Source organism: Oncorhynchus masou, chromosome 23 (assembly GCF_036934945.1).
Source record: "Oncorhynchus masou masou isolate Uvic2021 chromosome 23, UVic_Omas_1.1, whole genome shotgun sequence".
NCBI classification, from domain to species: Eukaryota; Metazoa; Chordata; class Actinopteri; order Salmoniformes; family Salmonidae; genus Oncorhynchus; species Oncorhynchus masou.
The window spans coordinates 53789810-53933988 of NC_088234.1; the positions used below are offsets into that span (position 1 = coordinate 53789810).

The window sequence follows — 144179 nt, forward strand, 5'->3', positions numbered from 1 at the left end:
TCCAGATCTGCCAGTCAGCCAGACTCTTCCAGTCAGCCAGACTCTTCCAGATCTGCCAGTCAACCAGACTGTTCCAGATCTGCTAGTCAACCAGACTCTTCCAGATCCGCCAGTCAGCCAGGATCTGCCAGTCAGCCAGGATCTGCCGGAACCACCAGCAAGCCAGGATCTGGTAGATCCATCAACCTGCCCGAGCTCCCTCTCACTCCCGAGCTCCCTCTCACTCCTGAGCTCCCTCTCACTCCCGAGCTCCCTCTCACTCCCGAGCTCCCTCTCACTCCCGAGCTTTCTCTCAGTCCCGAGCTGCCTCAGTCCCGAGCTGTCCTTCAGTCCCGATCTGCTCCTCAGTCCAGTGGGGTTCTGGGTGAGGACTACTAGGCCATGGTCGGCGGCGAGGGTGGTCTATCCAGGGACGCGAGGAGAGGGGACTAAGACATTGACTGAGTGGGTTCCACGTCCCGCGCCGGAGCCGCCACCATGGACAGACGCCCACCCGGACCCTCCCAATTGTTTTGAGGTGCGTTCGGGAGTCCGCACCTTAGGGGGGGGGGGAGTTCTGTCACGCCCTGGTCTAAGTATTTTGTGTTTTTCTTCATGTATTGTGTCAGGCCAGGGTGTGGCATGGAGTTTTTGTATTGTGGTGTGTTTTGTCTTGGGGTTTTGGTGTGTATGTATTTGGGATTGTAGCTAGTGGGTTATCTAGCAAGGTCTATGGCTCTCTGGAGTGGTTCTCAATCAGAGGCAGGTGCTTATCGTTGTCTCTGATTGGGAACCATATTTAGGCAGCCATATTCTTTGAGTTTGTGGTGGGTGATTGTCCTGAGTGTCTTGATGTCCTTAGTCTGTGTTAGTTTGCACCAGTTAAGGCTGTTTCGGTTTTCACTACGTTTATTGTTTTGTAGAGTTTGTGTTTTGGATTAGTGTTACGTTGTGTAAATAAACATGGATCACAATATACGCTCTGCAGTTTGGTCCGACTCTCCTTTACCGTTAGAAAACCGTGACAGGTCCCTGCAAAATCCCAACCGGCGCCTGATGGGTTGGGCTTTGTTCTTGCAAACATTCAACCTTGATATTACACACATTAGTTGTAAGGATTATATCATTGCAGATGCTCTGTCCCGTACTCCTTTAACCTAGTTTGTATCTTCTCTCTGCTGACCCGTACGGGCTGTCTGCACCTATTTCCTCTTAAATTGCTCCCCAAGTACCAGGGCTGCCGAGTTTGAGGGTTGGACAGTCAGTTGGGAGACACGGGGCTTCTACTAGGAGCTGGGACTGGTATCCTTTTTTTGGGGGGGGGGTTTGAATAGTTTTGAATATGTTGGAGGAAGTTGGGTTGAGGGTGGGACCCTCATTTTAAGGAGGGGGTGTCACGGCTCCTCTGCAGTGCAGGGGCGGTTCCTCCTGCAGGCAGAGGAGGGTCGTTAGTGATTGGAGTCACCTGGGCTCTAAGTATTTAAACTGTCACTAATCACTTCTCTCTCTCTCTGCTCCTCCAGGTATGAACCTGTTTTTTTTGTTCTTTTGTAGTTTTGCATAGTTTTCACTCAGTCATTCACACACACAGATTCCCGCATCCATGCACTTTACATACACCTTACATTATGATACTTCCACACCTCATTCCTTTTTCTTAGTTTAAAGTTAATCGTTTTGTTTACAATAAAGATCATTTTTTAATTGGCCTAAACCTGTTCACGTCCCCTAATTTTTGCCACAGGCTATGAGCCGGCCAGTGACACTACAGAGGGTAGTGCGTCTGGCCTGGGGCCAAGCTTCCATCCATCCAGGACCTCTATACCAGGCGGTGTTAGAGGAAGCCCCTAAAATTGTCAAAGACTCCAGCCAGCCTAGTCATAGACTGTTCTCTCTGCTACTGCACGGCAAGCGGTACCGATGTGCCAAGTCTATGTACAAGAGGCTTCGAAACAGCTTCCACCCCCAAACTATATGACTCCTGAACAGCCAATCAAATAGCTACCCAGACTTTTGCATTGATCCCCCCCCCCCATGCTGCTGCTTATCTCTGCTTATTATTTATGCATAGTAACTTTAATTCTACCTACGTGTACATATTACCTAAACTAACCGGTGCCCCCACACATTGACTCTGTACCGGTACCCCCTGTATACAGCCTCGCCATTTTTTACTTTAATTGTTGCTTTTATTTACATTTTTTTTACTTAACTATTTTTTACTCAACACTTATTTTTCTTAACTGCATTGTTGGTTAAGGGCTTGCAAGTAATTTCACTGTTGTATTTGGCACATGTGACAAATAAAATTTGATTTGAGAACCCATTGCCCTTTATGGTTGTGAGGTCGGGTCCACTCACCAAACAATAATTCACAAAATGGGACAAACACCAAATTGAGACTGCATTCATTTTTTAAATTTCACCTTTATTTAACTAGGCAAGTCAGTTAAGAACAAATTCTTATTTACAATAACGGCCCTGGCTCAACCCGGACGACGCTGGGCCAATTGTGCACCTACAGAATTTTACAAAAATGTTCTCTGTGTACAACGTAAAACACCAAATAATGTACGCAGAGCAGAATTAGGCCGACACCAGCTACTTATCAAAATCTAGAAAAGAGACGTTAAATTCTACAATAACCTTCCATAACAAAAGCCACCACCTTCAGAGAGATGAATCTGTAGAATAGTTTGCTAGGCAAGCTGGTCCTGGGGCTCTGTTCACAAACACACCCTACAGAGCTCCAGGACAGCAACACAGTTAGATCCAACCAAATCATGAGAAAACCAGAAGAGAATTACTTGACACATTAGAAAGAATTAACAAAAAAAAACTCAAACTAGAAGGCTATTTGGCCCTGAACAGAGAGTACACACTGGCAGAATACCTGACTGCTGTGCCTGATCCAAACTTAAGAAAATCTTTGACTATGTACAGATGCAGTGAGCATAGCCTCACTATTGAGAAAGGCCGCCGTAGGCAGACCTGGCTCTCGAGAAGACAGGCTATGTGCACACTGCCCACAAAATAAGGTGGAAATTGAGCTGCACTTCCTAACCTCCTGCCAAATGTATGACCATATTAGAGACACAGATTTCCCTCAAATTACATAGATCCACACAGAATTCGAAAACAAATCCAATGTTGATAAACTCTCATATGTATTGGGTGACATACCACAGTGTGCCATCACTGCAGAAAGATTTGTGACTTGTTACCACAAGAAAAGGGCAACCAGTGAAAAACAAACACTATTGTAAATACAACCCATATTTATGTTTATTTATTTTCCCTTTTGTACTCTAACTATTTGCACATATGACAATTGTAATGTCTTTATTCTTTTAGAACTTTTGTGAGTGTAATGTTTAATGATTTATATTGTTTATTTCACTTTTTTAAATTATCTAGTTCACTTACTTTGACAATGTTAACATATGTTTGCCATGCAAATGAAGCCCTTAAATTGAAATTGAGAGAGTCAGAGTGTGTGTGTGTGTGAGAGGGGGGAGAGAGAGAGAGAGAAGAGCCTGGATCTGCTAGAGCAGAGAGCAGTACTGCCAAACCTGGGCCCTGGCAGTAAACCCCAAAATGACTAAAATAATGATTTTCCAGAGAACATCCAGATCTCAGGGAATTAGACCAAAGTTCTCAATTGGTACAAAATATAGAGAGTACTGCACACACTACAATTACTTAGGTTTAAAAATAAGCTCAACTGGACATCTTAATGAGGCAGTCAATGAACTGAGAGAGAAAGCATGCAGGGCATTCTATGCCATTAAAAAACTAATTCAAATTGAAATACCTATTAAAATGTGGCTAAAATGAATTAAATGTGTCATTGAACCAATTGCACTTCATGGCAGCGAGGTGTGGGGTACACTTGCAAAACAAGATTTCACCAAATGGGACAAACACCCCATTGAAACCCTGCATGCAGAGTTCTGTAAGATTCTCCTACATTTCCAGAGAAAAACTACAAACAATGCAGGACAGAATTAGGCCAATATCCACTAATAATAAAAACGCAAAGAAGAGCAATTAAGTTTTAGAAACACCTAAAATACAGTAACCCCCTCTCATATCATTACCAAGTCCTGCAATGTCAAGAGCAAAGAAAATAAAATAGTCCCCTCATCCAGCTGGTCCTGGGGCTGAGTTCACCTCAGGACCAGAACATCCAATCAATCAGAATAAACCAAATTACAACACAGTCAAAACAATACTACATTGCTTATTGGGAAACACAAACACAAAGCAAAATGCAGTGCTATCCGGCCCTAAATCGACAGTACACCGTGGCTAACTATTTGACCATGGTTACTGATCAAAACCTTAGAAAAACCTTGACAAAGCACAGGCTCAGTGAGCACAGCCCTGCCATTGAGAAGGGTAGACACAGGAAAACCTGGCTCCTTGTAGAGGAAAGCCTATCCAACCACTGCACAACAGCAGCACCCGAGAGAGAGAGATGCATTCCCTGACAAAATGTAAAAAATATAAAACAATTAGAGAGTGTCATGTCCCCGAATTTGAAACCCTTATTCACGGTTTCAAAGACCTCTCTGTTGAGAGTAGGCTATCCGTCCTGTTGGGGGAGGACGCAGAGAGCTGTGGGATGGCAGCACACTGCATTGCTGCCTGCCATAAGATGTGGGACAGTGTCTGACAGACCAACCAACCTGCACATGTCCTCTATGCTCATTGTTCAATGTATAGTTATTTTGACCCTTGGTTATTGTTATTACTGTGGTCCCGTTGACAATTTTGATTCTTATTATTTTAATATTGTAAACATCCAAAGTAAGCTTTGGCAATACTATGTACATTGTTACGTCATGCCAATAAAGCAAACTAGAGAGAGAGAGAGAGAGAGAGAGAGAGAGAGAGAGAGAGAGAGAGAGAGAGAGAGAGAGAGAGAGAGAGAGGGGGAGAAATTATAAAGAGTGAGCAAGAGAGTTGTTGGAGAAACAGAGGGGGCAACCAGATTACCCAGCACACCTTGCACACGCTCACATCAAAGCGGTACCCCCATCTGCCCGAGGCACAGTCCATCCCCCATGTCACTCCACACATCCTCCTGTTCATGTTGAATAATTGACAGATCTGTTTTACATGCTCAGCATTTGCTAGGACATGGCAGTGTGACTCCGAATGGGGCATGACTGGCTCCATCAGGGCATGGGGTAGGCTGACTTCATTACAATGGAGGCATACTAATACTCTATGGGGATGAATTCAATCAAACTTGCACTGGTGGAAAGGTTGTTGTTCCCGTGGAGTAGAGTACACTTCATAGGAAGAGTAATGCAAAAAAATAAAGGTTACTTTGATTATGATAACAATTATTTGACAGGGCCCAGAAACATAAAAGCTTATTTTACTTATAAAGTGCAGGTTTGATTGAAAAAACACAGAATATATTTTATTCTTGGCATTTTAACATCATAGATCTAGCCGGTGGTAACTTGTGGAATCGACACAGGCTGAAATGTGGTTTTAACCAATCAGCACTCAGGATTAGACCCACCCGTTGTGTAATGTGTACTTATTACTGATTGTACTGAACTTTTTGGCTGTCTCACAACAAAGACAGAATGTCCATGTATGGAAAAGCACAAAGACTCCCCTGCTATCTGAAGGGGATGACTGTGTTTGTGCCAGGACCATCTCTGAAGTCATATAAGCCATTAGCAGTCTGTCAAGACTGGTCTCTTTCAGGGTCTCTTAATACCAGTTAGAAAGTTTAGTGGAATCCCGTTCACTTTGGTGCAGTACTAGTTTCAAAGACTGGAATGCAACAGTGGATAAGTCGTTTTTTGGCGTGCACGAAACAATACCACAATGCTATGAAAATGATGGTTTAATAAAAGATTAGACTTGTTTAGAGGGAGAAAATGTGACCATCATAATTGTGTGATAGAGGGAATTAATCTCAAATCCAAGCTTTGTTGTTATTACTGTGAAACCAAATTGCGTAGTTATATCCTGGGAATATGGACTTTAGGATTGAGATAGACAACTGCGTACACAGTACTAGATATTTTTTCCCTCTCAAGACAGCAAGGGAAGCCCTGACTGTTCATTTCGATCCTTTACCTTGACCCATGAAGTGTGTCGCCACCACCCTGAGGGTTTGGCTCAGCCCAACCTTTCCCACAGCCCCCTGGGAATGATCATCTCAGTGTGGGCGTTTACTACGGGTGCCAGACACAACACCATTAGCCACAACCCTACTGCTGCTCATTAGGACCCCGATCGATAGAGGCGACCAAAGAGATCGCCACCGCTGCGAAACCACCAGCCAGCTATATCACTGTTCAGAGTTATTATTGTAAACAGGAGTGTCCAAGACTTAGGGCTGTAAATGAGGAAGGTTGACTTGAGTAAGTGAATGACTGGAGCTACCTTAATGAGAATATATACACTACTCTTTTGTGTTATGGTCTGCAAAAGTGTATTGGCACCCTGCAATAAAAAATGGAAGTAATAAGTAGGTGTTCTGGTCTCCTGTCTTGTTTATGGGGTTTGGTATGTCACATCGTTAGGAAAAGAGAAAACTAGGCTGAGATTTAATGTGTTTGCACATTGTGGACAATGCGCCAATTAAAGGTCATATCCGATTGAGCCGAAATATGCAGTGTTTACCATGCATGTCAACAGGGTTATATGGATTGAATCCTGGCCCTCGTGAGAGTGCCCAGGACAGTAGAGTCTAATAATCCCTGGGAATATATTTGAGTGTTGATGGATTTCATATGACATGAACAAAGTGTTGGTAAAATTATCATTGGAGATTATTATTTTTTCATGATGATTTGAATTAGTATTGTTACAATGGCAGTCATTTGTGTATTTCCAATGGTAACATCAAATGTTCCGAGAGACCGGTCCACAAGGTGCCAGTAAGGAGAAAATGAACTACCTAGTAGCTTTATAAAATAATGATTATAGGATCTGTTTTGTATTCATTTCTCTATTTATTTTTCTTTAACTGAGAGCTGTGGACCTATTACTCACAGGAAGTAGTAGATAAAATAAGCTGATCCTGTATTCAGCTGAGAGGTGAATCATATTGAGGCAAAATTGTGAAACTAAGAAAAAGGGGAGATGTATTGATTTTTGGTGGAGCCAGGCAAAGAAAAGAGAGGGAATAAAGAAGTGCTCTTTGGCCGATGTGTCCAAATGATGTCCAGTGGGAGCTGCTTAATGGTGGTGGAGGGGTGAGGGGTGGATAAGGGGGTGCGGTGGGGGTGACGAGGCAGGTGCCTACCCTGACTAAGGCATGGAACTGCCCTCAGGCTAGGGCTAATGGTATTGGCTGAGCTTACTATAAGCAGCTCTCTCCTAATGGCCAACTATGAGTGTGCCACAGGACAGACAGGTATTGATTGGTTCAAATGCTGTTGAGTTGACAACAGCGAAAGTGAAAACCTTTCAGGCATATATAAACTCCCAGCATATTATGTCATGGCAAGGTAATTAAAAACAAGAGCTTAGAGTACATACACTCATTAAAAGTGCATATAATCTTTCATCTCTCACATACACACACATACAAACACGTACGTACGCACACACCATACACATTCTCTCTGTCCTGAATCTTGTTTAAAATGAACGTCCTCTACTTTTTCACACTGACATCTTAGGTTACCAAGCTATCCTTGAAGAAGTTACATTTGCCATCTGTGAGAACCTTGAGAAAACAAGCACTGTAATACAAATAATTAAAAAGCAAATTGTGTTTTTTTATTTGATGAATGTGTATTCCTTTTATACTCAAACAGTTATGGACTGTTCCACATAATGTAGAGAGTTGGCATACCGTATCTCTTTGAAAAACAAGCAGTATACAGGTAGGCTTATATTGTACATGGAACAATAACATATATGTTTGCTTTGTTGCCCCCCCCCCCCCCACACACACACACACACTCACAATTTTTTTTTGCTGTGTACAAGCTTTTCTCTTATTCACAAGGGGCACTTTCCAGACTGCTTGAAGCGTCTGCTTTGATTGCATAATTCCCCAGAGAAGAACAACACAAAACAAAAATACTGACTGAATTCAGACCTATAATATACCGAACAAATAACAAACCAGCTCTACTCTTCGAATCCATGGTTCCTTAAAGAGAAGGAATTGGAAACTAAATTCTAACTTGAAAGCTTTGCTCATTCTGAAAGCACTGGAGAATAATCACGAGATCCAAACTTTTTCTCCCCTCTGAAAAGCATATAGGCCATAATCCAGACTGTCTGTTGCCTAATAGGATCAACACTGTGATACAAGCCAATAGGACAGAAAGCTCCACTACTACTGTAAGTCACCTTCCTAATGTCACATCAAGACAATTTAGCAGATCAAAATATTGGGAGTAGTTTGGTTTCTGGGAAACAAAATCACACCAATTTGTCTTGTGTGATGTGCTCATGTAGGATAAAGTGTAAAATATACATATATACAAAATATACATTTCCATGTATGGTTTCCTCTGAACTTTCTCTACATTGTTCTGGGAGTTGACATTTGTTTAAAAATGGGTGTGACGGGGACACAATCAGACTGTGTTGTGTGAATGTAGCTCACTGAAATGATTAGATAGAATGCGGAAGTTCTTTCCAAAATGTTCTAAGGATAAAGCTTTTCTAAAAGCAGCAGTTTGCTCGTTTTCCATTAAATGCTCTTTCTCTGGCTGTTTGTGGCATACAGTGGAGTGCACTAGCTACATCGCTACTTTTTTCTTTACAGGGGCCCCTGGGCTCCCCAAGCAATAGGAGTAAATTAGAGTGCACCTGTTCCAGCTCCAAGATAAGCCATCTCCAGGGGCTTTGCTCTGAGTAAAATGAAGTGAGTGAAGAATACACAGAATATCACAGCATTAACCCACCAAGGTGAAGTTGCAGCCACTCCGGGGAATGGGCTCGTTTTGCACAACACCCAGTGAAATAATATCATCCATAGAGTCCAATGCTAGACTGGAAGAACGTTCTGTTCTCAGAGCACAGCAAATACAGCTGTGTTTAGTGTTCTGAGCAAAGCAGTCTGTTTTTCTTTCTATTGGCAAGCTGAAGTTGAAACCTCTGATATAGTGGTAACAGTTTGGGTAATTTGAAACATGTTGGGACATAGAATCGACATACAACATCTCTAATGGTCAAATATTCATGCAAAAGGGTTCACATCGCTCATATTTCTGCACTAATACAAAATATATTCAAATGAGTTCCATTAGCTGTGCAAGGTCATCTGAGAGACGTGTCAGTGGATCTCCCCTTTTCTTCTCAGCGGCCTAGCGGCATGAGTTACCTCTAGAACTACTTTCTTACAAGAAATAAAAGCCAGAACCCCAGTGTGCTATCTGAAGACCAATGGCCACAGATGGCTAGTATACAAAAAACACACTGTTGGTCCACACATAAAAGGAATGGATAATTAGAGGCCAGAATGTAATTCATCACTGCATACTGTATGTTTGATAATCCCATTCATTTTGTCTCCATATCCCACTCCCCTATTAGCATCCCCCTCGCCCTCACCCCAGCACGGTTTCCCCCCCATCTTTGTTCCACTATAACACATTATCATTATGTGGCTAATTGCATGGCTTGCCTTGAAGTTGGGTTGGAGACTCGTGATCTGGAGTTGAAACGTGGACAGGGATTCTGTCTTCCCTCACAGCTTGCAATATACTGCTAATTGCTGTGTAGCGACGGGCTAAAACATACTTAGGGGACATGCCATAGAGGCCAGCGTAGGTGGAAGAGTCTTGGGAGGAAGATTTATGGCATGGGCCCAGTGTTAGATGTAGTGGGTCATGGGAATTGGTGTACCCAAATTATCACGTAAGTACTGTTACTGTTATGACCTATCTCTGAAAGGATCTAAGCGTGGTTTGGCCCTGGCATGGGGGCAGCCACACAGTCAGTAAGGGTAATCAAGCCAGGCACAGAGCTTCCCTCTAACAGTACAGGGACATTATCTAATCTCTGGTCCAAAGGCTGGCATTTCAAGTTGGAAAGATGAAAGAGTGGGCAACAAGAGAAGGATATGTCTCAAAAGTACGAGGTCACCAGCATATACTAATGTTTCATTCCAAAAAGTTAATGTGATGATGATATCCCCCTTAATTCAGATTACATCATCAGTTCTACAGTACATTATTAACTTATACCCTCCAATGAGTCACAGCTTCTAATGGGCAGTAGGAAATGAAAAGTTACACACGGTGGTGACAACGCCTCAAACACCTCATCCGCTGTTAAGTGATCTCATACCATATATAGGATCTCTGGCACTACAGCTTGTTCTTAAAACTCATATTCCATTTGTCTAAAAGAGATTTCAAAATCAAACAAAAATGAATTGTACTATTCACAGTCATTTTGGGTCAATTCCTTCCACACTCTGGATGTTTCATGTCTGATCTACAGTGTATTTGGAAAGTATTCAGACCCCTTGACTATTTCCACATTTGGTTGTTACAGCCTTATTCTAAAATGTATTAAAAAAATCAAACATCTCATAAATCTACGCACGATACCCCATAATAACAAATCAAAAACAGGCTTTTAAATGTATGCAAATGTATCACATATAAGTATTCAGACCCTTTACTCAGTAATTTTTTGAAGCACCTTCGGCATCGATTACAGCCTCGAGTCTTCTTGTGTATGACGCTAGGTATTTGGGGAGTTTCTCCCATTCTTCTATGCAGATCCTCTCAAGCTCTGTCAGGTTGGATGGGGAGCGTCGCTGCACAGCTATTTTCAGGTCTCTACAGAGATGTTCGATCGGGTTCAAGTCTGGGCTCTGGCTGAAGCAACTCAAGGACATTCAGAGACTTGTCCCGAAGCCACTCCTGCATTGTCTTGGCTGTGTGTTTAGGATTGTTATCCTTTTGTAAGATGAAACTTTGCCACAGTCTGAGGTCCTGAGCCCTCTGGAGCAGGCTTACATCAAGGATCCCCCTGTACTTTGCTCCGTTCATCTTTCCCTCGATCCTGACTTGTCTCCCAGTCCCTGCAACTGAAAAACAAACCCACATCATGATGCTGCCACCAACATGCTTCACTGTAGGGACGGTGCGAGGTTTCCTCCAAACCTGACTTGGCATTCAGGCCAAAGAGTTCAATCTTGGTTTCATCAGACCAGAGAATCTTGTTTCTCATGGTCTGAAAGTCCTTTTCGTGCCTTTTGGCAAACTCCAAGCGGGCTGGCGTGCCTTTTACTGAGGAGTGGCTTCCGTCTGGTTGGTGGAGTGCTTCAGGGGCGGCAGGTAGCCTAGTGGTTAGAGCGTTGGGCCAGTAACCGAAAGGTTGCTTGATTGAATCCCTGAGCTGACAAGGTAAAAAAATCAGATTTTCTGAACAAGGCAGTTAACCCACTAGGCTGTCATTGTAAATAAGAATTTGTTCTCAGCTGACTTGCCTAGTTAAATAAAGGTAAAAGATGGTAGACCTTCTGGAAGGTTCTCCTGCTCTATCAGTATGACCTTTGGGTTTCATGGTCAGCTCCCTGACCAAGAACCTTCTCCACTGATTGCTCAGTTTGGCTGGGTGTCCAGATCTAGGGAGAGTCTTGGTGGTTCCAGACTTCTTCCATTTAGAATGATGGAATCTTCAGTGCTGCAGACATTTTTTGATACCCTCCCCCAGATTGTTTATTTTTTTAACCTTTATTTAACTAGGCAAGTCAGTTAAGAACAAATTCTTATTTTCAATGACGGCCTAGGAACAGTGGGTTAACTGCCTGTTCAGGGGCAGAACGACAGATTTGTACCTTATCAGCTTGGGGGTTTGAACTTGCAATCTTCCAGTTACTAGTCCAACGCTCTAACCACTAGGTTACCATGTGCCTCGTGGCTTGTTTTTTTCTCTCTGGCATGCACTGTCAGCTGTGGGACCTTATATATCAAGTCAAAGAGCTCAATTTCAAGTCTCATAGCAAAGGGTCTGAGAAAGGTACTTCTGTTTTTTATTTGTAATACATTTGCAAACATTTCTAAAAACTGTTTTCACTTTGTCATTATGGGATATTGTGTGTAGATTGATGAGGGCAAAAAAATATTTGATCAATTTTAGAATAAGGCTGTAATGTAACAAAATGTGAAAAAGTCAAGGGGTCTTAATACTTTTTGAATGCACTGTATGTGCAAACAAAACAATGCTAACATACGTTAAAAAACTACCACACATTAGGATGGTTGTAAGAAACGCACTGGTGAGATAATATTTCCAAAACACAGATTTCCTTGCCTTTAGCAGTGCCTTACTGGGGTACTTTGAGACATATCCATCAGAACACAGCTGTATTCATTCATATTTCATACCTACTCCTTCTCCCAGTGCTTTAACACTGTTCTGTGATCAAAGGATAGAACTCGGTTCTCAACAGGAAGGTTCCCTGGCAGCATAGAAGTATAAAGGAGTCTAGTCTAGTGTAGTAACTGCCGTATGCCGTAGAACATTCCTCTTGTAGCAAATGCCTGTCGTTACAGTAACTAAGAAATGAACATGTGTATTTATAGTACGTATTTTGATTTGATTTGATTTATTTTATGTACTTTTGTTCAGCTTTGCAAATCCTTCTGTGAAAACAGCATCCTTTGCCGCTCAAACGGATTGCAAGCGGAGTGCAACCCTACCTCAACAATTGAAAATACACTACACGACCAGAGGTATGTGGACAGCTACTCGTCGAACATCTCATTCCAAAATCATGGGCATTAATATGGAGTTGCTCCCCCCTTTGCTGCCTTAAGAGCCTCCACTCTTCCAGGGAGGCTTTCAACTGGATGTTGAAACATTACTACAGGGACTTGTTTCCATTCAGCCACAAGAGCATTAGTGAGGTCGGGAACTGATGTTGGGTAATAAGGCCTGGCTCGCAGACAGCGTTCCAATTCATCCCAAAGGTGTTCGATGGGGTTCAGGTCAGGGCTCTGTGCAGGCCAGTCAAGTTCTTCTATACCGATCTCGACAAACCATTGCTGTATGGACCTCGCTTTGTTCACTGGGGGCATTGTCATGCTGAAACAGGAAAGGTCCTTCCCCAAACTGCTGCCACAAAGTTGGAAGCACAGAATTGTCTAGAATAGCGTTAAGATTTCACTTTACTAGAACTAAGGGGCCTAGCCCGAACCATGAAAAACATCCCCCAGACCATTATTCCTCTTCCACCAAACTTTACAGTTGGCATTATGCATTGGGGCAGGTAGCGTTCTCCTGGCATCTGTCAAACCCAGAATCGTCTATCGGACTGACAGATGGTGAAGTGTGATTCATCACTCCAGAGAACGCATTTCCACTGCTCCAGAGTCTAATGGGGCAGAGCTTTACACCACTCCAACTGATGCTTGGCATTGCGCAGGATCTTAGGCTTGTGTGCAGCTGCTCGACCATGGAAACCCATTTCATGAAGCTCCCGACGAATAGTTTGTGCTGACGTTGCTTTCAGAGGCAGTTTGGAACTCAGTAGTGAGTGTTGCTACCGAGGACAGACAATTTTTATGCGCTTCAGCACTCGGCGGTCCAGTTCTGTGAGCTTGTGTGGCCTACCACTTCACAGTGGCGCAGTTGTTGCTCCCAGACATTTTCACTTCACAATAACAGCACTTACAGTTGACCGGGGCAGCTCTAGCAGGGCAGGGATTTGCCGAAATGGCTTATTGGAAAGGTGGTATCCTATGACGTTGCAACGTTTAAAGTCACTAAGCTCTTCTGTAAGGCCATTCTACTGCCAATGTTTGGCTTTGTGCTCGATTTTATAAACTTGTCAGCCATGGGAGTGGCTGAAATAGCTGAATCCACTAATTTTATGTGGTGTCCACATACTTTTGTATATATAGTGTGTATTCTTCAGGTTTTCAACAACATATACAACATGCATGTTGCAATCGGTTGAAGTGACAGTCGTTTGATTGAATTCTTTGTTTGATTTTGAGGAATGTTCAACTTGTATGATTGAAGTGCTGGATGAGGTATAAACCAGATTCATAATCAGACAGCTCAAGAGTGTCACCATGTGGGGAAATGTGGAAATGACAAAACGTTAACATAAATATTTGGCACAATATGAAACCATTTTCATTCATTGAGCATTTTTTTTTTTTTGGGGGGGGGTGCATAGTAACTACATTATTGCAATGGTGCTTCGTTGTTCACAGTCCAAAGTATAACAATAACATAATCATTATTCTAATTTTTTCAGCACCGCTGTCATAGTTGAAATGCCAAATAATATAGACTGTCTCATCAAATAGCCTAATGATTTCACAGTCCTAATACCACCACATAACCTTGTCATCCCAAGTTCCTTGATGGACATCCTGACTATGAGTTGCTAAAATCTCTTTAAATACCCTCTGAAGTATCAAGACCTTTCTGGCATTTCAACTCTTTCTGAAGACTGACTTTGCTTCTCTCTATAGACTGCGGGAACATAGTAGCCTACTACCCACATGAAACTTCAGTTCATATTCCGTCTCACAGTTACCTCATGGGATATTCACCAAGCTGTTAATAATAAGAGACATTATAATAAGTCACCTACTATGGAATACAACTTTATCATACACTCAATCTTAACTGGTCTAAATGATGAATGTATGACAATAGTATATTGAGACAATATGTTATACTGTAGATAATCGTCGAAACTGATTATGAAATTATGGATGTTTGTTGGATGTACTTGATTGACGGATACACTTCTATGAAATGCTTTAGCCATGGATGGACGGGTTTTCAGACTCTCCCCCCTGAAGCTATTATAAAAAAAAGTATTGTTTTGAAGATTAATAAATGGCACAAAGAATCAAAATGTATTGCCCTTCATAATATTATTCCCTCCAAGCGAGGACAAGTAACAATGCACCATTCTACCTCCCTGTCCTTTCCCTCTCAATGCGCCAATGGATGTGACCTCCAAAGCTTGAACAATGGCCAACCAACAAGCACTTGGCTTTCCGCCACCATCACTAAAGCCCAATAAGGTTGCTTTCATCTCTGTTGTTATATTTAAAGATGACATCCTAGCCTGCCGGCCTCTACCATTGTCTCCACTATGATTATTTGCCACTGTTGTTTAACTCCGGTTGCAGGTCTTTGATGAAAAGGTCACCACTCAATTGGAAAGCAGCCATTAGAATGCGGTGGGCACCATTCACCAGTGTGCATAGGGGAGCAAACTGCCGAGCTGGTTAATCAAAAGTTAATTATATAATTTTCATGCAGATGAGGGCAACATTGAAATGAATCCCAACACTCCAATCATTACCACAAATAAATAAATAAATAAATCCAAAATGCTATAAAATGTTCAGGGACTAAGAGGTTGTAAACAATATGAAGTTTAATTTGAGGTAAACAAAGTGAATATCCACCCGGGGGTCTGGGAAGGAGAAAGTGAGGTTAAATCAAATTTAGAAACATAGATACCAGCTAAAAAATTTTTTTTTAAATGCATTAAAAGATGTGCAATTAAACTGGAAAAGAAAGTTATACTTTCAAACAAAAGATTGCAAGGGGGATTTAAGAAGGTGGTGGTTACAACTGGAACAATATACAATGAATGTGTGGGTAGACCGAAACATATATTAACCAAATATATATACCACTAACCTGCCTCATGAAACAATTCTGTGTTACTTGAGTGAAAAAGTATGAAAAAATAAAACCCAAACATAACCCAAGAATCACACAAGCAAAAGAGGCATAACTTCACCATAACCGGCAAAATCATAGATGTGTTTAGTTGTAATAGTTGGAGCATGTTCTCCATCAACAAAAATGAGTAAAGTATGCTTTTAAAGTAAAATACATAAGTCTTTCCCCATCAAAGAAAAGTATTGCATTATGCAAATTGAACCATGAATATTACACTAACAATGTGAGTTATCACAAATGAATAACCATTGTTCTGAAAGTGCAATGGAAATTGGTTTTATTTCTTTCCAAATCTACATGCTTTTACGGTTCACCTTTCCCAAAAGTACCAGTGGTCTGGGTTCATTGGTGTGCATCACAACCACACGCTAACAGTGTAGGGTGTCCCTCGTGTCAGTACAGTTCATGAATCATGGGCCCCTAATACACTACGCGATTAGTACGGTATCCTGTCTGTGGGGCTTTGCCAGAAATGAGTTCTCTTTAAAACATATGCCCCTGCTAATTCCTTTCCTTGCCTGATATGCAATTCCAATTTTTATAATTAACAGCAATTTATTGAACGACATGAAAGTTTTAACACATTTTCTTTTTGTGATGCCTATGGTCCTGGCAAAACTATGAGAAACATGTCAACCCTCATGACATTTCAGAATTATTTTTAAATATGCAAATTCAATTATTCAACAAGTGACATACTCTCACAGAAATTTGAGGTGAAACAAATGTCCTGGTAGTGTGGATTTTCCCTTTGAAATGATGCATGACCGACAAGCAATAATCTATAATCTAATTACAAAAGGGACATAAACCCCTGTTTCAATCTAATGACACCATAGATGTTTTATAAATTGACTTAATTACCAGCTGTTGTCATGCTACGATCGTTGTATCACAAGTTGATCATGCTTGTCGGTCATAGAAAGCAAATGTATGTTAATAATCAATTCATGGCCTGTCAACTCCACCTAAAAATTTGGATGGATCACAAATTGATCAATTGTAATTTGGGATAGGACACTTAAGCTCCTGTATTGTAAGGACGTTCAATAGACATACAAAGATACTTCTCCCTTTTTAATCACTTCTTTATTACAATTTTACAGAAGGTTAAAGTGTTGTACTTTAAGTAAATAACATCAATCTAAATGTGATGTTTGTTGGAAATGGACAGAACTGTAGTTGAATGCTCCATCATTGATGTTGATAGAGATGCTGTATGTCTGCTTGATGTTGTCTTCTCGCTTCTTTTGTGAATAATGGTCTCAGTTGTTTATTTATGGGGCATCCATTTCTTCAATATCTAGGGAAATCAAAGCGTTAACTTCAGAAGTCTACTTTATGTTGTATATCTATATTATACTGATGTGTCAGACATGAGCAACATTGTCTCCCTACATTTATAGGTATCACTTCACTAAATTCAGGGAAGATTTCCATTTGTCAGCCAATACTCTTATCTAAACATTTATTTCAGATACTTTGGTATATTGTTTACAACATATTTTACCAGGAGAAAATGTAGCATCTTCAGATGAAACATAAATAATTGGCCATTAGGAATACAATGAATACAATATCTAACTTAATAAATGAATATGACTACTTACTACATCATATGGTCTCAGTCTCTCTGAGACATGTGCACTTGTCTCCTCAGGAAGAGCCACTACACCTCCTGTGTCCATCATCTGGATAGCAATATGTAGGAGGAATTGGTAATGCTAATACCCATATACCCTTTATGCGACACCCTTACAGAGTTGAATTAATATACATTGCCAATATACTCTTGAAAAGGCCTCTTGAACTAATATTCCACACAAACTATCCCTATAAATGCCACATTTAAATGTTCACAGGTTTTCAAGACACAGTAGATTTCCTTAAAGGACAATTACATGTACAGTATGCACATGTAGACACAGCTGTAACAGTAGTAGATTTCCTTAAAGGACAATTACATGTACAGTATGCACATGTAGACACAGCTGTAACAGTAGTAGATTTCCTTAAAGGACAATTACATGTACAGTATGCACATGTAGACACAGCTGTAACAGTAGTAGATTTCCTTAAAGGACAATTACATGTACAGTGTGCACATGTAGACATAGCTGTAACAGTAGAATATTTCCTTAAAGGACAATTACATGTACAGTATGCACATGTAGACACAGCTGTAACAGTAGTAGATTTCCTTAAAGGACAATTACATGTACAGTATGCACATGTAGACACAGCTGTAACAGTAGTAGATTTCCTTAAAGGACAATTACATGTACAGTATGCACATGTAGACACAGCTGTAACAGTAGTTACAGGTAGAGGTAAATAGTACTTGCCTTGATGGTGGCCTCCAGCTCCCCAACACTTCTCTTCCCTCCAGGTAGCCAGCCATACGACCAGTGCTGAGAGAGCGTGACCTGCGCTACCAATGCCAACACCACCACTTGCACGACCGTTCTGTTGCTAAGATCCATGGGAGCTGGAAAGAAAGCTAGTCAAATACTAGCTCAATGTGATCGTCAAAAATAATGTATTTTTACATCAAGCAGAAGTTTGCGATCATCTTGCAATGATTACCTATTGAATATGCACATTGTACAGTATATATGAACAACCCACAAATGCACATTAGTTAACAATGTTAAATATACTTATATGAATCACATACTTTCTCCGTTCTGTGTATTCCTTCCTACACTGTGGTGGGAACATCATGAGTCCCTTTTATAGGGGTCGTTAGACATGGAACAGTCTGTATCATCAGGATTAGAATCCCTTCTCCACAGGTGTGACACACTAAGTGCCTAATGGACACTAAATGTCACTAATGGCACCTGCTTAGTGCATAAGCTTCAAACTGCATTTGATGGAAACAAACATATTTATAATGTGTTAAGAGGTGAAGTCAGTGAACACTACCGTTCAACAGTTTGAGGTCACTTAGAAATGTCCTTGTTTTTGAAAGAAAAGCAATATTTTTGTCCATTAAAATAACATCAAATTGATCAGAAATACAGTGTAGATATTGTTAATGATGTTGTACATGACTATTGTAGCTGGAAACGGCAATTTTTTTAAATGAAATATCTACATATGCATTAAAAGGCCCATTATCAGCAACTGTCACACCTGTGTTCCAATGGCACATTGTGTTTGCTAATCCACGTTTATAATTTTAAAAGGCTAATTGATCATTAGAAAACCCTTTTGCAGTTAAGTTAGCACAGCTGAAAACTGTTGTGCTAGTGAAAGAAGCAATAAAACTTGCCTTCTTTAGACTAGTTGAATATCTGGAGCATCAGCATTTGTGGGATCGATTACAGGCTCAAAATGGCCAGAAACACCAGTCTCAACGTCAGCAGTGAAGATGTGACTCTGGGATGCTGGCCATCAAGGCAGAGTTGCAAAGAAAAAGCCATATCTCAGAATTGACCAATAAAAATAAAAGATTAAGATGGGCAAAAGAACACAGACACTGGACAGAGGAACTCTGCCTTGAAGGCCAGCATCCCGGAGTCGCCTCTTCACTGTTGACGTTGAGATAGGTGTTTTGCGGGTACTATTTAATGAAGCTGCCAGTTGAGGACTTGTGAGACACTAGACACTAATGTACTTGTCCTCTTGCTCAGTTGTGCTCCGGGGCCTCCCACTCTATTCTGGTTAGAGCCAGTTTGCGCTGTTCTGTGAAGAGAGTAGAACACAGCGTTGTACTGGATCTTCAGTTTCTTGGCAATTTCTTGCATGGAATAGCCTTAATCTCTCAGAACAATAATAGACTGATGAGTTTCAGATGAAAAGTCTTTATTTCTGGTCATTTTGAGCCTGTAATCGAACCCACAAATTCTGATGATCCAGATACTCAACTAGTCTAATGAAGGCCAGTTTTAATGCTTCTTTAATCAGAACAACAGTTTTCAGCTGTGCTAACATATTTGCAAAAGGGTTTTCTAATGATCAACTAGCCTTTTAAAATTATAAACTTGGATTATCTAACACAACATACCATTGGAACACAGGAGTGATGGTTGCTGATAATGGGCCTCTTTACGCCTATGTAGATATTCTATTAAAAATCTGCCGTTTCCAGCTACAATAGTCATTTACAACATTAACAATTTCTACACTGTATTTCTGATCAAAATTTGATGTTATTTTAATGGACAAAAATGTTGCTTTTCTTTCAAAAACAAGGACATTTCTAAGTGACCTCAAACTTGAACGGTAGTGTACATATTCTAAAATATGTCATGTTTGTAAATGAAACAATATCTGCTGGTCAACAAAAAAGTGACTTTGATACCCATGTTTTGTATCTTTTACAAATATTCAGAAATTAATGGCAAATTTGTTTATTTTCAATGCATTTATTGCGGACAGATTTTACAAATGAAATTTTAACTTCATACAGACTTATGACAAGAGATATACAGGAACAAGATGCTTGAGCGCTACATTATGGCTCAATTTCATACTCTGTACACAAGACTGATTCTAAATGTTCTGTAAGAAGACATAATCCTTACACTTGTATCTTTACCTAATAGGCTATGAATCCATAAATGTACCTTTGGCATGAAAAGGATAGCCCTGTGGAGTGCCTTAACACGTAATAACTGGGTAACCAGGTCATTTGAATTTAAATTCTATTTATTTATGATCATTGCTAAAATATAGATTTCACAGTAAACTACAGCACATAGAAATTCAATAAAATATCTTCCTGAAACTTCCATGAATCAATTACTATTATCAATAACCCAGTTATTTAGTGGCTATAAATACTTACCAAGCGGAAAATTGCTGCCTGGCTCTACATTACACTTTTCTAATTGAGAACTCTATACATTCAATACACATTTTGGGGGGTATATGAGCATTATAATCATTTGCTTTAATTCCAATCATGTTCTATACACTATAAGGATATCATGAAAATCAACTCATTTTATTGAAATCTTCTTCCTTTTTAGGTTAGTCTTGAGAAACATTAAACAATCTGCTGCCTTAGCTATGTATATTGAAGTTGAAGTCACTTGGGGACAATCTGAACTTGATCAGAACATTTTTCTAATCTTTGTATGACACTGTTTCATTCGAACATGCAAATGCTGAAATGGAAGGTCCAACATAGTTAAAAAAAAAAGTTGTACAAAAGTTATTACAACAGTGTACATATGAACAGCCATTTGTTAGTGAGGTCAGATCAAAATTGCTATTTGAAACAGATGGCAATTCAAAGTTGTCCAAATTGATTGTTTTCCATTGGATACTCAATAGACTGTTATGATGAAACAGACAACATACACACCAAAAACTGAATGTTAATTTGTTAAGTCACGTGTCCCAAACTCTCATGACAGGTTGTGTATTTTTACAACAGCAGTAGTTCTACAGTATGTGCCATGTCTACAGTACAGACCACAGGCAACGAAAGGCAATCTCACGGTAATTTTTTCAACATAGACTTATCAGTAAAACTCAAAATGTACATACAATTCTACATTATATAAATAGAAAAAGATTATATGCATAACTTAATTAATACACACAGTATGTACATAATAACATACTTTTCAGTATTGTCTTGAGTCCGAGAACCTATTCAATTAAACCCTTCACACCGGTTTTGGTCTTACGTTTCAATTCAAAACATTTGACATACAAATGCTGAGGAGACAAAGCTAGTTGAAACGTACGTGACTAAATAGATATAATAATCCATTTTCATTCGGGCTCTTTTTAACAAACAGACAGATAAGCAAACATATACAGGTAACTGCCAAAATAAAGGAAACACCAACATAAAGTGTCTTAATAGGGTGTTGGGCCTCCATGAGCCGGAACAGCTTCAATGCACCTTGGCATAAATTCTACAAGTGTCTGGAACGACACCATTCTTCCAAAAGAAATTCCATCATTTGGTGTTTTGTTGATGGTGGTGGAAAACGCTGTCTCAGGTGCCGCTCTAGAATCTCACATAAGTTCAATTGGGTTGAGATCTGGTGACTGAGACGGCCATAGCATATGGCTTACATTGTTTTTATGCTCATCAAACCATTCAGTGACCACTCATGCCCTGTGGATGGGGGCATTGTCATCCTATCGTGGGCATAGCCATGGTAGCCAAAATAATGGATGAATATACATGACCCTAAACATGATGGGATGTGAATTGCTTAATTCACTCTGTAACCACACCTGTGTGGATGCACCTGCTTTCAATATACTTTGTATCCCTCATTTCCTTATTTTGGCAGTTACCTGTATAATAAAATATGGTACAATATGTTTAAGTATTGTGGGTAAGTGCAAAGTGTAAAAAGAGCTTGAAAGAGCTTAGAAAAGAAGGTTCTGACAAAATTGCATATGTTACATGGAAATATACATATATAGCAGATATTGTCATTTAAAATTGGCATAGTCTGAGAAAATGTCAACAAAATCTTGAACCACTCTGTAGCAGAAGTCATATTGTTCCTGAAACAGACAAAAAAAAACAACAACATGACCATAAATCACTTACAATACAGTTGGAAAACCAATATTTGAATAAAGCATCATTGTCAATCTTTTGAAGATAATTTTAATGTATTTCACCTCTCTCTCATGCATTGAATCTCTATGACTAAATGTTATCCTACCATGAAAAACAATGCGTTTATACTACAATATATAATACCTACCACAGTCTGAACCATGTGTGGTCTCTTCATGCGTAAGCTCTTGACAGTCTGAAACACGTCCAGTAGGCCCTCTGCTTTCACCCGCTCCAGAATGTTACTCAGGGCGATGAATGTACCGGTCCGACCCGCACCAGCACTGAGAAATAAACCCAGGACAGAACCATCAGCATCAGCATCTACAGCTATGCTTGCTCTAAAACCCAGTAACTACCATTAGAGGACCTTTAATATGTGCTTAGAACTGAACATGAGTCAAGGGAGTATACTACATTCCGTACACTGTCAGGGGTCTACCAGTTCGCCATCATGCCGATTGCACTTCATTGAGTGCCAAAGAAATGCACCGATTTTACAACATATGTCTTTACAGTGCTGGATTTCCTTAGTGCTCAACAACACAGGTAAGTTGTCTAGTTGGTGGTTGATAGGAGAGATATCTAACAGTAGAGTTGATGGATCTATAGATTCCTAGTCTCCCATTCCCCTAGTCATAGGGCTATACTGTGAACCCTACATTTTACCCCAGTCTTTACCATTTATATTGAAAAGAATTTGCTGGAGAAAAGGTGACCTTTGACTAATAGTACTAATAATGCTAACACTAACGCGTCTGGTAGCTCTCTCAGCCTCTTTGGATTGAGTCAGTTCTTACAATGCCGGCGAGAGAGGTAGAGGAGAGAGGGGGGTTGTAATGGGCAAGCCCCCATTCCCAGTGGAGGAGAAAAAGCTTTAAAAAGCCCCTCTTTAGACAGGCCCTGATGAATGAATATGAGAGAGTGAAGACACCATTTCCTGTCGTTAGCTCATTCTATCAGATTAATCAAAGCAGGAGTCGTAGGAGATTTCACTTTGAGAGGTTTTAATTGACTGTGAATCAGTGGATTGGATCAATCCCAGTGGGCCGTGCTGCATTAGAAGTACTTCACCTGGAGCTATGTATGTTCTGATCATAGCTTTCACAGCAAAGTCTTTATAAAGAGTTGGGCTATAAAACAGAGTCTACAAAGGCTAAATGTACTGTATAATGTATTGAAACCGATATTACAGAGTCCCAAAAATGTAATAAGTAATCTATATTCTTTGAAATATAATTTTGTGTTTGGTATGATCCTAATATTTTATGTCAGAAAAAAAGGTCAGTTAAAAGAGTAATGGAATGTTTTGCGGCTCCCAGATTTGGTTTGTGTTAACAGTACCCGTTCCTTACCTGCAGTGTACTATAATAGGGTGGTTTCCAGACTGTTGTTGCTGTCTCTGCACTGAAGCAATGATGTCGATCATTCCCTTTCCCTCTGCCGGTATTCCGATCTCAGGCCAGCCGTGGAAATGAAAGTGCCTGACGTGCCGTGACTGCTTTTCCTGGTGATTGGAAACATGTGTTTCATCATTACATACATTAGTATACCTGATAATGAAAAATAAACATAACATGAACTTGACATGCTCAAGATAAGACACAAATTGAGATAGCAGAAAGTCATTGATTAGAGGACCAAACCCAGTCATCCACAAGGACAAAAATGACTTACATCACAAATAATATATTTAAAATGCACATCAGGTAGCTTGTTTATGTGAAGGAAACTCACTGGTCCATATGTGAGCACCATGTCCTTCAGAGTGAAAGTGTCACATAGTGCATCCCCCTTCAGCTCCAAAGTGTAGTCTCCAAATGTCACAGTGCCCTCTGCTGGCCAGTACTGGAAACACTTGTCCTGGGGAAAGTGACAGATTGATGAAAGGCAGGTGTGTCAAACATATGGCCCACGGGTGGGAAAAACGACTTCAATCTACATTTAAATGACAAATAACACATCAAAACTGTGTAGAAATGATAATGGTTTAAAAGAAAAGGTAATGATAATGGACCTACATTTATACAGTCTCTGTGTTCCTCTATACCAGGGCTGGTGTTAATTCGAACTGAAGGCAACACAGACATTTTTTATCCCAATATCAAATAATTTCTGGTTAAGAATTAAGTACCTTAGTGTGATTGTTTTCAATTAAAATGGTCAAAAGAACCAAAAATAGCATCTTAACAAAGAGCAATTTCTCAAGCAAGAATTTTGACTGTCTGGGAGTGGTCTGAGTGGGGAGGGGAAAACTGGAAACTAGCTGTTTTTTGATTTGATTTTGATTTGGATCTATTTTAGTCCCCATTTGGACTAATCTTCCAACAGTCCTTAAACATTAAAATACAATTTATAATACACATTTTCACATATAACACACTATTACAAACATACATAATATACTAACATAATGACACAATAAATACTCAATCTAAAAAATATTGATTCTTCATCTACTATAGTCCCACAACTGTTATTGGCATAGAGGTTTGGAACTCTCTTTCTTATTGGTCTATTAACTAATTTACCGCCTGGTGATGTCACCAGGAATGTCATCATAACAGCAAGGCCAACTGTATATGTTTGAGTGCATGTCTGGCACTATTTACATATGTGTGTGTCCGTGTATGTGTGTATTTGAATGAGAGTGTATATGCATGTGTGCAAACACCTGCACAGCATCAGCCTCAGGCAAACCGGCATTAGCTGTAAAAACACTGCCCGACAGTGTCATTCAAACAGACTTTTTATTATGTTTTATTTTGACTTTATTTTCTATACTTTATTTTGACCATCATTCTTTATCTTTGACCACCATGTCTCCAATTCCACATGCCAACCCTCAGCTTCCCTTGCCTCTTAGATATTAATTAAGAGTCCTCCAATCCTCTAAATGTAATTATTGGCGGAGAGTCACATCATTGAAAAAAATATTTGTAGATATACTGTTGTCCTACAATAGGCGAAATGAGTCTCACTAGTGTTGAGTAATGTGCTGTTAAAAGTGGTGTAGGTCTTATTTATTTAAAGAACATATTGAAGTTAGAAGCAGTAGGATTTGAAGCAAAAGCCTACAACTATTTTAGCACCATTCCGCGCTGCTCTGAGACAAGCATGGGGACTGGTCTTGATAAATCAATGAGATTTTAATTTTCACTTAATCTCTGTTTGGGTATTGGTTAAACTAGAATTAGACAATTTGGGTGCAGAAATTATATGCACTTAGTGTAATCTTTATTTAACTAGGCAAGTCAGATAAGAACAAATTCTTATTTACAAGGACAGACTACTCCTTCCTCCAAGTCGGGGCATTGAACCCTGGTTTCCAGCGTGCCCTGCCTGCACGACACAGGGATTCTTTAGCTAAATATCTCAGTACTGCCGATCGGCATGTTGTACAGCTCCATATTTTCCTTTCCATCCTAACAGAAACCCAGAGAGTTTTTCGTTTATCTTGGAATATAAACACCATAATAATAATTAAATTAATTAAGCAAGTACAAGTAAAAAGTTTGGACACACCTACTCATTCCACTATTTTTCTTTATTTGTACTATTTTCAACATTGTAGAATAATAGTGAAGACATTCCAACTATGAAATAATACATATGGAATCAGTTAAGAACAAATTCTTATTTACAAGGACAGCCTACTCCTTCCTCCCCGTCAGGGAATTGAACCCCAGTCTCCCGCGTGCCCGTATTCTCTAGTACAGACATGGCATGCTCTCCCTTATTTAAGGAATTAGGCATGTTTACTACAGTATGTATCCCATGTTTACTACAGTATGTATTGTAGGCTACAGTTAATTGTCAGACTGCACAGTAGCCTAATAAACAAATGCAGGTGGCTTATATCTTCAAAATGCTTTAAATGCTTTATTATCCAAATGTAAAAGCATATACTGCACAGTACTGTATTTCTTCATCAGCATCTTTATGCTTTCGTTAAATAATAAATAATGATAAAAATATTATTTCAAAATGCAGATGTGGATTTAGTTATGAATCCATAATGAATTACTATTGGAATAAATATAACTGATTTACAGAAATATTGGAACAAAGTTGTCTAATGAAGGCAAACAATTTAGAATCCTTCAATCCTCTTATGCTGCAGCTTACTCCTGACCGTCACGTTGTACAGCGCCATATTTTCGTTTTAAATTTTTTTCTCGGAAAGAAACACCATAATATTAATCAAATTAATTAAGACAAATTTCTTAAAATCAATCCCATATACTATGTTATTATAAAAAGGTTTAAAAATCTCCGGTAATGCCAATATAGAAGACTATAAAATGCTCCTCAAAGATGCCCTCTAGTGGTCAAACTAGCACTAACTTGCATTTTCCCGAAAAAATGGCTGACAATTAAATAATGTGTCTCAGAATGCTGCAGCAGCCTGCAAGGTGTGCTGCAGTATGACTCAACTTTTAAAGGAGGAACCACTGTAAGACCGAATCAAGGTGGTCGGTCACATATGAGTGCATTACATTCATCAAAATAGCTGAACTCAATTAATTATTTGTCTGTGCTCGTACAATGTTTTATGTGCTATATTTCTGTCAATATCTGATGGATTTAAAAACATTCAAAAGTTTGGAGTATCTTCATCCATTGTCCAACTGTTGCATTTATTAGAATTGTATTTTCAACCTATGAACAATTCTGATGACTGCTACTAAAGTAAAACACAGATTTGAATGATTATGTTGCAGTTAACTCTTGCCACAGTGGGGTCTGTACCTGTTCCCTCTCCTTGAGTTCAGTGAGCATGACGATAGAGTGACACCTGTACTCCCACACCATCCTCCAAAAATCCTCCACCGTGTGAGACTGGGGACCCTGGGTAGCGATGAAGTAGTCCTTCTGTCTGTATCCCTGGACAATAACATACTGTTTAGCGCATCATATACTTACATAAAGGGCTCTGGAGAAAGTTAGGACTTAGGTGTTAAAATGTGCTCAGTAAATACTTACATCAATAAATGATGCATTGATGTAGTCCGTGAACTCTTGGCCCCTTTTCATTGATAATATAACCCGGTTGAAGTCATCTGTGTTCAAGCAAATAACTTAACAACTTACTTTATTTCCAACAATAGTTTAATTACTTGTGTCATTTAACTACAGTAAATTCTTTCCAAAAGTAAAATTACTTCAGAGAGGTAATTTGGTCTAAAATGTATAATATTTGATACAACACTAAGAGTTTGATGGTGGTAGGGTTGTGACGTAATACTGAATATTTAAGAGTGTTAGAGTATTCCTTACATGGAATAATCTGAAGCACACGGTTCTTCTTCATGTTTGCAGGAAGGTTTCCAGTCCTCATGTTCTCCTTCATTATGCGTACATTGGTCAGTTTCTGAGGAGAGGATATGGGGTGAAATTAGGACGACTTGAGAGAGATGGCTTCCGTCATTTAAATGTGACTAGAACTGGGAGACAACTTAAAAAAGGTGAGAAAATTGTGTGACTGGGACTTACCCTGAACTCTTCCTCTAGGCCCAGCTTGTCAAGGGGTATTCTGGTGTTGTGGAGTTTCTGCAGGTGGCCTTCCAGAGAGGACACATCCAGCTCTGTGTCCCCATACATATAATACTCCAGCAGAGCGTGGTAGATGAACGAGTACTGCATCTGAACGGGAGACAGAGAGAGAGATAGGGTAAATGAGGCATCTTTGCTGGTTTGTGCTGCATTAACACGTTGAACTGTCAGGGAACACTTACATCGGTCTGGACGAGCTGAGAGCGCTGCTCCCGTATTCTGGTCACAAACCCAAAGACATCCAGCCTCTTCTCTACATGCATCATGTCAATCATGCCGTCTATGACGATGAACGTCCCAGTCCTACCTACCCCAGCACTAGGGAAAGACAAGGGACAGGAGAGAAGAGTGACCCTTACATTGTCATCGACCTCCGAGGAAAGTTTGATGCTTCAATTCAAAGCAAATGCACTGTACTTCTGTGGTTGAGTTTTCCACAGGAATGTTGAATGTGGTATGGCATAAAAATGCTACATTGAAACATGTCCACAAGCGATATTCTAAATTACTACGTCTACAAGCCAACAAGATCCATAGTGTTTTAAGGACCAGTGACACAGACAGCAGTCAGGGATGCCAGCTTAGGGTGTTGGAGACCAATCAATGAGGCCCATTCAGAAAGCAAAGCTCCAATACCAACACCTGTTTCAACAGTTGTTCCTGCACGTCTCTGACTTCAGTGGTGTGGTGGTTTCATATTACATGACATTTGCTTTGAAATTCCAGCCATACCAATACAAAATAAAGGGAAGCGGGTTGGCATACTTTTTGAGACACCACGATAGGTCAATTTGATACTATGATTGTGTTAAGTTATACATGTCATAAGGAACTAAATGAACTACTATAGCCTTCATTGAGTACAGCATGTAGATGAGATTTCCCAGTTAGAATCCCTAGTCTCCTCCCCTGGTTCAGTACCTGCAGTGCACTACGATGGGTCCTGCATAGGGCGGGTTGACCGTCTTCACCTTCTTGAGGAACTTGAGCATGCCGATAGGGGAGAAGGGCACCCCAAAGTCTGGCCAGCTGGTGAAGTGGAGCTGGGTGACTAAGCGGGGGGCCCTTGGGCCATCATTCCCCTGCTGTTTACAACAACAGGAAAACACATCAATCGTTTAGAAAAATATACTGTAAATGTCACAGGGTTTCTCACATCGTGTATTCCAGAGTGAGGGATCCTGTGCAGGGTTGTCATGTAGGCACGTACAATAATACTTACATATTGTACACAGAACTTGCGGATGGTGTAATCCACCAGTACAGTAAAGTCCTCCACTGACACCCTCACACTCCCATACATCCAACAGCCCTGGTCTGGCCAGTACTGGTAACACTTGTCCTGAAGAGAGGAAAAATGGACATTCAGCAAAGCAAAAAAAAATACAAACTATAGTTCACCAATATGAATGGCAGAGACTTTTATGGGAATTCATATTACTGACTAGAAACTCTATTTATAGGTGATTGTCTGTCAGTCAATAAGTTCATCACTCTGATCTTCTAGACTGTTAATGAGAGTCTCAGACTAATTATAATCAAGACTTGGACAACTTTATCAACAATTATTTAGTTATCGATCCCCCATCTCTGTTTGGTGGAGCTAAACCCCCTGTTTTGTTCTTTATTGATCAGCCCCTTGAGGTTCAATAAAATGTGATGCCAAGTAATTTGGGGTGACACATTGTATGGATTGGGAAAGTTAGGAAAGGGTCAAATCAATTATACTCATGACCTTGAGGTGTGAGAAGACAAGAAAGAGCAAAGGACCCCTTAAGAACATCTAACATGAGAGCCCATGAGCAAATCTGAAGATTCTTTACTGGTTGTATTAGCAGATAATGGAGCAGCCAAAGTGAGAGAAGAGAAACTCACCTCTTTTCTCTCTTTCAGGTTAGTGAGCATCACTATAGTAGCAGTCTTCTGTTCCCAAATCATCCGCCAGAAGTCAGCCACTGTGTCGTGCATTGGGCCTATGGAAAAGAGAGTGACACTTACTACGTAGATGTAAGTGGACATACTAGTTATACAATAGGCCTATGGTGCTAGAAAAACACATTTTATGTAAGCATATAATTGATTTCCATTCCGTAATCCTCTAGTAGTACAGTATTTTGCACAAAATGATTGTACAAAGTTATATTCACCTTGAGCTGCAATTAATTTGTTCTTCTCTTTATAACCCTGGTTAAAAAGAAAACGTGTTTTGCTGAGTTTATTAGACCATAGTGAGAAAGGAAGTTATACTGGACGCATTTAAGTTATCCGTAATGGGACAGAACGAAATACATAGTAAATATCAACAACTCACATCTATGTATGAGGCATTTATGTAGTCCGTACAAGAATGCCCATCTATTTGCGTTAACAATACTCTGGAATGGTCATCTGTTGAAAATGTAAGAAAGAGACAAAATTGTACTAGGAAAATAAGTATGCCTATTTAAAATGTTCATTATGTTATCAAACTGCTTTATCTCAAAAACGTTCAAACTACTCTTAAAGGTCAATTCCACAATTTTCAATGTGATTTTCATTATCTCAAGCACACTAACAGTGTCTACATATTTGAAAATGGCGCATTTCGAAGTTTGTAGAAAAAAGTATGAAGTTAAAAAGTTCTACTCGATGACATCAGCAAGAAAATACCCTCCTGCTGGCTAGAAATGCATTGCAGGTTTTGAAAAATCCTTACCTCTATTTATTTTTTCTTACTTTTAATCCTACCACGTGATGTCACAGACAAGCATTTTTTAGGAGCTTTCTTATCATCTTTTTAAACCAGAAATACCTTAGAAACGCGCCGTGTTCATGTATGTTTTTGAGACAATGAATAGGAAGTTGAAAAGTAGCGCAATTGCCATTTAAGTGGGTTTAATGGTTACAAAACGTATTCCCATAACAATTCCATCGCTCACATGGTAGGATGTTTGGATATCTGTTCTTGTCCCTGTTGATCTCCCTGCTAGCCTCCTCAAAGGAGCCATGGTGGTAGCCACAGGTCAGTGACTATACAGACACAAACACAGGGGTTCAATCTAAGCCAGTCATGAAGCCTTCAGACATGCAGCATTATATGTAACAGCATAATGAAGTATGAACTCCTCCTGACATTATTAGGTATCACATTACTACTGTAAGCACTATGTGTTGTTTGAAAAGCAACCCACATTGAACTCCTCTCTAAAAAGCTTGCAGTCGTCTGCCGAGCGTATTCGGAACTCGTCCTCCAGCAAGTCCAGGGGGATGGGGAAGTACCTCTTGGATGGAGAGGGGGATCGTGGGAGGAGGACCACTGTCTGCTCTCCTGTGTGAAACAAACACATTGGAACGTCAATGTTTTTACATTCAGTACAAGAATTGTGAAATAAATAAATAAAGTTCTGCCTCTCTTTTTAGAGACAGAACCAGGTCACCTCAATACACACAGGTGACTACTGCAAGTCGCCCTGAATAAGAGCATCTGCTAAATGACTAAAAGGTAAAAAATTACGAGGCGACCATAAGGAGGGTGACCTCATACAAGTGATGTATATAAACAACTGTCTGGGCCTTCAATTCTTCACTCACACTTCACTTACTCAACATTGTACATTACATGTGAAAGTTACATTAATTACAAGGTATTTTGCTTCAACTGTGGCAATGTAGACTGTGAATCTTATTATTATTTAGACTTGTCTGGTTCATGTCTTGACAGCTCTCAATACCAGCATACGCCAACAGTAGGATATCTCTACAGAATAGACTTGACTTTCTGTTTTGATTTCGATGACTTATCTCGAGCACAGATTCAATCCGTATGGAATTTAAAAAATGACTACTGTACACACACAACCTAAGACTTGCATCACATTCCACAACACATACTCAATGGTTCAAATGCAATATTGTATATGTAAGATGTACGTGGCAATGTGCAACATAATGAAGTCGAGACATACCTTGATCTTCCAAGAAGCCATTTGGAGTCTTCTGAGAGATAAGAGCCTTCCTGTGGTTTCTAAACCTAACCAGAGGGTGAGAGAGAGAACAGAAAAAGGAAACGTTATCTGACCATAACCCCAGAAAAATTATATTTCAGCTCAACAAGTCAGTAGAAATAGAAACCCACCATCTGAACTGAAAGCTGTTCTTTCTCATGAGAAGCAGATTGTTAACTCCTCTCTCAGTGGTGAGGATACTGAGTGAGTGAATGGGTGAGAGCATGGTCTGATATGACCCAGCCATTTGTTGTCTTTTAACTGGTATAGCGGCTGTTGGAGCACACACACACACACACACACACACACACACACACACACACACACACACACACACACACACACACACACACACACACACACACACACACACACACACACACACACACACACACACACACACACACACACACACACACAGAGTGGGGGTAGGCTGGGCTGATAAGAGCAAGGTGGGGGTGGGGTGAAGCCATCCAGTGTTGTTTGTTACCTTAGGAAGTATACAATCAGGAGAATGATGATGATGAGAAGAAGAGAGATCAGCGTAGGGGGAAGGACATGGGCACCCTGGGAGGTAGGGTTTTCTGGGAAACAAAGATACACATATTATTTTGTATACTACATATACAACAATTGTAGTCAATATTTACATGTAACCATTTTAATAGATAATTGAGCAATTGGTCTACCTGTTGTTTAAAGTTATGATCAAGTTAATTAATGCTGATTGTTCTGTTTAATTCACTATTCGTGCGGGAGTTAGTTACCTAAAGTCTGGTTCTCATGAGAGGAGTTATTCAAGGTTATTGTAGTTGCAATCAGAAACAACACCATTCTGACTGTGGAGATAAACAGAACATGAGTGAATACATAACACTGTAGAAAATGCAGAAGCAGTGATGCTTCATTAAGTCCACTAGAGGGCGTCCACGATACAAGCAAATCCTGGCCTGGTGATGACAGTGCTGTCTGTGAAAATAAGGGGATGATGTCAGGCCCTCTGACCGTATGATTGTGTAACTCCTTGTATCCTATCCATTTCTTGCCCTGTCCTGTCCATATGCACTTAGCAGTATGGTGCATCACCTCAGATCTCACAACCCTAAAATACACATATCATGGTAACAGGAAGCACTATCTCATAGACGGCAGAAATCAGATCCCTTGTAGTCCTAGACAGACTGGAGAAGAGCTAAACAAGCTCAAGGGATGTGAATCTCACACTGCAGTCTCACACACAGAGAAATAGCAATGAGAAGTGCTTGGATAGGGGGAGTGAGAAACAGTGGAAAACAGAGAGAAAAATATCATTTTTCCAGAACGATCCATCTGAAGGGGGAGGAATAAGCAATCTCCTGGTCCCATTGAGTAGCACTAGGTAGTGTGAAGCAATTCTCTATTTAATCACTATTACCTGCATTGCATCTCTATCACAAACTATGCATTTCTACCTCTCTGTAGCCTTTTTCTTGCTGGCAGTCTGTCTATAATTCCCTCACTCCTGGGCAAATCTATTTAAATGCAATGTATTATATACGAGAACAGTTATTGCCCAGTGTTTTATCCATGCGCAGACTTGAGAGCATCACTTTATATTACATGTCTCCTTAGCCTTAGAAAAAGCTGTTTTGCATAGACATCATCATTCATACTTCAAATCTAGTAGCTTCACTAGAAGTGGATCATCCTGAAGGGCCTTATTCATGACTTTTTGGAAACACATATGCCTCTCTCAATCTCACCCCCCCCCCCCCCACACACACACATATGTTCAAAGCCAAGGGGCATGTACTGCATATGTGCCACACTGTGCTGAAGGTGCCCAATCTCTCCCCAGTGTTAACAAGCTGACAGTGTCAACACCTGCTCCCTGCAGAACTCCACTGGGCAAAAACACATTCACTCACAGTGTTGGCATTCCACCATACTGGGCTACACACAACATTAACCATGAAGGCATCAATGATTCTGCCATTCCTATACAGCCTAACACTGTATATCACACGGTTTAGGCACATTTAGGCTTCCTTTCCGCACTGCAGTCTTTGTTTGCCAGAGTGCATGTTTGATTGAATTCTTCCCTGTAATGAAACAGGTTTGGCAGGATAACCTGGAAAGAAGGAGGGCAAAGCTACATCATTTAAATCCTTCAACTCAGCAGTCCTTCTCAGTGCCATCAAAAGTATGTTAAGAGTTGGACCCAGAACTACAATGTAATTATTATTGCTGATTATAAAAGCTCCCAAACTCAACGAGACAGCCTCAATGGTAGTTAGCATGCTGCAGTAGCAATTCTCAAGCATTGCATGATATGTTATTACCATAATCAAAAATGCATTTACCTAAACAAGGATTTCTCCATGCAGGTAATGTTATTAATACATAATGTAATTCATTAAATATTATTAGATGTATATATCTACAACAATGCATCAAAAACAAAAGGGGAAAGTTGCAAAACTCAATGTCATAAAGTAACTCAATAAATGAGTGGTATTTATAAGAAAGACGGAGGATGTGAAAAATGGATGAAAGGCGCATCCAAAAAAGGACCAACTCGGTCTCACCTCAACTCTTACACGCAAACCTAAGTGAGCATGACGGACCCTGAGAAAAATAGCATGCTCATACAAATGTATTCTTCCCTACAGAAGACTTGTAACCTTTTAATTGATTTGTATTATTAATTAAAGCAGAGATGTGCAGTTAAAAGTATGCATTCCATTCCAACTGGATACGTATTGTACAGGAGCTTTCAGATTTGAGAGGTTTTTCCTTCATGTCCATTAGAGCCCATGAACAAGAAGGGTGATTCCACGCCAGGAAGACCCACATTGTCTTGGGTTATCTCAGATTGTGGTAGCAGAATCAGAATTAGATGTTTTATTTACATTATAATGCTTACATGAGATATTTGTCATTAGGATGTCTTATTTTGGATAATACTGTTGGCAGTTTGCAGTTATCCCTTCTCTGCTAGGGCTTAGTCACTTGGGGCCCAGAGAGGGGAGAGGTCAGGATTGTCTTCATATGTCAATGTATCTGTTAAACCATGTGATGCTATGAAGAATATCAGAAGGGGAGGAGGACAGAATGGAGCCTTGTCTTCTTATGGGAATGTGTCTGTAACCATTGTATGTCCCCTCTGAGGTTGCCCTTATCTTGATCTAGTATATGACCTAAGAGGCTCACTGTCTTTTCTGATCTTGTCCAGGAGGAGGTGTATTTGAGATGGGAGTATCTAGAATTGACAATTGATATATGCCATTGGATGAGGTAATGGTTTGGTACTATGTTGTACCAAGAACTTATTTTAGGAGACCAAACTGAACGATAATTTATAGCTAATGCTATCTGGCTATGGGATACTCCTCTTTCAAGTAAGAGGTTATTTGTGAACTGTTCCTGAGATCTGTGTTTCGTCATGTGAGTTGAGATGGGTGTGTCTTGGCTATAAAATATACTAAGGACTGTTTTGTAAGCACTCTCAGAGAATTAATTTATAGACACTGAATTGATCTGAGAGTCACAGGGCTATGGTGAAGCTCATATATAATTAAAGATGGACTTTATAATATACTCTACTTTGTGTAATATAATAATATCATAATATATCCCATTTAGCAGACGCTTTTGTCCAAAGCGACTTACAAGTCGGCTGGGGCCACTACTTTTACATATGGGTGGTCCCAGCTGGAGTCGAACCCACGATGCTTGGCGTTGCAAGCGCCATGCTCTACCGACTGAGCCACTGTGTGGTTTGCTCTCTCAATGTTTAGTAATACAGGAATTTACCATGACACAATTCCCATATAGAAACTGCATTGAGAGGAATGATGCTTGACGTGCTTTTTACATTTGTATCACAAACCAATTCAGAGAAAATCATTATGAAAGTGGCCATTTTAGGCCCTTTTTAAACCTATACACATCCCTCTTGATCTGTTAACCATACATGATACAGACAACATCATTGTGTCATTATACTCTGTATACTGTGCTCTAAAATATGGAGTATGTCTGGATTCTGAAATACAATTTTATTACATTAATTTATTCAAAATAAAACATTTTATAGACATAGTTTTAAACAATATACTCTACAAGGACATTACATTTCCAGAGTGGCTACACTGCTAATATGGAAGTTATGATAAGAGTTATGAGCACCACCAAGACAGTGAATGGGAAAATAGATTCAAAGGGTACTTACTCCCTCTGCTTGTGATTGGTTAATGACCTATAATGTCAATTTCTATGTAGAAAAGGTATAAAACACATATACATATATATATATATATATATATATATATATATATATATATATATATATATATATATATATACATATACATATACATATATATACATATATATATATGTATATATATATATGTGTATATATATATATATATATATATATATATGTATATGTATATATACATATACATATATATATATATATATATATATATATATATATATATATATATATATATATATATATATATATATATAGTTGCCCACGAGATCCTCCCAGTCAGGGCCGTTATACACTCCAGGGGCATGGCGAGGATATCCGCGTGCCCCCGACCAGGCTGAGGCCAAGAGGAGTCAGTGAGGCACTTGCTCTGGGAGTGCAGAGCCGCCAGGGAGCTGTGGAAGAAAGCAGGCCCCCTGATCTCCCCGTGTCTGCCAGCAGGGGAGGACCTAACGTCCCAGCTCATGCTGTATGGGGTGGGCCGAAGGCCTATTCCATAAAAGGCCTTCACCAAGCTCTGGCCCACCCTCACGTGTCTGAAGGAAGCACTGTGGTCCTCCCGCAACCTGCTCGTAGCGAAATGAGTAGAGACCACCCCCCAGGCAGTGTCCATGGTAGCCACGGAAGCCCTGGGGTGCTACAGAAGAAAGGGGGCCTTGACCCCAAGCAAAGGGTCCTCCACAACACCCACAGCGCTGCTGACAGCGCTGCGGCACCTAGGGCGTTACGCCTAGGGGAGAGATCTCCTCTGGGCCCTGAAGGACAGGATGGTAATTGATTCGGAAGAGCAGGAGGAGGCGAGTTTGATAACCACCACCCCACCCCGCTCCTGTAGAGGACAGCTTTTTAACAATGTGACTTTTTTAAAACATGTTTTCATGTCTTAAAAATGTTTTACTTTTGTTAAATCATTTGTACACATTTCAAATGGCTTTTATAGATTTGAGGTTTTTACAAAGAAAAGTACTTTTATTCATGGTTGTTTCTATTGTCTTTAACATGTACTTTTTAAGAAACTTAAATGTAATATTCAAATGCTGTGTTTTATGCTTTTATTCAGTTTTTAGGTGTATAAAATGATGTACAAAAATATATATGAGCCGTTTTTAAAGGAAATGTAATAATACAACTTTTCCAAAATAAATTTATTTGACATATTATTCAAAAAATGGGTTGTTTGGATCCTGGATTCTGATTGGACGAGCAGCATTCCAAGCCAAGCTGTATTTGCAACACAGGCACACATATGCCTGCTAACAGTTCCATCTGAATTATCACTGCACCTCCATAACAATATAATCTAGTTCACGTTGCTGTTGGAATAACCTCTCAACTTGCACATTAAAACTGCAATATGTCACTTTTTGGATGATGACCAAATTCACATAAATGTGCGCTATTTCTATACTTCCCGTTCTTAAGTTTTGTTTTTGCGTCTTTTACTTTCGGTTTTGTACATCAGCTTCAAACAACTGAAAATACAATATTTTTGGTTATGGCAAATATGTATTCACATCATGTTAGATGGTACAATGATTATCTACACTATACTTGCTTGTTTTGTCACAAACTGAAACTTTTGCAATTTTAGCAACCAGGAAATGGTGGAGCGATTTCTGCATAGTGCATCTTTAATTCCCTTTTCTTCTAGGCTACCATTTGGATGGTATAAACGGGGGTTAAAATAAGCCATGCTGTCTGCCTGTTCGACCTCAGAAACAATGTTTCACTTTTGAAATGCAATCTCCCCTGTTCTTAACTTTTTCTGAGCCAAGCGAAATCACGCATCAATGTCATTATTATGGATATGTCCAACTGAACTGGACTATCTGCAAACTTGAAACCACATATTCCGAGGATGCATTTATTGTAGCTGGGGACTTTAATAAAGGACATCTGAGAAAAACACTTATTCTGAGGAAATATAAGGAACATAACTTATTCTGATATTTCTACTACAGTACATTGTATTGTATTTACACTGTTTATGCACCGCATAATTATTTATATAAGGGATTCTTGACATAGCTCACTCTAATATATCTACTGCTGTACATAGTTTATCTTGTGTACATTTCCCCAGTATATATATGAATAGATTGCATTTTTCGATACTGCTACAGTGTTATTTGGGTTGTTCTTTGGATTTGTCCTGCCTTTCTTGCATTATTGCCTTCCTTTTTGGTACTTCTGTTTACATTTGAGCTGTTTGCCATTTGACTGCATCGTTAGGAGCTAGTAACATAAGCAGTTCGCTGCACTGCTATAACAACTGCTAAACTGTGTACGTGACCAATACACTTATTTGATTTGATTCTATTTGCATTGCAACATAACCAGATTTTTGTCCCGACTACTTCGGGTAGAAGAATGAAATTGTATGAATTAACTTATCCAAATAACGGTTCTACTGAAAATATGCAAATCATTGTTCTTTTAATATGTTGGCAAACAGTTTTATAAAAGCAACAAGGCATGCAAGTCAGTGCTATATAATTAATACAGTAAGGTAAATGGATTGACTGGCCTGATGCAAACAACCTCTTGTGCCTTATTCTTTAATATATATATTTTTTAGATTTTGCTTATTTTCTACATTTTCTACATAGAAATTTACATTAGGTCATGAACCAATCACATTCAGCAAATCACCAGCAGAGGGTGTAAAGACCCTTTGAATACATTTTTCCCATTCACTGTGTTGGTGGTGCTCATAAAATGTATCATAACTGCAAAATTAGCAGTGCATCCACTCTGGAAATGTGATGTACTTGTAGAGTATATTGTTTTGATGTTGAATGCATTAACGTGAAAAATTGTATTTCAGAATCCAGACATACTCCATATTTTAGCGCACACTATATGGAGTATAATGACACAATGATGTTGTCTGTATCATGTACGGTTCAAAGATCATAGGGTCTTACAGGAGGCGTGTGTATAGGTTTAAAATGGCCACTTTCATCATGATTTTCTCAAAAATGGTTTGCGATACAAATATAAAAGCATATCAAACATGCTTCCTCTCATGTTTCTAAGTGATCATTTCCAGAACAATCTGAGATACCCAAAAATATTTTCGGGCCTTCCTGGCATGGAATCGCCCAGAACATTTGTTCATATTTTAGTCACATTTCATCTCATTTGTTCTGGACGGCCAATGACTGGTTCATTTCACTTGATTCACCACTAAGCTGTGCAAAAATTGTTTATGTAAATTTGTACTGTGGCCAAATGTACAGTATGTGCTTCAAATGATGTGAAAGTAACTGTTTAAATGTGATGAATCCACTCTAATCTATTTTGACCTTCAGAAATACTGACGGTTACAGGTGGGTAAATATTAATCCCAGCCATAACCCTGAGTGGAAAATCCTATTTTTCATCATGACTTTATTCCAGGAAGCCCTGAAAAGCTATTGCACATCTGCACATCTGCACACACACACACACACACACACACACACACACACACACACACACACACACACACACACACACACACACACACACACACACACACACACACACACACACACACACACACACACACACACACACACACACACACACACACACAGGATTGCATGGATAACTGAACGGCACATTCATCTGACAAACAGGATGCATTGAATTCTGAATTGCACATTACTGTGACCACAATATCCACCCTGACATGAAGTGGCTATAGGTATAATATGGTTTACGGCCTGACATGAATCCAAATGAACCCAGCTGAAGAGCACATAGTGATGAGTGAACCTTAGATTAAAAACATCATGATTTATAAATTATTAAAACATATTTTTACAGGTTCCAATGTCAGAGGACAATGGATACTGTACTCACAGGCATATAAATATGTTTTGTGTATGTTCTTTACCAATGGACATGGTGATACAAGCAATCGGGGATTGCAACATTTGATCCAAGCATACAAAAGGCACCCAAAATATAGCAATCCATTTACTGCCCTTGAAATCTTTCCTTATCTCCAATTTCAAAGAGATTCCACCAGACAGGCTAGACTAGTGTACCCTTTGTCTTAGGAAACAAAGAGAAAACATTCATCTTTATGTGACATCCCAACCCACATCCATTGAAGTTCAGGTTTCTTCATGAATCAATAAAACCTAAAAGCAGCATCTTTGCTTCAGGGATTAAAGATGGATGACACACAAAATGCTGTTTTTTTTTACAGGGAGAGAGAGAACAAAGACAGTGGAGAGCAACCACAGAAGCATGGCTGTCTGCTAGAGCAGACACTGGACCTGGAGAACAAATACATGTCAGTGGAGCGAGTAAAAAGAGGAGGGGAGGATGAGAGGAGAGATGAGGTGCTTCAGAAGCTATGTATTAGCAGCTATAACGAGAAATGTCCCTATTAGACAAACAGCAACAGTACTAAAGCGAAGGTTGGCTTCACTGGCAAGTAGCAGGTCATGCTACTGATATAAATCTAGATCACCAGACCATAACTCGATGAAATCCATTGTCATAAGAACAGTTATATTTCTGTTGTTGTGGTATGAAGGAAGGTTGAATATTTGTCTGTTCAGAAGCATGATACTGTATTGAGCCTCTCGGTTATGGGCTTTGTTTTCAGCCAACATGTGCTAAGCATCCATACATACAAGTCATCACAGCATAATATGCATTAATAGTGAAGCTGTGACAATCTTATTTTCGTAATCTCCTATACATCACTAATCATCATGTCGGGAGCATGGTCAGGGTCAACAAAGTCAATTCAGGAATTGAATTGAAATCCTAATGGAAAACAAGGGTCCCTTTACATTAAAATAATGAATTTAGATTGATGTCCTAAATGGCCTGAGTTGAAATGAAATCGACTCAGGGTTTACTCACAGTTTAAAAGCAGAGCTGACCGGATTCAGTAGGAGTTAATCCAATAGTCCATAGCAGCCAGAAGGTCTGGTTCTCTTCCTGACTGGCCCCTTGGGATTCAGTACCCACAACCCAGTCCACATTCACATTGTCTCGGGAGGTACAGGGTCTGGTGGGAGAGTAGTCGATGTGATCAGGACACACTATTCCTGTAGCTAAGGTCCAGTAGCTGGGTTTCAGGGGACTTCAGGGTTTTAGGTCATGCCACAGAGTAAAGTAGGCTCGAGTTCAGTGACCTACATAAATGCATATCACCTGAAGAAAGACAAGACAAGAAAAAGCGGTTAGATTCCAGTTAATACCATGGTTGCTGCTATAGAAAACTCTATAAGAAAGCTCTATAACTTCCTCACCAAGGTGACACCCCCAGAAATAGTACATTCAAAGTAGCTTTCAAAAGACCAGGGAATTAAATTAATAAAGTCATGACCTGGACTCCACTCTGTTTACTTGTTAGTCATAGGGATTTTTCTCCTCTTCATTGTTTGGGCCTGACAGAGGAAAAGTCTAAGGGATTAACAAACTAATGAAGCTACTTCCTGTGTACAGAAGGAGTGGGAGTCTGTCTACTTGAGTGAACTGTACCGTAGAGAGAGAGAGATTGTACTATTCTAGACTTTGTGGGTAAGAGAGAAGGGAGGGTGCTAAAGCGAGAGAAAGAGAGAAGTGGTGTAGTGTTCACACGTGTGTGTGTTTCTGTGTGTGTTTCTGTGTGTGTGTTATTTTGTTTCTTTGTCTGGACTGTGACAAACCACTTTAATCTAGCCCCCACAGCATGGCAAAGCAATACATGTCAATTTCAAGAGCTATTAATTGTTAAGCATACCAATCTAATCCCACCCACGGACAGAAATTCAGAGGAAAAGTGTGAGGAATATACAAACCGTTATGTTAACTCTCAAAAATAGAGACAATAAATACTCACAAAAAATATACACAATAGCCAAGACTAACACCCTTTCAATACTGTGATTGGCATGGCATAGACAAAACATATCTAATTCTATACATATTTGGAATTGGCAGTGTTTCATTCCAATGTGGTCTAAAGAGCTAAGTATTGCTACACATTGTAGCATTTTGGAATCTGAGTGCCCAAAACAAAGCCTTGACTGTGACGTTACTCTATGGCTCTAGCCATGTATGAAGGAGAGAACATGGCTCTGAGTGTCCACATACTCCCTCTCTCCCAACACAGGGTTCCTCTACCCACAGGTGGAGACACAAAACCAGATTGTTTAGTGACCGGCCACTGAGTCAGAGCAGAGATGAACCAGTGATCCCAGTAGGAGAAGCCCACTCATACAGAGCCATGATGGGTGAATGGGGCCTCTAGGAACAAGGGTGGGACTGGGGTTGCAAAGCTACCGGTTGTTTACCAAAGTTACCGGAATATTCAGTAACTTTGATAATTCACATGGACTTGATGGCAATCTTTTGTAATTTATAATTTAATCCTTTAAAAAATATATTTATTCATATTTTGGTCACATTATTTACATCTGTGTCCATCTTGTCCATGAATAGGTAGATCATATAGAATATCATGAATTATAACTACTGCCACCAGTGCAGCCACAAAACATTTGCAACAAAGATATATTAACATAGTAAAATAAAAATAGCTTTTAGAAACACAGTGTACAGGTATTTCTGATATATGGAAATGTGGCTTTTCTTGTTGAAAATAATCTTAAATTGAATCAAATATATTCAGGGCTTTTCTTTTTTATTGCATTCTCCTTTCCAGACATTAGTACTCGGGGGATTGGCCTCCGTCATCCTTATTTCCTTCCGAGTCACTTTCAAGTGTATCTTTTGTCCCTTTCAAGTGTATATTCTTTTGAGTCACATTCATCTTGTGTTGTGACATCTGTTATTGGCTCAAACAGTTTCAGATTGGAACGAAATGCCACCATTTGCTGGACCCTTTTGTTGGTCAGCCTATTGGACACCAAGAAAAGATGCGTACAATACATAGAACACCAATAAATACACAAATACAGTGACAATAAAACCAGCACATCATCAATTCATTATAAAAACTAAAATTCCCTTGGTGTGCGCAATCCCAAAGAGTGACCAATTGCGCTCTGATGCAGCAGATACTACATCTGGTTTGTACTACATCTGCAGTATAATTGAGGCAATGGAGGACAAGGCTTCAAAGCTGCAGAGTACATTCCACCAGCTTGACGCAGAGATGTGTTCAGCGGAATTCCAAAACCCATCATCTTTCCACAAGCCATCCTACGTCCTGAATATGGCCAAACTCCCCAAAACCTTTCCCTCATCCAGCTGAAGGTGGTGTGCCATGGCTGAAGTCATGTCATATGCTGACATCTGCTCCGCAGATAGGGTTGGAGGCTTTCTGGCACATTTTGGATTTAGCAAAAAAGCAGCTGCATGGATGAGCTTGGTGCAGAAGTCTTGCCTTTTGTCAACCATTTCCAAAACTGCCTCTTCTTCTGCTTCATCCAGCAAAGACATTGTCAGTGCAGCACCAATCTGCTCACGCAGATCTGTGAAGAGCCATTAAACATCTGATAAGACTGCCCCATCTCCCTCCACCTAGTTAATGGCAGACGCAATTGGGGTGAGTAAGGTCAGGTTGTTGTCAATGTGCTCCCAAAACACATCTTCAAGGAATATCTTCTTGATGGTAGAATGAATTTCTATGGACTCTGAGATGGCCATATCTTGCAGGGACACTTTCCCTACTGGAAGGTTTGTGCACATTATTACAGAGGAGCCCCATCTGGTTTTGCAGGGCAGTTTGAGAGAGGTGTTTTTCTGGTTTTCACACTGTTTTTCTCTAAACATTGCTGAGGCCATCCATTTCCCTTTGACATATTTCACTACCTTGTAGGCTTTTATTGTACAGGGTCTGCATGGTTTCCAGGCCCATGATGTCTCCCAGGAGAAGATTGAGAACATGTGCTGCACAGCAAATTAGAGTGATGTGAGGGAAGGCTTCTTCGACTTTCTTCGACTGCTTTCATATTTACCACATTGTCTGTAACTACGGCAAAACATACTTATCAGCTCATCTGCAATGAATTTGCTTATGTGTCTGTTGATTTTTGTGCCAATGCTTTTGTAAAACACTGGCTGGGGCGTGCAAAAAAATGTCATCGATAATACCTTCCCCACATACATTGGAGCATCTATCACAGCAACACATTCTTCCTTGTCAATAGTGACCTTTTCTTGCACTGACATGTTCTGACTGCAACAAGTTGGTTGACAAAGCATGCCTGGTTGGAGGGTGTATGCAGGACTTAGAATGTTCAAGAATCTTTTCCAGTGAACATTGATTGAAGCATGACGGGAGCATGTGGCATAGACGGCCCAAGCCAGGCATTCATCTGCTTTCTGCTTGTTTTTTAAATTTGTATATTTAACCTTTATTTAACTAGGCAAGTCAGTTAAGAACAAATTCTTATTTACAATGTCGGCCTAGATCGGCCAAACACGGACAGCGCTGCAGCAATTGTTCGCCAACCCATGGGACTCCAAATCACGCCCGGTTGTGATACAGCCTGGATTCGAACAACGTTGTCTATAGTGACATCTCAAGCACTGAGATACAGTGCCTAAGACCGCTGCGCCACTCGGGAGCCCTATCCATACCATGGGTAGTTGCTGCTGACTCAGAAGTTGATGCTGTGCTGAGAGTTGAAGGTTAAGTAGAGGGTTGTAGTGACTTCTCTTTAAAGCTTCCTGGGCCCTTTTTACAGTTGTTCAAATGAAACTGCAACTTTGTATAATTTTTGCTAAACTTATTTTGAGCAGTAATTGCACATTAACTGATACCCTCCATCTTCATTAACTTATTTTAAATGCCTCCACATGAAAGGGCTTCCGTGTCCTTAACCACTGGTGTTCAGAATGGTGTTCATTGACGACAGATCATCATTCAACACCATATTGCCCACAAAGCTTATCACTAAGCTAAGGACCCTGGGACCCTCTGCAACTGGATCCTGGACTTCCTGACGGGCCACCTCCAGATAGTGAGGGTAGACAACAACTCATCTGCCACGCAGATCCTCAACACGGGGGCACCTCAGGGGTGCGTGCTTAGTCCCCTCCTGTACTCCCAGTTGAACCCATGACTGCATGGCCAAGCACGACTCCAACACCATCACTAAGTTTGCCGACGACACAACAGTGGTAGGCCTGATCACCGACAATGATGAGACAGCTTATAGTGAGGTCAGAGACCAGGCAGTGTGGTACCAGGACAACAACCTCTCCCTCAAAGTGATCAAGACAAAGGACATCATCGCGGACTACAGTAAACGGAGGGCCGAGCATGCCCCCATTCTCATCGACGGGGCTGTAGTGGAGCAGGTTGAGAGCTTCAAGTTCCTTGATGTCCACATCACCAACAAATTTTCATGGTCCAAACACACCAAGACACTCATGAAGAGGGCATGACAACGCCTATTCCCCCTCAGGAGACTGAAAAGATTTGGCATGGGTCCTCATATCCTCAAAACGTTCTACAGTTGCACCATCGAGAGCATCCTGACTGGTTTGGCAACTGCTCTTGGCATCTGACCGCAAGGCGCTAAAGAGGGTAGTGCATACAGCCCAGTACATCATTGCGGCCAAGCTTCCTGCCATCCAGGACCTCTATACTAGGCGGTGTCAGAGGAAGGCCTTAAAAATTGACAAAGACTCCACCCACCCTAGTCATCTGCTACTGCACAGCAAGTGGTACCGGAGCGCCAAGTATAGGTACAAAAGGCTTCGTAACAGATTCTACCCCCAAGCTATAAGACTGCTGAACAGCTAATCAATTGTATAAGGATCTCTGTACTTTTCTCCATTCATCTTTGCCTTGATCCTGACTAGTGTCCCAGTCCCTGCCACTGAAAACCACCCCCACAGCATGCCACCACCAGGTTTACTCCAGATGTGACGCTTGGTTTCATCAGACCAGAGAATCTTGTTTCTCATGGTCTGAGAGTCTTTAGGTGCATGTTGGCAAACTCCAAGTGGGCTTTCATGTGCCTTTTACTGAGGGGTGGCTTCCGTCTGGCCACTCTACCATAAAGGACTGATTGATGGAGTGCTGCAGAGATGGTAACCTTCTGGAAGGTTATCCTGTCTCCACAGAAGAACTCTAGAGCTCTGTCAGACTGACCATCAGGTTCTTGGTCATCTCCCAAGCTCTAGGAAGAGTCTTGGTGGTTCCAAACTTATATTTAAGAATGATGGAGGCCACAATGTTCTTCGGGACCTTCAATGTTGCAGACATTTTTTTAGTACCCTTCCCCAGATCTGTGCCTCGGCAGAATCCTGTCTAACAGCTCTACGGACAATTCCTTCGACCTCATGGCTTGGTTTTTGTTCTGACATGCACTGTCAAATGTGGAACCTTATATAGACTGGTGTGTGCCTTTCCAACTCATGTCCAATCAATTGAATTTACCACAGGTAGACTCCAAAAATCTCAAGGATGATCAATGGAAACAGGATGCACCTGAGCTCAATTTCGAGTCTCATAGCAAAGGGTCTGAATACTTATGTAAATAAGGTATTTCAGTTTTTATTTTGAAAAATGTGCAAACATTTTTGAAAACGTGTTTTTGCTTTGTTATTATGGGGTATTGTGTGTAGATTGCTGAAGATTTGAATGTATTTAATCCATTTTAGAATAATGCTGTAACGTAACAAAATGTGGAAAAAGTCAAGGGGTCTGAATACTTTCCGATTTCACTATATTTAGCTACACAACATAAGACAGCTGTTTACATTCTTCAGTGTATGAAAACATAAAACTTACTTTATATTCTTAAAATGGTTTTAAGTGGATTGACCCTGGCTGAATGTTTCTGAATGAATCTATGTGCACTGACTAAGCGCAGAACAAAAATATATAAACTAATGAATCTACTAATCATTTTTTTGGGCTGAAGTTTACATTTTCTAATTGAAGCAGTGTGGATTAAGTCCATATCTTAATCTGACCAGTTTACTGCTGAGACTACAACATACATGCCTGAAATAAAGCAACATTACTAAAAATCACAATGAGGTCCTAGTATATGTCCTAAGGATTTAAATATACACATTAGAACATTGTGTCTATTGTGCATGTCTGTTTCAATACCATGACAAAGGATGTTTCCAACAATTAATGAAATACTCTGGATAGCCAAAGCATACATAATCTCCCTGGACCCCCACAGAAAAAGATGGGTGTGATTTTACTTTCTGTGAGTTGAGGTTTTGTAATGGCAACATAATTACATAAAAAGGATTGCCCCATGACAAATAAGTGAGTTTTCCAAACAAGTACAACAGCAATGAAAGTCACAAATATAGGAATTACTGACACACTCCATACAAGACTGTGAAAAACTCAATTGTAGATGAACAATAACAAGCAAGGAAAAACACGATAAAAGCTGAGCAGACAGAGGTGATTTTACTTAATCAAAGGAGTTCCAGTCTGCTGGGGAAGATTTCATCCAAGTATACAGCTAACATTAGCTTCGTGTACAGATATTATTTGTATCTAATTTTGTTACAATGTTATTTGCATTGCTAGTTAAAGCCTAATGTTAGCAAGCTAGCTAATGTTAGTTGCTTGGTATCCAACACCAGCTAATGTTAAAAATCGTATCTCATTTTGTCAGAAATTCATTTGCATTGCTATTTAAAGCCTACTGTTAGCTAGCTGGTTGGTTAACTTTACATGCAGATTAATACTGTGTGATTTATAACAATCCGAATGACACCCTCATTAAAATCACAATTGAACAGGAAAACAGGTATGCTTAGATAACCTATGCAGAAAAAAATATATATATATCTTTTTACATAGAATTAGGCATAATGATTGTGGCTCTAGATTGCAGGAAAATGCTGTTTCAGGTGTTTGAAAATTAAAAAATCTCTACAGATATATGTGTAACGTTATACATGTCTCCCATAGCTAAGAGGCTAGCTGCTGGCAAGCTTTCTTGACTTGAACATACATTTTTGCCAACACATGGCTGATTATGATTAACCAGCTAAACAGCTGCTATAAGTAAAAATGTGTTTGGGGTTAACAGTCTAGCTAATAGGCTATGTTAGAGTTACACTTCCTCTTCCAGTTATAATGTGGTGAGTTCAAAATAATGAAAAACTATCTACCAAATCAATTCATTTTAAAATGTTCATTACTCCTTGAAATTATCAATCACCTGATGACAAGACATGTGAACAAAAATGTTTTGCTAACATATGATGGGGGTCCCTAGGTCGCCGGTTTGCAAGGGAGGGAGTCCCTGGGCAGGAAAAGGTTGAAGACCCATGAGGTAGCGAATTTGAGCTATATTAGCATAGACATGACATCAGTCAAAACACCTGAAAACAAGACATGTTATCATGAACAAGATAAAACTAGCCGAAACAAACCACCTGCGATTCCTCACATGGCAGCTTCTTGTCATTGTTGCTAGCCATCTGGCCCAATCTTGCCATTCAGAAATCACAACACACGGCCTTCTGCCCCATTGAAGCGTGCACATCATTTTGCCATGTCCTTGGTCTGTTTTGCCCAGTCGTCACGGCGACTTTTGAAGCGTTTGTTAAGGCCTCTAGAAGTGCAAGTGATATTAAAGACCAAATATTCATGTGTATACACAGTGCCTTCAGAAAGTATTCACACCTCTTGACATTTTCAACATTTTGTTGTTACAGCCTGAATTTAAAATGGATTAAATTTAGATTTTTCTTTGTCACTGGCCTACACACAATAACACATAATGTCAAAGTGGAATTCTGTTCTTCGAAATGTTTACAAATTGATTAAAAATGAAAACCTGAAATGTCTTGAGTCAATGAGTTTTCAACTCCTTTGTTATTAGTTTTTTGTCCAAATGAACAGTTACTGCAGTTTTGCTTGGTAGGGCAGTATTGTCCTGCTGAAAGGTGAATTCATCTCCCAAGTGTCTGGTGGGAAGCAGACTGAACCAGGTCTTCCTCTAGGATTGTGCCTGTCCTTCTGTTTGTTTGTTTTTTTATCCTGAAAAGGACATGGGGAGTTTAACATTTACAAGCATATGCATACCATGATGTAGCCACCACTATGCTTGATATGGAGAGTGGTACTCAGTAATGTGTTGTATTGGACACTTAGCATATAGGACAAAAAGTGAATTGCTTTGCCACATTTTTTGCAGTATTACTTTAGGGCCTTGCTTCTAACAGGATGCATGTTTTGCAATATTTGTATACTGTACAGGCTTCCTTCTTTTCACTCTGTCAATTAGGTTAATATTACACTGCTCAAAAAAATAAAGGGAACACTAAAATAACACATCCTAGATCTGAATGAAAGAAATATTCTTATTAATTACTTTTTTCTTTACCTAGTTGAATGTTCTGACAAGAAAATCACGCAAAAAATATCAATGGAAATTAAATTTATCAACCCATGGAGGTCTGGATTTGGAGTCACTCAAAATTAAAGTGGAAAACCACATTACAGGCTGATCCAACTTTGATGTAATGTCCTTAAAACAAGTCAAAATGAGGCTCAGTAGTGTGTGTGGCCTCCACGTGCCTGTATGACCCCCCTACAACGCCTGGGCATGTTCCTGATGAGGTGGCGGACGGTCTCCTGAGGGATCTCCTCCCAGACCTGGACTAAAGCATCTGCCAACTCCCGGACAGTGTGGTGCAACATGCGTTGGTGGATGGAGCGAGACATGATGTCCCAGATGTGCTCAATTGGATTCAGGTCTGGGGAACGGGCGGGCCAGTCCATAGCATCAATGCCTTCCTCTTGCAGGAACTGCTGACACACTCCAGCCACATGAGGTCTAGCATTGTCTTGCATTAGGAGGAACCCAGGGCCAACCGCACCAGCATATGGTCTCACAAGGGGTCTGAGGATCTCAACTCGGTACCTAATGGCAGTCAGGCTACCTCTGGCGAGCAAATTGAGGGCTGTGTGGAGAAAATAAATGCCACCCCACACCAAGACTGACCCACCGCCAAACCGGTCATGCTGGAGGATGTTGCAGGCAGCAGAACGTTCTCCACGGCATCTCCAGACTCTGTCACGTCTGTCACATGTGCTCAGTGTGAACCTGCTTTCATCAGTGAAGAGCACAGGGCGCCAGTGGCGAATTTGCCAATCTTGGTGTTCTCTGGCAAATGCCAAACATCCTGCACGGTGTTGGGCTGTAAAGCACAACCCCCACCTGTGGACGTCGGGCCCTCATACCACCCTCATGGAGTCTGTTTTGACCGTTTGAGCAGACACATGCACATTTGTGGCCTGCTGGAGGCCATTTTGCAGGGCTCTGACACTGCTCCTCCTGCTCCTCCTTGCACAAAGGCGGAGGTAGCGGTCCTGCTACTGGGTTGTTGCCCTCCTACGGCCTCCTCCACGTCTCCTGATGTACTGGCCTGTCTCCTGGTAGTGCCTCCATGCTCTGGACACTACGCTGACAGACACAGCAAACCTTCTTGCCACAGCTCGCATTGATATGCCATCCTGGATGAGCTGCACTACCTGAGCCACTTGTGTGGGTTGTAGACTCCGTCTCATGCTACCACTAGAGTGAAAGCACCGCCAGCATTCAAAAGTGACCAAAACATCAGTCAGGAAGCATAGGAACTGAGAAGTGGTCTGTGGTCACCACCTGCAGAACCACTCCTTTATTGGGGGTGTCTTGCTTGGAGTTACATTGTGTTGTTTAAGTGTTCCCTTTATTTTTTTGAGTAGTGAATATTATAATTACAATGTTGTGCAATGTAACAGCGATATTTAGACTTAGGGTTGCCACCCATTCGTTAAGATACGGGACGGTTCTGTATTTCACTGAAAGAATAAACATTTAGTTTTCGAAATGATAGTTTCCGGATTTGACCATATTAATGACCAAAGGCTCGTATTTCTGTGTGTTTATTATATTATAATTAAGTCAATGATTTGATATTTGATAGAGCAGACTGACTGAGCGGTGGTAGGCAGCAGCAGGCTCGTAAGCATTCATTGAAACAGCACTTTACTGTCTTTGCCAGCAGCTCTTAGCAATGCTTGAAGCACAGCTCTGTTTATGACTTCAAGCCTATCAACTCCCGAGATTAGGCTGCCAATACTAAAGTGCCTATAAGAACATCCAATAGTCAAAGGTTTATGAAATACAAATGGTATTGAGAGAAATAGTCGATGCGTCATAATTCCTATATAAATTCCTATATTAATGACAACCTAAAACTGGTAATATTGAAGACTCATGTTAAAAGAAACCACCAGCTTTCATATGTTCTCATGTTCTGAGCAAGGAACTTAAAAGTGAGCTTTTTTCCTTGGCACATATTGAACTTTTACTTTCTTCTCCAACACTGTGTTTTTGCATTATTTAAACCAAATTGAACATGTTTCATTATTTAGTTGAGACTACATTTATTTTATTTATGTATTATATATGTATTATATTAAGTATATATTAAATAAAAGTGTTCATTCAGTATTGTTGTAATTGTCATTATTACAAATATATATTAAAAAAATTGTCCAATTAATCGGTATCGGCTTTTATTGGCCGTCCAATAATCAATATCAGTATCGGTGTTGAAAAATCATAATCGGTCAATCTCTACCCTGTATATTTCCTCGCCATTGTTATTTTACTGCTGCTCTTTAATTAGTTGTAACTTTTATTTCAATTTTTTTTTGTAGCCATTTTTCTTAAAACTGCAGTGTTGATTAAAACCTCTTGATACTACCCATCCCGGATCCGGGATCGTGAATACAGCCTCAGGCGCATTAGCATAACGCAACGTTAACGATTTCTCAAAATCGCAAATGAAATGAAAATAATATGCCTGCTCTCAAGCTTAGCCTTTTCTTAACAACACTGTCATCTCAGATTTTCAAAATATGCTTTTGAACCATAGCAAATCAAGCATTTGTGTAAGAGTATTGCAAGCTAGCTTAGCATTTTGCGTAGCATTTAGCACGCAACATTTTCACAAAAACCAGATAACCAAATAAATAAAATCATTTACCTTTGAAGAGCTTCGGATGTTTTCAATGAGGAGACTCTCAGTTACATAGCAAATGTTCAGTTTTTCCTGAAAGAATCTTTGTGTAGGAGAAATCGCTCCGTTTTGTACATCACATTTGGCTACCGAAACGAACCGAAAATTCAGTCACCAAAACGTCAAACTTTTTCCGAATTAACTCCATAATATCGACTGAAACATGGCAAACGTTGTTTAGAATCAATCCTCAAGGTGTTTTTTCACACATCTCTTCATTGATATGCCGTTCGTGGAAGCCTGCTTTCCCCTCAGAATCCCATGGAAAAATACCAGCAGCTGAAAATGACGCACCAATTTCGACGGAGGACACCGGGCGGACACCTGGAAAATGTAGTCTCTTATGGTCAATCTTCCAATGATATGCCTACAAATACGTCACAATGCTGCAGACACCTTGGGGAAACGATAGATAGGGCAGGCTCATTCCTCTCGCATTCACAGCCATATAAGGAGACAATGGAAAACAGAGCCTCAAAAATCCTGCTCATTTCCTGGTTGCCGTTTCATCTTGGTTTTGCCTGTAGCTCCTGTTCTAGGGCACCCACAGACAATATCTTTGCAGTTCTGGAGAATTCAGAGTGTTTTCTTTCCAAAGCTATCAATTATATGCATAGTCGAACATCTTTTTGTGACAAAATATCTTGTTTAAAACAGGAACGTTTTTCATCCAAAAATGAAATTGCGCCCCCAGAGTTTCAAGAGGTTAAGGGCTTGTAAGTAAGCATTTCACTGTAAGATCTACTACACCTGTTGTATTCGGCGCATGTGACAAATACAATTTGATTTGATTTGCTATTTTACTCATGGTCCAAACCTCAATGACAAGATAAGAACTGCGATATTGATTGATGCGTGTATATAATTGCATCCTATTAAATGATAGTGAAGATTGACAGCAAAAATGGCATAGCAGTTACCAAGTAGAATTTGTGACATGCAAATAAACAAGTTACACAGTAATTTACTATAAAATACAGGTTCAGATTCTCCTCATCCCAGTACACGTATGAGGAGGATCTGAACCTGTATTTTACAGTAAATGACTGGTGTCTAACATTCCTTGTCATAACATAAGCTACTAACATCTGTAGTTGTGGTCTGCCGTTTCCAGAAAGATACTGAACACGGATGTGTGTAGAAGTTTGTGGAGTTTTTGCAAAGTGGATGTGTGCATTTGAAATGCTAAAGGGATACATATTTATCATCACAGATATTGCATATCATGTCATGAATGACTGTGATTGAGTTAGAGTGTGGATGGAAGAGCAAACCTCAACCACTGACTCCAGAGATCCCACCCTCGAGTTTCAGCGGACGAAAAATGACACTTCTAGGCCACAGACAAGGCGGGACCAGGAACCGGAAAACATGATCATTAGCATAACAACTGAACAAATCATCCTACAATGTGGGTTCCAACTTTAACAGAAATGCATGGTAACTAGTGTCATAATCATAAAACACACTTTACAGTTTCAGTCTATAATATTCCATGTTAGCTTCTCACAGTTGGGTTTCATGACTGCTAAACAGCTCTTCGTGTTATGATGCAGACGGGCTCATTAAAGTGAATAGACATTTCCTTCTCTCCCCTGTCATTTACTCACTGAAACCACTGGCATCCCCTATTAATGAACATCCTCTCCACTGAGTCAGATCAGCACACATCAAGTTGTTGAACAATATCTGATGTAAAACACACATGAAATCACGACTTGATGGTGGTCATCCTGTTGATGACCTTGCCCCTCACTGTGATGCTGCTACTAACTGTTTATTACAGTAATGCTATGGCAAGGTCCATTTATTATACCAGAGGATATAGGGTTGGTATCACCAACACATCCCAGTCCCACAAGCCATATTAGGAACATAGGCAAATCCATTCCCACACAATGCATCATTATGACAACAAGGAAACTTTGTTGTGTGATCCTTTGGCAAGCCTACCTCCTCCCACAGCTTATACTACAGGGACAGTGCAAGGTCAGGCGTACCTCATCATCTTGGTTTGCTCCAGGGTGACTAATGCATTGTAAAATGCACATTGAGGTTGATACTTCAACGTATCATGTTTTCACTCCCCCATAAACAGATGTAGCCTATGCACATGCATACAAGTGCATACAAGGTTTCTCTCCCTCTTCTTTTCTCTCACGCCAACAGGCCTCCTATTGACAGGAGCATCTTATTTCAATGACGCAAGGCAGACTAAATCAAATGCATAACATTCTAGAGCCTCTTAAGTTTATCCTCCCAATTGTAATTATCAGCCGCTCAAAGACAGATTTAAAGTAGCAATAAGCTCAGATGCACCCCCTATGTCAGCTTTAGTAGAACACATACCAGGGTGGTTTGCAAGCGTCACTCAATATGTATGGTCTGCGATATTTGCCAAATCGCTTACTACCAGGGGTTGAAAAATAAACTGTGTGGATCGTATCAGCACCTTTGGGTATACAGGGCAGTTAAAAATAAAAAGGTCAATTTGCTTTGAGAATTAATCAATTTTGATATAAGCGAGTGTCATGACGTTGGCCTGGGGTTAGGTTTATGACAGTCATAAATACCTCTTCCCCCCCTTTTTCCTCTCTCTACCCTACTGATGTGACATTTGAAAACCCCTTGGTAAACATAGAGATTATGGGAACATCAGAAGGTGGGGGGAAATGAACTACAGTGCCTTGCGAAAGTATTCGGCCCCTTCGAACTTTGCGACCTTTTGCCACATTTCAGGCTTCAAACATAAAAATATAAAACTGTATTTTTTGGTGAAGAATCAACAACAAGTGGGACACAATCATGAAGTGGAACGACATTTATTGGATATTTCAAACTTTTTTAACAAATCAAAAACTGAAAAATTGGGCGTGCAAAATTATTCAGCCCCCTTAAGTTAATACTTTGTAGCGCCACCTTTTGCTGCGATTACAGCTGTAAGTTGCTTGGGGTATGTCTCTATCAGTTTTGCACATCGAGAGACTGAATTTTTTCCCATTCCTACTTGCAAAACAGCTCGAGCTCAGTGAGGTTGGATGGAGAGCATTTGTGAACAGCAGTTTTCAGTTCTTTCCACAGATTCTCGATTGGATTCAGGTCTGGACTTTGACTTGGCCATTCTAACACCTGGATATGTTTATTTGCCACAGGTGGCTTGTGGCAAACGTTAACCTGTTGATGCTCTGGGGGCGCTATTTCATTTTTGGATGAAAAACGTTCCCGTTTTAAACAAGATATTTTGTCACAAAAAGATGCTCGACTATGCATATAATTGATAGCTTTCGAAAGAAAACACTCTGACGTGTCCAGAACTACCAAGATATTTTCTGTGCGTGCCCTAGAACGTGAGCTTCAGGCAAAACCAAGATGAGACGGCATCCAGGAAATGAGCAGGATTTTTGAGGCTCTGTTTTCCATTGTCTCCTTATATGGCTGTGAATGCGAGAGGAATGAGCCTGCCCTTTCTGTCGTTTCCCCAAGGTGTCTGCAGCATTGTGACGTATTTGTAGGCAGATCATTGGAAGATTGACCATAAGAGACCACATTTACCAGGTGTCCGCCCGGTGTCCTGCGCCGAAATTGGTGCGCAAAACTCAGCTGCCAGTATTTTTCCATGGGATACAAGGAAAGCAAGCTTCCACGAACTGCATATCAATGAAGATATATGTGAAAAAACACCTTGAGGATTGATTCCAAACAACGTTTGCCATGTTTCGGTCGATATTATATAGTTAATCCGGAAAAAGTTTTACGTTGTAGGTGACTGAATTTTCGGGTCGTTTCGGTAGCCAGACGCAATGTAGAAAACGGAACGATTTCTCCTACACACAGACGCTTTCAGGAAAAACTGCGCATTTGGTATGTAACTGAGAGTCTCCTCATTGAAAACATCAGAAGCTCTTCCAAGGTAAATGATTTTATTTATTTGGTTATCTGGTTTTTGTGAAAATGTTGCGTGCTAAATGCTACTCAAAATGCTATGCTAGCTTTGCATACTCTTACACAAATTAGTCAATTTCTATGGTTCAAAAGTATATTTTGAAAATCTGAGATGACAGTGTTGTTAAGAAAAGGCTAAGCTTGAGAGCAGACGCATTATTTTCATTTTATTTGCGATTTTCAGAAATCGTTAACGTTGCGTTATGCTAATGAGCCTGAGGCTTTAGTCACGATCCCGGATCCGGGATGGGGAGTTCCAAGAGGTTTTAAACAACACTTTTTATGGATATCTTTAAGAAATGGCTTTCTTCTTGCCACTCTTCCATAAAGGCCAGATTTGTGCAATATACGACTGATTGTTGTCCTATGGACAGAGTCTCCCACCTCAGCTGTAGATCTCTGCAGTTCATCCAGAGTGATCATGGGCCTCTTGGCTGCATCTCTGATCAGTCTTCTCCTTGTATGAGCTGAAAGTTTAGAGGGACGGCCAGGTCTTGGTAGATTTGCAGTGGTCTGATACTCCTTCCATTTCAATATTATCGCTTGCACAGTGCTCCTTGGGATGTTTAAAGCTTGGGAAATCTTTTTGTATCCAAATCCGGCTTTAAACTTCTTCACAACAGTATCTCGAACCTCCTGTTCCAAGTAAGTGAGGTCTGCAGCCTCTGCGTTAAAAGGACTAACATGTCAACTACAGAACTAAGCCAACCTCAGTGTGAGCTTTGGTTGTGAATGGTATGAACTTTGAACTCTTATTCACTACAAAAGTGATACCTCCTAGCCGTTGAGTTAGCCACACCAACTGGAAACGCGGCCTAGGAAAGAACAGACAGAGTATCCTGTCTACCACACAATGATGTTACTACAACGTATCCAATTGACCACCAGAGAGATTCTTCAAAGAACAAAGGACTCGGTTTGGCAACACGGCCTTCCATCTACCACCAACCTTCCCGAAGCGCAGCTCAGAGTAAATATTTATTGCATTTTCCTTTTCCAAATGGGTGGTAATTTAGAATGAATAAGATACTGTATTTACAATAGCACAGCTTCTCCCTTTTTCCCTTATTCTTTCCGCTCTTTCACTCAAACCCAGACCCTTTTCTTTTGTGTAACCAGCTGTCATATCTGTTCCATCCGCTAGGGACGTTTTCCTTTATGACTTGTAATCAAGGTATGATTCATTCTTTGTATATGTAATTCTGTGTGATTAGTTAGCTATTTAGTAAATAAATAATTAAACCCAATTTTGTATTGCTAATTCATCTTGTTAGCCAGGGTTCGTGGAGATAACCAAGAATTTACAACTTTCAGATGAGACTGAATTAAGGTGACGATTAATATTGACTGCTATATATTACTAGGTCTTTAAGAGTTTATTCGGAAGACAACAGCTCTATAAATATTATTTCGTGGTGCCCCGACTCTCTAGTTAATTACATTTAACATGATTAGCTCAATCAGGTAATGTTAATTACAGAGAAAGGATTTTATAGAATAGCATGTCATATCACTTAATCCGGCATAGCCAAAGACATGACACGAGCCATCTTAACACTTCCTGCCAATACTATGCAACTCAATTTTTGCAAAGATTTGAATGACTGAAACACAAAACCCTTCTGCATACTCTAAAATATGAATAATGACAGATGGATGAGGTAGCCTCTGTTTATTTTCTGCCATTTGCAAACACAGTGATGTCAACATGGTTCTCAGTGTCCTCCCTAGTGTTATTGTCTGTAAATCTGACAACATATCATGGAATGTTAAACAGTATACCACTTTGTGACATCGGCTGATGTAAAAAGGGCTTTATAAATACATTAGATTGATTGATTGAGTTTACAGCCAATTCCCATTTCAGATTAGCATGGAAAATGGCTTGTTTGACCTCTCTCTGGACTCATTCTACTTAGAGATGGCCAATTGATCGATATCCACTTCCTCTCATTTAATCTCTCCCTGTCATACCTTTTTCATCCATCCAACCCTAATGCTCTATTGTCCAGCCTCATGCCTGATGGGACTGTAAAGGCAGCAGGAAGAGATTTTATAGCTGTAATATAATTGCACATCTATGGCAACCATTGAATTATTTCTCAGACAGACTGCAATCTGAATTTTTTTCAGCAAACAATGTCAGAGCATGGAAGTGGATCTTGAAATTCATATAACAACTCTGTGCAACCATGGGCGTGTTCTGTATGTGTTTCAGTGTATGAACAAACTGTAGTAAACAACGAGTATCTCACGATCAGAGCAACAAGGGATTCATTCAACTACACATGTATTTAACATTTTATGTATTGTCAAATTGGTGCCGATAAAGAAAAGGAGATGAAGACAGGAAGCCCCTTTTTAAAACATTTGACATACTCATGCATGGGTGTAGCTGATGGTTCAGCCTGAATGTGGTCACTGGTTAGTTGAGTCAAAAAGAGGAAGTGTATACAGTGTCTTCAGAAAGTATTAATATTGATTTACGCCACATTTTGTTGTGTTACAAAAAAATAAATAATGTTCACCGGGTAAAAAATGGAATAATCCCCCCTCAATCACACACACGTTACTGTCAAGTTAAACACAAAAATATATATATATATTTGGGCTACACTGCACATTATTACATTCTACACTTTCTGCCTGTGGACATCTGTTCTACAATGTGCCAGCAGAGAATGATAACCTTTGTTGGCATAATTGAGCTCTTTCAGGCAGAGAGTATACACCTTTTCATCCACTGTATTGAAATGGTGAGAAAGACGGAAAGTGTGTGGTGTTTCAACTCTATAGTGACATCCAGCTTAAGCCAAAGCCCAAAGTAAACAGCTCCAGCTCCGCTTGATCTCTGAATCTACTTGTTTAACAAGCAACGCCCCATTTTCACCTAATTCTCTCATTCTGAAAATTAACCACATACAGTAGAGGGAAAACATTAGTTCACAGATAGTTCATTAGCTAGTTAACTTTTCACACAGATTGCCAGGGTCCAGTAAGCAACTAACACGTTATAACTTGAGGAACAGCAAGCAGTCCTATACCAGTTAAAACTATAGCGAATTAAAGTATTAGGTTACTAGCATTAGCTCATCTGATGTTGTAACGTTGGTTAACTTCTTCGATATAGGGGGCGCTCTTTTAATTTTTGGATAAAAAAACATTCCTGTTTTAAACAAGATATTTTGTCACGAAAAGATGCTCGACTATGCATATAATTGACAGCTTTGGAAAGAAAACACTCTTGACGTTTCCAAAACTGCAAAGATATTGTCTGTGAGTGCCACAGAACTAATGCTACAGGCGAAACCAAGATTAAATTTTATACAGGAAATGCCCCAGATTTTGAATGCTCTGTGTTCCAATGTCTCCTTATATGGCTGTGAATGCACCAGGAATGAGCCTACACTTTCTGTCGTTTCTCCAAGGTGTCTGCAGCATTGTGACGTATTTGTAGGCATATCATTGGAAGATTGACCATAAGAGACTACATTTACCAGGTGTCCGCTTGGTGTCCTCCGTCGAAATTATTGTGCAATCTCCAGCTGCGTCCACTTTTCCATTTGGTTCAGAGGAGAAAGGCAACTGCCACGAATGATTTATCATCGAATAGATATGTGAAAAACACCTTGAGGATTGATTCTAAACAATGTTTGCCATGTTTCTGTCGATATTATGGAGTTAATTTGGAAAAAAGTTTGGCGTTGTAATGACTGAATTTTCAGGGTTTTTTCTTAGCCAAACGTGATGAACAAAACGGAGCGATTTCTCTTACACAAATAATCATTTTGGAAAAACTGATCATTTGCTATCTAACTGAGAGTCTCCTCATTGAAAACATCCGAAGTTCTTCAAAGGTAAATGATTTTATTTGAATGCTTTTCTTGTTTTTGTGAAAATGTTGCCTGCTGAATGCTAGGCTAATGCTATGCTAGCTATCAATACTCTTACACAAATGCTTGTGTAGCTATGGTTGAAAAGCATATTTTGAAAATCTGAAATGACAGTGTTGTTAACAAAAGGCTAAGCTTGTGAGCCAATATATTTCTTTCATTTCATTTGTGATTTTCATGAATAGTTAACGTTGCGTTATGCTAATGAGCTTGAGGCTATGATTATGCTCCCGGATACGGGATTGCTCGACGCTAGAGGTTAATGTTGCTCAACATTTCTCTGGCTAGCTAACGTAGAATTCGATTAGAGTAAACTGCCTGTTACTCAGGCCTAGAAGCTAGGATATGCATATATTTGGTAGCATTGGACAGAAAACACTCTGTTTCTAAAACTGTTAAAATAATGTCTGTGAGTATAACAGAACTGATATGGCAGGCGAAATCCATGTGGAATATATATATTCTTGAGGTCACAGGCCATTTCAGTGATAGCCTATGGGAAATACAAATAGATAGGACCCAGATTGCAGTTCCTATGGCTTCCACTAGATGTCAACAGTCTTTAGAAAGGGTTTCAGGCTTGTTTTTTGAAAAATGAGCATGTAGTTGGAAAAACTACAAGGTGTCTCTCATTAGAAAAGTAGTCTTGTTGGCGCGTGAATGAGTTGCGTGCCCATCGTTATTTATCTTCCCTATTGAACATACTATTCTCCGTCTTAAATATTATTGTTTATTTAGATATTAGAGTACCTGGGGATTAATTAGAAACATCGTTTGACTTGTTTGGACAAACTTTACCGTAACTTGTTGGATTCGTTTGTATGCATGTTGAACAAGTGGATTACTGAGATCTTTGGCTCCAACTAAACAGACCTTTTTGGATATGAAGGACTTTATCGAACAAAACAACCATTCATTGTGTAGCTGGGACCCTTGGGATTGCAAACAGAGGAAGATATTCAAAGGTAAAGTGATTTATTTTATCGCTATTCGTGATTTTGTGACGCCTGTGCTGGTTGAAAAAGTATTTTGATGTGGGGCCCTGTCCTCGCTTTCGCCGTAAAGTATTTGTTAAATCTGAAAACGTGGTTGGATTAACAAGAAGTTAAGCTTTTAAATGATTTATGACACTTGTATTTTCATGAATGTTTAATATTACGATTTTTGTATTTTGAATTTCACGCTCTGCAATTTCACCGGATGTTGTCGTAGGTGTCCCGCTAGCGGTTCAATGCACCCAAACAGGTTTATACTGGCAAACTGCCTTTCCACTCTCCACTTTCCAGAACGGGCGCTGATGCTGTAACTAGTAAATTGATTGTTTGTTCTCTCTTCAGTCGCATGCTGCATTCTATTTACAGTATATGTGAATGATTGGCTGAGCCTCGGATACAGCCAGTATTGGTCCAAAAGCGCATCACACATTCGCATACAGCCAGTAGTTATCCAAAGCACCCCACCCCCAGAAATATACAACTTACATAGAGTTGAAGTCGGAAGTTCATATACACCTTAGCCAAATACATTTAAACTCAGTTTTTCACAATTCATGTCTTAGGTCAGTTAGGATCATCACTTTATTTTAAGAATGTGAAATGTCAGAATAATAGCAGAGTGAGTTATTTCAGCTTTTATTTCTTTCATCACATTTCCAGTGGGTCAGAAGTTTACATACACTCAATTAGTATTTGGAAGCATTGCCTTTAAATTGTTTACCTTGGGTCAAATGTTTCGGGTAGCCTTCCACAAGCTTCCCACAATAAATTGGGTGAATTTTGACCCATTTCTCCTGACAGAGCTGGTGTAACTGAGTCAGGTTTGTAGGCCTCCTTGCTCCTACACACTTTATCAGTTCTGCCCACACATTTTCTATAGGATTGAGGTCAGGGCTTTGTGATGGCCACTCCAATACCTTGACTTTGTTGTCCTTAAGCCATTTTGCCACAACTTTGGAAGTATGCTTGGGGTCATTGTCCATTTGGAAGACCCATTTGCAACCAAGCTTTAACTTCCTGACTGATGTCTTGAGATGTTGCTTCAATATATCCACATCATTTTCTGTCCTCATGACGCCATCTATATTGTGAAGTGCACCAGTCTCTCCTACAGCCCAAAAAACCCACAACATGATGCTGCCATCCCCGTGCTTCACTGTTGGGATGGTGTTCTTCGGCTTGCAAGCCTCCCCCTTTTTCCTCCAAACATAACGATCGTCATTATGACCAAACAGTTCTATTTTTATTTCATCAGACCAGAGGACATTTCTCCAAAAAGTATGATCATTTGTCCCGATGTGCAAACCGTAGGCTGGCTTTTTTATGACAGTTTTGGAGCAGTGGCTTCTTCCTTGCTGAGTGGCCTTTCAGGTTATGTCGATATAGGACTCGTTATACTGTGAATATAGATACTTTTGTACCTATTTCCTCCAGCATCTTCACAAGGTCCTTTGCTGTTGATCTGGGATTAATTTGCACTTTTCACCCCAAAGTACGTTAATCTCTAGGAAACAGAATGTGCCTCCTTCGTGAGCGGTATGATGGTTTCGTGGTCCCATGGTGTTTATACTTGCGTACTATTGTTTGTATGATGAACGTGGTACCTTCAGGCATTTGGAAATTGCTTCCAAGGATGAACCAGACGTGTGCAGGTCTACAATGTTTTTTCTGAGGTTTTGGCTGATTTCTTTGGATTTTACCCTGATGTCAAGTAAAGAGGCACCGAGTTTGAAGGTCGGCCTTGAAATACATCCACAGGTACACCTCCAATTGACTCAAATTATGTCAATTAGCCTATCAGAAGCTTCTAAAGCCATGACATAATTTTCTGGAATTTTCCAAGCTGTTTAAAGGCACAGTCAACTTAGTGTATGTAAACTTCAGACCCACTGGAATTGTGATACAGTGAATTATAAGTGAAATAATCTGTCTGTAAACAATTACTTGTGTCATGCACAAAGTAGATGTCCTAACTGACTTGCCAAAACTATAGTTTGTTAACAAGGAATTTGTGGAGTTCTTGAAAAATAATGCTTAATGCTTCCAACCTGAGTGTATGTAAACTTCCCGACTTCAACTGTAAGTATTCACAGCCGTGAGTAAATACATGTTAGAATCACCTTTGGCAGCTATTACAGCTGTGGGAGTTTCGGGGTAAGTCTAAGAAATTTGAACACCTGGATTGTACAATATTTTCACATTATTATTTGTTTTTTCTTCAAACTGTCACGTTTGTTGTTGATCTTTACTATGCAGACATTTTCAAGTCTTGCAATTAATTTTCAAGATGATTGAAGTCTAAACTGTAACTCGGCCACTCAGGAACATTCAATGTTGTCTTGGTAAGCAACCCCAGGATATTTTTGGCCTTGTGTTTTAGGTTATTGTCCTGCTGAAAGATGAATTTGTCTCCCAGTGGCTGTTGGAAAGCAGACTGAACCAAGTTTTCCTCTTGGATTTTGTCTGTTCTTAGCTCTATTACATTTTTTTATCCTAAAACACTCCCTAGTCCTTGCCGATGACAAGCATACACATAACATGATGCAGCCACCACTATGCTTGAAAATATGAAGTAGTACTCAGTGATGTGTTGTGTTGGATTTGCCCCAAACATAACACTTTGTATTCAGGACATAAAGTTAATTTCTTTGCCATTTTTGTTTTGTTTTACTTTAGCGCCTTATTGCAAATAGGATGCATGTTTTGGGATATTTTCCTTCTTTTCACTCTGTCATTTAGGTTATATTGTAGAGTAATTACAATATTGTTGATCCATCCTCAGTTTTCTCCTATCCCAGCCATTATACTCTAAGTTTTAAAGTCACCATTGGCCTCGTGGTGAAATCCCTGAGCAGTTTACTTCCTCTCCGGCAACTGAGTTAGGATCTTTGTAGTGATTGGGTGTATTGATACACCATCTAAAGTTTCATGAATAACTTCAGAATGCTCAAAGGGATATTCAATGTCTGCTTTTTTATTTTTACACGTCTACCAATAGGTGCCCTTCTTTACAAGGCACTGGAAAACCTCCCTGGTCTTACTGGTTGAAATGCACTGCTCGACTGCACTGTGTGGGTGGTATAGAGATGAGGTAGTCATTCAAAAATCATGTTAAACAATATTATTGCACACAGAGTGAGTCAATGCAACTTATTATGTGACTTCTTAAGCACATTTTTAGGCTTGCCATAACAAAGGGGTTGAATACGTATTCACTCAAGACATTTCAGCTTTTAATTTTAAATTAATTTGTAAAAATGGCTAAAAACATATTTGCACTTTGACATGATTGGGTATTGTGTGTCGGCCGGTGACACCAAATCTCAATTTAATACAGGCTGTAACATAACAAAATATGGAAAAAGTCAAAGGGTGTGAATACTTTCTGAAGAAACTGTAAGCTCACTCAATGCTAAACCATTTTGAGGAAACTCAAACCAATAGACACGTCTGCTAAGCTGTTTCAATCAGCCTTTCCTTCTGCTTTTGTTTGAAATGTCTCAGATAAATTTAAGGTATTAAGTATTAAGTATTTAATGCTCCAAACACATTTTCAAAGCTGATCTGATTGGTCAAAAGATCAATTAGCAAAAACAAACTATCCGATTTGGGCTGCCTGTCTAAACGCAGCCTAACTGGATTGCAATTGAGCAAAAGACAAACCTGCAAGACACTGCTATTGAAGTGATTACCAACCCCCGGACTGTGAATTCTTGACATGGGGAAAAAAAGTAATCATGAAATGAATAATCTCCATTTGAGCAACACACTGTATCTAATTCCATCCCACATATCTCCAGGTTGAAAAAGAATGTCACAGCCAATAAATTAGTCATAGACTTCTGGATAAAGCGCCTGTATATCAGTCTAAAATTATCTAGCTTTATTGGGTCATTTGATCAGGGATAGTGCTGAAGGACATTACACTGATATTGTGAATGAACAACATCTATAATTCATGCATGAGAACTTTGATTAATTTGAATGCTAGGCCTACGTCAAATAATGGACCAATTACTGCCAAATGGGGCCGCATAGTCTATTTACTGTTATACAGGCTAATAGAGTTTTCCTTACATTACACAGAGCAATTACTCATTGCATATGGTATATCCTTTCAATTACGTGCCTTTGTTAAGAGGATCGGATTTTTAGAAAGGTATGCAAACAAATCCACTCACTCACTCATTCAATCAACCAATCCCCCCGAAAGCTGTCTGATAGGCTTAATGCAGGCTCCTGTTATGCACAAGATGGAAAGTCAACATTACCTCACTGATGAGCACATAAACATATGCAGAGTTGAGCACAGGTTATTGCTGAAGTATTTACACAATTCCATGTCCTTATGTACTTGGGGCTCCCGAGTGGTGCAGTGGTCAAAGGCACTGCATCTCAGTGCTTGAGGTGTTACTACAGACACCCTGGTTCGAATCCTGGCTATATTACATTCGGCCATGATTGGGAGTGCCATAGGGCGGCGAACAATTGTCCAGGTTTGGCCAGTGTAGGCCATCATTCGAAATAAGAATTTGTTTTTAACTGACAATAAAAATGAAGAGAAAATTTTTTGTATAATACTTATTTGATAAATAACATATCTACTGCACCCCTAACAATTACAGTATCAAGCACATTTTTAGACGCACAGCTAGACATTAGGCAACCTGTGGTATTGGGTAGCCTACTTATAAATATGCATTAATGTGTTCTCTGCTCCTCATTCCTTCACAACTGTCTAGACCAGGTGGATGAACCTCCTTCACTGAAGGTGTGAGCAGGGCTGGCTCTAGCCTTTTGGGGGCCCTAAGCAATATTTGTTTGAGAGGCCCTCCCATCAAGCGGGCAATTATTTTTGTGGTCCCCCTCTTGACGGCGGAGAGAAAAATTTACATTTTTAAAGTTCATTTCCTGCCATTGTAAAAAAAATTGCCATAGGGTGAAGAGACATTTTTTGCAGTTTTAAAGCAAATTTCCTGCAATTCTACACATTTTGCCACAACTTATGCCATATTAATGATATCTGAGTGAGATAACTCACCAAATCAAAATGGGGACCCCCTGGATATCAGGGCTCCTGGGCATGTGCCCTGTGTGCCCGGTCCGTATTAGGGCATGTTTACTAGATGTGTAGATAATTGGCTTGACTAACTAACCAATCTAATAATGAGTAGCTGACATGGCTTATTAAGGACTGTCAGTAGCTGACAAAACAAGAGTACAACTTCTCATGCACAACCAAATTCTGAACTTGAACTTTGTGTACTCTCCTATTCTAACTCTCAACTGTAAATTGAGACCCCAACTGAGTTGCGGGGGCCCAAAGAGACTGCTTCTGCCTGGAGCCGGCCCTGTTTGTGAAAGTCTACTGCTGGTGAATATGAGCTACTGAAGGCTCAGGAATGTGCCATTTAAAAATGTTTAGATTCACAGTTATCAAACGTTATCAATGAATGCATTTGTAAATATTATTGATGGGAGCAAGAGGCGCGGGCTTGCTCCACTAACCCACATTTACTGTAGCGTAGGCTGCTACTGTATGGCTGTGTGTAGGCGTTGCCTACATGGGGTAACCTCTGTCTCATGCCAATGTAAGGAACACCGGTATGCAAAATATCGATTGATTCATGTTGCATTCGAAGACAGCACACAATATACCTAGGCTACATGGACAATCTGATAATAAATGTTTTGACATCTGCCATATAACGTTAGCCTTAATGCGGTAGGCCTATTTACAGAGCTCGTTGACGCGGATTTAATTGTCAAACACATTAGCCTACATTAGAGTGATATCTCAATAATACAATTTCAATTGGTTTTATGCTAACGAGGCTCAGGCTGGCATATGAATAACAGAGGCATCATCAAAGAAGAGGCATTCTTACCGTAGATGTCGGAAATGTGATCTCGCGGCGTCTTGAGGAATGATATGGTTTCGTGTCTGAGGAAAAAAAAGCTCCGTTAATGTTTTAATTCACTGGTGTTTATGAGAAGTGCACATGGAAATGTAGCTTATCTTCCATGACGTAAACCTCTTAGGAGAGGATTTCTCTTGCTATTCGGCGGATAGAGAAGCCTTATGACAGTCCCTACATTAGAAATACGAGCGAACTAGTCCCTCCCCGGGGTGCATACATTAATCTGTAAGTGAGCACCGCAGCAGAGCATTCGCATCATCCACATTCCTGATCTTGATAGGATCTTGGACGTTCTATGATAATAATTTCTCTATGATTAAGTTTTTTTGATGTAACCACCTTGCCTTACGCTTTGAAGTGATATAGCACGAGTACCGGCATAAGTGTAATAAAGATATTATAAGCAGGCACAAGGCACACTAGCCCGAAAGTGAAGAAAATTAAAATTAGATTATTATTTTGGTAGCCTAAATGTGTCGTTTTTGTTTTATTTTTAAGGCCTATCTAAAATGTTGTATATTAATAAGTAATTAAGGCTACACACTTAATTATTAGCCTAAAGTTTATTCAAGGGTAATTAATGTTGTCATCCAGTTCTCATACAAAACCTATACCACAGTATCAACAGAGCCATCTGCTGGTAGGATTAGGCCTACTTAAATCGAGAGCAACTATAAAACACACATACACACACACTTTCTATTCATATGCTGTCCATATTGTGTATACACACACACCATCATCCAAAAGCCTCCTTCTCAAAACCGATTGGATGAGGAAGCCAGTCCCTCCCTTCTGATCTTCTCCTACAATGGATTTTGAGCGGTGAGGAGAGAGGATGTGAGGAGAATGCAATTGAAATTCTCCCACAGTAGGCCTATAGTGTGCGTGGGTCAAATCACATTTTATTGGTCACATAGGCTTACACATACACTATATATGGGGCTCCCGAGTGGCGCATCGGTCTAAGGCACATCGGTCTAAGGCACTGCATCTCAGAACCAGACCCTGGTTCGATTCCAGACTGTATCCCAACCGGCTGTGATTTGGAGTCCCAATTGGCCCAGGGTTGTCCAGGTTAAGGATTGGCGCGGTAGACTGTCATTGTAAATAAGAATTTGTCCTTAACTGACTTGCCTAGTTAAATAAAGGTTAAATAAAATTAAAATATATATAGAAGATTATGTCGTCACCCCTTCAAATGAGTGGATTTAGCTATTTCAGCCACACCCATTGCTGACAGGTGTATAAAATCAAGCAAATAACCATAGCAGTAGAATGGCCTTACAGAAGTGACTTTCAAAATGGCACTGTCATAGAATGCCACCATTCCAACAAGTCAGTTCATCTAATTTCTGCCCTGCTAGAGCTGCCCCAGGCAACTGTAAGTGCTGTTATTGTGAAGTGGAAATGTCTTGGAGCAACAACAGCTCAGCCGCAAAGTAGTAGGCCACACAAGCTCACAGAAGGGGAACGTCGAGTGCTGAAGCATGTAGCGAGTAAAATTGTCTGTGCTCAGTTGCAACACTCCCAAGTTCCAAACAGCAAAGTCAGCACAAGAGCCGTTAGTCAGGAGCTTCATGAAATGGGTTTCCGCAGCCGCACACAAGCCTAAGATCATCATGCGCAATGCCAAGCGTCGGCTGGAGTGGTGTAAAGCTTGCATCGGACTCTGGAGCAGTGGAAACACGTTCTCTGGACTGATGAATCACGCTCCCCATCTGGCAGTCCAACAGACAAATCTGGGTTTGGCGGATGACAGGAGAACGCTACCTGCCCGTATACATAGTGCCAACTGTAAAGTTTGGTGGAGGAGTAATACTGGTCTGGGACTGTTTTTCATGGTTTGGGCTACTGTGGGCCCTTAAGTTCCAGTGAAGGGAAATCTTAACGCTTCAGCATACAATGACATTCTAGATTCTGTGCTTCCAACTTTGTGGAAACATTTTGGGTAAGGCCTTTTCCTGTTTCAGCATGACAATGCCCCCCGTACACAAATCGAGGTCCATATAGAAATGGTTTGTCAAGATTGGTGTGGAAGAACTTGAATGGCCTTCACAAAGCCCTGACCTCAACCCCATCGAACCCCTTTGGGGTGAATTGGAATGCCTACTGCGAGCCAAGCCTAATGGCCCAACATCAGTGCTCGACCTCACTGATGCTTGAGGCTGAATGGAAGCAAGCAGCAGTTGGTCCCCCGCAGCAATGTTCCAACATCTAGTGGAAATCCTTCCCAGTAAAGTAAAGGCTGTTATAGCAGCAAAAGTGGAACCAACTAAATATTTATTCCCATGATTTTGGAATGAGATGTATGTGTAAGCCTAAATGACCAATACAATTATATTTGATTTGACTCACACACACACAATAGGTTCTACTGTGGGAGAATCTCAATTGCATACGTCCCCTCTCCTCTTCTCCTTCTCAATACCCATTGGAGGAGAAGGTCAGAGGGGAGGGACTAGCTTTCTCATTAAATCAGTTTTGAGAAGGTGGTGAGGAGAGAGGATGTGAGGAGTATACAATTGAGATTCTCCCAATCTCCCGGTGTCTCAGGACCAAAGGAGGTGATAGGTTGGTAGAACAGGATGCAAGAGTATTTCCAATAGTTGCCAAATTTATTGAACTAAGGTTTAGGGAGCTATCATTGGCAACTGCATTAATGTGCTCAAGACCAAGGAGAAAGCAAGGAAAAAAGGAGCAAAATAAATTGGCCTAACTTGACATAGGCCCTACATTGGAGGTGTCATATTACCCATAAAACCTTGTGGTCAAACAGGGAAATGGTTCCAATCATTTTTCCACCATTCCTTTATCCCATAGGATATTTTAGAAACACTTAAAATAAGGGCTGTGTTTTGTGTAGACTTACCCTGGCGTGACGTTGTGATAACCATGTAAATCCCTCTCGGATAAGGTTACTTTTATCAATATATTCAGCTCTATTTACTCTCAGAATCGAAAATGCTAATTGATATCAAGGATATCCAAGAGAGATTTACAAGGTTATCAAAACATCACACCAGGGTAAGCCTACATGAAACACAACCTTTATTTTAATTGTTTATAAAAAATCCCTTATTGGAGAAATGTTTTTGGAACCATTACCCTGTTTGACCTTTCAGTTTTATGGATATTATGACTTATACTGTGGTACTCTGCATTTGACCCTCTTCTCATGAATTTAAAAAATGATTCCCTTGTTATGTCGAGATCAAATTATTTCTCATGATCACAACATAACAAACATTATTTTGTCGAGATCACGAGATAAACTATAAATAGGAGTGGGCGTATTGATGATAGATTGACAGTATGGTTGAGGCAGCAGAGGCCACGATCGATCAGTGCATACATCTTTATTGCTTGCCACATTTAGCGATGGTACATTTCATGCTCACATCATGCTTTCATTTGTGTTTGGAGCTCATTATCCGTTTATATTGTACATTAGAATGTTAGCAAGTTAATGGGGGAACTGAACATGCCTGACATGCAGCACTGTCTCCCAGGCACCCCCAAGACCACAGTCAATCACATGCAAGCAAACATAGCTAACTTGGCTAGTCTTATAAGCGAACTAGCTAGCTAGGTAATCTTGTTAAACAACTAGACAAAATAACTTTGTTTTGATGTGATCATGAGATAATTCAATTGTGAACTCGACATAACAAGGGAATAATTTTTTATTCATATGACCTCTCTGGACTTCCGTAGTTTTATGTACAACGTTGTCAACAAAATTAGGTTGCTGTTACTCCCGTCCCTATTGCAGAATGCAGCCTTTTGACAGCATGTACTAAAGTCGATTTAATCCACACATGCATTTAGGGTCTCCCGAGTGGCGCAGTGGTCTAAGACACTAGTGCAAGAAGTGTCGTACCTGGTTTGAATCCAGGCTGCATCACATCCGGCTGTGATTGGGAGTCCCATAGGGCGGCGCACAGTTGTCCGGGTTTGGCCAAGGTAGGCCATCATTGTAAATAAAAATTGGCTCTTAACTGACTTGTCTAGTTCAATGAAGGTTAAATAAATTTAAAAAATGTGCAAATTTGTCCCCTCGTTTGGTGATTGGTATTTAGGCTGAGACAACAAAAAAGGCAGCAGACAGAGACCTACTGTATGTATTAGCAGGGAAGTTTGGTAGAGTGACCTGATTTGTAACAATGAACATAATTTTTTCTAACCCAAAGGTATACGTTTCTAGAGGGGTGACAATAAATAGAACAATTATTTGGTTAGGGTGAGATGCAGATTGTCATCAGGAGATTTTAATATTTATTTACTTTATTTAGTCTGATCAGTGGAACAATTTCATTCTTAACAATGGGCTAAAATATATGGTAATTAGTGTGCTTGTCAGCAAGAACATCCCTGTTATTCCCCACACTTGTTTTATTATTCCACTTCTTCACAATTTGTGCCATCAGAAATGTATTTTTGCAGCCTTTCATGGACAGTTTTGAATAAGTCATACAAATAAGCATTGGATATTAAATGCTCATAGAATGAAATATAATTTGACATTTTAGTATTGTACACATGCTAGGCAGAGATGGTAAGGGGACTCACAAATCATAAACACATATTGTCTATGTAGAGTAAGATCATGGCATGGATCTTCAACAGGTAGGCATGAACCACCTGAATATTGATATTCATTATATTTTTCTTGAGGTTAGGTGATTTAGAGAAATTCATTGTTATAACAAGAACATTTTCAAACACCTAGTACTTGGGAAACATAGACCAGGTGTGGCCAACCCTCCTGGGGAGCAAGCAGGATTTTCTTACAAAATGCTTGTGTCTTTACTTTGCAAGCAGTCTATGGCCAAGGAGACGGCAATCTATGATTTGGTTACCCATTGCCAACAACCACTAATACTAGCAGGGCTATTTCCTGTTGCAGATCCTTGAGGTAGTGGTAACACTCCCCGGCACGTATCGTATGGCATCATTTCCACCTTAGAACCGGGATCAGTCCCTGCTTCCAACCTCCACACTGTTACTCCCTTTTGCCTGTCTTATGTCATTACTGTTTGAGTAAAGTGTCAAACCACCTAAAACATATTAGCATATTTTACATTTCATTCCCCAAAAATCTAAAAGTAGTCACATTTTGTGTGTTCATTTAATGTTCCAAGAATCCTGAATACACCTAACCTGTGTTTTTTTTTTACAAAAATGTCCCACCCTGGTCATAGGCCTAAGCCATGTCAAAATAAGTCGAATTGCAGGACTCGGATCTACGGACTTAAACGGGATCGGTGTCCCTAAAAGAAAAAACGGGACATTTGTTGCTAAAGTGTGCTAATGTGACTAGAATGACGTTGTAAGTAACAGACAACTTTCCAGGACATAGACATGTCTTATATGGGCAGAAAGCTGAAATTCTTGTTAATCTAACTGCAGTGTCGAATTTACAGTAGCTATTACAGTGACAAAATACCATGCTATTGCTTGAGGAGAGTGCACAACAACAAAACACTTTTATCACTGAAAGGTAAATAAGGTACTTACATTGAGGCCTGATTTGTCATCCTGAATGGACCCAGAGATAAAATGTAGCATAGTTTTGTTTGATAAAATCAATTGTTATATTTAAATGTAGGAACTGGGATCTACAGTTCGGATCCCTGCTGTCTGCCATGCAATGCTGACTCTCTCACCCTGAAAATAACATGTTTTGAAATCAGTGGAACACAACAGGCCAAACAAGCTGTGCAAACTAAATGGAAACACAGGATGTCTTATAAAAGGGGTTGCAGCCTGCCGTGAAGCTTTCTTTCATATATACAGGTAAGAATCTAGCTACAGATAATATGCATTTCTAATTTTGTCAAAGTTTTCATTGCAGGCTAAAGCTTGCTTTTAGCTAGCGAGCTGGAGTTTGATGGATGGCTGGCTTGCTAACTAACATTGAACCTAATGTTATTTGAACCTAACTTTAACTTGCTATGACAATCGGTTTGTATTGCTAGTAACGTTACTCTATGGATTGGGATTATAGTTCATGTTTTAGCTAGCTAATGTCAACGTGACATGTCTAAACAAAAGTACCCAGCTTGCTGTTAGCTAGCTAGCGAGGTAGCTGGCCTGCTAGCTAACATTAACTTATGTGTATGAGGTGTGACATTAGTGATATTTTCTCAGAATGCCATTTTGCATTGCTAACTAGCTACCATTGAACCTATTGGTTAACTTTAGCCTGCTATGACAATCCGTTTGTATTGCTCGTTAATGCTTGCTGTTAGCTAGCCAGCTGACGTTAGATGGCTGGCTGGCTACAGTAGCTAACATTACTTGTATGAACTGTGTGTTGTGTGCCGTCCCTAGGAGGGGTGCGTCACTTGAGTGCGTTGAGTCGCTGACGTGGTCTTTCTTGTCTGGAGTATTTCTCCTGTTTTATCCGGTGTCCTGTGTGAACTTAAGTATGCTCTCTCTAATTCTCTCTTTCTCTCTCTCGGAGGACCTGAGCCCTGGGACCATGCCTCAGGACTACCTGGCATGATGACTCCTTGCTGTCCCCAGTCCACCTGGCCGTGCTGCTGCTCCAGTTTCAACTGTTCTGCCTGAGGCTATGGAAACATGACCTGTTCACCGGACGTGCTACCTGTCCCAGACCTGCTGTTTTCAACTCTCTAGAGACAGCAGGAGCGGTAGAGATACTCTCAATGATCAGCTATGAAAAGCCAACTGACATTTACTCCTGAGGTGCTGACTAGTTGCACCCTCGACAACTACTGTGATTATTATTATTTTACCATGCTGGTCATTTATGAACATTTGAACATTTTGGCCATGTTCTGTTATAATTATACCCTGATGAAGACAGCTTAGCTGTCGAAATGTTGGGAATTACATTTTTGCATCTGAGCTCCTAGAGTGTGCGGCTCTCTTTTATTTTCAAGTTTTCTACTCCGCTTGCCAGCACCTCACCTAAATAGATGTGCGTTTCTTTTTCTTCTAGATCGTTCTGTTATAATCTCCACCCGGCACAACCAGAAGAGGACTGGCCACTCCCCATAGCCTGGTTCCTCTCTAGGTTGGCCTTTCTAGAGAGTTTTTCCTAACCACCGTGCTTCTACACCTGCATTGCTTGCTGTTTGGGGTTTTAGGCTGGGTTTCTGTACAGCACTTTGATATATCAGCTGATGTAAGAAGGGCTATATGACTACAAATCAAATCAAGTGTATTTATATCTCAGAATGCCATTTCACATCTATTTGTATAATAATGCTAACATATTTGTATCTGGAATTTGTCTTTCAGCTTCAATTAGTAGAACATGCCTGACTAATCCACCAGCCATCAAAAAGAGAGCTGGCACAAGCAAGCAAAGGCAGCAGCGCAGTCATCAACTATGCATGCAAGTATGGAGTTGGGGAAAACACATGTGGACCTGAAATGTGGTAACTGCAGTGGCAAAACAAGAACAAGTTTGTGCTCTGGTATTGTGCCTGGTGGACCATGCACAAGCTCCACCACAATCTGGACCTTCACTTCCTGATCATAGGCCACACCAAGTTTGTCCCTGACTGGTGCTTCGGCCTCATCAAGCAGCTCTTTAGAAAGACCAGAGTGAACACTTTGTATGAGATTGCTAGTGTTGTGAAGGACAGCACTGTGACGGGGTCAATATCCCACAGCTAGTTGGACTGGAGGATGGCGCGGTGCTGGTGGAAAGCTATGGCTGTCAACAACACCGCACCTCAGGCCGCTGCCACAGATCAAGTAGTACCAGCACTTCAGGTAAAAAAATAATTTTCATTGTATGAGGTTATTCTTATCTAAACTTGGGAGGTGAATTGATGTTTGCAGGATTGTAATGTCTCCTGATTATTTTTTTTGTTATTCCCTGTTTTACAGCTTTTATGCTTTGGTGCCTGGTGTTATCGCCAAGGAGCTTTCGGACTGTCGGCACCAGGTTTCAGCTGCTGCGCAACGCTGACATCCTTCCTCTCATAGATGGTCTGCCTTTAAAAGCATCATCTGGACTGGACACAGCTAGACAAACTATATTTTTGACAAGATCATGTCAGGACCCGGTTTCGAACCTGGGTCTCCGGAGTGAGAAACAGTCACTTAACCAACTGAGCCACGAATAGACAGCAGAACCCAGAAGATGAGGCAGACACAGCAGTACTTAAGACGGTGTATTTAATAAAGAAAAAATCCTAAAAAAACAAAAAATGGCAAATCCAAAAGGTGGTAGGAAAAAACACAAAAAGACCTCAAAAGAAACTCACCAAAAATAAACAAAAACAAAAAAAACAGAATACCACAAGAACTTCACCCGGAATCGACAAGAGCACACAGAACACTAGGGCAGGGTGCTAACATACAAACACAGAGCACAGAACTGAGGGAAACAAAGGGTTTAAATACAATCAGGGGAAACGAGACACAGGTGCAAATAATAATGGGGATCAAGGGAAAAACATAGGGACAAAAAGCACAATGGGGACATCTACTGACAAAAACCCGGAACAACCCTGGCCAAATCCTGACAGAATCCCCCCCCTAGGAACGGCTCCTGACTTTCCTACCAGCTCTCTCAGGGTGGAGGGCCCTGAACTGACGAATGAGGTCAGGGTCCAGGATGTCTTTGGCAGGAACCCAGGAGCGCTCCTCAGGACCGTAGCCTTCCCAGTCCACCAGATACTGCCAGGACCGCTGCACCCGGCGGAATCCAGTATCCGGTGGACGGTATAAGCCGGCTGGCCTCCAATGACACGAGGCGGAGGGGAGGTCTGTCTGCCGGGACAAGGGGAGAAAAAACAACAGGTTTTTACAATGACACATGAAATGTGGGATTAATCTTAAGGGATCTGGGTAAGTGTAGGCGATAAGAAACTGGGTTAACTCTCCTGGCAACCTTGAAGGGACCGATGTATTTTTGGGACAGCTTGCGAGACTCCACCCGTAGAGGTAAGTCTCTTGTGGAAAGCCAGACTCTCTGGCCGGGGCGCAGGGTAGGCCCGGGACGGCGACGTCTGTTGGCTTGTTGTTGATACCTCTGTGAGGAACGCATCAGATTAAGACGGGTCTTCCTCCACATAAGCCGACAGCGTCTGACGAACCTCAAGGCTGAAGGCACTCTGACTTCTGCCTCCTGGTCCGGGAACAATGGAGGAGCATAGCCAAACTGACACTCGTGCGGGGACATACCAGTGGAGGAGGAGCGCAAGGTGTTGTGCGCGTATTCGGCCCAAACAATAAAGGATGACCATGTGGACGGGTTGTCACGAGTCATACATCGGAGGGTGGTTTCCAGCTCTTGATTCATCCTCTCTGTTTGGCCGTTGGACTCCGGATGGTACCCTGAAGATAGACTGGCAGAAGCCCCCATGAGTTGGCAGAAGGCCTTCCAAAACCTTGAGGCGAACTGGGGACCTCTGTCAGAAACCACATCTTGAGGAATGCCGAAGACTCGGAACACATGATTAATTACCAACTCAGCCGTTTCCTTGGCAGAAGGTAACTTAGTCAGAGGGACGAACCTGGCCGCCTTTGAAAACCTGTCGATTATGACTAGGATAGTAGTATTGCCATGGGATGGAGGAAGTCCAGTAATAAAGTCCAATGAGATATGGGACCAGGGTCTGTGGGGAACAGGTAAAGGGTGAAGGAGTCCTTGAGGGCGGAGGTGAGAAGATTTGCCCTGGCAGCACACGGGGCAGGCATTGACGAAAGTGGCAACGTCTTCTCTTATGGTAGGCCACCAGAACTTACGCTGGATGAACTCCAAGGTGCGACCTACGCCCGGATGACAGGTGAGGCGAGAGGAGTGCCCCACAGAAGGACCTGAGTCCTCACTGCCTTGGGGACAAACAACCGATTGGCAGGGCCTCCTTTAGGGTCCGGTTCGCTAGCTTGAGCACGTCTCACGGTATCCTCAACTTGCCACGAGATCGGAGCCACAATCTTAGCAGCAGGAAGGACAGGCATGTCCGTGTCATCTCGAATGGCAGGAGCGTAGACTCGGGACAGGGCATCCGGTTTGAGATTCTTCGACCCGGGCCGATAGGTGAGGATAAACTGGAATCGATTGAAGAAAAGAGACCATCTAGCTTGTCTAGAGTTCAATCGCTTCGCCTGCTGGATATACTCCAGATTTTTGTGGTCCGTAAGCACTTGAAACGGGTGAGAAGCCCCTCGAGCCAGTGTCTCCATTCCTTCAATGCCATCTTAACCGCTAGGAGTTCACGATCCCCCACATCGTAGTTCCTCTCAGTCGGGGTAAGCCGGTGTGAGAAGAAAGCGCACGGATGAAGCTTCTTGTCTTCACCCCTCTGAGACAGGACAGCTCCAACACCAACCTCTGATGCGTCTACCTCCACCACAAATGGTTCATCCGTAGTCGGTAGTATCAGGATGGGAGCAGAGAGGACGCGCTGCTTGAGTCCTTGGAAGGCCGTCTCAGCTTCTCTTCCCCACAAAAACCTTGCATTGCCACCTTTGGTTAAAGCTGAGAGAGGAGCTGCCACCAAACTGAAGTTCTTGATGAACTTGCGGTAAAAGTTTGTGAAGCCCAGGAAACGCTGAACATCCTTAACGGATTTGGGGGTGGGCCAATCCGCTACCGCCCCTACCTTCCTAGGGTCCATTTGGACTCGACCGGGTTCCACTACAAATCCCAGGAATTGTACTCGGGATGAATGGAATTCACATTTTTCCGGCTTAACGTACAGATGGCTGTCCAGGAAGCGTTTGAGTACTTGTCTGACATGCTTAGTGTGTTCTTGAAGGGAGCTCGAAAAGATGAGGATGTCATCCAAGTAAACGAACACAAATATGTTAAGCATATCCCTAAGCACATCGTTTATGAGCGCTTGGAACACCGCTGGGGCGTTGGTCAGGCCGAAGGGCATCACCAAGTATTCATAGTGACCAGTAGGCGTGTTGAAAGCGGTCTTCCACTCGTCACCAGGTCTGATCCGCACAAGATGGTATGCGTTCCGCAGGTCAAGCTTAGTGAAAACAACTGCTTCCTGGAGCAGCTCGAAGGCTGTGGCCATAAGGGGTAGCGGGTAACGGTTACGGACGGTTATGTCATTGAGTCCCCGGTAGTCGATGCAAGGACGTAATCCACCGTCTTTCTTGGCCACAAAGAAAAACCCTGCTCCCGCCGGGAGGTGGATGGACGCATGAGGCCTGCTTCCAGAGCGTCCTTGATGTAGGTATCCATAGCAGCTCGTTCGGGTGGAGATAGGGAAAAGATCCGACCCCTGGGGGGCAAGTGCCCGGAAACAGGTCGATGGGACAATCGTAAGGTCTATGGGGTGGTAGCATGGTGGCCCTCTGTTTGCTAAACACCAGTTTGAGGTCATGGTAACACTCGGGAACTCGGGTCAGGTCGATGGATTCTAAAGACTCGGGAGTAGAACTCGGGGAATTCTGGAAAATACAAGTAGCTTGGCACGTAGGACCCCACTGCTTGATAGTGCCCACAGACCAGTCGATGTGAGGGTTATGGCTGTGAAGCCAGGGGTATCCAAGGACGAGAGGGAACTCGGAACAGGAGATCAAATGAAAGTTCATCAATTCCTGGTGTTGTGAAACTGAAAGTCTCAAGGAGGTAGTGACATGAGTGACAAGTCCAGATCCCAAAGGGCTTCCATCCAATGTAGTAACCCTCATGGGTTCACTTAGAGGTTCAGAGGGAACGCCATTCTCCTTCGCCCAGACACCATCCATGAAGTTACCTGCGGCTCCAGAGTCTACCAAGGCTTGAAGGTGAAGCTTGTGGTTGTCCCAGGAGAGGGTGACTGGAATGAGCAGACGGGAGTTGGACGGATGGGAGGAGGTTATGTTTCCCGTTACAGTTCCCCCGGTCTGTACGGGACAGAGCGTTTCCCTGGAGCCCGGGACACGTGGAACGGAAATGGCCCGGTTTGCCGCAATATAGACAGCGTCGCTCCCTCATCCGGCGGTCTCTCTCAGCCTGGGAGATGCGTCCAATCTGCATGGGTTCCGGTGGAGCCAGCGATGATAAAGGTGGGGACTCGGAGCTGGGACTGATAGGAGCTAGAGGTCTACGGTTGAGTTCTCTCTCTCTCAGACGCTGGTCAATGCGTGAGGCCAACTTGATCAGGGACTCGAGATTGTCCGGTGGTTCCCGAGTGGCCAGTTCATCTTGGATAGTGTCGGAAAGGCCTTTCAGAAAGCACACCGTGAGCGCCTCGTTGTTCCAGCCACTCGCTGCTGCCACCGTGCGGAACTGGATGGCATAGTCCGTCACGCTGCGCCAACCTTGATGGAGAGTCAGGAGCTGTTTGGCTGAGTCAGAACCACTGCTTGGGCCTTGAAACACTCGTTTGAATTCCTCAGCAAAGGCAGAGTAGCTGGCACAGCAGGAACTATGGGCATCCCACACAGCAGTAGCCCAGGCCAGGGCTTTTTCCGACAGCAGGGTGATGATATATGCGATCTTAGACCGGTCGGTGGGAAACGACGAGGGTTGCAGCTCAAAGGAGAGAGAACATTGAGTGAGAAAGCCTTTACAAGCACTTGGATCACCTGAGAACCGTTGGGGAGGTGGAAGACGAGGTTCAGCCAGGGGTTAACTGCCATGGGTACGTGAACCTGAGGTACTGGGACGGAAACTGTTGCCGGGGTAAGTCGATCAGATATTTGCTTAATGGAAGTCAGCATCTCCGACAGAAGATGAGAATGTCTAGCCATTAAGGCCTCTTGCTGAACCAGGGCGGCTTCGTGGCGTTGGACAGTCTCCTGGTGGTGGGACAGCGTGGCAAAAAGGTCCTGGGAACTGGCTGCCTCTGGGTTCATTTTTGGCTCTGTGTTTCTGTCAGGACCCGGTTTCGAACCTGGGTCTCCGGAGTGAGAAACAGTCACTTAACCAACTGAGCCACGAATAGACAGCAGAACCCAGAAGATGAGGCAGACACAGCAGTACTTAAGACGGTGTATTTAATAAAGAAAAAATCCTAAAAAACAAAAAATGGCAAATCCAAAAGGTGGTAGGAAAAAACACAAAAAGACCTCAAAAGAAACTCACCAAAAATAAACAAAAACAAAAAAAACAGAATACCACAAGAACTTCACCCGGAATCGACAAGAGCACACAGAACACTAGGGCAGGGTGCTAACATACAAACACAGAGCACAGAACTGAGGGAAACAAAGGGTTTAAATACAATCAGGGGAAACGAGACACAGGTGCAAATAATAATGGGGATCAAGGGAAAAACATAGGGACAAAAAGCACAATGGGGACATCTACTGACAAAAACCCGGAACAACCCTGGCCAAATCCTGACAGATCAGGGACAAGATCACATGCCCTGCAGCAAAAACAAGGGCAGGACAGAAACAGGCTCTCCGAATATAGATTTCCTTGTTCATGCGTGGTTTGGACGGACCAGTCATCAGCACTATCTGCAGTGCCTCTATTCACATGACTCTCTCCTAACACACAAGCCAGACATGCTGCTACTATTTGTGTTTATCCTGCTGCCCAACCACTTTTCCCCCTGATTGTATGCATATAACTACCTCGTCTATCACTGATAACGTTATTGAATATTGTTCTTGTACATACTGTATATTTGATTTATATTGACACTATTTCAGATATTGCTACTATGCAAGTAACCATTTGGCTGTACCGTTTACACCTTCTGTAGAGACCCTCCACTTAGCAAGACTTAGCAAAATATTGATATATAAAATGAATATTGATATGTTTGGTCGTAACATGATTTTGTGTTATGTATAAGTATCAAGTGTCCACCACATAAATGTATGGTGCATGCATCTGTTTATATACTGTACATGTGCAAAAAAATAACTCACTCAGGTTTCAACAGGTTGCATGGCCTTAACTTATGTTTGGAATACTATGTGATAAGTGCATGTGTAACAGTATATAAAGTATGCTAATGTACTGGTGTGAAGGTATTTGGGCAGTGGTGTAAAAATACTTTAAAGTGCTACTTAAGTAGTTTTTTGTGGTATCTGGTATACATTACTATTTATATTTTTTTGAATCTTTTCACTACATTTGTAAAGAAAATAATGTACTTTTTACTACATACATTTTCCTTGACACCCAAAAGTACTCGTTACATTTTGACAGGAAAATTGTCCAATTCTCTCACTTATCAACAGAACATCCCTACTGCCTCTGATCTGGCAGACTCACTAAACACAAATGATTCATTTGTAAATTATGTCTGAGTGTTGGAGCATGCCCCTGGCTATCCATCAATAAAAATGACAAAATAATTCAATTGTGCCGTCTGGGTTTCTTAATATAAGGAATTTGAAATGGGTTATATTTGTAATTTAACTTTTGATACTTAAGTACATTGTGCCCCTGGCTATCTGTCAATAATAAAAACAATTGTGCCGTCTGGTTTAATATAAGGAATTTGAAATGATTTATACTTTTACTCAAGTATGACAATTTAGTACCTTTTCCACCACTGGATGTGGCTGTGGCTTGTAGCATTTATTTCACATGACCCATCAATTTTGACAAGTGTATCTGGGTAATTTTTATCTGGATACTTCCCATTTACCTGGAATTGTTCCTTATTGTAGGCTACTACCACTTTTAGTCTTAATCTTTACTACACTACTCACTGTTTATGTGAATCCTTAAAGAAATGAGTGGGGCTGTCTTAAGAGGATCTGAACAATGCTGAATGGGTGTAGACAAAGGAGAGCTCTCCAGTAGGTACCAAAACATTCAAATGCCCTTTTCTCAAAGGTGAGTTTCAAGTGTATCAACTTTCAAAGTATCATTACTTTCCCATGGTTCCTGCTGTGTAGGATATATCATTTTGTCACTCTGAGTCTACTTTTATCCAATGTAAAACAAAAAACATTTCAAATTTTGCTACTTAAGACCGAATCCAGGTGGTGAGTCATATATATCAATTGACCAATTCAGCACATTTGGGCAAGCTCCTGGCAGACTTGATACAAAATATAGTATAGTAATGTAATGCTTCACAGGATCAGTCAGACTCTAAATTATACGTAAACTCGTATCTGTCACGCCCTGGTCGAAATATATTATGTTTATTCTTCATTTATTCGGCCAGGCCAGGGTGTGACATGGGATATTGTGGTGTGTTTTTGTCTTGGGGTTTTGTGGGATGTCTAGCGTTAGTCTATGGCTGCCTGAGGCGGTTCTTAATCAGAGTCAGGTGATTATCGTTGTCTCTGATTGGGAACCATATTTAGGCAGCCATATTCTTTGTGTGTTTCGTGGGTGATTGTCCTTAGTGTCCTTGTTCCTGTCGCTGTGTTAGTTTACATAAGTATAGGCTGTTTCGGTTTTCGTTACGTTCTTGTTTTTTGTAGTATTTTGTATTGATTCGTGTTTTACGTTTTCATTAAACATGGATCGCAATCTACACGCTGCATTTTGGTCCGACTCTCCTTCGCCTACAGAAAACAGTTACAGAATCACCCACCACAAACTGACCAAGCAACGTGTCAACAGGCAGGAGCCACAGGAGAAACAGCGTAAAAAGGACTTTTGGACTTGGGAGGAAATCCTCGACGGGAGAGGACCCTGGGCTAAACCAGGGGAGTGTAGCCGCCCCAAGGAGCAACAAAAGAGGATATCGACATGGGAGGACGAATTGTTTGGAGAAGGACCCTGGGATCAGCCTGGAGAATATCGCCGCCCCAAAGAAGAACTGGAGGCGGCGAGAGCTGAGAGGCTTTGGTATGAGGAGAGGCAACAGCAGCAGCAGGAGCAACAATATCGGGACTACACTACTTGGGAGGAAATAGACAGGTGGGCGGTTGACCCAGGGAGAGTGCCGGAGCCCGCCTGGGATTCACTGGAGCAGTGCGAAGAAGGTTATAGGAGAATGGAGATGGCGAAGCAAGCACGGCGGCGCAGAAGGAAGCCCGAGAGTCAGCCCCAAAAATTTCTTGGGGGAGGTTCACAGGGAGTATGGCTAAGCCAGGTAGGAGACCTGCGCTTACCGGGAGGCTAAAGAGACCAGGCAGGCACCGTATTATGCTGTGGAGCGCACGATGTCTCCAGTGCGGGTGCATAGCCCGGTGCGGTATATACCAGCTCCTCGTATTGTCCGGGCTAGAGTGGGCATCGAGCCAGGTAAAGTTGGGCAGGCTCGGTGCTTAAGAGCTCCAGTGCGCCTGCACGGTCCGATCTACCCAGTACCACCTCCACACCCCAGCCCTCCGGTGGCAGCTCCCCGCACCAGGCTTCCTGTGCGTGTCCTCGGCCCAGTACCACCAGTGCCAGCACCACGCATCAGACCTACTGTGCGCCTCGCCTCTCCTGCGGTGCTGGAGTCTCCCGCCTGTTCAGCGCTACCGGAGCCTTTCTCCTCTCCTGCGCTGCTGGAGTCTCCCGCCTGTTTAGTGCAGCCCGAGCTGTCAGTCTGCATGGAGCAGCCAGAGCTGTCAGTCTGCATGGAGCAGCCAGAGCTGTCAGTCTACATGGAGCAGCCAGAGCTGTCAGTCTACATGGAGCAGCCAGAGCTGTCAGTCTACATGGAGCAGCCAGAGCTGTCAGTTTGCATGGAGCAGCCGGAGCTGCCAGTCTGCATGGAGCTGCCAGTCTGCAAGGAGCTGTCAGTCTGCAAGGAGCTGTCAGTCTGCAAGGAGCTGTCAGTCTGCATGGAGCTACCAGTCTGCATGGAGCAGCCAGAGCTGTCAGTCTGCAAGAAGCCGCCAGAGCTGTCAGTCTACATGGAGCAGCCAGAGCCGCCAGTCAGCATGGAGCAGCCAGATCCGCCAGTCAGCCAGACTCTTCCAGATCCGCCAGTCAGCCAGACTCTTCCAGATCCGTCAGTCAGCCAGACTCTTCCAGATCCGCCAGTCAGCCAGGATCTGCCAGAACCGTCAACCAACCAGGATCTGCTGATTCCAACTACCTGGCTGAGCTTCCTCTCAGTGCTGGGCTTCCTCTCAGTGCTGGGCTTCCTCTCAGTGCTGGGCTTCCTCTCAGTGCCGGGCTTCCTCTCAGTCCCGAGCTGCCCCTGTGTCCCGAGCTGCCCCTGTGTCCCGAGCTGCCCCTCTGTCCCGAGCTGCCCCTCTGTCCCGAGCTGCCCCTCTTTCACGAGCTGCCCCTCAGTCCCGAGCTGACCCTCAGTCCAGTGGGGTTCTGGGTGAGGACTACTAGGCCATGGTTGGCGGCGAAGGTGGACTATCCTAGGACGCGAGGAGGGGGGACTAAGACATTTATAGAGTGGGTTCCACGTCCCGCGCCGGAGCCGCCACCATGGACAGACGCCCACCCGGACCCTCCCTATTGTTTTGATGTGCGGTCCGGGAGTCCGCACCTTAGGGGGGGGGGGGGGTGGTTCTGTCACGCCCTGGTCGAAATATATTATGTTTATTCTTCATTTATTCGGCCAGGCCAGGGTGTGACATGGGTTATTGTGGTGTGTTTTTGTATTGGGGTTTTGTGGGATGTCTAGCGTTAGTCTATGGCTGCCTGAGGCGGTTCTTAATCAGAGTCAGGTGATTATCGTTGTCTCTGATTGGGAACCATATTTAGGCAGCCATATTCTTTGTGTGTTTCGTGGGTGATTGTCCTTAGTGTCCTTGTTCCTGTCGCTGTGTTAGTTTACATAAGTATAGGCTGTTTCGGTTTTCATTATGTTCTTGTTTTTTGTAGTATTTTGTATTGATTCGTGTTTTACGTTTTCATTAAACATGGATGCAATCTACACGCTGCATTTTGGTCCGACTCTCCTTCGCCTACAGAAAACCGTTACAGTATCTGATTGAATGGCCTTTCTCTTTCATTTCTAAGATTAAAATAAAATTGAAAACGCATGTTTTTTTGTTTGTCTTATCTTATACTATATCTAATGCGTTATATTCGCCTACATTAATTCCACAAAAAGTGTTTCCTTCAAATGGTATCAAGAATAGACATATCCTTGCTTCAGGTCCTGAGCTACAGGCAGTTCGATTTGGACATGTCATTTTAGGCGGAAGTTTTGGGCCAGTTACAAGACATAAATCATGACAGACTTAATGAATATCTACTTCGTAAGATCAGATTTGTTGGCTGTGTGCCAATCTGGTCAATGGAACGTCTGCGCCTGTGTTCCATTGACTCCGCATCTATTCCCAAACTATTACCCCTGCCCTTCTGGGAGTGCGCGCCAAGGAAATGACCTCTGGCGAACAAGGTAATGATACAGGTACGATTTTTTCTTGAATACTGGAATGGTAACTAAAACGACTCAAATGCAATTAGTCCTTTATCAACAAAAACATTACTGTAATGGGCTACAAAGGATATGGCTGAGACATAATGTTGCCAAACGCAGTCTGCTCATATTAGTTGCAAAAAGCATTTGAAAAATCTATGCAAAATGTAACCAAATCAACAAAATATTGGCGGGGGTAAAACGCTGCAAAACACTCAACTTTCAGTGTAAAGTGTAGCTTAAACAGAGTAGAGAAAATGGTGCACTACAGTCACATGATGATGGCCGTCATCACAGGCATACACACACTTTATTTATGTAGGCTACATCAGAGGCCTAAGACTTAGTCAATTTACATTGGTCATGGGCCTGTAGCTTATGCATGTTTCAATCAGCTTGGTGGCAAATATAAGTGAAATGGATGACGTTGCAGGCCTACACTTCCTTCTCAAATTGTATTGGCCTAATTTAAACCGTACCAACCATGATTTTCTCATATTGAATATTCTCATCTTTACTCATATTAAACATTCTAGATGAATCTTACTGAATCTGGGGAGATTAAGTTTCACCCACTGCATCATTAGTATCATTTTGCAATTGCGTGCTGCTTGAAAAGCAGTCATTCTATGAATATTCACAGAATCAGAGTTCAGTAATTATGCATAATGCTGATATGCAGTTGATATGCTTTTTAACCTGAGTGAGAGGGTGGAGCATGAAATTGCTCCAATCCAAATATATAAATGCATCATCACTTTTTAGAGTATAATTTTCTTAGTCGTACGGAAGCAACAATTTCACCCGAAGTCCACTAGAATCTTAATGGAGAGAGATTCTGTACATCATAACTTAACTGTAGATTCCTGTATGTTAGTTTTTTATGCACAAATCAACCATCTTTATATCCAGGATATAAGTCTGTATTAAAAGGTGGAGAGCACACATCTATGGCACCAAATAACTTTCATAATGCCAACAGAAAATAACAGATTCAATGCTTACTATCAAGCAGCAGAGCAGTTATTCAAACACTGATACAGAGACTGAAACTTCAACCCGACTCCTAATTCGGACTCCCCCTCAGACATAGACACAGTTTGCTGCCTTAATCAAATGGACACTTTGAGGTCAGACCACAAGTGGGTTGGTGTTACACCATCACTCTCATGTCCGGTTAGGAATTAAGCCATCATGTTGAGTTTGTCCCCTTGGAGTTTCCACAACACCTCCCAATTAACACTTGATGGATAGTAGATGCTATTGTGAAATGCCAGGTCAAATGAATGCTTTGTTGTGGTCTGTTTTTAGACTGTTTTTTGTTGTTGTTTAAATTTGTATTTTTTATTTTATTTTATTTCACCTTTATTTTACCAGGTAGGCTAGTTGAGAACAATTTATCATTCACAACTGCTACCTGGCCAAGATAAAGCAAAGCAGTGCTACACAAACAACAGAGTTACACATGGAAAAAACAAACATACAGTCAATAACACAATAGAGAAAAAGTATATATACAGTGTGTGCAAATGAGGTAAGATAAGGGAGGTAGGTAATAAATAGGCCATAGTGGCAAAATAATTACAATTTAGCAATTAATCACTGGAGTAATAGATGTGCAAAAGATGAATGTGCAAGTAGAGATACTGGGGTGCAAAGGAGCAAATAAATCTTAAAAAATAACAGTATGGGGATGAGGTAGTTGGATGGGCTATTTACAGATGGGCTGTGTACAGGTGCAGTGATCGTGAGCTGCTCTGACAGCTGGTGCTTAAAGTTAGTGAGGGAGATATGGGTCTCCAGCTTCAGTGATTTCTGCTTTTTGTTCCAGTCATTGGCAGTAGAGAACTGAAAGGAAAGGCGGCCAAAGGAGGAATTGGCTCTGGGAGTGACCAGTGAAATATACCTGCTGGAGTGCTTGCTGCTATGGTTACCAGTGAGCTGAGATAAGATAGGGCTTTACCTATCAAAGACTTAGATGACCTGGAGCCAGTGGGTTTGGCGACAAATATGAAGCGAGGGCCAGCTAACGAGAGCATACAGGTTGCAGTGGTGGGTAGTATATGGTGCTTTGGTGACAAAATGGATGGCACTGTGATAGACTGCATCCAATTTGCTGAGTAGAGTGTTGGAGGCTATTTTGTAAATGACATCGCCTAAGTCAAGGATCAGTAGGATAGTCAGTTTTACGAGGGTTTGTTTGACAGCATGAGTGAAGGATGCTTTGTTGCGAAATGGGAAGCCGATTCTAGATTTAATTTTCGATTGGAGATGCTTAATGTAAGTCTGGAAGGAGAGTTTACAGTCTAACCAGACACCTACTTATTTGTAGTTGTCCACATATTCTAAGTCAGAACCGTCCAGAGTAGTGATGCTGGACAGGCGGGCAGGTGCAGGCAGCGATCGGTCGAAGAGCATGCATTTAGTTTTACTTGCATTTAAGAGCAGTTGGAGGTCACGGAAGGAGAGTTGTATGGCATTGAAGCTCGCCTGGAGGTAACTTAACACAGTGTCCAAAGAAGGGCCAGAAGTATACAGAATGGTGTCGTCTGCGTAGAGGTGGTTCAGAGAATCACCAGCAGCAAGAGCGACGTCATTGATGTATACAGACAAAAGAGTCGATTTGAGAATTGAACCCCGTGGCACCCCCATAGAGACTGCCAGAGGTCCGGACAACAGGCCCTCCGATTTTACATACTGAACTCTATCTGAGAAGTAGTTGGTGAACCAGGTGAGGCAGTCATTTGAGAAACCAAGGCTGTTGAGTCTGCCGATAAGAATGTGGTGATTGACAGAGTCAAATGACTTGGCCAGGTCGATGAATATAGCTGCACAGTTTTGTATTAGAGTTAGATTAGTACTAAACCTAATTTGCTGTAGGCCTTTATGCAATAAGGGATAACACAAACCATTGAGACTCCAATGTCATAGAACAAATCTCTAGTAGTCTGCAGCCTATCAAGGTGTTCTTCTCAGGGTCATTCTGATACCAGGAGTTAATTCCAGGTTGTCTGGTTTCAATTCAGCATATCTACCTACCCACCTACCAATCTCAGGCAGAGACAAAAACATAACAATAGGACAGCAATGGAGATGAATGACAGGGAGTGGAATTATTATACATCCAGACCAGTTTGAAATATGTGCTATATCAGACTTGGAATGATTGATGTTGTACCTGTCTAATGGCTGAGAAATTCAACGTTCATTCAGGGCATCAGAATGATTTTGTCTGTAGTACATAACATGTGCCAGACGAGGGCAGTGTTGACCTAGTAAAACTGTTTTTCAACAGTATACTCAGTATAAGTAAGCACTATTTGAGAACCTTGTGATAAGTAGGTTACTCATGTTGATCATGTAAGGAATTGCATAGGGATTCCCCTGAGTATTTTGTATAATTCCATGTCAATGCAGCATTTAGTAGAGGTCAACATTTGTGTGACACTATTATGGCTTTCGTCTGTCTGATGTCCTCAGCTCTAGTTTCTGAGAGCCACAGTGTCAGCAAATTCCATATAATTACAACTCTAATTCCTTCTCTTACTTGTGATGAACTAATTATTGTCACTGACGGACAGAGAATCAACACCCCTGCTCTGAATGCACAACATTAACCCATGATCCCAATATAATTTTTTTATTTTAATTTTACCTTTATTTAACCAGGCAAGTCAGTTAAGAACACATTCTTATTTTCAATGACGGCCTGGGAACAGTGGGTTAACTGCCTGTTCAGGGGCAGAACGACAGATTTGTACCTTGTCAGCTCGGGGGTTTGAACTCACAACCTTCCGGTTACTAGTCCAACTCTCTAACCACTAGGCTACCCTGCCGCCACATAATGTAGAGTAAGAAACTTTTAATCCTTCACACAGTTATTTACAGTGGCACACCTTGCACTGGTAAAAGTCAAAGGGTTGCAACGATGTCCCCGGCTGACACAATTACTGTATAACTGACGGTTATGGATGAAGACCATGAAAATAATAATAACCATCCTAACCGTAAAAAGAATCAGCTGACTGAAGATGGGACAGCCGGGCATTCGTGCGGACTCTTAACAACATGATGAAACTTTGCTATCCCTAAACAAGCAATGTGTTGTAGCAAATGATTAAAATGATAGGTTTGGAACTTCTAACCCTGGAAATGTGACTATAATTTCCATAGTAATGTAGAAGGTTCATTCAAATTGTTAAAGAATCTGGCATGGAATGTATTTTTTAGTAATGTCAGTTGAGTTGAATCAGCAAATCACAGCACATATGGATGGGTACACTTCCTGCTTTTACTTCCTGCTTTGCTCCTATGGGTACATTCACAATGGCTGCCAGTACACCCATTATGTCATCATTGACTTGAATGGGGACCTCCGCTCAATTCATTATATTTCTATGGCAGCAGATGCAGTCAGGAGCGGAGGAAAAGAGGATATTCAAACATTATTAATGAGACAGCGGTCATTTAGCTGGCTAATTAACATCATCCAAAATCCCATGACTGTCACAGCCCTACCCATCATAAACAGTTAGATGCAAATTTGAAGGACTCAGACTTTTGTGGAGACATTCACACTGTCATCACAGTGACACAGCACTTTGGCTCTGTGGAAATATCACTACAGTAGAGAAAACATGGTCTAGAAAGGGATTGAGATGCAATGGAGTACATCCACTCCCCTAAGGGCCCAGGAGACCTTTTAAGAGGGACATACATTACCAGTCAAAGGTTTGGACACACCTACTCATTCAGGGGTTTGTCTTTATTTTTTACTATTTTCTTCATTGTAGAATAATAGTGAAGACATCAAAACTATGAAATAACACATCTGGAATCATGTAGTAACCAACAACAAAAAAATAAGTGTTGAAAAAAATCAAAACATATTTAATTTACTAGATTCTTCAAAGTAGCCACCCTTTGCCTTGATGACAGCTTTGCACACACCTGGCATTCTCTCAACCAGCTTCATGAGGTAGTCACCTGGAATGCAAACAGGTGTGCCTTGTTAAAAGTAAATTTGTGTAATTTCTTAGCTTCTTAATGCCTTTGAGCCAATCAGTTGTGTTGTGACAAGGTAGGGGTGGTATACAGAAGATAGGGATGGTATACAGAAGATAGGGGTGGTATACAGAAGTTATATTATGGCAAGAATGGCTCAAATAAGCAAAGAGAAACAACAGTCCATCATTACTTTTAGACATGGACAGTCAATCCGGAAAATTTCAAGAACTTTGAATGTTTCTTCAAGTGCTTTTGCAAAAACCATCAAGCACAATGATGAAACCGCCACAGGAAAGGAAGACCCAGAGTTACCTCTGCTGCAGAGGATAATTTAATTAGAGTTACCAGCCTTAGAAATTGCAGACCAAATAAATGCTTCAGAGTTCAAGTAACAGACACATCTCAACAGCAACTGTTCAGAGGAGACTGCGTGAATTGCTGCAAAGAAATCACTACTAAAGGACACCAATAATAAGAAGAGACTTGCCTGGGCCAAGAAACAAGAGCAATGGACATTAGACCGGTACAAATCTGGCCTTTGGTCTGATACATCCAAATTTTAGATGTTTGGTTCCAACAGCCATGTCTTTGTGAGATTATCTCTGCATGTGTGGTTCCCACTGTGACGCATGGAAGAGGAGGTGTGATGGTGCTTTGCTGGGTGACACTGTTGGAGATTTATTTAGAATTCAAGGCACACTTAACCAGCATAGCTAACACAGCATTCTGCAGCAATACGCCATCCCATCTGGTTTGCGCTTTATGGGACTATCATTTGTTTTTCAACCCTACAATGACCCAAACACACCCCAAGGCTGTGTAAGGGCTATTTGACCAAGGAGAGTGATGGAGTGCTGCATCAGATGACCTCGCCTCCAAAATCACCTGACCTCAACCTATTTGGGATGGTTTGGGATGAGTTGGACCGCAGAGTGAAGGAAAATCAGCCAAGTGCTCAGGATATGGGAACTCCTTCAAGACTGTTGGAAAAATAATTCCTCATGAAGCTAGTTGAGAGAATGCCAAGAGTGTGCAAAGCTGTCATCAAGCCAAAGAGTGGCTACTTTGAAGAATCTCAAATATAAAATATATTTTGATTTGTTTAACACTTGTTTGGTTATTACATGATTCCATATGTGTTATCTAATAGTTTTGAGGTCTTCAATATTATTCTAGAATGTAGAAAATAGTAAACATAAAGAAAAACCCTTGAATGAGTAGGTGTGTCCAAACTTTTGACTGGTACTGTATGTTCCAATTGCATGTCAAATATACTCCACTCCCAAATATCCCCTGAGTTATATATATTTTTTATTTCTAAAAAGGGGGTGTTTTCAGTGTAGGAGATTGCAAATTGCTTTACATTTTTATGTGTGATATAAAAGGCACAATGACACCTGCTGCATGTTTTGGCCTCAGCAAAGAAACAAACCAGTGGTCCAAAACTGATTGCTTTTTGGTAGAATAAACTGTTGTTTAAAGACCTCATATATTTAGCTGAGCTACAGTATATATAATGCCCAAGCTCACTTGTAATGCTCAATGAAAGTATTCAGAAGTAGGGTACTAAGACAAGTTGTTCTGAAGTGACTATTGTCACCGAATCCCTGTTCTTTAGCTGCCAGATCAGACATGAGTTACTGTGCTTGATAACGAAGTGTTTTCTTAACTTTCACAGTGTGGGTATATTTGAATATGGTGACCAAGGTGGGACACAGACCCAGTTTAGGGGGGCCATAACATTTTGAACCTTAATCGATGCAAGGTGGACATTTCAACATAATTATAATGATTCAACATATTACATACTTCAGCTTAGGTTTGTTACATTTCTATAGGATTATAATGGTGACAGAACTATGTGAATTTGTATTTTGAATTTAGTGGTCGCACATTGAGATTCGTGGTTGCAAGTCCAATTCGCAAATGTATAATTTCATTTTGCAAGCTTGTATCATGATGTGTGAAAAAATGTAACAACCGTTGTGAACTTGTAACTTCACATTTGAATAGATTCAATAAGATTAGTAAGAGCAATTTATTTTCAGAATTTAGGCCATTTACTTCTATGAATATTCTGCTGTGAATCAAAAATGCACTTACAAATTTTGAATCTGAGCACACTCGAGTTCTGACACTGTTGCCACGTTACCAACAGATTTATAGAAATCATTTGTAGAACGTTTTGTAAGTTTGTAGAAATAGATTTGCCAGTTAAAATTTGCTTTAACTCCTGACCAATTCATACCCACTGCCAAAACCATTGGCTGGATAGTTCCATCAATCAAATCTCAGGAAGTAGCTGCCCACATGAGCAAGAGGATGAGGTAAATAAAACCAAAATGTTCTTGAAGGTAATTGTCTCTTTTTTTGTGAAAAGCCTTGACAGTAGTTTGTTTATCATGTGAAATAGAATAATACATTACAGGCAAACTCCAGACCAGTCATTGCATTGACAGCCACTATTGTATTAGCTAGCTGGCCTCTGACATTCATCCTAGCCACTATCAACTGGCTAGCTTCATCAGGCAGCTTTACTAGATGTGAGGGGAAAACAAATATATTTGCTTGTTAACCGTGTGAATGATAAAGTAGATATACAGTGTACTCGGAAAGTATTCAGGCCCCTTGACTTTTCTACATTTGTGACATTACAGCCTTATTCTAAAATGTATTAAATCGTTTTTTCCCCCTCATCAATCTACACACAATACACCATAATGAGAAAGCAAAAACAGGTTTTTGGTCATTTTTGCAAATGTATAAAAAATTTAAAACAGAGATGTTGCATTTATATAGGTATTCAGACCCTTTACTCAGTACTTTGTTGAAGCACCTTTGGCAGAAATTACAGCGTTGAGTCGTCTTGGGTATGACACTGCAAGCTTGGCACACCTGTATTTGGGGAGTTTTTCACATTCTTCTCTGAAGATCCTTTCAAGCTCCGTCAGATTAGATGGGGAGCGTCGCTGCACAGTTATTTTCAGATCTCTCCAGAGATGTCTGACCAGGTTTAAGTCCGGGCTCTGGATAGGCCACTCAAGGACATTCAGAGACTTGTCCCGAAGCCTGGGCTGTGTGGTTAGGGTCGTTATCCTGTTGGAAGGTGAACCTTCTCCCCAGTCTGAGGTCCTGAGCGCTCTGGAGCAGGTTTTCATAAAGGATCTCTGTACTTTGCTCCATTCATCTTTCTCTCGATCCTGACTAGTCTACCAATCCCTGCCGCTGTAAGACATCCCCACAGCATGATGCTGCCACCACCATGCTTCACTGTAGGGATGATACCAGGTTTCCTCCAGATGTGACACTTTGCATTCAGGCCAAAGCGTTCAATCTTGGCTTCATCAGACCAGAGAATCTGGTTTCTCATGGTCTGTGAGTCCTTTAGGTGCCTTTTGGCGAACTCCAAGCAGCCTGTCATGTGCCTTTTACTGAGGAGTGGCTTCAGTCTGGTCATAAAGGCCTGATTGTTTGAGTGCTGCAGAGATGGTTGTCCTTTTAGAACATTCTCTTATCTCCACAAAGGAACTCTGGAGCTCTGTCAGAGTGACCATCGGGTTCTTGGACACCTCCCTGACCAAGGCACTTCTCCCCCGATTGCTCAGTTTGGCCGGGTGCCAGCTGTAGGAAGATTCTTGGTGGTTCCAAACTTCTTCCATTTAAGAATGATGGAGGCCACTGTTTTCTTGGGGACCTTCAATGCTGCAGAAAATTTTTGGTACCCTTCCCCAGATGTGTGCATCGACACAATCCTATCTCATCTCTATTCGGACAATTCCTTAGACCTCATAGTGTCACGCCCTGACCTTAGAGAGCCGTTTTATTTCTCTATTTGGTTAGGTCAGGGTGTGATTTGGGGTGGGCATTCTGTTGAGGTCTAAGGAATTGTCCGAATAGCGATGAGATAGGATTGTGTGGATGCACACATCTGGGGAAGGGTACCAACATTTTTCTGCAGCATTGAAGGTGCTTCAACACCTGCATTGTTTGCTATTTGGGGTTTTAGGCTGGTTTTCTGTACAGCACTTTGAGATATCAGCTGATGTATGAAGGGCTATATAAATAAAATTGATTTGATTTTGATTTGTGTATTTCTATTTCCCAATCAGAGACAGCTGTTTATCGTTGTCTCTAATTGGGGATCATATTTAGGCAGCCCTTTCCCACTTTCTGGTGTGGGATCTTGTCTACATTTAGTTGCCTGAGTGCACAACAGTAGCTTCACGTTTCGTTTGGTTGTATTTGTTCAGTGAGTTTCGGTTTATTAAAATTATGTGGAACTCTACTCACGCTGCACCTTGGTCTCATCATTACGAAGAACGTGACACATAGCTTGGTTTTTGCTCTGACATGCACTGTCAACGGTGGGACCTTAAATAGACATGTGTGTGCCTTTCCAAACCATGTCCAATGAGTTGAATTTACCACAGATGGACTCCAATTAAGTTGTAGAAACATCAAGGATGATCACTGGAAACTGAATACTGATTTACATAAGGTAAAAAAAATGTTTTACATGAATTTACACACATTTCTAAAAACTTGTTTTCTCTTTGTCGTGATGCGGTATTGTGTGTAAATTGAGGATTTAAATAAATGTAATTCATTGCAGAATAGGCTGTAACGTAAGGCGAAGGGGTCTGCATATTTTCCGAATGCACTGTATTGTCGTATTTTTGTGCACAGATCCCTACACATTTGATTATACATGCATTTTACTAAGACAAATATCTATTTTTAGGCCGAATCACACACTGATCCATCTTGTATTTCTCTCTCTCACACACACACACACGCTAGTGCACATAGATCAACAAATCAGAAAGGAAATTCCGTTGGCGATGCGTCTGGGCCCCCATGAAAATGCAAATGGCAGCGTGTGATCTGTGGTTGGGGGACAATGCAGCCTCCTCATCAGAGGCCTTCATTAGAGCTGAGCGCTGTCCATAATCCCCCTAACAAACAGTTTCACACACAGCCATTGACGACCTTGAGATCGCCAGGCAGGACAGGGGCCAGGTAACACATTCTCTGATAGTAAACAGTCTTGTCACATAGTTAACGAATTCTAAAAAATAAGATATAAATGTGAGAGGCACTTGGTGACTGTCTGCGGGCAAAGATTATTTGGGGGTGTGGGAGCATTGTTGTTGTGACACTTAGATAATGGTATTCTGTATATCTCTGGTTCTGAAGTGTAAGTTTCCTGCATGCGGAAGCGTAACTCCTGCTGTATAATCTATCGACAAATGAAGAACTCTTAAACTCGAAAGATCTGTATAACATGATGCTGCCACCACCATGCTTCACTGTAGGGATGATGCCAGGTTTCCTCCAGATGTGACACTTTGCATTCAGGCCAAAGCGTTCAATCTCGGCTTCATCAGACAGCCATTGTACATGTGTGATTTGCTCAATGTAGTATAAGATGAGCTTTTAAAAACCAGGTGCCTTTATTTTATTTGTCTCCGAGCTGATCGTCAGGATTCCGACAGGCAGCTAGTTTTTATGTGTCTGTGGAAGGCTTGAGGAATGACCATTACTGGCTTAATTTGTTTTCTATAGACACTTCTGACCTTTCCAATTGGCACATCCTCTTATGAAAATGACTGCTTTTCGTTCCTGAAACCAGGAGTGATCTTGCATTAAAGGTCCAATGTAGATGTAATGCTTGTCGTTGGGAGATAGAGAGGAGGACCAAGGTGCAGCGTGGTAAGTATTCAAATTCTCTTTTAATGAAAATGAATACTCGAACAAAAACAACAAATCACCAGAACGCAACGAAAACAGTCCTGAACGGTGAAATACAAACACAGAACAGAAAATAATCACCACGAAACACTGGTGGGAAAAGGCTACCAATCAGAGACAACTAACAACACCTGCCTCTGATTGAGAACCATACCAGGCCAAACGCAAAATACAACATAGACTGCCCACCCCAACTCACACCCTGACCATACTAAAACAAAGACAAAAGGTCAGAACGTGACAGTAGCAGTTAATATCATAATATCAAATAATTTCTGAGTAACAATAAAGTACCTTACTGTGATTGCTTTCAATTAAAATGATCAAAAAGAAACAAAATAGCTTTTTAGCAAAATGCATTTTCTCAATCAAGAATTTTGCTAGGACTGTCTGGGAGTGATCTGAGAAAGGGCCCTAACTGTAGGATCCTAATAGGAGGGATGTGTAACCTGAAAATGAGCTGTTATTGGCAGAGCAGAGGGCAAACTCTTTGTTATTAGTCTATTAACTAATTTACCGCATGGTCCAAAACCCCACCCATCCAAACAAGATGAAATTTCAGGCGGTCTTTTCAAACAGCTCTTTCTGTTAAAAGTGCATTATCATAATTTTCACAATATTATTCCAACCTCAGTGTGTAAAAATCTAACACATGGAAATTACATTTTTGACTGCACTGCCCCTTTTGGTACACACAAATTCAATTTTCCCACTTGGAACCTGGAGGTGAAAAAACTAAGAAGCGTGACCCATTTCACATTTGGTTATCTTTGGCTTAGTGGTCTGTGCAAATTCACAGTGGTTCCATTCGGCTGTCCTTGAGCTCCATGCCAAGATGATGATTAACTTTTCAACTTCTGTGCAAGTGTCTTTCAACTGTGTGATATTCATAAACACATTTTAATTTGAATTAAAGGCGTAGTATGTAGCTTTTTGGGCGATCCAACTAAATTCCCATAGAATGTGAGTTATAGATCTGTCATTCTCATTGAAAGCGAGTCTGAGAACCGTTAGATCCATTCTATGTGCACTATTTCTATGCTCCACATTCCTAAATTAAATGTTTGTGTTAACATTTTTTTTTACCAGTAACAATGGCTGAAAATATGATATTTGTTTTTTTTTTAAATATTTTTCACTGGACATTAATTGCAGACAGGATGGAAAAATGAGTGTTCTTTGTAATGGTCATTAACATGATGTTAAATCAGAATAAGCAGACCAAGGTATGATTTTGTTGTCAACGAGAAAAGTGACACTCGTGCCTTGTTAGGTTTTCTCGGAAGCTAGATACTGTACATTAGCACGCTTCGACATAGTTTATTCAGTAGCTGAATGTGTTCACTACATAACTGCGAAAGTGACATTTCCGTATTTGACATAAAATCACTTAATTTCAAAGGACTGCTGTACTGAACTGTATGTATTGAATGTGATCACTTGGTTGATTCTATGTAGCTAGATTGGCAGCCATGACACCATGATAGCGTGCTCATGCGATTCTATTGTAACCTTCCATTGATGTCTCACTGCAGGTTGCGTTATGTCAGACTCTGGCAACGGCTTCACCTTTTCGTTATGCGTATACTTAACTCTTCATGTAGGCTGCATCTCATGGCAACAGGAAACTGACTGAGGTTGCCAAAAGGTGATGAGGCTTTGGCATCATAATCATTCATGAATCACCAATGGTACGGGGGAAAAACAACATTTTTCAGTATCTGTCTTCATCAATATGAAAATAGGGTACATTATGCACAAAGATAAGGTATATTAGACCAGTTCATTTTTTCATTTTTAAAAAGCACAGTTAAATAAGAGAGGGTATTTAACTGTGCTTTTTAAAAATGTTAAAATGAACTTGCAGTGAACAACATTTTAGTGATTTAGTCCGCACGACAATGTCTCTTCCCACTCAGGAGGTTGAAAAGATTTGTCATGGGCCCTCAGATCCTCAAAAAGTTCTTCAGCTTCACCATTAAGAGTATCTTAACTGGCTGCATCACCGCTTGGTATGGCAAATGCTAGGCATCCGACCGCAAAGCGCTAAAGAGTGTACTGCCCAGTACATTACTGAGGCCGAGCTCCTTGCCATTCAGGAACTCTATACGAGGCGGTTTCAAAAATGGTCAAAGACTACAGCCACTGAAGTCATAGACTGTTCCCTCTGCTACCGCACGGCAAACAGTACTGATGCAAAAAGCCTGGAACCAACAGGACCCTGAACAGCTTCTACCCACAAACCATAAGACTGCTAAAGAGGTAGTCCAGGTAGCAATTGGTTAACTATTTAACTATCTGCATTGACAATTTTTGCACAAACTCATCACATACGCTGCTGCTACTGTTTATCTATCCTGTTGCCTAGTCACTTTATTCCTACTTATATTGTATGTACATGTCTACCTCGTACCCCTGCACATAGTCTCTGTACTGGTACTCTGTGTATACAGTCAAGTTATCGTTACTCATTGTGTATCTATTCCTTGTGTTATTATTTTTCTATTGTTTCTCTTTTTCTCTGCGTTGTTGGGAAGGGCCTTAAGTAAGCATTTCACTGTTAGTGTACACCTGTTGTTTACAAAGCATGTGACAAATATACATTGATTTGAAATCAGGATAAAATGTCATCAGACCATTGTAATACCTTAAAGGTTGTACTACAACCTGTGCACAGAGTTACCAATGAAACAATACCTACAGCACAACATTTGAATTCTTTATTCAATCTTTTACCATGAGAACTAGAGCTGCATTGACTCCTTATATATGCCTTAATTGTCGGCCTACATTGTTACAGCAGCCTGTTCATTGTTCTGTTCAATTATTATTATTATTTTTAACCAGAAAGGTGAGATTTGTATCTTTCTGGCACTATGCAACATTACTAGGTTATTGTTCATGGCCCTCTCAGGAAAATGTATTAAATCCGGGTATAGCCACACACCCATCTGGAAGATCAAGCCATTATTCCTGAACAGGTCAAAAGACCTCGCTCTCTCTCTGTTCAGGTGTGGCTGGTAAGACATGATGTGAATGGATAAGGACAACCTGAAGGGGGGTCATACTGGAGATGACTCCCTACACTCTGGTTTTATACAGCCCTTTAATACCACCCGTGAGCTGTTCCACTGTTTCAGATAAAAGAGCAAATACAACATCGGAGCGTCCGTTACAACTGTCACATACTGTAGAGAGAGGGTGATACTTTCAGTCAGAAAAATACATGGAAATCGCAAACTCGTTATTTTGGCTCGCAGTTCAATCTTTTTGCCAGCAAGTTTTCAGCTTCAACCTCTTTAAACGGGTACTGCAACAACACTAAACACACGGATAAACTGTAGTTACATCGCTAAACAGCCAAATAGGAGGCAATAATACAGCACATATAATTTGGCTTACAGCGAGTACCATTAGGCCTACCCACACCAAATGTGTACTGAGGTGAAGTGGGCTAGATTGCATCACAGAAAATGTATTGCTTTGAGATTGGGGACAACATTGATGGGTGAAAGCCAAAACCATTGTTTACCCAGATGGATTCACTTTCAGTGTATCTGTTAGGGGGGTAAGGGCAGAGATAAGAGGAGATGTTTTATGTCAAATGAACTAGCATGGGTATTGGGACAAGTAACTCAAACATTGAGGGGGTGTGAATGTTTCTGTTTGACTTGGGCATCAACGACAACCTGACGGTTTTGACGGCTAAATCACCAAATTGTTGTTTATCAAACCTTATCTGGAATGAACAATGATAGAATGCAAACATTTTGAGATTTCTGAAGCGGTATCAGCAGTATCCAATATTGAGCAAAACTGCAGAATCCTGCCAATGTCTAGACTCTAGATATACAGTAAATACATAACTCCAGTATTGTTAATGAAACTGGGAATCTTGACAGCAGAGCAGAAGGGAGTGGAAAAAGAGTGTTACAGCTAGGAAATGGGAGGTTGTATTAACCCGTGAGTGTGTATAGCTGATGAGTAGTATCACAAGTACAGTGCAATGCAAAGACTTGATGAATGGCCTTTGGATTTTGCATTACACTGGGAGGAAGAATGGAATTTGAGTGGGCTGAATAGAGAGATTCATCTTTTCAACTGCAAGGAGGAAGAGAGAAAAAAGAGAAGTATTTCCAGCCAGCTCATCTATGGGAGTGATAATGTTCTTTTTTTGCAGTTGTCTCTGTTTGTTGCACAATGTGCAGGTTGATCAATGTCCACTGCCTCACTGTCTGTAGAGGCAATCTTTGGCAATGAGAATCTAAAGGTTACACTTACACTCACACAAACACATCCTGCTTTATCATCTCGGTTAACAAGCACTGGCACATACCTACGTAAGCCTTTTAACTCACTCTACCTGGCACGTCACAATTCCCATGGTCCAACAGCAATAGCACCTTCAATCTAGAACATTCTAAACTTGGGCCTTGGTAATGATGACCGGAGGCACGTTGACCATCTGCAGCGAGTCTGTTCCTCCCGTCTGAGAACTGGAGAATGATGTGATGTCAGTCTAACAGGGGAAACATATGTTCCCATTAAACAACTCTGGCCTGTCATGCAAGTTATTTACACTACATGACCAAAAGTATGTGGACACCTGCTCGTCGAACATCTCATTCCAAAATTATGGACATTAATATGGAGTTGCTCCCCCTTTGCTGCTATTACAGCCTTCACTCTTCTGGGAAAGCATTCTGGGAAAGCAATGTTGGAACATTGTTGTGAGGACTTGCTTCCATTTAGGCACAAGAGTATTAGTGAGGTTGGGCACTGATGTTGGGTGATTAGGCTTGGCTCGCAGTCGGTGTTCCAATTCATCCCAAAGGTGTTCGATGGGTTTGAGGTCAGGGCTCTGTGGAGGCCAGTCAAAATTCTTCCACACCAATCTCGTCAAACAATTTCTGTATGGACCTTGCTTTGTGCATAGGGTCATTAATATCCTTAAACAGGAAGAGCCTTCCCCAAACTGCTTCTACAGAGTTGGAAGAACAGAATCATCTAGAACGTCATTGTATGCTGCAGCTTTAAGATTTCCCTTCACTGGGACTAAGGGGCCTAGCACGAACCATGAAAAACATCTCCTAGACCATTATTCCTCATCCATCAAACTGTACAGTTGGCACTATGCATTCGGCAGGTAGCGTTCTCCTGGCATCCGCTAAACCCAGATTCGTCCATTGGACTGCTAGATGGTGAAGCGTGATTCATCACTCATCATTTCCACTGCTCCAGAGTTCAATGGCGGAAAGCATTACACCACTCTAGCTGACACTTGGCATTGCACATGGTGATCTTAGGCTTGTGTGAGGCTGCTCAGCCATGGAAACCCATTTCATGAAGCTCCTGACGAACAGTTTTTGTGCTGACGTTACTTCCAGAGGCAGTTTGGAACTCCATTCCCGTTCTGTGAGCTTGTCTGACCTACTACTTTGCGGCTAAGCCGTTGTTGCTCCTAGACGTTTCCACTTCACAATAACAGCATTTACAGATAACCGGGCAGCTCGAGCAGGGCAGAAATTTGACAAACTGACTTGTTGGAAAGGTGGCATCCTATGAGGGTGCCACGTTGAAAGACACTGAGCTCTTCAGTAAGGCCATTATACTGCCAATGTTTGTCTGTGGAGATTGCATGGCTGTGTGCTCGATTTTTATACACTGTCAGAAATGGGTGTGGCTGAAATAGCCGAATCCACTAATTTGAAGTGGTGTCAACTTACAGTACATTTGGTGATGCAGTGTATCTGTGCTGCTCTCCATTTTACTGGCTTAGTCCTGTGCTTGTCCAAAGAGAGATAAAACATGATTAGTTAAGAGCGAGAGAGTCTCTACTCTGGTTCTCTCTTCTCTCAATGATTAAGAACAGGAACTGTCCCCAAGTGAAATGATAGAGGGATCATCACATCCATCAACTACTGTCACTGGGTAAGTCTAAACCATTGAGGGGAACAGTTCTACTGTTCTACACCTGGTTTCAACTTTGTCACAAGTACAGTGAAATGTTTAATTTGCAAGCCCTTCCCAACAATGTACTATTCAATATAAAAATTATATAACAAAAACATGTTTTAAAAGTGGCATAAGTTTCCGGTTCCGGTGGCATGCATTGAAACTCGTGGCATTCCCGTGGTTTTATTTTGAAAAACAAGGGACTGTACATTATTTACAACGGGGATACCTGGAGAAAATTGGACCTCTCTGAAATGAAAATGTAATATATTTACTTGAAAAAAAGCTAAAGCAAACCTCCCCTATAACCAAAATAAGTGGACAGGAGAGAACATGCCTACAGTTTACCCTCACTCTTAAGACAGACCAGAACCTTAGATATGCAGTTTTACAAACTGTTCTTCATTTTGTAAGTATTACATGGCAAAACAGCCAAAAGGTTGTGGATTCGCAGACAAGGGTAGGTGAAAAGATTTCTATTATAATAAATGAACTTCACGAATCTATCATTTTATTTGTGAGTCTTTTTATAAATGCATTTCATACAATTCTATGTCACTTTACATGACTGAGGATGAGCAGAATATTTTGTAATACCAAACCGAGCATGACAACAAATAAGTGCATGCTACAGCCCTTTTTAAATCTGGGAAACTTTCATGTTCTAATTTATTCCATTATATTGTTGTTACAAAATAGATATGTTGACTGATTAGGGCATGGGAATATAAGCGCAAACAACTCCTGCAAACCAAAGACTGACCAAATTCCTGTTTCTAAAAGTACATTTAAAGGTACAGTGAAACGTCTTTATAGACTTAAATGTAAATGTAATGTAAATGTAAGTCATTTTTCGTTTCATTATTATTGAATTCTAAGTAATACATTTTAAAATTACATTTTATATAGTCTAAATGCAAAATGTATAGGCATGTTGTTGAAGTGCTGTTGTTAATGTGTTGTTGAAAGGCTGAGATAGCAAAGATATTCCATATGCATCAGAGTCACCTCTTTCCCAGGCATTTTACAGCTTGTTTCTAGCATTTTGGACTAAATTATCAATATAGATCGATTTATACAATCGGGTCCAATTTTTTTTCTTCTAAATCTTAGGCCTAAGCTATGCTTTCAGACATTTTGTTTAACAAAAGCCAAACTACCCTCACATACACCCTCAATTTAAACGTAACACACCAAGCCGTTCACTGACACAGAGATATGCTTAGTGACTGAAGGAATTGGCTGACAAAATCTATGGATAGTAGACTGCAATTTAGTCTGTCAAACAGGTAGGCAAACCTCTTATTTCTTGAATAGGAAGAAATAGGCTCCAACACAAAGCCCCCTTGTTGTTAGTAGCCTAAAGTCACATTAAAATGAAGACTGTTTAAATGAATTAGTCCTTTTTAAACTCCTTTTAGCACCCATGCTCTGTCCATCTCCTCGGCTGCCGCTTCATAGTAATGTAAGTTGCGTAAATTACTCAAATATGCCTTATTCTAAGGTCAATAACTCTGATAAATAGCTTCATTATGGGCAACAGAACATCTACTTTTTATAAAAATCTATTATAGCTTACCTCCAGTTATAGCTGACCTCCTGTTCTCCTTCTCATCTTCTCTCTCTCCCTGTCAAACTGAACAGGACACCTGTAGGCCTAGACCGCACGCACAGATATTGCATTTTTGGACAAATAAAACAATTATTTTCAGAAGAAGCCTTTGACACACCTCCTGAAGTACACAGCACAGTCATTAGTTTTAAGCAGCACAAAAGGGTTTAGATCAGCAAGAGCAGGGCAGGCCAAGGCTCTTGACTGGGAACGCCTATCCATTGTAATGTGTAATGCAGTGTAGCCTAGTTTTATAAAACACCATCCCAGCAGCTCAAAAAATAGGGAGGAAAGTACATTGTCTTAGAAATATAACTTTGCCTTGTGCTTCTGAGAGCATGCTCTTCATATAGCCTAGGCCAGTTTTTTACCAAACTCGGTCCTGGGGACCTCAAGGGGTACAGGTTTTGTTTTTTGCCATAGTACAACACAGCTAATTCAAATAATTAAAGCTTGATGATTAGTTGATTATTTGAATGAGCTGTGTAGTGCTAGGGCAAAAATCTAAATGTGCACCCTTTGGGGTCTCCAGAACCGAGATTGGGAAACGCTAGCCCAAGCCTGTAGTATACCAGGGATATTCAATGCATACCCTACGAGGTCCGGAGACGACTGGTTTTCTGTTCTACCTGATAATGAACTGTACACACCTGGTGTGTAAAATCAGTCCATGATTAGAGGGGAACAATGAAAAAATGCAGTGGAACTGGCTTCGATGTCCAGAGTTGTCAAACGAATTCCACGGAGGGCCGATTATCTGCAGCTTTTTGCTCCACCATTGTACTTGATTGATGAATTAAGGTCACTAAATTAGTAAGGAACTCCCCTCACATGGTTGTCTAGGTCTTTGTTGAAAGGAAAAACTAAAAACCTGCAGACACTCGGTCCTCAATGGAATGAGTTTGACTATGGATCATTTGACTGAGACCACACTACGCGCACTAGATATTAAGCAACCAGCAGAGAATCAGGGATGATGGGCAGCACTCTGCACACATCTAGATATAATAAGCAACTAATTAGCAAACACAGCAATATGACTTTTATTTGATTACAAATTACATGACTCTCCCCTGGACAAATAAAAATAAAAATACTAAACTTTCCCGCTGACTGAAATTGAGAAAAAGCATAATACCCCCAGGTAACAATTGTGTAAATTTCGACCACTCCCTAACTATGAATTAACTAACTGATTTTCAAATAATTGTCAACCTATAACACCATATTAAGGTGTGGGATGTTCACTGTATTACAAGGAACAATAGCAGGTATATTTCGCTCCAGCAGCTGGCATATTCTGTCCATTCGCAATTCACCTGTGGGAACATGGCAACTCTCGACAACATGGTGACTCCCAACAACAGAAAGAGTTGGCCACTTCTATTCTAAAGATTATTTGTGAGGAAATTACCTCTGCCCTCGACTTACAATTAAACCCGGTAAATGAATATATTGCACTGCTCACTTCTAAAGTGGATTCCTACTAAAGTAGAACGTTTGGAGCCAGCGGCCAATGTGTCAGATGGGCGAAAACAACGTGAACTAAGCTAGAAAGTGAAATCAGTGTCCAAAAAAAACAATCACTCAAAAATAATTTCAATGTGCGGGTCACAGGACTTGAACCTGGTGTGTAAGCGTCAACCCAATTTCCTTCATAAGCAATCTTTTCTATAAATTGTTTGGGCAAGAGAAGCTGGGTCCAATGCCACTGATAAACATTGCGCACCACATGGGTCCTCTCCGCAACAGATCTGTGTAGGATTGTACGAATCCACAGTTTTGAAGTCAAACAGAAAATTGTTCAACTCGCAGCAGAATCAGGCTGCTCTGATCTATGCAGAGAAGAGGATCAGCATCTACCCAGATCTGAGTGCCGAACTGCTGAAACCAGCTAAATCTGAGATGCAGCTTCATCCACTCAGCAATACTCATCTTGATCTTCCAGAATACAACACACACGATTTCCACTGCCAAGGAGGCTCAAGACTACTTTGAGAAGCACATCACACAAGGGGACATGCCGACAGATCCAAGCTAACCCCAATTTGACTGGCTCATTATTCAGGTATACTATCCATGCACAATCACACCGCCTAGCCTATGGACAATTATTATTATCATTGCTGATCATTGGACTTCAATGATGACACCACGCCAACAAATGAACAATGGACAATATACAGTGCCTTCAGAAAGTATTCACACACCTTGACTTTTTCTACAATGCTGTATTACAGCACAATAATAACCTAATTGACAGAGTGAATAGAAGGAAGCCTGTACAGAAGAAAAATCTACTTGAAAATCTAGGGCAAGACATGAAAATGGTTATCGAGCAATAAACAACCAATTTGACAGAGCTTGAAGAATTTTGAAAAGAATAATGGGCAAAAGTTGCACAATCCAGAGACTCACCCAGATCTCCTAGAGACTCACCCAGATCTCCTAGAGACTTACCCAGATCTCCTAGAGACTTACCCAGAAAGACTCACAACTGTAATCGCTGCCAAAGGTGCTTCTACAAAGTATTGACTCAGGGCTGTGAATACTTATGTAAATAAGATATATTTCTGTATTTCATTCTCAATACATTTGCTAAAATTGATAAAAACATGTTTTTCCTTTGTCATTAATGTAATCCATTTTGAATTCAGGCTGTAACACAACAAAATGTGGAATAAGTTAAGGGGTATGAACACTATCAGAAGGCACTGTATTGGAATGTCAAACAGACTGGTGTTGCTTCCTTGTGGGACTACAGAGCATTGCATACCTATAATATGGGCTAAATATTGCAACATAAATTGAAGGTTATTCCCCTACTATTTTTACTGTACTACTGTGTACAATAGATTCATTTTATGTTGATGGCTGTCCACCTCCGTTTATGCTACTGAATTTATTTCCCATGGAGGACTTGGCCTACTGGCCATGATTCATTATAGTGAAGATCTTTTACAGACTGTATTTCTTGAACATGCATTCTTTTTTAAATCTTTTTTTTTACATAGTATAGAGCACATAAATGCTTTATACAAAATGACCTAAACATGTTTTAAGGTCATTTAAACCTTACATCATTAATAATATACATTTTGTTCAATGGCAACGCTAGCTATTCTCTTGAAATTGAAAGGCCTCTATAGTCCTATTAAAAGCCTTGCATTTTTTCACTGGAGACATTTTTTGTACACATCACTGCCAGAAGGGCCCAACATTGGCTGCTATTTGTATATAAAGCAGTTCTCTAGACACTCCCATACTACCTCACCTCACCTCACTTCTTAATTGGAAATCCAGCCACCGTCAATCTCGCTCTCAACGCTGGCTGGTTGTAGAGGTTCCATGGGTCTCCACAGAGTCCAGAAAGATTACTTTTAGTTATTGTGACCCATCGCATGGAATGACCTACAGGCCACTTTGAGGCTTGAAGTCGGGGTCTGGTCAAAGCTAACAGGGGACCCAATTCGAAAGCAGGCTCACTCACCCAGATTGTCAAAATCAAATAAATAGCCATTTCAGACTATTGCCCGTCAGCTAACAGGTGTCTTGAAGCTTAATTTAAGCATAAACTTCGCTGTCGTTGTGTGACAGAAGTAGCTATCATGCGGTACAACATGCTACTAGCTAGCTAATGGTGTTACTTGGGCTAGTCTAGCATCCACAAATGACTGTTAGCCAGCTAGCTGTTTGACAGCTATTCATTTTGACTTGTTTTAAGGACATTACATCAAAGTTGGATCAGCCTGTAGTGTGGTTTTCCACTTTAATTTTGAGTGTGACTCCAAATCTAGACCTCCATGGGTTGATAAATTTGATTTCCATTGATAATTCTTGTGTGATTTTGTTGTCAGCACATTCAACTATGTAAAGAAAAAAGTATTTAATAAGAATATTTCATACATTCAGATCTAGGATGTGTTATTTTAGTGTTCCCTTTATTTTTTTGAGCAGTGTATAATTGATAACATTTCAACCAGGACTGTAGCTTCTTCAATAGGATAGAGAGAGAAATGTCTGCTCCAAGCTGTTGCGCATGAAAAACGAGGCTGGCACACAGCCATTCACTGACATGATATGATCTTTCTCGCTCAATTTTCAAAATAAAAGCCTGAAACTATGTCTAAAGACTGTTCACACCATGGGGAAGCCACAGGAAAAGGAATCTGGTTGATATCCCTTTAAATGGAGCGAAGGCAGGCAATTGAACAGAGAGCTATCAGGAAAAACAGCACTTCCGGCTTGGATTTTCCTCAGGTTTTCACCTACTATATCAGTTCTGTTATACTCAAAGAAGACATTTTGACAGTTTTGGAAACTTTATTGTTTTCTATCATAATCTGACAATTATATGCATATTCTAGCTTCTGGGCCTGAGAAATAGGCAGTTTAATTTGGGTATGTTTTTCATCCAAACATCAAAATACTGCCCCCTATACTCAACTTAACTTATGAAGAAGTTTTGGATTTAGTAGTGTTTGATATGACATATAACAACTTATATAGGGTCAGGAAACTGGATTTTAAATGACATTCAGTGGCAGAAAATGTAATTTAGTGTCACGTTGCACTGGATGATTCGGGAGACACGCGCAGGAATGCATAATAGTTTTTTTTATTCAGCCCAAATTACGACGTGCCGTGTAAAAGCACGGGGACGAAGACCAAACAAACACTATACAAAACACAGGGTTGTAACTGAAACAAAAGAGCGAGAAGTACCTCGAATAAATTAACACTCGCACAATGATTAACACATCGGACGAGACCCGTAATCATCTGCGCAATCACAAGTGCACGAAAGCCCAAACACACAGCAGAGGTACTCACACGCACCAATGGACATTGTAACAATAATCAACCCCCCAATGGAAACCAAAGGGCACATACAGTATATTCAAATATTAATCAGTGGGAATAGGTGATAGGTGTGCGTGATGAAAGTTCCAGAGTGACCCGTGACATTTAGTGTCATCTGGGTGTCTTTTTGAACTTGTTTAAATCCAGTTGTAGACTTTGAAACCATAATTATTTTAATGTGACAAGTATTTTTAAATGGTTTGTTGGTACCAGATCCCTTCTATTATTATACTGTGATAATCTGACATGTAGGGAAGTGACTGAGAGTTATGCTCCAGAGTGGCGCAGTGGTCTAAGACACTGAATTTCCGTGCTTGAGGCATCACTACAGACACTGGTTTGATTCCAGGCTGTATCACAACCGGCCTTGATTGGGTGGGCGACTCTGTAGTGCCGTAGTGAAGGGCGGCTCCGGCAGCTCCTGACTGACGGGCGGCTCCGGCAGCTCCTGACTGACGGGCGGCTCCGGCAACTCCTGACTGACGGGTGGCTCTGGCAGCTCAGGACAGACGCACGGCTCTGGCAGCTCAGGACAGACGGGCGGCTCTGGCAGATCAGGACAGACGGGCAGCTCCGGCAGCTCCTGACTGACAGGCGGCTCTGGCCGCTCCTGACTGACGGGCGGCTCTGGCAGCTCCTGACTGACGGGCGGCTCCGGCAGCTCCTGACAGACGGGCGGCTCCGGCAGCTCCTGACTGACAGGCGGCTCCGGCAACTCCTGATTGACGGCTGGCTCTGGCAGCTCAGGACAGACGCACGGCTCTGGCAGCTCAGGACAGATGGGCGGCTCTGGCAGATCAGGACAGACGGGCAGCTCCGGCAGCTCCTGACTGACAGGCGGCTCTGGCAGCTCCTGACTGACGGGCGGCTCTGGCAGCTCCTGACTGACGGGCGGCTCCGGCAGCTCCTGACAGACGGGCGGCTCCGGCAGCTCCTGACTGACAGGTGGCTCCGGCAACTCCTGACTGACGGGTGGCTCTGGCAGCTCAGGACAGACGCACGGCTCTGGCAGCTCAGGACAGACGGGCGGCTCTGGCAGCTCAGGACAGATGGGCGGCTCCGGCATCTCAGGACAGACGGGTCCGGCATCTCAGACAGCTCCTGACTGACAGGCGGCTCTGGCAGCTCCTGACTGACGGGCGGCTCTGGCAGCTCAGGACAGATGGGCGGCTCTGGAGGGAGGTGACGAGAGACAGCCTAGTGCGTGGGGCTGCCACAGGACCCACTAGGCTGGGGAGACCTACAGTAGGCCTGGTGCGTGGAGGAGGCACCGGATGGCCCGGGCTGTGGGGGAGCACTGGAGCTCTGGTGCGCAGCCTTGGCACCACTCCTCCAGGCTGGATGACCACTTTAGCCCGGACCCTCCAGAGTGCAGGCACAGGTTGAACCGGGCTGTGGGTGAGCACTGGAGATCTGGTGCATACCACTCGCACCTCTCCCTTAGGCTCAATGCCCACATTATCCCGGCATGTGCGGAGTGCAGGCATAGGATGCACTGCACCCTCCCAGCGCCCCTGAGACACAGCACGCAGAGCCGGCACAGGATACCCTGGGCCGAAACGGCATACCGGAGACCAGACACGCTGAGCCGGCACAACACGCCCTGGCTGGATGCCCACACTCGCATGGCACTTGCGGGGGGCTGGCATATAGCGCACCGGGCTATGAGCGCATACTGGCGACACCGTGAGCTTGACCGCATAACACGGTGCCTGACCAGTATTGAGCTTCCTCCAGGAAGCACGAGGAGTGGGCTCAGGTCTCCAACTCCTCCTCCATCTCCTCCCATGTCCATGAGTCCAGAGAACTCTGCTGCTCGATACCACGCTGCTTGGTCCTTGGTTGGTGGGTGTTTCTGTAACGACGCTCGTTGGTGGAAGGAGAGGAGGACCAAAATGCAGGGTGGTAAGTGTTTGTCATATTTTAATTGAAAAACTGAACACTACACAAAATAACAACGAAGAGAAAACTAAACAGTTCTGCTAGGTGAACAGACACTAAACAGAAATTAAACACCCACAAGCAAAATGGGGAAAACTGGCTACCTAAGTATGATTCTCAGAGACAACGAACGACACCTGCCTCTGATTGAGAACCATACTAGGCCAAACACATAGAAATATAACAACAGAAAAAAGAACATAGACTACCCACTCCAACTCACGCCCTGACCAACCTAACACAAAGACATAAAAAAGGACTAAGGTCAGAATGTGACATTGGGAGTCACATAGGACAATTGGCCCAGCGTCGCCCGGGTTTGGCCGGTGAAGGCTGTCATTGTAAATAAGAATTTGTTCTTAACTGACTTGCCTAGTTAAATAAAGGATAAAAAAATGAATGGGGGATAAGAGGGAGGGGTGAGAGTGAGAAATGTAGGGAGGGTGAGGACCGTGGTGTGTGACAGTAGTTACAAGTAAAGTGGCAACCAGAATTTCTTATTGAGGGCCATTTAGTAAAGCTATCTTGTACACCTTTCATGATACACCAACAAGTATTATTAAACTTTGCATTGGTTATATTCTTTAAAAATGTTGTTGTACGTTTTACCCCTTTTTCTCCCTAATTGATATTTGCAGTCTTGTACCATCGCTGCAACTCCTGTACGGACTCAGAAACATGACCATGCCAAGCCGCACCGCTTCTTGACCCACTGTTTGATTAAGCCGAAAGCCAGCCGCACTAATGTGTCAGAGGAAACACTATATAGCTGGCAATCGAAGTCAGTGTGCATGCGCCTGGCCCGCCAAAAGGAGTTGCTAGAGCGTGATGGGACAAGGACATCACTAACCTGTACGATACTGGGCCAATTGTCCACCGCCTCATTGGTCTCCTAGTCGCTGGCGGCTGCAACACAGCCTGCGATTGAACCCGGGTCTCTACTGATGCCCCAAGCACTGCGATGCAGTGCCTTAGACAGCTGTGCCACTCAGGAGGCCCACATGGGTTATATTCTTTACAGGACAATTATTAGCAGTGATAAACAAATCTGTAATTACAGATGCCTCAAGTGTGACCTATGTCAGCAGTTTGTTATTGACATCATATTTTTGCGTACATTATGTCATGGCTCGCTTCATCCAACAGATGGCAATTCACATCACTGCTCACCAAAGCTTCATTTTGTAATTTTACTGCACCCACAAACTGCTACATTATCCACCATTTAATCGTTCTTCTGTTACATTGAAAGTGCACATACATTACAGTCATGTCAAGTATTCTATCAATACATTAGAGCAGGGTTTAGAGCAGGAACATAAGAGCAGGACCAAGTATGGGAAGCCCTGCATTAGAACAAGGGCCCAAAAAACACTAATAACACACTGTATATACAGTGCCTTGCAAATGTATTAATCCCACTGCGTTTCTCCTATTTTGTTGCATTACTACTTGTAATTTAAATTGATATTATTTGGATTTCATGTAATGGACATACAGAATATAGTCCAAATTGGTGAAGTGAAATGAAGAAAATAACTTTAAAAAATATATAAAATAATAAAAAACTGAAAAATGTTGCTTGCATATGTATTCACCCCCTTTGCTATGAAGACCCTAAATAAGATCTGGTGCAACCAATTACCTTTAGAAGTCAGATAATTAGTTAAATAAAGTCTGGCTGTGCGCAATCTAAGTGTCACATGATCTGTCACATGATCTCAGTATATATCTGTTCTGAAAGGCCCCAAGAGTCTGCAACACCACTAAGCAAGGGCACCACCAAGCAAGCAAAACCACGAAGACCAAGGAGCTCTCCAAACAGGTCAGGGACAAAGTTGTGGAGAAGTATGGATCAGGGTTGGGTTATAAAAAAATATCAGAAACTTTGAACATCCCACGGAGCACCATTAAATCCATTATTAAAAAAGACTCCCCAAACATATGGAACAAGGTACTATAGTCAAATGAGACTAAAATGTAGCTTTTGGGCCACCAAGGAAAACACTACGTCTGGAGCAAACTCAGCACCTCTCATCACCCTGAGAACACCACCCCCACAGTGAAGCATGGTGGTGGCAGCATCATGCAGTGGGGATGTTTTTCATCGACAGGGCCTGGGAAACTGGTCAGAATTGAAGGAATGATGGATGCCGTTAAATACAGGGAAATTCTTGAGATAAACCTATTTCAGTCTTCCAGAGATTTGAGACTGGGACGGAGGTTCACCTTCCAGCAGAACAACGATGCTAGGCATACTGCTAAAGCAACACTCAAGTGGTTTAAGGGGAAACATTTAAATGTCTTGGAATTGCAAAAACCCCAGTGGCTAGATGTGCCAAGCTTATAGAGCCATACCCCAAGAGACTTGCAGCTGTAATTGCAGCAAAAGATGGCTCTACAAAGTATTGACTTTGGGGGGGGGTAGTTAGTTATGAAATCTCAAGTTTTGTTTTGTATTATTTCTTGTTTGTTTCACAAGAAAAAAATATTTTGCATGTTGTGCATGTTGTGTAAACCAAATGATACAAACCCCCCCAAAAATCAATTTTAATTCCAGGTTGTAAGACAACAAAATAGGAATAATACCAAGGGGGGTGAATGCGTTCGCAAGCCACTGCGTGTATCTATATATCTCATATTCAGTGGTGTAGTTGGGGCTATATGCAGGAATACACTGTATACCCACCTTTCTTTTCAGTGGGAATTGTGTATACTCACTTCCTAATCCACACTGATTAGTAACAAAGTAGAGTAGTGGAGGTATACGCCATATCATTCATGTAGTACAATAGAGAAATCATTCAAAAAGTAGCTTACACAAACGCAAAGCACTTCAAATACTGTATATCTGAGAGGCAGCTCACAAAAGATCGGTAGACGGACATTGATTTCCATAAGCGTCTTTAGATTTTTAAGTTTGGGGAAGCTTTCAATTTACCTTACCATTTCTACCGATCTGCGTGCCAGTTGAGATTATTTTTAAGTGCGCATTTTTGTCTAACAGTTCCTTTTTAATAATACCGCTTTTTTTTCATAAAATAATTGTCACGTGGTTAAATCGTAAAAATCTGAATTAAAATGATAAAACTGAAGAAAAAAAACACAATATGTGTCAGGATTTGGCCAGGGTTGTTCCGGGTTTTGGTCACTAGATGCCCCCATTGTGCTTTTTGACCTTATGTTTTTTCCCTTGATCCCCATTATTATTTGCACCTGTGCCTCGTTTCCCTGATTGTATTTAAACGCTTTGTTTCCCTCAGTTCTGTGCTCTGTGTTTGTATGTTAGCACCCAGCCCTAGTGTTCTGTGTACTCTTGTCGATTCCGGTGGACGCTCTTGTGGAATTCTGTTTTTGTTTTTGAGTATCTCTTGAGGCTTTTTTTGTGCTATACCTACCACCTTTTGGATTTGCCATTTTGTATTGAAGGACTTCTCCTTTTTTACTTTATTAAATACACCGTCTTAAGTACTGCTGTGTCTGCCTCATCTTCTGGGTTCTGCTGACTATTCGTGGCTCAGTTGGTTAAGTGACTGTTTCTCACTCCGGAGACCCAGGTTTGTAACCGGGTCCTGACAGAAACACAGAGCCAAAAATGAACCCAGAGGCAGCCAGTTCCCAGGACCTTTTTGCCATGCTGTCCCACCACCAGGAGACTGTCCAACGCCACGAAGCCGCCCTGGTTCAGCAAGAGGCCTTAATGGCTAGACATTCTCATCTTCTGTCGGAGATGCTGACTTCCATTAAGCAAATATCTGATCGTCTTACCCCGGCAACAGTTCCCGTCCCAGTACCTCAGATTCACGTACCCATGGCAGTTAACCCCCTGGCTGAACCTCGTCTTCCACCTCCCCAACGGTTCTCAGGTGATCCAAGTGCTTGTAAAGGGTTTCTCACCCAATGTTCTCTCTCCTTTGAGCTACAACCCTCGTCGTTTCCCACCGACCGGTCTAAGATCGCTTATATCATCACCCTGCTGTCGGAAAAAGCCCTGGCCTGGGCTACTGCTGTGTGGGATGCCCATAGTTCCTGCTGTGCCAGTTACTCTGCCTTTGCTGAGGAATTCAAACGAGTGTTTCAAGGCCCAAGCAGTGGTTCTGACTCAGCCAAACAGCTCCTGACTCTCCACCAAGGTTGGCGCAGCGTGACGGACTATGCCATCCAGTTCCGCACGGTGGCAGCAGCGAGTGGCTGGAACAACGAGGCGCTCACGGTGTGCTTTCTGAAAGGCCTTTCCGACACTATCCAAGATGAACTGGCCACTCGGGAACCACCGGACAATCTCGAGTCCCTGATCAAGTTGGCCTCACGCATTGACCAGCGTCTGAGAGAGAGATAACTCAACCGTAGACCTCTAGCCCCTATCAGTCCCAGCTCCGAGTCCCCACCTTTATCCTCGCTGACTCCACCGGAACCCACGCAGATTGGACGCATCTCCCAGGCTGAGAGAGACCGCCGGATGAGGGAGCGACGCTGTCTATATTGCGGCAAACCGGGCCATTTCCGTTCCACGTGTCCCGGGCTCCAGGGAAACGCTCTGTCCCGTACAGACCGGGGGGAACTGTAACGGGAAACATAACCTCCTCCCATCCGTCCAACTCCCGTCTGCTCATTCCAGTCACCCTCTCCTGGGACAACCACAAGCTTCACCTTCAAGCCTTGGTAGACTCTGGAGCCGCAGGTAACTTCATGGATGGTGTCTGGGCAAAGGAGAATGGCGTTCCCTCTGAACCTCTAAGTGACCCCATGAGGGTTACTACATTGGATGGAAGCCCTTTGGGATCTGGACTTGTCACTCATGTCACTACCTCCTTGCGACTTTCAGTTTCACAACACCAGGAATTGATGAACTTTCATTTGATCTCCTGTTCCGAGTTCCCTCTCGTCCTTGGATACCCCTGGCTTCACAGCCATAACCCTCACATCGACTGGTCTGTGGGCACTATCAAGCAGTGGGGTCCTACGTGCCAAGCTACTTGTATTTTCCAGAATTCCCCGAGTTCTACTCCCGAGTCTTTAGAATCCATCGACCTGACCCGAGTTCCCGAGTGTTACCATGACCTCAAACTGGTGTTTAGCAAACAGAGGGCCACCATGCTACCACCCCATAGACCTTACGATTACCCCATCGACCTGTTTCCGGGCACTTGCCCCCCCAGGGGTCGGATCTTTTCCCTATCTCCACCCGAACGAGCTGCTATGGATACCTACATCAAGGACGCTCTGGAAGCAGGCCTCATGCGTCCATCCACCTCCCCGGCGGGAGCAGGGTTTTTCTTTGTGGCCAAGAAAGACGGTGGATTACGTCCTTGCATCAACTACCGGGGACTCAATGCCATAACCGTCCGTAACCGTTACCCGCTACCCCTTATGGCCACAGCCTTCGAGCTGCTCCAGGAAGCAGTTGTTTTCACTAAGCTTGACCTGCGGAACGCATACCATCTTGTGCGGATCAGACCTGGTGACGAGTGGAAGACCGCTTTCAACACGCCTACTGGTCACTATGAATACTTGGTGATGCCCTTCGGCCTGACCAACGCCCCAGCGGTGTTCCAAGCGCTCATAAACGATGTGCTTAGGGATATGCTTAACATATTTGTGTTCGTTTACTTGGATGACATCCTCATCTTTTCGAGCTCCCTTCAAGAACACACTAAGCATGTCAGACAAGTACTCAAACGCCTCCTGGACAGCCATCTGTACGTTAAGCCGGAAAAATGTGAATTCCATTCATCCCGAGTACAATTCCTGGGATTTGTAGTGGAACCCGGTCGAGTCCAAATGGACCCCAGGAAGGTAGGGGCGGTAGCGGATTGGTCCACCCCCAAATCCGTTAAGGAAGTTCAGCGTTTCCTGGGCTTCACAAACTTTTACCGCAAGTTCATCAAGAACTTCAGCTTGGTGGCAGCCCCTCTCTCAGCTTTAACCAAGGGTGGCAATGCAAGGTTTTTGTGGGGAAGAGAAGCTGAGACGGCCTTCCAAGGACTCAAGCAGCGCGTTCTCTCTGCTCCCATCCTGATACTACCGACTACGGATGAACCATTTGTGGTGGAGGTAGACGCATCAGAGGTTGGTGTTGGAGCTGTCCTGTCTCAGAGGGGTGAAGACAAGAAGCTTCATCCGTGCGCTTTCTTCTCACACCGGCTTACCCCGACTGAGAGGAACTACGATGTGGGGGATCGTGAACTCCTAGCGGTTAAGATGGCATTGAAGGAATGGAGACACTGGCTCGAGGGGGCTTCTCACCCGTTTCAAGTGCTTACGGACCACAAAAATCTGGAGTATATCCAGCAGGCGAAGCGGTTGAACTCTAGACAAGCTAGATGGTCTCTTTTCTTCAATCGATTCCAGTTTATCCTCACCTATCGGCCCGGGTCGAAGAATTTCAAACCGGATGCCCTGTCCCGAGTCTACGCTCCTGCCATTCGAGATGACACGGACATGCCTGTCCTTCCTGCTGCTAAGATTGTGGCTCCGATCTCGTGGCAAGTTGAGGATACCGTGAGACGTGCTCAAGCTAGCGAACCGGACCAGAAAGGAGGTCCTGCCAATCGGTTGTTTGTCCCCAAGGCAGTGAGGGCTCAGGTCCTTCTGTGGGGGCACTCCTCTCGCCTCACCTGTCATCCGGGCGTAGGTCGCACCTTGGAGTTCATCCAGCGTAAGTTCTGGTGGCCTACCATAAGAGAAGACGTTGCCACTTTCGTCAATGCCTGCCCCGTGTGCTGCCAGGGCAAATCTTCTCACCTCCCTCAAGGACTCCTTCACCCTTTACCTGTTCCCCACAGACCCTGGTCCCATATCTCATTGGACTTTATTACTGGACTTCCTCCATCCCATGGCAATACTACTATCCTAGTCATAATCGACAGGTTTTCAAAGGCGGCCAGGTTCGTCCCTCTGACTAAGTTACCTTCTGCCAAGGAAACGGCTGAGTTGGTAATTAATCATGTGTTCCGAGTCTTCGGCATTCCTCAAGATATGGTTTCTGACAGAGGTCCCCAGTTCGCCTCAAGGTTTTGGAAGGCCTTCTGCCAACTCATGGGGGCTTCTGCCAGTCTATCTTCAGGGTACCATCCGGAGTCCAACGGCCAAACAGAGAGGATGAATCAAGAGCTGGAAACCACCCTCCGGTGTATGACTCGTGACAACCCGTCCACATGGTCATCCTTTATTGTTTGGGCCGAATACGCGCACAACACCTTGCGCTCCTCCTCCACTGGTATGTCCCCGCACGAGTGTCAGTTTGGCTATGCTCCTCCATTGTTCCCGGACCAGGAGGCAGAAGTCAGAGTGCCTTCAGCCTTGAAGTTCGTCAGACGCTGTCGGCTTATGTGGAGGAAGACCCGTCTTAATCTTATGCGTTCCTCACAGAGGTACCAACAACAAGCCAACAGACGTCGCCGTCCCGGGCCTACCCTGCGCCCGGCCAGAGAGTCTGGCTCTCCACAAGAGACTTACCACTACGGGTGGAGTCTCGCAAGCTGTCCCAAAAATACATCGGTCCCTTCAAGGTTGCCAGGAGAGTTAACCCAGTTTCTTATCGCCTACACTTACCCAGATCCCTTAAGATTAATCCCACATTTCACATTTCATTGTTAAAACCTGTTGTTTTTTCCCCTTGTCCCGGCAGACAGACCTCCCCCTCCGCCTCGTGTCATTGGAGGCCAGCCGGCTTATACCGTCCATCGGATACTGGATTCCCGCCGGGTGCAGCGGTCCTGGCAGTATCTGGTGGACTGGGAAGGCTACGGTCCCGAGGAGCGCTCCTGGGTTCCTGCCAAAGACATCCTGGACCCTGACCTCATTCGTCAGTTCAGGGCCCTCCACCCTGAGAGAGCTGGTAGGAACGTCAGGAGCCGTTCCTAGGGGGGGGATTCTGTCAGGATTTGGCCAGGGTTGTTCCGGGTTTTGGTCACTAGATGCCCCCATTGTGCTTTTTGACCTTATGTTTTTTCCCTTGATCCCCATTATTATTTGCACCTGTGCCTCGTTTTCCCCTGATTGTATTTAAACCCTTTGTTTCCCTCAGTTCTGTGCTCTGTGTTTGTATGTTAGCACCCAGCCCTAGTGTTCTGTGTACTCTTGTCGATTCCGGTGGACGCTCTTGTGGAATTCTGTTTTTGTTTTTGAGTATCTCTTGAGGCTTTTTTTTGTGCTATACCTACCACCTTTTGGATTTGCCATTTTGTATTGAAGGACTTCTCCTTTTTTACTTTATTAAATACACCGTCTTAAGTACTGCTGTGTCTGCCTCATCTTCTGGGTTCTGCTGACTATTCGTGGCTCAGTTGGTTAAGTGACTGTTTCTCACTCCGGAGACCCAGGTTCGTAACCGGGTCCTGACAATATGCAAGAATTTCAAAGATTTGACTGAGTAAATCAGTCAATTGAAATATATTCTGTAATGCATCTGGGTGTAGATGAGTCAGATATGAGTAATGTGTGCAATTTTACTCAACAATAATCACAATACATGTCAATAAATCCAAGGCCATAAATACAGACCGAAATACAATAAACAATCACTCACAAACAAACATGGGGGAACAGAGGGTTAAATAATGACCAAGTAATTGGGGGATTGAAACCATGTGTGTAAGACAAGGACAAAACAAATGGAAAAGGAAAAGTGGATCGGCCATGGTAGGGCCGTGGATCAGAAAATCAGTCAGTATCTGATGTGACCACCATTTGCCTCATGCAGCGCGACAGATCTCCTTTGCATAGAGTTGATCAAGCTGTTGATTGTGGCTTGTGGAATGTTGTCCCACTCCTCTTTAATGACTGTGCGAAGTTGCTGGATATTGGTGGGAACCGGAACACGCTATCTTACACATCAATCCAGAGCATCTCAAACTCCAAAGTGCAGTCAGGTGAGGAAGATGAGCATGGAGAACAGTTTGTGCAAACCCACAGTTTCATCAGCTGTCTGGGTGGCTGGTCTCAGACGATCCTGTAAGTGAAGAAGCCGGATGTGGATGTCCTAGGATGGCGTGGTTACATGTGGTCTGCTGTTGTGAGGCCGGTTGGATGCACTGCCAAGATCTCTAAAACAGCATAGGCTTATGGTAGAGGAATGAACATTCAATTCATGTTGCACCTGTGTAATGATCATGACGTTTAATAAGCTTCTTGATATGCTACACCTGTCAGGTGGATGGATTATCTTGGCAAAGGAGAAATGCTCAATGACAGGGATGTAAACAAATTTGTGCATATGGACAATTTTAGTGATCTTTTATTTCAGCTCATGAAACATGGGACCAACACTTTACATGTTATGTGTATATTTGTGTTCAGTGTACATGGGCCTAAAGCTGACAAATAAAAACAGTAGAAAATACCTTGATGAAAATGAATGTTCTTTCAACTGCATTCATCTCTCTACTACGCGTGTCTGACTCCCTTTCTTTCTGTCTTGACTTGAGATATCGCTAGTGAAGTGCAAAAATTGTATCAAATCAATCAACTGGGCCCTGCCAGAAGGTGTAGCCAGAGAACTTGCAACATTGTATCAACTAGCCTATTCTGGGCCCAGCTCCAGACAGACAGCTGTTTACGACGTTTCCCCTGGATATATGGGATCATCAGATCAAGATATTTTCCTCTTTCACACCAAGTCTTGCTGATTATCGAGGCTGGAGAGTGTTGGAAAGATTTTTCAAATTCTGTGATGAACTATTAAATGTATGTTAAAAAAAATAGACTTTGTTGACATACTGTTTGAGGTGAAGATAAAATGACTGAGAAGCTCATCTTATTTGTGATGGAGTGGCGAGTTTAGACAATCAGAAATCAGAGATCCCCAAAATGGGCACTTTCCTCAATTTGCTCGCAGCGGGCACGGTTTGCCTACTTCTATGCATGCTCCCTCAATGGTATCAGGACAGAGAAACCAGACACATGCTCATTGCTCACATTCCTCATTGCTCTCCAATCAAAACAATGAAAACATTTACAAAACTTGTAAATGATGGTTATGAAATAAACCAAAACTTGTTTCTCTCAAATGTAGCAGGTTGTAAACTCTGCAAACAACATTTCCTCTCCGAGAATGAGAGCCGTAGGCTAAATGACTGTAATTAATTAATAGGCCTACATGCATTAACATAAATTAATGTAACCAAATGCTGACATACAGTATGTAAATGGGGAATTGATCAAAATGAATAATCAAAAGGGCAAACAATGAACAATGAATGTGCAAGAATTGGCAGGAGACCAACCAGGTCACCCGTGATACACGTTAGTGATACAAATCAGTATTCGACTTCCATCCATGTCTGAGGATGTTGGGAGATTACGTGGAAACTGGTCACTAGGGGCAGCAGTGAGCGGTGTTACCTTCAAGTAGGTTTTGGTGTTGTAATGGCAGATGGGTGTAAGCATATGCCTCTGGTTGCAAGTTCAAATTCAGTGATAGAAAGTTGTTTTTCATATTCTTGTTTTGAGCCCATTCCAAACCTTAACCATTCAGAGTTCATGCCTAACCTTAACCACTTAGAAATTTGATGTTTGGAACAAATTAGAAATTTGACGTTTGCGAAACATGGTCTCAACATTTTAAATTATACTCAAGACACATTATCTTCACAAATATTTGAGATGCTTTTCACTGACAACCCCAACTCAATAACCAGCTAGGCCTGTTACCATGCGTGCTGCCCAAATTGCAGGCTTCCAAAATAGGCATAGGTCTATGCACTTGTGAGTTGAAACAAACCACAACTTTTTTTTAAAGAAGCTAATGATCCTCTGTGGCTAACTCATGCTCTCTGGTGAAGTATTTTTAAATATTTTATTTAGAAGGGAGTCATTCATATAATTTTGGCAAACATCAATTTACTTTAAGGGAAGCCAGCATTCGAACAGTACACTGTGCACACACCAATTCGCAAGTGTCTGAAACCAGAGATCTGTATATAATAACGAGATGATCATGTCTCCACCATAACATTCAGAGTCGTCCCAAAGGCCATAAGGCAGATGACAAGTTTACATCTGCATATTATGCCCATTAAAACAAATCATTGGCTTATTCTGGAAAGAGTTTGGCGAGAGTGAGCCCTCTCGCTTGGCCTCTTCCTCTCATCTGAAACTATCTCACTGGAGAAAGCATCCAAGCGAGCAAAACAGCAACCCTCTGTCTTACTACGGTACATGTAGCCCATGTAGCTGATGCTGTCTGGACAGAAATAGTATGACATCAAATCAAATGCCATATGTCATGTGCCAAATACAACAGGTGTTTACTGTGAAATGTATACTTACGAGCCCTTAACCAACAATGCAGAGTTTTAAAGTAAGAAAAATGTCCCAAATACACTAAACTACAGCAAAAATAGTATCACAATAAAATAACAATAACGAGGTTCTGTACAAGGGGTACAGGTACCTAGTCAAATGTACAAATGTATGGGTTAGTCGAGGTAATATGTATATGTAGGTAGCTGTAAAGTGACTATGCATAGATAATAAGTAGCAGCAGCAAATGTGAAGAGCGTGAAGGAATGTGAATGTGTGTGTGTGTGTGTGTGTGTGTGCATGCGTGCGTGCTTGCGCGTGTGTGTGTGTGGCTTCAATATGCATGTGTGTGCTTTTATTTTGTGTTTGTGTGTGTTGGAGTATCAGCGTAGTATACAATACTGTTTTTTTGTCCAGAGAGCCTCAGATACACATACTAAGAAAGAGGGGCACTGTTTCACTTGCTTGGATACTTTAAACAGAGATTGATGCGTCTTTCTGTCGGCACGCTTCTCTGTCAAATAAATTATTAATATTTAAATATTTTATTTGGACAGTGGCCCTGCAGTAGAGTAGGTAGGAAATAAGCTATCTACCAGTAAATGCCAGCTAAGGCAGCAATGGGTATGCAAACCAGGTATTGAAAAGGTTTGGTCCGAAAATCAGTCATCATGTGCTGTTTGAATAAACATTTCTAAAGGCTTCCCCAAAAAACCTGCCCAATTAAATGTTGACTAAAAAGTAGGCCTGTCATGCATAGGTGTATAGGTGGCAGGGAAGTCAGGGACAGGAGAGTCAAACGGAATGTAAAATGGAGTCTTTTAATAAAGTCCACGTAACATGCTCCATAACACTAAAAGGTACATTCATAAACAAACATGGGTACGAGGACCCGACGCGCACCTATACAACATAAAACTACACTGACAATAAAACAATCTCTGACAAAGACATGAGGGGAAACAGAGGGTTAAATACACAACAGGTAATGAATGGGATTGAAAACAGGTGTGTGGGAAGACAAGACAAAACCAATGGAAAATGAAAAATGGATCAATGATGGCTAGAAGACCGGTGACGTCAAATCTCTCTTGCTATGTGCACAATTGAATTGAAGGGAAACTACACCCTCCGAATGTATTTTATTCTTATTTTGCCCAGACCTCAAATAAGGTCTTCTGATGTGGGTTAAGCATGGTTGTGGACTTACAACATCAAATTATTGTTGTTTTTCAACAATAAAAAAGTGATTTTAAGCGTGAAAACCTGAAAAAAGTATAGGAAAACAGAATTTAACACAGGTCGCCTTTGCTTTCCATTCCCTAACCAAATTGAAGGCTGCTGCAACTTCAGTTGCAGACATCCCAGTGGTTTAAAATCCCCCTTTCTTCTCACTACACAGCAATGATCGGTTTGGGCGTAAAATCATGGGTAATCAATGAGTAGTTATTCTCTCAATGTGAAACAAAATGAATATTCAAAGAGAAGAGACAGAGTGGTTCAATCTTTTTTAATTGAGTAAATCATTCTGATGAAGTACTGTTACTGTATGTACTCAGAAGAAGTGGAATCTGAGCATCACTGTTGTGTAATATGGTTCATTACAGGGGCAGCTACCACAAATGCTCCCATGTCCTTGAGATCCCACGATAGAGAGCAACACATTAATCAGTGCGCGCGCGCACACACACACACACACACACACACACACACACACACACACACACACACACACACACACACACACACACACACACACACACACACACACACACACACACACACACACACACACACACACACACACACACACACACACACACACACACAATCAGGGAACACTAGAGTGATGAAGAGTGACCTCTGATTCAGTTGATGTAAATCCTGTTCTTTGAATTATTGATACAGTGCAGTCTGCAGCTGGCTAAGCTGTCTACTGTAGGTACCCAGGCATACAATCAAGGCTTTGATTAAGGCAATGTAGGGAAAATATGTTGCAGGCTTAACACAGAAAACACAAAAATATGGTCAGACAGCAAACTCCCTCACAGGGCTGTCAATGAATGAGTCATATCAGTTGGGACTTGGAGACTGAGAATCAGAACAATCCATAAGTCAAACAATAGACACAAAGGAATATATGTCTGTCAACATCTCTCATACTCAGTCACAATACAACACGAAAACAAAGCTCAAGCATCCCATTCAATCTGCCTCCCACACAGCCTCCCTACTATACAGCAGGTCCCGTGGGGTTGGACTGGGAGAATGAGGGGTCAGAGCCGTGCCGCCTGCCCCTGCCCTGCTGCTGGGGAGACCCTGGAGTTCAGGGCTCAGCTCTAATTGCGGTGCTGAGCTGGGATGGGATCTGACCTTTACTGATTTATTTACTGACAAACATCTATATCGCTGCAGCTATGGCTGGCTGTCTTCACTGGGAGAAATCCCAGCAGCCTCAGGGAGACAGGAAACCTCTTCTGTTCAAAGGTCGAAAAGTCCCCGTCATTAAACAGTAGGCTGCCCACTTCTCTTTAATAGGACACACACACACACACACATGCACACAGTGGAAGAGCAGGAAATTAGAGTCATTTGGCATTTGTACAGAGGGAGGATAAATAGATATCTTAAAGTTTGAGGGTTACATTTGAAATGTCAGTCTCTAAATATAGAGCTTTGTCTGTAGAACACTATACCGTAATGCTCAGAGGATTTTCCATTTCAAGTGAAGGATACCCATAGATGTATAGCTTTAGAAATCAGTGGTTGTGGTTCGGTCAGTGATTTCAGTACACTGTGTGGGATGGGAACATCCAATGTGTTCAAAGTCTGATGCAATCCCTTTACTAAGTCTCTCTATTTGACACTTTTTACCTCATAACTCTAGTAGCGCTTATTCCCTTTGTCCTCGGGATGTGATTTCACCACATTTTTACCGCTTTCTGATGAGGACTTTTATTCTCTCTCTGAATCAGGATGAGCTCATATAATATTTACCATGTGTGAAAAACACATTTGAAGAATCCCTCAGTTTCAAGGCTGTATATTAATACAGTGATAACATGGCTGTAGAATGATAACTAATGATAATATAATGTTCTATGTTTCATATGATTTTATCAATAGCTTAGTATCACATTACTATTATCCCCATTTATCAGCAATTTACTATACCAGGCACACATTCTCGCTATAGAACACCACGGCATGTGATTATTCCCAATCCCAGTACAGGATGTTATCACTTACTATACAATTGTAACAAAGAGTATGACCATGGCCACTCAAACTACATTACAATAGGAACCAATCATGGGAAAATATTTTCAAATGTCAAAAGACCGGTTGGAATCTCATATGTGTGTCCTTTCCACACTCTTGCTGAAGTCATCACTTTAAGACACTAACTCTGGGTTGGCTTCACAAATCACTCTGTGACAATTGATTGTGTCATTTGAATTCATGTGGTGCATGCAAATAGTTTAATTACTTGTAGCTATTGATTTGACCATGTTAGTGGATTGATGAGAAAAAGGGTATGAAGTTAACAGTGCTCCTTGCTATTTAGCACAAACATTATGGTTAATCAACAGCCAATTAATGCTTAGCTAGTGCTTTCATATATCCAGCATAATCCCTTCTAAGTATCATTAAAACAATATATTTGATCAATCAAAGGGGCGGCAGGGTAGCCTAGTGGTTAGAGCGTTGGACTAGTAACCGAAAGGTTGCAAGTTCAAATCCCCGAGCTGACAAGGTACAAAATCTGTCGTTCTGCCCCTGAACAGGCAGTTGACCCACTGTTCCTAGGCCGTCATTGAAAATAAGAATTTGTTCTTAACTGACTTGCCTAGTTAAATAAAGGTAAAAAAAAAATAAAAATAAAAAAACATGTATGGTGCTTATATCAGAAATGATAGAAGGAACAAGCGAGGAGAGATAAAGATGGTGAAATGAGACAAGGGCCTCAAGGTACAAATAAATTGTGTGGACCTTCCACTATTTCACTTCAACTAAATCACTCTTCTCTAGCCCCATCCCTCCCTCACTAGCCCTCTCAACATCTAACTAGCCTAGCCCTCTCAACTCCTCCATAGCCTGGCCCTCGCAACTCCTTTCTAATCTAGCCCTTGTAACTCTTCTCTAATCTAGCCCTCTCAACTCATCTCTAGCCTATGCCTTGCAACCCCTCTCTAATCTATCCCTCACAACTCCTCTCTAATCTAGCCCTCGCAACTCCCCTCTAATCTAGCCCTCGCAACTCCTCTCTAATCTAGCCCTCTCAACTCCTCTCTAATCTAGCCCTCTCACTCCCTCTCAACATCTCCCCCCTTTGTCAGCTCTGTCAAAATCATTAGACCGGTGCCAAGGGAGGGAGACAGCACCATGGCAGGTACGTAGAGATCAAGATTGCTGACAGGCAGCAGAGGAAGTAGGCTAGGCAGACCGACAAGGAGTGGGCGTCAGTCAGAGGAACATTTCAGATCACCCACCTCATCTCCTTGTCCCTCTTGTTTAGGATTCATGGAACATCAGTAAACAGAATACGTCTGTTCACATCAAATGTCCCAGAGATCGAGAAGGACCGTGAATATTTTTGAAACTTCTCATACTGCAATCTAAGTGCTACCCTTCCCCTCCAAGGTATTGAAACTGAAGACGACAGAATATTTCTGTATTATTCAGAGTATGAAAAAAATGCACATTTACGTGGTGCCCAAAGCATATGCCAGTTATGCTGAATCACTGTTGAGTCATCATTAAAAGACAATGTTTTTTAGTGGAGAAAATCAGAGGGATGACAAAATTACAAATATAAAACTGTTCATGCAAGGGACAATGTAATTGGATCGGGCAGATCTACAGTGGCAATACGAGTAATTAATGGCATTATAACATCTAGTGAGCTATAGAAAAATGCAAAATAATGTTGATTAGGCCCAAAATGATATAATTACATAGCCAGGACTGTTAGGCTAAAAACAGTTCACAGCATTCATCATTGTAAACTCATTGCTTATTGTCAAATACATTAATGTTTTATTCCAGGGGATATGACTAGCAAAGATTAATCTAACTATATATATTTAAAAATATATATATATATTAAATCTACCACTGTAGACGTGCTTCTTTAAGAAAGGCTGAAAATGTATAATTCTCTGATCAAAGCAAAAAGTTGAACGTTTGTAATATTCAACACATTTGGGAGACAGCTAGACTTCAGTCAACTTTTAACTGAAGTTGAACATTGTCCACATGTCATATATAGATAATTAAAAAGTTCCCACTCAAACTGTCACTTTCACTAAGCAGGAACCTCAAGTTATCAAATGAATGGGTATTGAATTTGAAATGTCTGCTGGGAGACGTCCCACTGTGAGGAGTGGGGACTGTGTGAAGGACACAGTGAACAGCAATAAGGGAAGATGAGTGAGAGATTTGGATAAGTCTCCCAGGATCCCCCCCTATTATATGAGCTATTGCTTTCTAAACCCTCATCAGCATTGCAGGGGATTTCCACTGCGGCCCTCTAGCTCTGTCAGGACCACCGCCTCGTCCATCTCCCAGGATACCAATATCTTTTTATAGCCCTCCTCCTTGGCACTGTCATTTATTGTTGCATGGCAACAAAGGCCATTTAGGAGGTTTAACATATTCTGATGGTAACTCTTTATGTAACAGTGTAATCTCTAAATGGTTGGAAAAGGGGATCCTTAGTTAGTCAATCCATAGTAAGTGTATGGATTTGTCAATACTGAATCATTTGTCTATAAATTGTGTACAAATGAATTCATTAGGTCTTATCCTGAAGTCACGAAAATGTGCTTTTTTTATAGCCATACTACGAAATGTTGGAACTGAGTTGGTGGTGCAGGTGTCAGGGGACTAGTGAAACAGTGTCAAACTTTTAACCTCGAGATCATAAGTTTAATAGGTTAATGTAGAACTATTCATTTTGGGTCTAAAAACTACTCAATATATCCCTCTTACAGAGGAAAAGCAAATAAAATGGTTGGATATTTTAACAGATTCCAGGAAAAACAGTCAGCTTTATGCATCTGTTCTCTAGAGCCTAATACACCTTGAAAATCTCACAGTGACTTTGTAGTACACAAACAAATAGTAATGTGTAATAGTTCACTCTCCACTGTTCAGGTCCAAGATGCAGTTTATTGATCTCAAAGTTGTGATTGGTTGCCATGGTAGAATGTCACTGTTCGGTCCGCCGCAGCAACCCCCCCCCCCCCCAACTGAACTGAACGTGTATGAATGGGTAACATGACTTCAATTATTCAAAGTGCCACCCACAGTTTAGGTATTGTCTCCCAAAGGGTGGCATCATTCTAATGTGACCTCGTTGCCAGGAACCATCTGCCTTGCCAAACGTAGGACTAATATGAAAATAATTCTTAACTTTTGAAAATTACTGTTCTCCACCATGATTCGCTATGGAACACCGACAGACACACTGGCCACTATGGCAAACCATGCTCAATCAGCTGAGCAAACTTGTTCTAGTTAGCAGCTTACTACTAGCTTATTTTTAATGACCATTACGGTAGCTAGTTTGCCCATTTGCTGATGAAGTTTTCCTGCACCAAAGTTACGAGACTGTCCTCAGAAATCTGCATGTCTCTAACTCTGACAGCTGGCACTAGTGTGGCTCGCTACTTTCTGACATTTGTCCTACACATTAACGTTGTAGCTACAGCAGTCAGCTATGAATCTCGGCAGAACAGCAACTGCCTTGTCATGGTAACTCAGTGTTATTAGCTAGAATTTTACTACATGAGAGGTATTTATTCAGCATTTCATGTGTAACCCAGCATTGATAGCATCCGTTTTGTTTTATTTGGATTGGAGACTGGCTCAGCTAACTTCACATAATAGCCAAATCCTGATACAAATCCTGCAGCTCCAAACGTTGTGCACTTCAAGCTCATTCTGCCATTCATGTGCCCATACCTTTTTGTTTTACCAAATGAATTACTTTGAAAAAGTATAAACAAGTCATTCAAATGCTTTTTTTCAGGACTCGCTGAAAATGTCAGAAAAATACACTTGACATGTGCTCTAATGCAGCACCTTTACAAGTATAAAATGTAGCATTTTTACAGTGCTGGAACGCTGAAGGCAATTTTTAATATTTTACCAGGTAAGTTGACTCCGGTTATGTATTGTTGTGACTCTCGCTATGGGCGCCACATTACAATTCCCACCTAGTGGGTTAACCCTATTGGTGTGATGCGTAGGGTGTTTGCCTTTCATGCCAGCGACCCATGTTTGCGTTTCCTGCTCCGCCGTTGGCTACTGTATGTACAAAAGGTGCAGGGTCAGCTTTTTACTCTGGCTGGCTGGCACACTAGCAATCCATTTTCTCTGTAAGCCTTATAATGTAAGGGTACGTCTTCGTGTGATTTTTGGTCAACGTATTGAATAATCAATCCCTCTGCTCGACGAGAAAAAGCTTTATGATTATATGAATGGAAATAATCTTAATCATGTTTTTTGAAAAAGTGAGAAGAAAGGTTACTAACGTAATGATATACTGCTGTAATTGAACACTTGTAGTCAAGGAGGCTAATAACATCCTCTACAAGTCCTCTGCACTTGAGGTGAACTTCGGATGTGTTCGACAAAGGAGAGAGGCAATTAAAAATTGATAAGACTTGTTTGAGAGGAAACTTTAACGGATGCAGTCATCGGCAGTCAGGGGAACAGAACACCTCACATTCTTCCAATGATTAAGTATCAACAGAGTTGCAGTGGATACGATGTATCAATTGTGCTGCATTCTTTATAAATAACATGTAGAGTGACTCATATTCAAGGGTTTAATACAGTGGATATGTCTCTTAGGATGGCTTTATAACTTACCCACTTCAATGCTGTGTACTTGACAAATATACTATAGGGAATTGTGTGTCATGAACGTGCCTTAGGTGGAGCTTTTTAGACATGGGGAGGGAGAGAGTAAGTGAATACCAATGACATGGACGTTGTCAAAGTCCCATTGTAATCCCATGATATTGTAAAGTAGAAGTACAGAGGGATTTCTTGCTGCTCTTCCTCGATGATAGTGAGGGTCTATACATTCTCATATGGAGTGAAAACCATCATACTGTATACTGTACTGTTCTGCCCATCACTTAAAATTGTATCAATTTCCTGAACCTTTCACTAACTGAGCAAAATATAATCCATTTGTCATGATTGTTGTAAATATTCTGACGTGGTACAGAGGAAATGGTTTAGATATACTGTACATTGTAACACTGCAAAACACAGAATATATAGTACCTGCAATCTCATCTATCTCCACTGTGTGGTTGACCAGACCAAGGTCCCTTAGCCAAATCATTATTATCTTTCCTATGGAATTTAAAGCACAATGGCACCTGACCCCCGACTGGCTATCGATCCAGCTCATCCTTAGTAACTAAGGATTCACAGGTTTCATGCTCATACACCCAGCACAGGCCCAAGGCAGATTAATGATGCTGTGTAAATTGCATTATAAACTGGGTGGTCCGAACCGTGAATGCTGATTTGGTGACAGCCGTGGTCTATCAGACCGTATACCATGGGTATGACAAAACATGTATTCTTACTGCTCTAATTACATTGGTAACCAGTTTATAATAGCAATACAGCACCACATATGGCTTTGAGTGAGAGCCAGACCCAAATGTCACACTTGCTAAGGGTTTCCCCAATTTGCCACCTCCCCCGGGTGCACGTTTAGTTTTTTTGTCCTAGCAGTACACAGCTGATTCAAATAACCAACTCATCAAGCTTTGATTATTAAGCCCCCTACTGTGGCCTGGAAACCGTAGGGGGCTTGTTTCAATGCACCAATAAACAGGAAATTAACAGGAAACCGAAACCAAGAGAATTGTTCTGTGATTTTAGAGTTAATGTTCGACCTCGTGGAGGTAAAGGAAATGGTGTACATTCATTAGCTAGGATTCAGGCTTGATGTATTTGATGGGGAAACTGTCCACAAGGTGGAAAGAGAACAAACAAAAAAATATTATATGTTTATTTAACTAGGCAAGTCATTTAAGAATAAATTCTTATTTTCAATGAAGGCCTAGGAACAACGGCTTAAGTGCCTGTTCAGTGGCAGAAGGACAGGTTTGTACCTTCTCAGCTCGGGGATTTGAACTTGCAACCTTTCGGTTACTAGTCCAACCCTCTAACCACTAGGCTACCCTGCTGTGCTGGGAGGTGGATCAATAATAAGGCTGGTTGAGACACTACAGAGAGCAAGGAACAGCTAACTTTTACCTCAAGAGCAGTTCAAGAACAACACAATACAACCCCAAAATACAATAAGTGTTGCTGTGTGCTAAATAAACCATTCCAGATTAGTATTTGAGTAGAGAGCCTAATAATGGCATGAGGCACATTTCTTTCCCAGTTCCATGGAGACTAATCACATTATGCATAACGTTTATTCTGAATACAAACCGGCTTTACTACCATCACAGGGCCACAGCGCAACGTGTGGGGCTCAATCAATTGTATGCAAATACCTGTGTTCAGCAGTGAGGGTTTTTATCAACCAATAGAGCACAGACAGATGTGTATGCATACAAATATGCACACATATTTACAGTGTGTCTGTGTTGCAGCATTTCCTAAGTTCAGTGGGTATAATTGATTTGAGTGTTCAGCACATGACAAAATATGCGACCAGAGCAGTGACTGCAGTCAGCTCGTCTGCTCAACACAGATTCAACATTGACGTTATATACCACTTAAAAAATTATACAATAGCCAACATAGCCTTACATGTACTGTTACTCAAGTATGACAACCCTTAACAGCTGAGACCTACTGCTTCAGCTCAGTCATATTGAACTGGTCTGAAGCTAAGACAGTACAGGTTACAGGGGTTAGTACAGGAATGATGAGTGACACAGGCAATCAACGCTCCATCTCCGTAGCGGTCGGAAATTCCCACAGCACTGTATGTGTTCATTATACGGCCCGTCCACATCACTCAAGTGGGCTAACCCTATCGATCCCTCTCCCCTTCTTAGCCACCCGCAGGTAGGGATTTCATTACTAAGACAGTCCCATTGCTCATGCATCACACTTACTGCACCAATCAGAGAGAATTGACCACAGGCCCTCACTGAATTCCTAAATGTTAGATAAATAAAGCCATTAGTCCTGCTCATATTCCGTGAGGGGAGAGGGGCTTTGTTGGGTAGAAAAAAAATAAACATTGAGGAAACCCAATGATGTACAACTTGTGGCGAGGTCACATCTGACTAACGTAGCTAATCATTGCAGTTTACGGCAACAATCTTAGTTTGTAAGTGGTGTAGCAAATCTATGAAGCTAGAATTCAGGGTTTGACTGAGTGAAAAGCAAATGGGGGAAATGTTGGTAAATTCATACATTTCAACGGCCAAACATTATAACGCGGGTCTGTTTCTGTCGCGCATGTGCGGAGCTATGAACCATCATTGATGAAGGCTCTTTCTGCCAGTGAATTGACAAGGTTCATTACATCACTTAAAACTCTTCAACCGTCTCCCTGACCCCCATATTTGGATGATGCATGCACTCAAATACTTGGACTCTATTGGTTGATCTAGCTAACTATAGCTAGGCTACTCGTGACGTATTGGTTGACCTAGCCAAATATAACTAAGCTACTCTTGTATTGGTTGACCTAGCAAAATATAACTAGGCTACTCAATGCATTGGTTCATCTAGCCAAATATAGCTAGACTACTCATGATGTATTGCTTAATCTATTGTTACAACCTGGCTCAAGATTGTAACAATGGGAAATCACACACTGAGTAAAGCAATAACAAAATTAATTTATTCTATAAATAAATTGGGCTCCTGAGTGGAGTAGTGGTCAAAGTAATCTCATCTCAATGCAAGAAGTTTCACTACAGTACCTGGTTCAAATCCAGGCTCCATCACATCTGGCTGTGATTGGGAGTCCCAAAGGCACAATTGGCCCAGCGTCATCCGGGTAAAAATTTGTTCTTAATGGATTTGCCTAGTAAAACATAAATGTAAAAAATCTCACAATAATCAGATGAGGCATGATGGTCAGTAAATTAGGGGTCAACTGCCACAACAGTATGCATGGAGAGAGGAATCTCTTGCTGAATGGGGAAACAGTGGCTTTATACCCCATCAGCACTGATGACCCTCCCAGCTCTGCCCACCAACCTCCTGCAGCAAGTAAGCACAGCAAAACCAAATAGACAGAGCAGGGAGGGTCAGTCACACCCCCACCCATAAAACAGGAACCTCCCATGCCCCTGAAACAAAACCAAAATGTTTTAATAAAAACAAAACAAACATACTTTCACTCCCTGGACATCTAACCACCCAGGTAAACCCCTTAACCCACACCTCCAGCAAACATGGTGCCTGGATGCAAATGAAGAAAAGGAGCAGAAGGGAGACCAAGTTGTCATGGAACAAACACAGTACTAAATAGGAAGGCTAAGGAGAGGGCACACGAGACAATGCATCCGCCAAAATATTGTCCGCCCCCTTAATATGACGAACCTCAAGGGGTAAAGCTTGAAGGTACAGACACCACCGCATCAACCACTGGTTCGGACACTGCATTGAGTGTAAAAAGGTGAGTGGGTTGTCGGAAGTTAACCTACACTTAGGTTGGAGTCATTAAAACTTGTTTTTCAACCACTCCACAAATTTTTTGTTAACAAACTATAGTTTTGGCAATTCAGTTAGAACATCTACTTTGTGCATGATAAGTAATTTTTCAAGCAATTGTTTACAGACAGATTATTTCACTAAAATTCACTGTATCACAATTCCAGTGGGTCAGAAGTTTACATACACTAAGTTGACTGTGGCTTTCAACAGTTTGTAAAATTCCAGAAAATTATGTCATGGGTTTAGAAGCTTCTGATAGGCTAATTGACATAATTTCAGTCAATTGGATGTGTATTTGTGGTTGTATTTCAAGGCCTACCTTCAAACTCAGTGCCTCTTTACTTGAAATCATGGGAAAATCAAAAGAAATCAGTCAAGACCTCAGAAAAAAATTGTAGACCTCCACAAGTCTGGTTCTTCCTTGGGAGCAATTTCCAAACATCTGAAGGTACCACGTTCATCTGTACAAATAATGGTACACAAGTATAAAATTCATGGGACCACGCCGTCGTCATGCCGCTCAGGAAGGTGACGTGTTCTGTCTTCTAGAGATGAATGTACTTTGGTGCGAAAAGTGCAAATCAATCCCAGAACAACAGCAAAGGACCTTGTGAAGATGCTGGAGGAAACAGGTACAAAAGTATCTATATCCACAGTAAAACGAGTCCTATATCGACATAACCTGAAAGGCCGCTCAGCAAGGAAGAAGCCACTGCTCAAAAACCACCATAAAAAAGCCAGACTACGGTTTGCAACTGCACATGGGGACAAAGATCGTACTTTTTGGAGAAATGTCCTCTGGTCTGTTGAAACAAAAATAGAACCGTTTGGCCATAATGACCATCGTTATGTTTGGAGGAAAAAGGGGGAGGCTTGCAAGCCGAAGGACACCATCCCAACCGTGAAGCACGGGGGTGGCAGCATCATGTTGTGGGGGTGCTTTTCTGCAGGAGGGACTGGTACACTTCACAAAATAGATGGCATTTCGAGGACGGAAAATGATGTGGATATATTGAAGCAACCTCTCAAGACATCAGTCAGGAAGTGAAAGCTTGGTTGCAAATGGGTCTTCCAAATGGACAATGACCCAAAGCATACTTCCAAAGTTATGGAGAAATGGCTTAAGGACAACAAAGTCTAGGTATTGGAGTGGCCATCACAAAGCCCTGACCCTGTGGGCAGAACTGAAAAAGCGTGTGCGAGCAAGGAGGCCTACAAACCTGACTCAGTTACACCAGCTCTGTCAGGAGGAATGGGTCAAAATTCATCCAATTTATTGTGGGAAGCTTCTGGAAGGCTACCTGAAACGTTTGACCCAAGTTAAACAATTTCAAGGCAATGCTACCAAATACTAATTGAGTGTATGTAAGCTTCTGACCCACTGGGAATGTCATGAAATAAATAAAAGCTGAAATAAATCATTGTCTCTATTATTCTGACATTTCACATTCTTAAAATAAAGTGGTGATCCTAACTGCCCTAAGACAGGGTAATTTACATAGCAATGACCTGAGTCCTAAAGGAGGAATATTTTTTTACAGAAGAGTCTTGTCATCTTTACAGTGACACACTTTCAAGCTTGTTGGAGTTCCCCTCAGTTCCTTAAAGGCAAAATAACATATTTATACACAGGCAAAGCGATTTCAAAATTACCCAATTTCTGTAATGTTGAGCCGCTATCAATCACACAGCACAAAAAACGTCAATCTCAGACGGGTTTGTATCAGGCCTGCAGAAAATATGACTTTAATAAAAGTAGGGTGAGTGAACATATCAAATACAAATTATAAAATTAGATGAATTCATTTGGTTATTATGACCGTAAGTAGGCTCCCAACCGATCGGACACAAGCGGGGAAATGATGGAACCATGTCATTGTCTAAAATGAACCTGCAACTTCGGGTAAATAGACTTTCAAACTCAGAAAATGGCGATCCAGTATTCTATTACTAAAGTGTCCTCCTTTTCCAACACACAGTTGGTTGAATAGAAGTACAGAGTATTTGCCAAGGGGAGAGCGCTTGACTTTTATTTTACCTACATAAATATGTCTCTGTAAGCTACTCTTATAGAAATGTAATTGTAGGTCTTAATGTGCTTAATTAATATAAGGTAAGGAGATTCTGACATTTCTGTTGCCACGTGTAAGGATATTCCACTACTGCACCATATGGTTTGAGAAAAATGAGTCATAATTCATTATCAAAACACCCCTGTCATGCCCTGACCTTAGTTATCTTTGTTTTCTTTATATTTTGGTTAGGTCATGGTGTGACTAAGGTGGGTATGCTAGTTTTTGTATTGTATAGGGTTTTTGTATGTCTAGAGGTTTTGTAGGTCTCGGTAGTATGTATGGTGGCCTGATATGGTTCCCAATCAGAGGCAGCTGTTTATCGTTTTCTCTGATTGGGGATCATATTTAGGTAGCCATTTTCCCTCTTGTGTTTGTGGGTTCTTATTCTATGTTTAGTTGCCTGTCGGCACAATTTGTATTAGCTTCACGTTTTGTTAGTTTGTTCAGTGTTCTTTCTTTATTAAAAGAAGAATGTACGCATACAACGCTGCACCTTGGTCTCCTTCATATGACGAATGTGACAACCACACGTTAAAAATTACTATAGGTTACTATAGAATAATACAGTACTTATTATAGAATTCTACAGAAGTCTGAAGTAAACTGTAGTATATTGTGGAATACTATACTCCACACTGTAGTATCCCTCGATCATGTGTCGTAAAGAATTTCTTAGTATACTTTAGAATACTATACTACACACATCGTCTGTCCTCGGTTGCAACACTCCGTCTCTGGAAGCAACGTCGACACAAGAACTGTTCGTCGGGTGCTTCATGAAATGGGTTTCCATGGCGAGCAGCCAAACATAAGCCGAAGATCACCATGCACAAGGCCAAGCGTTGGCTGGAGTGGTGTAAAGATCACTGCCATTGAACTCAGTGGAAACGTGTTCTCTGGAGTGAGGAATCACGCTTCACCATCTGGCAGTCCGACGGACAAATCTGGATTTGGCAGATGCCAGGAGAACGCTACCTGGGGTCTGGGGCTGTTTTTCATGTTTTGGGCTATTCCCCTTAGTTCCAGTGAAGGAAAATCTTTTAACGCTACAGCAATGACATACTAGATGATTCGGTGCTTCCAACTTTGTGGCAACAGTTTGGGGAAGGCCGTTTCCTGTTTCAGCATAACAATGCCCCTCTGCACAAAGCAAGGCCCATACAGAAATGTTGTTGTTTTTTTAGATCAGTGTGGAAGAACTTGACTGGTCTGCACAGTGCCCTGACCTCAACCCCATCGAACACGTTTGGGATGAATTGGAACGCAGACCGCAAGCCAGACCTAATTGACCAGCATCAGTGCCCGACCTTACTAATGCTTTTGCTGCTGAATGGCCACGTAGTGTACCACGGCTATATATCACACCCCCTTGGGCCTTATTGCTTAAGTATACTACAGTAGTTTGTGGGACTAGCTGGAATATGTCCAATAAACAGATATTTTGAAAAGTCTATAAAACACTGGAAGATTGGAGTATTGGTAAAGCATCTTTTGATGCAAACAAACGATCATTAATAACAAATGTATTCCGTAGAGGAGACAGCCCAGAGTTAATCCATCTGTAAGCATCTCTCTTTTCATCACACACCCATTGCAAACTACACAACAGACTTTATAAAATCCCTCAATCTTCATTCAAAACACAAAGATCCATCCTAAAAAGCCCACATCTATAGCCTACAAATCAGCATTATAGACTAACAACTCACTGACACCCTCCCTAAAGGCAACAGCGAGAATATAGCCTAGCATTGGAAATGCCAGGTGTGATTTTTCTCGAAATGTGCTGCAGCACTATTTGTCCAGTTTGTTTAATCCTTATGCAAAACAGTACATGTTATTCATGCCGTGGCTCGTATCAGACAGCATCTCCGAATCCAGGGCTTGATTAACTGAATAACCCGTGTAGGGAGGAGGGAGATGGCTGCGGGGATGCACTCAGGGCTTCTGCATAAACAGATGTGGGCTCTGCCTTCATCCACTATGGATCTTCACCTAATAAGAAATTCTAAGAATGTGAGGCAACACATTCAGTCACTGATGTCAGTAAACAAGAGCAAACTCAAGAACGATGGTATATGTATTTGATTATGTCTGAAAATGCAGTACAACTGGAAGATATACATTTGACAGGTATATATGCAAGCACACGCACACAAAAGTACAAAAAGCATGTCTGAATCGGTCCTGAAAAAAAATATGCAATCCGACCTCCAAACCTTCCAAACAAATTGCTTTTACACCAATAATCCTTGAACCCAACTCTCAGACCTTTTCTGATACTTTTCCAGAAATTGGATTTATTGGACTGACAATAATAGGATATGAACTAAGGACAAGCCATTTAGGAGAAGGGACACATAACTAAGGTCATTTAGCATGACAAACGTGGAACACTTAAAGAGGTTATTAAGGGTCCCCGTCATGACAACTCATTACAAGAGGCCTTTTACCCTCTCTTCAACACCACACGCAATAACATCATGGAGTCATCTAACTTATGAATAACACAAGACAAAATAACATCATGGAGTTATCTAACTTATGAATAACACAAGACAAAATAACATCATGGAGTTATCTAACTTATGAATAACACAAGACAAAATAACATCATGGAGTTATCTAACTTATGAATAACACAAGACAAAATAACAGCATGGTCAACTTCAAATAAAAAGTTAATTTGGACCAAATATCTGGAATGCATATTTAATACCGATGAACAAAATCTCCATATCAATGACATGAATTTCAAATAACAGCCTCTGTTTTGGAATCCCTCCATCAGTTTTCAGAGGTCATCAAAGCATTGTAGGATGTTGATGGTAGAATGGCAGATTGAACACACTTCAAACATCTGCAACAATGAGGATGTATGTAATACTACAAATATAGGATCGTAATTTGAGCCAGTTTGCTACAGCAGGAAAATAATCCTGCAGCAACTGGAAATGTGAATTATTATGTAGATTATAATCCATGTTTATTTTTGTATGGGTTGATGGTATATTTTTCGTAAGGGAAAATCAAGTCTGAAATTTCAAAGAGGAAAATTACAAAACATTAGAAGCCTTTTTAAAACCTCAAATACCCTACAAGTTCTCATGGAACAGGGTGGATCAAAGTAAGATCCTACATCTGTAGCTATTATTATCAACTGCTCTTCAGCCAGAGCTTGAGTGGTACCATTAGTATAACCAGATAATGCTAAAAGACATCATGCACTTAAAGCTCTTTAATATCATTTGAACCATAGGGGCTAACATTTTCCACTCTGTGCTGGCTGCTTGTTATCAGGAGGACAGTCATGGGTTGATTAGTAATTACATAATTGCCGATTCTGAGGAGCTCTTGTTCATTTGGAAATGCAATCATCATTATAGAGATAATAACTATCTATACAGAGACCTTTTATGCTGAGACAGAGGCTTAACAGAGTAATATTGAACACAAGCATGAAGTTCATGTTGGAGTTGTGGCAGAGGTCATTTTCAGATGTCATAGATGGTGATGTGTTTGACATCACTCAGGGCCCTATTCAATCTGATAATGATTTACGGGATAAGACTGCAAAATAACCTCGACTGCACAAATGTGTATTTGGATTTCTTGCAGGATCCTCACTATTACAGTAGTTACCAGTAAAGCCTTGAAGTTGTCCTTAACATATACATGACAAGAAAAAGTATGTGAACGCTTTGGAATTACCGGGATTTCTGAATATATTGGCCATCAAATTTGATCTGATCTTCATCTAAGTCACAACAATAGACAAACATAGTGTGCTTAAACTAATAACACAGACATTATTGTATTTTTCTTGTCTATAGTGAATACATCATTTAAACATTCACAGTGTAGGTTGGAAAAAGCATGTGAACCCCTAGGCTAATGACTTCTCCAAAAGCTAATTGGAGTCAGGAGTCAGCTAACCTGGAGTCCAATCAATGAGACGAGATTGGAGATGTTGGTTAGAGCTGCCTTGCCCTACAAAAAACACTCACAAAATTTGAGTTTGCTATTCACAAGAGGCATTGCTTGACGTGAACCATGCCTTGAACAAAAGAGATCTCAGAAGACCTAAGGTTAAGAATTGTTGACTTGCATAAAACTGGAAAGGGTAACAAAAGTACGTCTAAAAGCCTTGATGTTCATCAGTCCACGGTAAGACAAACTGTCTATAAATGGAGAAAGTTCAGCACTGTTGCTACTCTCCCAATGAGTAGCCGTCCTGCAAAGATGACTGCAAGAGCACAGCGCAGAATGCTCAATGAGGTTAAGAAGAATCCTAGAGTGTCAGCTAAAAACGTACAGAAATCTCTGGAAGATGCTAACATCTCTGTTGACGAGTCTACAATATGTAAAACACTAAACAAGAATGGTGTTCATTGGAGGACACCACGGAAGAAGCCACTGCTGTACAAGAAAAACATTGCGGCACGTCTGAAGTTTGCAAAAGTGCCCTTGGATGTTCCACAGCGCTACTGGCAAAATATTCCGTGGACAAATTAAACTACAGTTGAGTTGTTTGGAAGGAACACACAACACTATATATGGAGAAAAAAAGACTCAGCACACCAACATCAAAACCTCATCCCATCTGTAAAGTATGGTGGAGGGAGCATCATTGTTTGGAGTTGCTTTGCTGCCTCAGGGCCTGGACAGCTTGCTATCATCGACAGAAAAATGAATTCCAAAGTTTCTCAAGACATTTTTCAGGAGAATGTAGGGCTATCTGTACGCTAAATTGAAGCTCAACAGAAGTTGGGTGATGCAACAGGACAACGACCCAAAACACAGAAGTAAATCAACAACAGAATGGCTTCAACAGAAGAAAATATGCCTTCTGGAGTGGCCCAGTCAGAGTCCTGACCTCAACCCGATTGAGATGCTGTGGCATGACCTCCAGAGCAGTTCACACCAGACATCCAAAGAATATTGCTGAACTGAAACAGTTTTGTAAAGCAGAATGGTCCAGAATTCCTCCTGACCATTGACCGTTGACCGTTGATCTGCAACTACAGAAAATGTTTGGTTGATGTTATTGCTGCTAAAGGAGGGTCAATCAGTTATTAAATCCAAGGGTTCACATACTTTTCCCACCCTGCACTGTGAATGTTTACACGGTGTGTTCAATAAAGACATGAAAACATATAATTGTTTGTGTGTTATTAGTTTAAGCAGACTGTGTTTGTATATTGTTGTGACCTAGATGAAGTTCAGATCAAATATTATAACCAATTTATGCAGAAATCCAGGTATTTCTAAAGGGTTCACATAATTTCTTGGCACTGCATATATACAGTGCATTCGGAAACTCTCCAGACCCCTTGAGGTTTTCCCACATTTTGTTACGTTACAGCCTTATTCTAAAAAAAATGAATTAACATTTTTCCTCATCAATCTACACACAATACCCCAAAATGATAAACCAATATTGACCCTTTGCTATGAGACTCGAAATTGAGCTCAGGAGCATCCGGTTTCCAGTGATCATCCTGTTTCTACAACTTGATTGGAGTCCACCTGTGGTAAATTCAATTGATTGGACATGACTTGGAAAGGAACAACCGTGTCTATATAAGGTCACACGGTGGACAGTGCATGTCAGAGCAAAAACCAAGCCACAAGGTCAAAGGAATTGGCCGTAGAGCTCTGAGACAGGATTGTGTCAAGGCACAGATCCGAGGAAAGGTACCAAAACAATTCTGCAGCATTGAAGGTTCCCAAGAACACAGTTGCCTCCATCATTCATAAATGGAAGAAGTTTGGAACCACCAAGACTCTTCCTAGAGCTGGCCGCCCGGCCAAACTGAGGAGTCAGGGGAGAAGTGCCTTGGTCAAGAAGGTGACCAAGAACCCAATATTCACTCTGACAGAACTCCAGAATTCCTCTGTGGAGATGGGAGAACCTTCCAGAAGGACAACCTTCTCTGCAGCACTCCACCAATCAGGCCTTTATGGTAGAGTGGAGAGACGGAAGCCACTCCTTAGGAAAAGGCACATGACGGCCCGCTTGGAGTTTGCCCAAACTCTCAGACCATGAGAAATAAGATTCTCTGGTCTGATGAAATCAAGATTGAACTCTTTGGCCTGAATGCCAAATCAAAGTCAAATTTCATGTCACATACGCCAGCTACAACAGGTGTAGACCTTATCGTGAAATGCTTACTTACAAGCTCTTAATCAACAATGCAGTTCAAGAAATAGAGTTATTAAGAACATATTTACAAAATAAACTAAAGTGAAAAAAAACAAACATAAGAAAGAATGTAACAATAACGAGGCTATATACAGGGGTACCAGTACCGAGTCAATGTGCAGGGTACAGGTTAGTCGAGGTAATTTGTAAAGTGACTATGCATAGATAAAAGCAGCGAGTGGCAGCAGTGTATAAACAAAGGGGGGATTAATGTAAATAGTCTGGATGGCCATTTTGATTAATTGTTCAGCAGTCTTATGGCTTGGGGATAGAAGCTGTTAGGGAGTCTTTTGATCCTAGACTTGGCGCCGTGGTACCACTTGCCATGCGATAACAGAGAGAATAGTCTTTGACTACCGTGGCTGGAGTCTTTGACAATTTTTGGGGCCTTTCTCTGACACCGCCTAGTATAGACATCCTGGATGTCAGGAAGCTTGGCCCCAGTAATATAATGGGCCGTACACACTACCCTCTGTAGCACCATAGCTTCAGATGTCGAGCAGTTGCCATACCAGATGGTGATGCAACAGGTCATGCTCTCGATGGTGCAGCTGTATAACCTTTAGAGGATCTGGGGACACATGCCAAATCTTTCTGAGGGGGAAAAGATGTTGTTGTGTCCTCTTCACAACTGTCTTGGTGTGTTTGAACCATGATAGTTTGTTGGTGATGTGGACACCAAGGAATTTGAAACTCTTGACCCGCTCCACTTCAGCCCAGTGTAGCCTAGTGGTTAGAGCATTGAACTTGTAACCAAAAGGTTGCAAGTTCAAATCCCCGAGCTGACAAGGTACATAATCTGTCGTTCTGCCCCTGAACAGGCAGTTAACCCATTGTTCCCAGGCCGTCATTGAAAACAAGAATTTGTTCTTAACTGACTTGCCTAGTAAAATAAAAATAAATAAAATCAATGTTAATGGGGGCATGTTTGGCCCTCCTTTTCCTATAGTCCACGATCAGCTCCTTAGTCTTGCTCATATTAAGGGAGAGGGTGTTGTCCTGGCACCACACTGCCAGGTTTATGACCTCTTCCCTATAGGCTGTCTCATCGTTGTTGGTGATCAGGCCTACCACTGTTGTGTCGTCAGCAAATTGAATGATGGTGTTTGAGTTGTGCTTGACCACGCAGGCTTGGGTCAACAGGGAGTACAGCAGGGGACTAAGCACGTACCCCTGAGGGGCCCCAGGGTCGAGGATCAATGTGGCAAATATGTTGTTGCCTACCCTTACCACCTGGGGGCGGCCCATCAGGAAATCCAGGATCCAGTTGCAGAGGGTGTTCAATCCAAGGGTCATTAGCTTAGTGATGAGCTGTGTGCTGTAGTAAGTGAACAGCATTCTCAAATAGGTGTTCATTTTATCCAGGTGGGAAAGGGCAGTGTGGAGTGCAATTGAGATTGCATCATCTGTGGATCTGTTGGGGTGGTATGCGAATTGGAGTCTGTTTAGTGTTTCTGGCATGATGGTGTTCATGTGAGCCATGACCAGCCTTTCAAAGCACTTCATGGCTACCAACGTGAGATCTATGGGGCGGTAATCATGTAGGCTGGTTACCTTCGCTTTCTTGGGCACAGAGACAATGGTGGTCTGTTGAAACATAAAACATGCAGGTATTACAGACTCGGTCAGTGAAGTGAAGATGCTTGCCAGTTGGTCCGCGCATGCTTTGAGTACACGCCCTGTTAATCCGTCTGGCTCCATGGCTTTGTGAATGTTGACTTGTTTAAAGGTCTTGCTCACATTGACTATGGAGAGGGTGATCACACAGTCGTCCGGAACAGCTGGTGCACTCATGCATATTTCAGTGTTGCTTGCCCCGAAGTGAGCAGAAAAGGCATTTAGCTCGTTTGGGAAGCCCGAGCATCACAGTCTGTGTAGTAGGATTCAATCTTAGTCCTGTACTGACGCGTCACCCGTTTTAATGGTACGTCTGAGGGCATAGCAGGATTTCTTATATGCGTAGGGATTAGTGTCCCGCTCCTTCAAATCGGCAGCTCTAGCCTTTAGCTCGGTGCAGATGTTGCCTGTAATCCATGGTTTCTGGTTGGGATATGTACGTACAGTCACTGTGGGGACAACATCGTCAATGCACTTATTGATGAAGCCGGTGACTGAGGTGGTATACTCCTCATTGCCATTGGATAAATCCCGGAGCATATTCCACTCTGTGCAAGCAAATCAGTCCTGTAGAGAAGCATCCGCATCATCCGACCACTTCCGTTTTTAGCGAGTCACTTATACTTCTTGCTTTAGTTTTTTGCTTGTAAGCAGGAATCAGGAGGATAGAATTATGGTCAGATTTGCCAAATGGGGGGCGAGGGAGAGCTTTGTATGCATCTCTGTGTGTGGAGTAAAGGTGGTCTAGAGTTTTTTTCCCTCTGGTTGCACATGTGACATGCTGGCAGAAATGTTAAAACAGATTTAAGTTTGTCGGCATTAATGTCCCCAGTCACTAGGAGGGCCGCTTCTGGATGAGCATTTACTTGTTTGCTTATTGCCTTATACACCTCGTTGATTGCGGTCTTAGTGCCAGCATCGGTTTGTGGTGGTAAATAGATGGCTACAAATAATATAGATGAGAACTCTCTTTGTAGATAATGTGGTCTACAGCTTATCATGAGGTATTCTACCTCAGGGAGCAATACCTCAAGACTTCTTTAATATTAGAAATTGCGCACCAGCAGTTATTGACAAATAGACACACACCCCCTCCCCTCGTCTTACCAGATGTAGCTGCTCTGTCCTGCCCATGCACAGAGAAAACAGCCAGCTTTATATTATCTGTTTCATTGTTCAGCCACATGTAGGTGACACATAAGATATTACTGTTTTTAATGCCCTGTTGGTAGGATAGTCTTAATCGTAGATCGTCCAGTTTGTTTTCCAATGATTTCACGTTGGCCAATAATATGGAGGGAAGTGGTGATTTACCTACTCGTCTGCAAATTGTTAC

At 41.6% G+C, this 144179-nt stretch overlaps 2 protein-coding genes and 1 long non-coding RNA gene across 4 annotated transcripts; 1 reads left to right on the top strand and 2 right to left on the bottom strand.

Annotated features, from left to right (window-relative positions):
* The first annotated feature begins 11855 nt into the window (after positions 1 to 11855).
* Positions 11856 to 18338, top strand: LOC135510029 (uncharacterized). Its single transcript, XR_010451050.1, has 4 exons — positions 11856 to 11955; positions 12568 to 12671; positions 17289 to 17378; positions 18050 to 18338. It is a non-coding gene; the product is annotated as an uncharacterized LOC135510029 (long non-coding RNA).
* gnrh3 (gonadotropin-releasing hormone 3) lies at positions 16764 to 18143 on the bottom strand. Its single transcript, XM_064930830.1, has 3 exons — positions 18006 to 18143; positions 17271 to 17351; positions 16764 to 16963 (listed from the first exon to the last, which is right to left on the bottom strand). Exons 1-3 carry the CDS (start codon positions 18141 to 18143, stop codon positions 16934 to 16936), a joined length of 249 nt encoding a protein of 82 aa, XP_064786902.1. The 3' UTR covers positions 16764 to 16933.
* Positions 18339 to 20013: 1675 nt separating the features above from the next.
* On the bottom strand, positions 20014 to 66925 carry LOC135511051 (receptor-type tyrosine-protein phosphatase epsilon-like). 2 transcript variants are annotated; one of them, XM_064932534.1, is made up of 21 exons: positions 66692 to 66925; positions 40874 to 41167; positions 32511 to 32582; positions 32234 to 32327; positions 31705 to 31769; positions 30931 to 31067; positions 30679 to 30769; positions 30072 to 30148; positions 29908 to 29944; positions 29636 to 29733; positions 28983 to 29102; positions 28682 to 28845; positions 27943 to 28078; positions 27701 to 27850; positions 27485 to 27578; positions 27191 to 27267; positions 26957 to 27091; positions 23942 to 24067; positions 23560 to 23711; positions 22353 to 22488; positions 20014 to 22146 (listed from the first exon to the last, which is right to left on the bottom strand). In XM_064932534.1, exons 3-21 carry the CDS (start codon positions 32575 to 32577, stop codon positions 22072 to 22074), a joined length of 2031 nt encoding a protein of 676 aa, XP_064788606.1. In that variant the 5' UTR covers positions 32578 to 32582; positions 40874 to 41167; positions 66692 to 66925; the 3' UTR covers positions 20014 to 22071. The 2 variants fall into 2 exon arrangements, with proteins under 2 accessions (XP_064788606.1, XP_064788607.1); XM_064932535.1 differs by lacking the exons at positions 32234 to 32327; positions 32511 to 32582; positions 40874 to 41167; positions 66692 to 66925 and adding an exon at positions 31875 to 32005.
* Between the last annotated feature and the right edge of the window lie 77254 nt (positions 66926 to 144179).

Excerpts from the sequence above, each read along its gene's own strand:
- gnrh3 (XM_064930830.1), bottom strand. The coding sequence starts at position 18,143 with ATGGATCTTAGCAACAGAACGGTCGTGCAAGTGGTGGTGTTGGCATTG. Across the intron at positions 17,352-18,005 it reads AGCTGGAGGCCACCATCAAG|ATGATGGACACAGGAGGTGT; the intron begins GCAAGTACTATT and ends ATTGCTATCCAG. Across the intron at positions 16,964-17,270 it reads GACTGAGACCATATGATGTA|ATATTGAAGAAATGGATGCC; the intron begins GTAAGTAGTCAT and ends TGATTTCCCTAG.
- LOC135511051 (XM_064932534.1), bottom strand. The coding sequence starts at position 32,577 with ATGGTGTTGTTTCTGATTGCAACTACAATAACCTTGAATAACTCCTCT. Across the intron at positions 31,770-32,233 it reads CTGATTGTATACTTCCTAAG|GTTTAGAAACCACAGGAAGG; the intron begins GTAACAAACAAC and ends CCCTCTGGTTAG. Across the intron at positions 27,092-27,190 it reads TCAATGCATCATTTATTGAT|GGATACAGACAGAAGGACTA; the intron begins GTAAGTATTTAC and ends GTTATTGTCCAG.